This window comes from Ipomoea nil, unplaced genomic scaffold (assembly GCF_001879475.1).
Source record: "Ipomoea nil cultivar Tokyo-kokei standard unplaced genomic scaffold, Asagao_1.1 scaffold1317, whole genome shotgun sequence".
In the NCBI taxonomy this organism is placed as follows: domain Eukaryota; kingdom Viridiplantae; phylum Streptophyta; class Magnoliopsida; order Solanales; family Convolvulaceae; genus Ipomoea; species Ipomoea nil.
The window spans coordinates 5,922,176-6,058,329 of NW_017617745.1; the positions used below are offsets into that span (position 1 = coordinate 5,922,176).

The 136,154-nt window shown below is 36.0% G+C and overlaps 8 protein-coding genes and 2 non-coding genes across 14 annotated transcripts; 7 read left to right on the forward strand and 3 right to left on the reverse strand.

The window, feature by feature from the left end:
* Positions 1 to 19,363: 19,363 nt before the first annotated feature.
* Positions 19,364 to 21,939, forward strand: LOC109185298. The gene is made up of 11 exons (XM_019335277.1): positions 19,364 to 19,510; positions 19,620 to 19,700; positions 19,782 to 19,890; positions 19,978 to 20,074; positions 20,135 to 20,195; positions 20,350 to 20,432; positions 20,837 to 20,969; positions 21,071 to 21,358; positions 21,448 to 21,578; positions 21,614 to 21,680; positions 21,772 to 21,939. Exons 1-11 carry the CDS (start codon positions 19,364 to 19,366, stop codon positions 21,937 to 21,939), a joined length of 1,365 nt encoding a protein of 454 aa, XP_019190822.1.
* Positions 21,940 to 33,940: 12,001 nt separating this feature from the next.
* LOC109185408 lies at positions 33,941 to 38,043 on the forward strand. 2 transcript variants are annotated; one of them, XM_019335430.1, is made up of 4 exons: positions 33,941 to 34,203; positions 35,340 to 36,173; positions 36,975 to 37,092; positions 37,377 to 38,043. In XM_019335430.1, the coding sequence occupies exons 2-4, from the start codon at positions 35,410 to 35,412 to the stop codon at positions 37,590 to 37,592; spliced, it is 1,098 nt and encodes a 365-aa protein (XP_019190975.1). In that variant the 5' UTR covers positions 33,941 to 34,203; positions 35,340 to 35,409; the 3' UTR covers positions 37,593 to 38,043. The 2 variants fall into 2 exon arrangements, with proteins under 2 accessions (XP_019190975.1, XP_019190974.1); XM_019335429.1 differs by having other exon boundaries at positions 35,344 to 36,173.
* A 2,627-nt stretch (positions 38,044 to 40,670) lies between these two features.
* LOC109185409 (protein FAR1-RELATED SEQUENCE 11-like) lies at positions 40,671 to 43,796 on the forward strand. 3 transcript variants are annotated; one of them, XM_019335433.1, is made up of 4 exons: positions 40,671 to 40,936; positions 41,693 to 41,876; positions 41,910 to 42,024; positions 42,816 to 43,796. In XM_019335433.1, exons 2-4 carry the CDS (start codon positions 41,709 to 41,711, stop codon positions 43,463 to 43,465), a joined length of 933 nt encoding a protein of 310 aa, XP_019190978.1. In that variant the 5' UTR covers positions 40,671 to 40,936; positions 41,693 to 41,708; the 3' UTR covers positions 43,466 to 43,796. The 3 variants fall into 3 exon arrangements, with proteins under 3 accessions (XP_019190978.1, XP_019190977.1, XP_019190976.1); XM_019335432.1 differs by having other exon boundaries at positions 40,674 to 40,936; positions 41,693 to 41,954; positions 41,988 to 42,024; XM_019335431.1 differs by having other exon boundaries at positions 40,676 to 40,936; positions 41,693 to 42,024.
* Positions 43,797 to 61,193: 17,397 nt separating this feature from the next.
* Positions 61,194 to 62,456, reverse strand: LOC109185419 (transcription termination factor MTEF1, chloroplastic-like). The gene has a single exon (XM_019335445.1). The coding sequence runs from the start codon at positions 62,360 to 62,362 to the stop codon at positions 61,370 to 61,372; it is 993 nt and encodes a 330-aa protein (XP_019190990.1). The 5' UTR covers positions 62,363 to 62,456; the 3' UTR covers positions 61,194 to 61,369.
* Positions 62,457 to 65,807: 3,351 nt separating this feature from the next.
* TRNAL-AAG lies at positions 65,808 to 65,888 on the forward strand. The gene has a single exon. It is a non-coding gene; the product is annotated as a tRNA-Leu (tRNA).
* A 6,646-nt stretch (positions 65,889 to 72,534) lies between these two features.
* On the reverse strand, positions 72,535 to 74,852 carry LOC109185418. The gene is made up of 2 exons (XM_019335444.1): positions 74,127 to 74,852; positions 72,535 to 73,388 (listed from the first exon to the last, which is right to left on the reverse strand). Exons 1-2 carry the CDS (start codon positions 74,769 to 74,771, stop codon positions 72,672 to 72,674), a joined length of 1,362 nt encoding a protein of 453 aa, XP_019190989.1. The 5' UTR covers positions 74,772 to 74,852; the 3' UTR covers positions 72,535 to 72,671.
* Positions 74,853 to 80,013: 5,161 nt separating this feature from the next.
* Positions 80,014 to 80,094, forward strand: TRNAL-AAG. Its single transcript has one exon. It is a non-coding gene; the product is annotated as a tRNA-Leu (tRNA).
* A 94-nt stretch (positions 80,095 to 80,188) lies between these two features.
* Positions 80,189 to 82,657, forward strand: LOC109185300. Its single transcript, XM_019335278.1, has 6 exons — positions 80,189 to 80,349; positions 80,424 to 80,493; positions 80,653 to 80,758; positions 80,980 to 81,078; positions 81,163 to 81,309; positions 81,380 to 82,657. Exons 1-6 carry the CDS (start codon positions 80,217 to 80,219, stop codon positions 82,655 to 82,657), a joined length of 1,833 nt encoding a protein of 610 aa, XP_019190823.1. The 5' UTR covers positions 80,189 to 80,216.
* A 2,477-nt stretch (positions 82,658 to 85,134) lies between these two features.
* On the forward strand, positions 85,135 to 96,530 carry LOC109185360 (histone acetyltransferase of the MYST family 1-like). Its single transcript, XM_019335348.1, has 9 exons — positions 85,135 to 85,583; positions 87,851 to 87,939; positions 88,210 to 88,269; positions 90,451 to 90,660; positions 91,334 to 91,402; positions 91,682 to 91,843; positions 94,305 to 94,398; positions 95,393 to 95,535; positions 95,959 to 96,530. Exons 1-9 carry the CDS (start codon positions 85,274 to 85,276, stop codon positions 96,160 to 96,162), a joined length of 1,341 nt encoding a protein of 446 aa, XP_019190893.1. The 5' UTR covers positions 85,135 to 85,273; the 3' UTR covers positions 96,163 to 96,530.
* A 13,373-nt stretch (positions 96,531 to 109,903) lies between these two features.
* LOC109185423 (cell division cycle protein 123 homolog) lies at positions 109,904 to 111,653 on the reverse strand. Of its 2 annotated transcripts, none has more exons than XM_019335450.1 (2): positions 111,474 to 111,653; positions 109,904 to 111,155 (listed from the first exon to the last, which is right to left on the reverse strand). In XM_019335450.1, the coding sequence occupies exon 2, from the start codon at positions 111,150 to 111,152 to the stop codon at positions 110,181 to 110,183; it is 972 nt and encodes a 323-aa protein (XP_019190995.1). In that variant the 5' UTR covers positions 111,153 to 111,155; positions 111,474 to 111,653; the 3' UTR covers positions 109,904 to 110,180. The 2 variants fall into 2 exon arrangements, with proteins under 2 accessions (XP_019190995.1, XP_019190994.1); XM_019335449.1 differs by having other exon boundaries at positions 109,904 to 111,179; positions 111,473 to 111,653.
* Positions 111,654 to 136,154: the final 24,501 nt, after the last annotated feature.

Sequence of the window (136,154 nt, forward strand, 5' to 3'; positions counted from 1 at the left end):
ACAATTGCACGGTTATCAACATGTTTCTTAGCCACTCAGCTTCTTGGGATACCCCCATTATCTTTCATAAGATGCGGTTAACCCTTTTCCACTCAAGTCAGTGATCTCTTTAAGTCTACCTCAAAATAGACCACCACAATTGAGTATAAGTCACCAAGAGCACTTTTGTACTCATGTCATTATGCGGTGAATTCATTAGGTTTGTCTCAACAAAATCACCCTTTTCAAAGAGTTATGAATTCATTAAGAGCTATAGCTCAACCTCACAAGTACACACATTGTAGGAATGACCAACTAGTGTACTATTTTGTAACTCTTTTCATGGCTTCGTTTGACCACAAAAGTGGGACCCACCACGAAATCATTACCACTTGGACTTTAAGTCCTTCCAATGACTCATCGACTAATCATCATAATTAGCCCTCAAGTAAGTTGATTCTCTTGATCAAACTTACATGCACTTTGACAAGTACTTCATTTACTCATAAATAATCCCTTGAGATTTTCATGCTTAACATGAAACATTCTCTTTTACCATTATTGTTGGTACCGCAGAAAAACTTTTAGGAAATAAATATATATAAAGAGTTAATTACCCCCACAATGCAACACTTACAAATATTTTTCTCAAAAGTATTTGATCTCTTACCCAGATTGATCTTTGGTGCCCAACATTGGCTCCTCTGTAGACTGAGTTTTTTCGATTTGCTTTGTGGAGCATTATAGTAGCTTCGCGCTTTGCCTGATACATACTCAATAGTTGAATATATTTCAACAAAATTGGTTATCTCAACCCATCATAATTACCCTTTAAACAAGAATTATAGGTCTTTCAAGATGACTCAACCAAGAATTTAAATAATGTATATATATATATATATATATATATATATATATATATATATATATATATATATATATATATATATATTATATACAAATGTTCATTGTTAGTAAGCCATAGAGATAATGTTGTCCACATGATACTTCAAGTTGAACAACATAATCACAAAATTTCACTTCATATTCTTAAAAGAAGTTTATCTCATACGCAAAGAATATGTTCAAACTAACATTTATTATGGAATATATCTCAACAATGTGAATTTAGCAAGTATAACTTTAACACTCAAAGTTATTCCCCCTACACAACTTTTCCTTCACTTGAGAAAAATAAAACTCATGTAAAGCATTCATATGATGCAGATCAATATTACTATTGCAGTACTTCAACAATTTCTATTGCAAGGCTTTGATTGTTTAACAACACATGAAAGTCAACCTCATTTCAGGTGGAGATCAAGTGGCGCTCTAACTAGCCTGCACGATCAACACCCTACTTCTTAAGCACTCCCAGGTCAAGTGGTGAAACCGAAGTTTACTTAAAGACCATCTTCCTAGACAGAGTGTTCAAGAATGATGACGTTTCCATGTTCCCATTAAATAGCAATTGAAGCCTTTGATATATGCTCTTATATTATTTTAGTAAAATATTTGAGCAATATCTATGCACAAATCATTTCAATCAATGTCATTAGTATTCAAAATACTAAAGAAATAAGTACTGCTAAATAATCAAACCTAGGCTATCCAACTAGTATTTAGTACTAAGAAAAACATACTTCATGCGAGCCCTTAGAGCTAGAGCAACTATAGTTACTCAAAATAACTGCTTATTTAAAGAGACTCAATACTCATCTTGCTCTGTCAGATTGACTTTTGCTAGTTTTGCCCTTGCGATGGTAGCACTGGTATGCTCTGTGTCCTTGCTTTCCGCACGCAAAACATCTTCCTTTGAACTTCTTGACTTTTCTACTCCTTTTGTTGTAGACGGTTCTGACACTTTGATTTTCAGTTTCATTGGCATCGTACTTTTCTGACAGTGATTCCCAAATGACTTTTGCCGAATCTTGTTTGACATAGATGTCGAACAAATCGTCATTCATTTGTGACAGGAGGTATCCTCTGGCTGCCGCATTTTCATATCTGAACTGCATCAGAGTTACACCCGGTTCTTGACCCGGAATGTAATCTATTTCAGGACTGCTTTCTCTCGAGTCTTCACCCGGAGTGTAATTAGGTTCATGGTTAGATTTTGTAGCACCAAAAGGAGAGAACATTGTTGGAGTAGGTTCATGTGCAACTGAATATAGCACGTAAACCAACTTTAATTGTTCAAAAAGGATATGCATTCTTTGAGCCCGCCTACTGTAATTTTTTCCATCAAGCGCAGTGATCTTTGATAGATCGGGTATGACATAAGGTGTCATAACACTAAAGGTTGACTGTTGCACAATAACGCTTTTAACTGTTGGAAAATAGTCGCAACGTCAACGCGCGATCTGAAGCCTTTTAAGAAACACGGACACTATAGGTGTATGGTTGAAAGGAAATCTGTGTCGTGTTATAATAACACTACCTTAAAAGTGTTATTTGCCCAGTAACGATGTAGTTAGAACCCAGACACGCTTTCGATAGGCTACGTAGGCTTACTACAGATAGCTTGCACTAGAAATCACGTAGGCGAACCTCACTATTGCTCAGACTAAGGGAGAGAGAAGGAGAATAGAATAAGTGACTTGAAGTCATGTGTGTTTTCCAAATATGGTAAGAGCTGCTTACTATATATTAGCCATGCAAAGAGACAAACGATGATGTCCACAAATTTGCACCAAACACACGCTGGCCACAAAATGGAGAGCACGTATACTAATTCAATTCTCCATATTCTTCTTTGAATTTTTCCAACACTGAAAACCAATGTCATCTTTCACCAAATGTACTGTTGTTTTAACATTTCCTCCAACATTCTCATCAAACCACCGCTTGAAAGGCATGTTCGCCATCCTACGAGCTTCCCCTCTCCCCATCAATTTCTTCCAAATCGTAGACACCTTCGGACAATTCCTCACTAGGTGTTTCGTGGTTTCTGCAGTATTGATACACACCATGCAGTTGTCAGCCATCCTAAGGTGACGCCGAGCCCTTTCTGCATTACATGCGATCTTTTCTTGGCGAACCAGCCAGAGGAAAGTCTTCATTTTACTAGGGATCTTGAGGCTCCAGATGTTACTCCACCTACTATCCTGCAAACAAAACCGTATGCATTAGAGATTTTAATATAACTTATTTGCTTACACTTAAAGTTAGACATTATTCACATTATCAACATTAAAATTTTGAACTCTGCACCAAGTTTTAGATTTTAATTGAACTCAATATATTATTGGTTTGGATATTGTTAGTTATGTTATATAATAATACAATTTTGGTGTAGATATCGGATATAGATTTCAAAGTAAAAATTATATATATACATGGCATTCAAATGAATATATTTATTCCATTGAAATGAAACATATTCAAAAAAAAAATTTAAATATAAAGTCTAAAAATCACTCGAATTTAAACTTTTGTTAATTTTATAATATTTATCTAAAAAATTTAAAACAATGAATGTTGGTAAACAAGTTTTCTAAACAAAAAATAGAGAATATAAAACAGAAAATAGTTTCTTGAAGTAAACGAGCCCTAGTTTGATTGCTATGGCATGATGGGGGCAACTATGGCCACCCTTGTCAAATCATAAAGGAGCTGAGGGTGTAACTGTTCCATATTGACACAAAGATTGCAGTTGACTAAGGAGACTTAGAGTGCATGCCTGTGTGAAAAACCTAAACGTAGCTTCAATAGCTTGCTATAGGGCCCGGAACATGGCATGTCCGACGACAACATACATATATAACCCATCCATTCATCGGACAAATACGAGATGAACATGGACAAGATATATAGAGGAATCCTAATGAACCCAATTTTCACTTCAATATTGGCTACAACGAAACACTCGTCCAAAGTCTAAACAAAGGAAGCCAAGCATGGGAACATGCCATCAACGTATCCGCTAAGATTTTGACTACATAGAAAGTGAACAAACTGAGTTTTTCATAATAAATAATTGGAGGTAAGTTTGGGGGAGATAACGTGATGAGCTGTTTGTAGAGTATTTATTGAAGCTACCGGTGGGTTGGGAGCCCGGGATCGTTTTGGTATACTGATACCATATGCGGACAATAATTTCAAGATAAAGTTTTATTATTGATCAATCGTGTCTACAAAGTATATGAATATATTATTTATAGGGATACAAGAGATAGTCATAGCTAGAGCATGATAGATAAAAGTAGGGTTAAAATATTATTCAAAGATGGGGTAGGAATCTTAAAGTTGATAAAATAGTTTTTCAAGCAGTATAAAATTGTTTACAACACCTAAAATATGACAAATAAAGTATTATCTATAGTGAATCTAAAAATCTTACATCAATGCTATAAGTTTGATTCTTACTAACACCATCTTGGTCAAACACACACATATAAGATCTTTCTAGCGCAAATTATCTCTATGAGTTAATACCCAAAATGGTCACTGACTATAGTGGTTTTTCTCAATTTCGTCCTAAACGACTTTGGTGACCTAATGTAGTCTCAGACTTTTGTATTTTTACTCAATTTAATCATTGGTTTGTTATTACGTCAAATTGGTGTTAAATAAATGGACAATTCAGTAATCTCAATATTGCTCTCTCTTTACTCTCAACCATGCAAAGTGCGAAATGCCTCTTTCTTTTACGAATTACTCCCAGACCTGCGAATCAAATTTTATATTCGCAGGTTTGTGAGTAATTCGTAAATGAAATAGGGATTTCACACTTCGAAGGTCTATGAATACAGAGATACCAATATTGAAATTACTGAATTGTCTCTCTATTTAACACCAAATGGACGAATAACAAACGGAAGACTAAATTGAGCAAAAACACAAAAGTATGAGACTACATTAGGTCAGTAAAATCGTTTAGAACGAAATTGAGAAAAATCATTATAGTTGATGACCATTTTAGGTATTAACTCTTATCTCTATTGTGTGGCTTGTGAGCTATTACACAAGAGTGAGTTTACATAATGCACACCCTTAAATATTGGTTGAGGTTTAAATATATATATATATATATATATATATATATATATATATATATATATATATATATATAAGGTCAACATGGACCAGATCAAGTCAAAGAAATTAAAGAAGCTTAAAGTAGTTAATAATGAAAAAAAAAAAAAAAAAAGATGCGAATTTTAATATCCTTTGTTCTTGAAAACTTTGACTGTTTCTTGGTCTGAACTTTGTGGCTCCGCCGTTTGGTAAACAGAATTAGATGCTCTTTAAATATGAACTTTTTTTTTTTGAATACCTTTAAATATGAACCTAATTTGCATGTGATGGAATAATTACAAATGGACTCGGAACGGACCAAGCTCAAAATATTGGGCCTGGGCCCAAGTCGAGGTCCATCGAGGTAGACTATGGCCAAGGTCCATCAAGGCCATCCTTGGGATCGGCCTCTTCTGAGGTCGGTCACCTCGTGGTCGGCCACTTGGCCGAACTCTGTGCTCGGCTAAGGGGCGAGGTCTTTGTGTTGTCCGAATCTTGCGGCGACGGTTATGGTCCAAGGCGGTTGAGGGGACCTCTATTGATTTTTCCAGTGTTGTTGGGGCGACATGTGGTATAAAAATCCTCACTTTGTGTCTTTTTCAGACATCTCTTGTCCTAAACTTATGCCTTGTCTTGTTATTGCATGATTCATATCTTTGTAATAGCAATTCATACGTGATTAATGTAATACTAGTCTCCGTGACTATATTCTTATCAATATTCATTCTTTATATTATTAGTTGATCGAACATTTAATTTGATAATTGTAAGGCTTTTAGTTACGTTGCTTAATATACATTGATTTTTTATTAATTGCAATATATACTATTAAGCCTTTATTTTATTTTATTTTTTGAAAAATAATATGTACATGCAGCAGTTTTCTATATAACCATTGTATATAGGCTCTGTTTGGCAAACCTAGCTGAAGAGCTATAAGCTAGGAGCTGAAAGCTGAAAACGAGCTGAAAGTTGAAAAGCTATAAGCTCGGAGCTGAAAACTGAAGAGCTGTTAAGCTAGTTGTTATGTTGAAAGTGTTTGGTAAAAATAGCTTTTTGATAAGCTGATAAATGTAAAAAGACTAAAAATTACATCTTCATAAAATTTAAATTGGGTTTGTTTACATATTAAAATTTAACATTTTGTCTTTAAAAAAAATTAACATTTTGAAATAAAACTATTAGCATAATCATGATCTAGCATCTCATAATGAAGTAGCAATATTGTTGCAAATCTCATAATAATAATAATAATAATAATAATAATAATAATAATCTATACTATATATAATAACAAATTCTGGAATTTTAACTTCCCGCCCAATTCCTAAAAAATCTCTGTTCCCAATAAAATATATTGATTTCTACTTTCCCATTCGTACAATAATTCTGGGTAAAAATTCTGCTCCAAAATTTTAAAATAGTGTAATATAAGTCCCTTTCTACATCTATATCTATACTATATATAATAACAAAATCCTGGAATTTTAACTTCCCGCCCAATTCCTAAAAAATCACTCTTCCGAATAAAATATATTGATTTCTACTTTTCCATTCGTATAATAATTCTGGGTAAAAGTTCTGTTCTAAAATTTTTAAATAGTGTAATATAATTCCCTTTTTACATCTATACTATATATATTAACAAAATCCTCGATATTTTAACTTCCCGCCCAATTCCTAAAATATCTCTCTTCCCAATAAAATATATTGATTTCTAATTTCCCTTTTGTACAATAATTCTGGGTAAAAATTCAATTCAAAAATTTTAAAATAGTGTAATATAATTACCTTTGTACATCTATAATCTATATATATATATATATAAATGTAAAATCCTCCTAACAAATTTTTCCCCCAAAACTTTTGTAGTAAAACTTATTTGGTATGTAAATGTCAAATGGAAATTAAATATTAAATAAATAAATAAATAAATAAATAAATAAATATATATATATATATATATATATATATATATATATATATATATATATATATATATATATATATATATATATATAAAAGTAAAATCCTCCTAACAAATTTTCCCCCCAAAACTTTTGTAGTAAAACTTATTTGGTAAGTAAATGTCAAATGAAAATTAAATATTAAATAAATAAATAATAATTATAATAATAATAATGTTATTACCTTAAATAAATAAATTATTATACTTTCCCTTAAATAAATAAATTATTATACTTTCCTTTTGAATTAGTATTTTCTACCTATAAATACAAGAGCTTCTTCAATCAAAGAATCTCAAACTCATCTTTCTGCTTTCTTTTTGTATGAATTTTCTACATTTTTCTAACTATATTCTCACGTACTTCAATATGTTTTGCAGTTTGGACATCATGAATAGTTTCATCAACGATATCTTCTTGAAACTCGCCCAAGAGGTGACTCGCTTGGCCCACTACAACAAGAAGCCGATAATCACTCTCGCGAGATCCAGACCGGCATGAGATTGGTTCTTCCTGGCGAATTGGTAAAACACGCTGTCTCTCTAAAAACACTAAAGCAGTCACCATATTTGCAAGCTCTTAGATGAAATCATTTAAATCTATGTTTCCTTTTTATATAATCTCAATTAGGGATTAATAGATGTAAAGTAACTTGGATTTGAGTTTAATTTCATATTATTTTTCTAAAAGGTTTAATTTCATATTATAAGTATTGTTGATGAGAGAGAAGATTAATTCAGACGGATTGCCACACTTCCGCGGCAGTATTTCGGCCTACTGCGAGATGCAGTACTTCATCGGCCATGGACGAGATAAGTAGGGACAGGATCGATTGATCCTGCTGCACCCACGCTTTATATGCGGGGTTGGGGACGGACTCCGTACTGGTGGTGCCGGAGCCGGATTCGGCAGCAGGAACGGATAGAGTGGGCGCTGGACACACGGAACTGCCATCAACATAGCCAATTAAATCCTGGCCTCGCAAAAATGGGATGAGCTGAGTCCTCCAAAAAAGAAAATTCCGGGAGGTCAGCTTCATTGATATGAAGTGATGAGCGCCCGAGCTGACACTGTTCTTTCCGACGAGTTGGATGACATTGCTCGGATGTGTTCGTACGGTAAGGGGGGGGGGGGGGGGGGGGGGGGGGGGAATTACGTGGTGGGGGTTGTTTTTAGGAGAGAGATGATAGGATCGATCTCTGGCTGATACCAGATGAGAGAGAAGATTAATTCAATTAACAACTGAATACCGATTACAGAGAGTATATCCAACTGAACCTCTAAACACTCCTAAGAGATAGGATATAATATAATGACTAAGTCTAATGCCACACATTAATACTAAAGACTAAACATTATTAATTACAATAATAATAGTAACACTCACATTGTTATCTACCTTTAACTATCAGTGAATCGATTAGCATTCTCAAAAAAAAAAAAAAATTGAATGTCTATATATACGTGCATTTAAGATGCAACATGTGTATGATTCATTAGGCTTTGAGACAAGAGAACACATCTGGGTACATTGCAAAAAAATATCCATACAATTAATTAATTAATTAATATAATTACAATTATCATTATTCTAATTCAAAAAAAAAAAACTAAAGAATTAATTATAATAATGAAATTTGTTATTAATATCCTGTTACTAATTGACACAGAAATCAGACCAAAAGAAAAATGAAATTAATATTAAAAATGGACTCGAATTAAAAAAAATGTGCTTAATAAGTAAATAACTAATTTGCTAGACAGAAAATTAGGGTAAAGGAAAAAGAAAATGATTATTAAACATTGTACCAGATTGTTTTTATGATTGAAAATGAATATTACAAACGTACCAGATTGTTTTTATGACCAGAAATAAGAATGAATTTTACACACGAGAATCTATTATTAATATTCTGTTATACTAATAGACATGGGAATCATGCCAAATGAAAAAAGTATTTAATATTAAAAATTTATTGGAAATATAACACATTTTTCCCTACGAAAAAAATTAGTAACCACCAAATGAAATATTAGGAAAAAAATATGAAGAAAAAAGAAATGAAAACAAATATTAACTCTTTCCATGAATGAAAAAAGGAAATGAATATATCCATATTTCACTTAAAATATAATTAGTAATTATATTATTATAATTATATTAATTATTTATGAAGAAAAAAAGGAAATGAATATGAAAGGAAAAAAATAAATTTTAGACACGAAAATCTATTATTAATATTCTGTTATACTAATAGATACGGGAATTAGGCCAAATGAAAAAAAGAATTTAATATTAAAAATTTATTGAAAATATAACACCGCTTTCCCTACGAAAAAATTAGTAACCACCACGTGAAATATTAGAAAAAATTATGAGGGAAAAAGAAATAGAAATGAATATTAACTCTTTCTATGAGTGAAAAAGGAAATGAATATATTCATATTTCACTTAAAATATAATCCGTAATTATATGATTATAATTATTATAATTATATTAATTATTTATGAAGAAAAAATGAAATGAATATATTAATAGTTTACTGGAAATATAACCAGTAATTATATTACTTTTTAATTATGTGGAAATAAATATTAATTCTTTTTATGAACGAGAAAGGAAATGAATATTTCACAAAGAAATATGTTATTAATATCATGTTACTAATCGACATGGAAATCAGGCCAATTAATCGACAATTATTAGAAAAAATGAATAAAAATCAATATTAATTCTTTTTATGAAGGAAAAAAAAAAGAAATAAATATATTCAAAAGGAAATGAAATATGAAGAAAAACGACTGAATATTTTTATATTTCACTAAAAATATAACACAGCTTTTGGCACAGAAATCAGACCAAAAGAAAAAAGAAATTAATATTAAAAATGGACTCGAATTAAAAAAAAAAATACGTGCTTAATAAGTAAATAACTAATTTGCTACACAAAAAATTGGGGTAAAGGAACAAGGAAATGATTATTAAACACGTACCAAATTGTTTTTGTGATTGAAAATGAATATTACAAACGTACCAGATTGTTTTTATGACCAGAAATAGGAATGAATTTTACACACGAAAATCTATTATTAATATTATGTTACTAATAGGCATGGGAATCATGCCAAATGTAAAAAGGATTTAATATTAAAAATTTATTGGAACTATAACACAATTTTTCCTACAAAAAAATTAGTAACCACCAAATGAAATATTAGGAAAAAATTATGAAGGAAAATGAAATGGAAAAAAATATTAACTCTTTCTATGAATGAAAAAGGAAATGAATATATCCATATTTCACTTAAAATATAATTAGTAATTATATTATTATAATTATATTAATTATTTATGAAGGAAAAAGAAAATGAATATGAACAGAAAAAAAAGAATTTTAAACACGAGAATCTATTATTAATATTTTGTTACTAATCGACACAGGAATCAGGCCAAATGAAAAAAAAGATTTAATATTAAAAATTTATTGAAAATATAACACCGCTTTCCCTACGAAAAAATTATAAGTAACCACCACATGAAATATTAGAAAAAAATTATGAAGAAAAAAGAAATGAAAATGAATATTAACTCTTTCTATGAGTGAAAAAGGAAATAAATATACTCATATTTCATTTAAAATATAATCAGTAATTATATGATTATAATTATTATACTTATATTAATTATTTATGAAGGAAAAATGAAATGAATATATTAATATTTTATTAGAAATATAATCAATAATTATATTTTTATAATTATATTATTTTTTAATCAGAAAGAAAATAAATATTTCACACAGAAATCCGTTATTAATATCCTAATCAACATGGAAATCAGGCCAATTTATCGACAATTATTAGGAAAAATGAATAGAAATCAATATTAATTCTTTTTATGAAGGAAAAAAAAAAAAGAAATGAATATATTCAAAAGGAAATGAAATATTAAGAAAAACGAATGAATATATTTATATTTTACTGAAGATTGTGAAGATGCAATCGAGGATATAACGATGGTAAATTTGATAATTTTGTAAGATTTTCTTAAACTTAGAGTTAGTATGTTGACTTCGAGATTTGTACATGTTATATCAAGTTTACCAGTATGTAATATATACAGATCAAAGACAACATGCGTCCAATACTGTTTACAATCAAGAAAATGTAATTTTCTTTAAAAAGAATAAGCAAGGTCTCTAACTTGCATACAATCTTACAAAGCTAACAGATGTGATTCACTCAGCAGAATATCTACTAATCAACTGAATTACAAAAAATGCACATATCATATTTATATGGAAAAAAATACTGTAGCTCCCAAACATTGTGCTATGTGTTCAAACTGCAATGCTCCTCATATTTCAGACTATCTATTATCAAGCCACGTGATGATGATGATAAGAGCATAACCTTTTTAGCCCAATCAACTAATGCTTTTTTGACCATTGCAATTGAGAGTGACGAATGATCTGGTTTCTTCAACTCCTCTGTCGGTGGAAAGGTCTCCGGCGAAATTGAAGTCGCCTCGGCAATGCCTTATTGACAGCCCGGCGATGCCTCATTCCGTAGTAATATTATACCTTAATTATAAAAATTCTACCTAATAATTTTAGTATTAAATGTCATACAATAATTACCATAAACAATGTTTAATAATTGACAAATTCAATTAGGCAATAAAAATTACTATTATAAAATCTTTGGTAATATGTACACATTATTTTATTTATTTCGGTTTAATAATATTAGATCTTATTTATAAAAATTCAAAATAATACATTTAGTACTATTGAATATTGATTGACTAAAAATTATCTTAATTATTAAAGCAATTAATAGGTATTTAGCTTTAAAAAGTTTTCAAATATATGAATTATTATACATAGTAGCATGGAATTAATTAGTAGGACAATTATATTAGGTAATCTAATTAATAATTTACTTTTTAAATTATATTCCCTTTTTAATAATGAATATTTTCTTAAAGTATATACACAGATTATGCTTATCAATATAGAATTAAAAGTGTATAGATGTATAATATTATTAGTACAAAATCAATTATACTTGCCTTAATAATTAATTATTAATATTATTGCCTAATAATTATGTGTTGTCACCTTTTTCGGGGTAATTATTATGGTAATTTATATATATATATATATATTTTTATACTTAATGTATAATATTATTGGGCACAAAATAAATATACTTACCTTAATATATATAGATTATTTTTAATATAATTTTCTAATTTATTAAAGGTAATTATTCTCATAATTTTTCTTTCCTTCTTTTGTGTAATTATTATGGTAATGTATTTAAATATTGGAAGAGAAAAAATATTATAATTAATGAAATTATTATTGTAATTGCCACAATATTTGGTAATTATAAATAATATAATTAAGAAATTTGAGAAATATAAGATTTCTTCCGTAGAAATATTTGTGACAATTTCATTAAATTATAATGAATAAAATATGAAATATAATTAAAGAAATGAAATTATAAAATTAACAAAACATGAATATTTATAATTTTTTTTAAATATACATACATACACTTTTTAAATTTTTAAATATAATTTTTTAAGTATAAATCTATCAATATAAATTAAAATTAATGAAATTATATTATAATTTTCCTATATACATATTAATAAATATTATGTGTATATACAATGTATTATACAATCATATAAGGATATGCGTCCGATTAGAGTTTATATTTATTCATACAAAATTTAGAATTTACATTTTTATTGATTTCTAAGTACAATTCTCTTAGTTATTACTATTCATATTTTTAGAATTAATAATATATATATATATATATATATATATATATATATATATATATATATATATATATATATATATATATATAATACAATTTGGAATAAATCAACTTAATTATATGAATTTTTTCTATAAATTTATCTAAATATGTACATGATTAGAGATTATATTAACCATACAAAATTTAAATTTAAATTTTGTATGTTATGAAAATAGATACTTGACCAAATATATAAAAGTCCAACTATATTATTATATTGTACATTTTAACATTTTTTTATTTTTTATTTTAATTTTAAATTCATAAAAACAAAAACAAAAAAACAAAAAAAAAATCCGTGCAACACACGGGTAAAACACTACATTTTAAAAAAATACAATTTCATAAATATCATAAATTAATTAGTACAATATCATTTATATTTATAACAATTAAAGAAAAAAATAAATAATTCAAATATATGAATCAATGATTTCAAAATGAAACTAATATACAGTTACAAATAAATATAGCATGATTAGATTTACTTTAATTAGTTTTAATTCCCTTAATGATATGACTTTTCTTTATCAGTTTTTTGTGGGAGACTAAGGGAGTGTTTGAGTTGCTGGAAATTATTATTATTTTTTGAAGACTTACTAATAAAAAAAAATTAAAATATTTTTTACCCCCCTCCCCTCCCCGCCCCCAATAACATGTGTAAATCTTATATTTTTTAAAATTACAATTTGATAAATATTATAAATTAATTAGTAGAATATCATTTCTGTTTATAAATTATAATAATTTAAAAAAATTCATATATGTGAACCAATGATTTCAAAATGAAATTAATATACAGTTACAAATAAATATAGCATGATTTGATTTACTTTAATTAATTTTAATTTCCTTAATGAAATGGCTTTAATTTTATCAGTTTTTTATGGGAGGCTAATGGAGTGTTTGGATTGCTATAAAATATTTTAAAATAAAAATTCATACTAATAAAAAATCATTTTAAAATATTTTTTTAACCGCTCATAACATGTGTAAATCTTATATTTTTTAAAAATACAATTTGATAAATATCATAAATTAATTAGTACAATATCATTTCTGTTTATAATAATTAAAGAAAAAATAAATAATTGAAATATGTGAACCAATTATATCACAATAAATTTTAAACAAAAGAACGGAAATTAAAAATAGAACGAAAATATTTCAATAATAATATTCTACATCATCAAGTAAAAGTAAATTAAAAATGAAAAGATAATATTTCAATAATAATATTCTACATCATCAATAGTAAAGGCATATTTTAAACAATAGTAAAGGTAAATTAAAAATGGAACGGAAATATTCTACATCACCAATTAAAAATAAAACTGAAATTAGGTAAAAATACCATTGCATATGATATTCTAATTGATTAATTGACGAAAAATAAAAAGAATAATTGGTTGAAAATGAATATGATATTACTAATTGACTGATATTTTACGATGATATATTTTCACCCGAGTCACCCATTCTAATGGATTGAAGATGTTAGCTATAGACGAGGACGGACAAGATTATGTTGCTACTACCAATGTCGTCTACAATATGAGGTTTTAATAATGTGTAAATACAATTGTTGATATTATGTTTTTTTTAAATGACAAAATTGCTATATATCTACACACAATCTTCCGTATAAATAATTTATATAACTGAGTTGCTAGACAACGAGCTAATTAGCCCAATTAATACAAATTAAAAACACTGATATATAAAATCTCTAAAGTTGCAACACCGAATGCGTATATCTACACGTTAGCTATTAATTGGGCAATTAGTTATTCGAATTCAAGCATTGATAACATCAGAAAACATAATCGGTGCAACTCAATTCTTCAATTATATTATATAATATTCGATTTTATAATTTATACAATTGTATATCGATATAAATATTTTTAAAATTTTATAACAAATTCATTCCGTGCAACGCACGGGCGCAAATACTAGTAATAATAATAATAATAATAATAATAATAATAATAATAATAATAATAATAATAATAATAATAATAATAATAATATTTTTTGTGAAAGTTGCGGATAAAGGAGAAGAGAAAAAAGTTTTAATTGGGAAGGGTAAATTATGTCATTTCTTTAAAATAATAAGGATAAAGATGAAAAAAAAGTTAGGAAGCTAGGAGCTTATTTTGAAACGCTACCTAAAGTAGCGTTTCAAAATAAGCTCTTATTTTAAGCTACGAGCTTATTTTGGGAACATTACCAAATAGAGCTTATAGCTTATTAGGAGCTTAAAATAAGCTATAAGCTCCTAAATAAGCTTTGCCAAACAGAGCCATACTAATGCATATATTTACTTTGGATCATACTTGTATGAAATCGTCTCCCCCATCCTTATTCGTGCGACAAGTCTGGTTATTTATAAGGAAAAATGTATTACTTTTGAGAAAAAATATAGTACTTTTAAATTAAAATGTAATACTTTGGGGACGTTTGGTAGGATGAAATTGTAATTCTATTCCTACCAAACTCCATAGAATTGTTTGGCTAGAGGGAATTGTAATTCCGTGAAATTGATGTTGAAAAAATAGCATAAAATGATATTTTAAGTGGCTATTTTGTGTTACAAATATTAGTGGGGTCCACTCCCAATTTGGGTCGGATTATTCGTAGTGAGACAAATAGATTGATATATTGTACGCTTAAAACGGATAATGGATGAATGAGAAATTGATTCTCAAACACTGCAATCACAATATGTTTTATCATTGGAAGCCAATGTCGTAACGCACCTTTGGAGATGACAAATAAGATTTTAAAGAAAGAGTGTTTCGCTCGACCACCAACCCAAAATTCCTTTTGTTATTTTGTTTGTTACTTTACTAGAAATATTATTTTCGTAGTGATATTTCGTAACAATTGCAATTCCATCTGACCATGGAATTGAAATTCCTAAGGGCCCCTTAGAAATTACAATTCCATAGTTTGTGGAATTGCAAGGTAAATTAATAATAATAATAATTCCTTTTATTCTTTTGTTTGTTACTTTACTAGAAATATTATTTTCGTAGTGATATTTCGTAACAATTGCAATTCCCTCTGACCATGGAATTGAAATTCCTAAGGGTCCCTTAGAAATTACAATTCCATAGTTGGTGGAATTGCAAGGTAAATTAATAATAATAATAATAATATTGTTATTGTTATTGTTATTGTTATTGTTATTGTTATTGTTATTATTATTATTATTATTATTATTATTATTATTATTATTATTATTACAGAATAAGAAATATCAAATGATAAGGAAAATTTGACTTTAAGACTTTAAGCCCAAATCAAGTATTAGGGTGTGTTTGGAAACCAGGAAGGATTTTGAGTGTTTGGTAAGTAGGAAAACACTAATGGCCCGTTTGGTTTACGGAATAGGCCGGGAATGACATAACATTCCCAGTAATAGGCCTATTCCTTTGTTTGGTAACCATTTCTATTACCAGGAATAGTATTCCTGGTAATAGCCTATTACCTCAAATAAGGTAATAGCTATTACTAGGGCCCCCTGGTATTAGCCTATTACTGAACGCTTAGGAATAGATTTTAGAATATGTTTTCTTTTTTACCCCTTTCTTTAACCTAATTTTTTTATCCTATATATAAATTTATCCTATTTCACCACCGTCGTCGCCACCACCACCACCATCGCCCCCCCACCACCACTGTTGCCCCCACCACTGCCACCGCCACCACCACCCCAGCACCACCACCGCCGCCACCACCATCACCACCACCGCCACCACCATCGTCGCCGCCGCCGCCACCGCCACCAGAATCACCACCCAGCAGCACCACCGCCACCACCACCACCACTGCCACAACCGTCGCCGCCCCCACCACCACTGCCACAACCGTCACTGTCACCACCACCACCGTCGCCCCCACCACTGCCACCGCCACCACAACCACTACCACCCCAGCACCACCACCACCACCATCGCCACCACCGCCACCACCATCGCCACCACCACCACCACCGCCGCCACCATCACATATTTTTATAAGGGTATCTATGTCTTTTAAAACATATTTCATTTCTATTCCTTAAATCAACCAAACACTGTAATATAATTCCTAAAGTCTATTCCTTTCGCGAACCAAACAATAGAATACAATTCCTATTCTATTCCTTCCTATTCCATTCCTTATGGAATAACATTCCTATTACCTCAAAATTCATTCCGTGAACCAAACGTGCTGTAAAGTCAATGAAAAATGAGGTTGGGTCAATGGAAAATAGAGTCATTTTTATGGAAAATGACTTCCCTTTTTTTTTTTTGAGAGGAAGTCATTTTCCACTTTAGGCATTCTTCTTCGCTTCTTCGCTTCGTCATCGGTTCTTCGCTTCGACATCGCTTCCTCGCTTCGACATCGCTTCTTTGCTTCTACATCGCTCATCGCTTCTTGAAATCGGAAAATGATTTCCAACTTGGAAACACCTAGTTCTGGATTTCCAAGTCGGAAACCAAATTGATTTCTGACTTGGAAATCCAAAAATCGGAAATCCAAGTCAGAAACCAATTGGTTTCCGACTTGGAAAACCATATTCTGGATTTTCAAGTCGAAAACCAATTTGGTTTCCGACTTGGAAAACCAGAAATCGGAAACCAGATTGGTTTGACCAATTTGGTTTCCGGCGATTGGTTTCCTTGCCGGAAACCAAACCAGTCTCTGGTTTTCGGCAAGAAAACCAGTTCAATGTTATTTATTTATTTTTAATAATTATTTTTGGGGATTTATACATGACACATCTATTGTATGTTAATTAAAGATTTGAAAATATAAATTTTTCTTTGCATATAAAGATTAAAATGTTAAAGTATACAATTTTACTCATTTTCTTGAAAATGAACCAAACATATAAAGACAGTTTTCTGTTGTGCAGCCAAACACCGGAAAGGAAAATATTTTCTGGAAAATGACTTATTTTCTAGAAAACATTTTCCAGAAGCCATTTTCCTATTTTCCAAACGGACCCTTAGTCGAATCCATTTAATAAGGCAAATTATACCGTGCACTAGGGCGCACAATGCATTGTGCGCCCTGGCCCAAACAATAGTTATGCTGTGCAACCGAATGCACCATGCGCATGGTGCATACGACGCAAAACGACATCGTTTTGACTAAAAACGCGCGTCCTACTTTTAAAAAAATTCAGGTTCGATTCTCGGCAATCGCATTATTGTGGATATATAGTTATGAATTTCTGGATATACAGTTATGAATTTATGGATATTTAGTTCATTCATTGTAGATATTTACTTCATTCATTCACTGTGGATATATAGTTATGAATTTGTGGATATATAGTTATGAATTTCTGGATATATAGTTATGAATTTATGGATATTTAGTTCATTCATTGTGGATATTTAGTTCAATCATTGTGGATATTTAGTTCATTAATTGGGGATATTTAGTTCATTCATTGGGGATATTTAGTTCATTCATTGTGGATTTTTACTTCATTCATTCACTATGGATATATAGTTATGAATTTGTGGATATATAGTTATGAATTTATGGATATATAAAAATGCTATTGCCGGGAATCGAACCTGATTTCTTTTTTAAGTGGGACACGTGTTCTTTTTAACCAAAACGACGTCGTTTTGCATCGTATGCACCATGCGCATGGTGCATTCGGTTGCATAGCATAATTTGCGTGGCCCAAAACAACGTCGTTTTGGACCTTTCGCGTGTCTACTGTTAAGTCCTTAAAAAAAAGCATGTTTTGAATATACAGAATTGTATAATAGAATACACAAAATTTTATAACTAAATATTTTCATGTTTCGAATGTACAAAATTATATAATAGAATGCACAGAATTTTATACCTGAAAACACAAAATTTTATAATTGAAAATTCACATGTTTCGAATGTACATAATTATATAATAGAATGCACATTATTTCATACATGAAAATACAGAACTTACCAAAACGATGTTGTTTTGAGAGGCGCCGCACATTGCTATGTGCGCCCTGGTGCACGGTATAACAATTGATTTAATAACACTAATCCTTTAAGCAAATTATGCTATGGTCTGTGGAACCGTGTCCACCGATTTTCAAAATTGTTCATAATCTATCATTATAATAAATCACTAAGTTTCTGCCTATGTCAAAATCCCGCCCAATGAAAACGACGCCGTTTGATGGCCTGAGAAAAAGTTGTTATTAATCGCGTGCAATTAAATACAGCCGACTACTTTTTTGCCATACCAACAAAAAAAAAAAGATTAAATAGAATTCTAATTATTACAGACTTCTAACGAGAGTGTTAATTATAAAGAATGCTTTGAAAATCGATTTCTCCATAAACATTTAAATGTAGCCGCAACATGCTCTTGAAAACTGAAAGGTCGACAGCCCCCTTTAGTCTTCCCAGATTTTGAAATCCATTGATTTATACTCCATATATAAGCCTGTGTCGATGGAGAATTCCCCTCCAAACTTCAGAATATATTCAGTTCGTATCACCTGCATTTTACAAAAAACACACCCAAACTTTCAGCCACTAAACAATGCCAATGTATGTTCCAGTAAAAGACATTGGCCCGCTTGATAGGGAGAAAGCAATAAGAGTAAAGTGTGTTAGATGCTACGAAATAGCCGAGAACAGAGGGTCCACCGAGATCAAGAGTCGAGAAGTTTTGGTCTGTGATAAAGAGGTATTTTCGTGTCATTCTTATGATTTTATTTAACTGTTTAAGCTTTAGGCTTTATAATTATTCCAATGCAATACACATGTCTTATTTATTTCACTAATCCTACGTGCAGGGTACTTTCATACATTTGAATATGCAAAACAGTGATGTCCAGAAATATAAGAATGTGTTCATAGAAGGGAAGCTCTATTCTGTAAAAAAAATTTTGGTTTTCACCCACTATTATACTTTCAAAACTTGTGATCACGAATATATGATTATGTTAAACTATAAGACTCAAGTAAAGGCCATCAAATCGAAAGGTTTTCCTAATAAGATGTTTCAGCTCAAAAACTATGACTCTTTGAAAGACCCTACTCAAGTGAATGACAAGGTGTTGTTTGGTAAGTATTTAGTTCATGTTTTTGCTATTTTTTAAGTTTTCTATTTCTGTATTTTGTCTACTATTCATTTTTTTTTTGATTTTACAGATTTAATAGGCAGAGTTGTCGAGATCCATGCTCCTGTGGACAAAATAATAGGAGGCAGACCAGCAAAACTTCTTGATTTCAAAATGGCGGATAATCAGTAAGTTTTCTACTAACAACTATGTGCCTATATTTTTAATCATTAAATTCTTTCTAACAGAATTGCCTATAGGGGAAATACATTACCGTGCACTGTTTGGGACAGTCATGTTGCTTCTATGGTACCATATTATGATTTTGGTCTTCAAGAACCCCTAATTTTGGTTCTTCAACTTTGTCAGGCAAAAGTGGTGAATGGTAAGTTATGCCATTGCATTATTCTTTTGATTTTTATCTAGGTTTTCCAACAATCATTAACATGTATGATTCTAATAGGTGAAATCAGATACTAGCTGCTATAATGCTACCCAACTTCATTTGAATGGACCTTATCAGGAATTTGTTGATTTTAAATCTCAGTAAGTGCCTTAAATAGCATGTGCTTTATAATGTTATCTACTGTTTACTGTCTATATTTTAAATACCATGTCAGTGCCTTTTTTTTTTTTTTTTATATTTTAAACTTTATCTACTGATTACATTTCAAATAGCATTGCATTTATAATGTTATCTACTCTATACATTTTAAATAGCATGGATTTTAGTATGTTATCTACTGTCTACTGTATACATTTTAAATAGCATGCATTTTAAATTTGATTAAGTGCCTTTCAGTTGTTAGATGTTATCTATTGTCTACATTTTACAACTCAACACATAACAATGCATGAGACAACAATGAATCTACTGTATCTATTATTTATAACACTTATTCATAACATGCAATGGACTCATATAATTACCCCGTTTTTGTTACCTGTAGGTTAAGTGCATCACACAGCCCTTTACGCAGTATCAGCACTGCCACTGTGCTTTCTCAATCCCAAGGAATTGATGACTTCAACAGTGGTGCTTTGACTGTAACTCCTGTTGCTGATCTGTTGAAAAAGAAACAGGTTATACTCTGAAATTTGGCATATCATTAATACAGTCCAGTAAGATCAGTAATTATTTGTCATGATAATACATACTAACCAAGTTACATTTCCTATGGCAGAATGGGGAATTCTATGTTCCTGCTGAAATAGTGGGAATTGAAGGGTCATTTGGATGGATGTACATCTCATGCATGTCACCAGGATGTAACAGAAAACTGTCTGGCCAAGTAGGTGATTTCAGTTGTACACACTGTAATAAGAAGTATCAAGAAGGCATGGCAAGGTATAGAGTGAAAGTGATTGTTCTTGATAAAGGTCAAAAAGATGCTCCCTTCCTTTTGTGGGATAGGGAGTGTTCTGAATTAGTTGGTATCCCAGCACACAGTTTGTACCTCAAGTATAATAAGGTAAAGTCACACAACACTATAATTTAATACCTTAATAGCAGCTGTGTTAATCTATTTGACCTCTAAGTATGCTATTTTGTTTATTTTAGGTTTCAGACATTCCAGCAGAATTGGAATTCTTAGTTGGTATGCGAATGATATTTAAGATATCATTAAAGATGGAGTTCATGAAGGGAGCTAATTCAGCCTACACTGTGATGAGAGTACTAAGGGATGAAGTGTTAGTCTCTCCCTATTGTTCTAACCTTATTGAAGACCAAAGAAGGACTTGATGACAAAAATGATAGATGAGGACGAGGAAGAAGATGAGGAATCTGATCAGGTTCTTATTTTTAATAAAGTATACACTATACTTACATTTTTAAGTCTTCTTATGACATGTGTTTGACTAAATAAACTTTTCATGTATATAGGAGGCTTCAAATGGAGAGAATGAGGTCAACAGCCCCTTGAGTATACAACACTCTCAAAGTGTAGACCTTGAGACTGATGATTCTAATGGTGTGAAGAGATCGCTTCTGGATCAATTTTCCTCCTCTAGGAAGAAGGGGAAAAATGTTGTTAAAAAGGAAAAAGTTTAAGATCTTGGATACTACAGACTGTTACCACATGTTTTGTGGTTTTACTGTTTTGAAACTAATATTTTGGCCTGCAAACTATCTATTTTCATTTCTAAAACAATGTCAGTTTGTTTCCATATGAACATTTGTAGTCAGTTTGACTCTTTTCCTTTTTGGTTTATCTATGTTTAATTTTATTACACTGTTTATTTCTTTATTTGGTTAGATATATGAAACTGTATACAGGGGAAGAATTAAGTTACCAAGCAAGCAATCTAACAAGCAACTAAAGACAAGGAAGCAAACACAGTCCCAATCAGGTCAACAATGAAGCACAACAAACCACTGTACCAGAAAAGCTTTTAAACTAATTTACTTATACCTATGTGATAAATCTATAGTCATGTACTGATTCTGTAATTTATTGTAATATAGATTGTAATAAAACTATTTATTTGCACTATATACATTCTTCTATATTACTTTCAGACTCAAAACAATTTCAATAGAATCATTACCAAACTAACCAGAAAGTAACATGGAAAACATGTATTCAATCAAACACATAATGATGTTAATAAAAAAACTAAATTTGAAATTAATCACATATACATTGAGTTTAAGGATAGTCCTACATAAATTAGGTTCTAACCAAAATAATACATTTACTAGATTAGTTGGATAGTCCTATATTCTACACTTTGAAAGTGAAAAGTGTATACAAATTTGTTTGGACTTTGTCAATTCAAAAAGCAAATAGTCAATGATAGCACTAAATCAATTAAACCCAAATATATCAACTAAAATAAATCCAGATATAGCTTTGGTGAATTTCAATTATCATTAACTTTGGTTAAGTTAAATATAAATTAGACTTTAAGGTCAAAATTGTATCAAAACTATTCAAATGATCACAGTATAAGTACATATATTACTATATAATAGAATATGTAGAGTAAATTGCTTTGAATAAAGTCTAATTTATTAAGGTTAACAGTAGACAAAAGGTGAACAGTAGAAAAAAACATTTACAAACTTAAAAATATAGTCTTGGAAGTAGCTGTGAACAATGTAATTAAACAATCATATGTACTTCAAAAATGAACTTTGACTTCGTCAATTCAAAAAGGATTATATTTTCGCTTTCTGAAAATCCTATATAATTGTGATTGTTGTAAATAAATACAAAACCTTATCATATGAGAATTCATTAGTAATATACGATTAAAAAGTAAAAAAATGTAGGACTGAAACTTTTATACATGTTTTACAAAATGTGATACATCTTTGAGCCTATAAAGTAACAGAAAAAGCTCACAACGCTTTTAAGAACATTACAAAATCAAACCGTAAACATTGTAATTGACCAAATATTTTCCATGTCAATTTGTCTAAAAAGTACACAATACAGTACTGTTTCTGATCTCAACGGATCTAAGATTTAAACATTTAAAATCTACAATTTACAGAAGTAAAGTTTTATAAACTTGGAGAGTAAATACTCATCCCCTAATACATACTATATAATATACTAATTTGTAATCTGAAAATGTAGAATCTGTGATATATAAGAATCTGTCAGCACTGCCAAGTATTCAACTGCTGTGCCAAAAAAAATGTCAAAAAAAAAAAAAAAATAGGACTACAAATAGTAAATGTAATTTAGTCATTTAACATATGCATCACAAACAAAGTTTAATCATTTGCCAAAGAATCAAGAACGAACAAAATGATTTTAACTGATTTTATTATAGCAACTTTAACAATATAAGTAACAAATGTGCCAACAAAGTATTCAAGTACTCAATATGTAATCTATCATTATAAATGTAATGAATCTCAATATAAAATTGGAAACACAATGCTCTTTGGCTTTAAAAACCACACAATTTGTAATTTGTAAATAAAAATGTTAAAAATATACAGACAGATTCTAAGAATGTCATATAACTGCATCAGAATTATATGTTCATCATTTGCCCAATACTAAAAACAGTGTTAGTATATTTGTAAAAAGAAAAAGTGCATGAGTGATAGGGAAACATGTGTATTCAATGGCAGCAATACACTGTTGCATTTTAGTTTTTCCAAAAAAACTGAACAGTCATAATCATTTTAGTACATGTGTAAACATTAATGATTATCAGCCACTAAAGCATTCAAAATATAGCAAATATGCATGCTCAAACTACACTCACAAATCATTATTGAAAGATCCAAAACAACATCAGACATGAGGAAACTTAATTCATCTACACTAATAAGGAGCAAAAGGAAGCACATAATCAACAATCAAGGTATACTCTACACTATTAAAACTCTTAATTTAAGTTTACCAGTTTCTGCTTTTACTTCAATGACCACAGCCTATTATGCATCCTGATCTTCCCATCTTTCTCTTATGCAACCAATTATGAACACTGCTCCCCTAAAAGATAAGAGTATTTAAGTTAGTTGAAACACTAAGAAATAATATGATGAAACCCTATGCTAATCTACGATTTTAGGTAAATATTTGTTTCTATTCCACTTATCTGAGCGACGAATGGTCGAAAAATTCCTGGAATGTCTTTCTACGGTGATGAACACTGTACGACATTTGTACATAGATCTGCAAATTTTTTTTAAAAAATGTTAATTACAAGCATATACGATAGAACATAGGGATAGAATAAAATTTGGTGGGAACTTATCTCATAGCGACTGGATTGAAAGATTACAGTGCTTTGTATCTAGATCGTGACATCAACCCTAGAACCTTCAAAATACCATTGTAAACGAAGATGGACTAATCAAAACGCAAATCTTCCCATCGATCTGAAGATCGCCTACTAAAAACGAAGCGAGAGGAAGAAAATCGAAGATCCGACACTCAAATCGAAGACCTCCGAGTAAACAACGACGATCTGGCAACCCAATTTCAGATTGGAAGAGTGAAAGCGAAATCGCCCACAAAATAGTAAAATCTTCGATTAACAAATGAAGATCGGGCACTCAAATCCACGATCTTCGAATGAGAACGAAGATCGGCTGATAAATATTGAAATGAAGATAGGGTTTTGAAAATCCATCCTCATCGGATGTTAAAGGTCATGAAGATCTTTAGGACATAAAGATTATTGCCTGAAATTGTACAAAGCTCAAGAGCGAAGAAAGAAATAGGGATGTCCGCATTCGGATATGGATGAGAGGTAGCTGATAGTAATCTGGGAGGAAGGAGGGTGTGAGGGGAGTGTTATGGGTAAGAAGTGGGCCGGGTATGGGTTATCAAACATGGGGGAATGGTTTGGGCTATGTATTAAAATCATTATATATTGGGTTTGATTAGGGTAATGTTTAATTATAGAGATTTGCAGATTTTAAAGTCATACTTCAATAATAAGTTTGTACAAAAAAATAGTTGATTATGAATTCAGATTAATTTTTTTTAAGTATTTTTGTATATAAGGTACATTACTTTTTTAATGGATGTACATTATTTGCATTTACAATTTTTTTATTTTAGTTTTGATTATGGTTCACGTTACTACGTGGACCACGGTTAATGTATTGACGATGTTAATTCATGACTTATTTCATATAATACTTAGCTTCTAATAGTGTTTAAATTTCTTACCATTAAGAATTTGTATTTTGCACTTTTAAAATTTTGAATTTGTATTTTGCACTTTTAATTTTTTTTTTTTAATTATGTATCACGGTACTATGTGGACCATGGTTAATGTATTTATGTTTTTAAAAGTGCACTAATTCTTATAATATATAGCTTATAATTCAAGTTAAATATGTTAGTTATTTATTGTCTAATGTTTGCCTTTGAAGAAAATGTTGAGAACAACCATACCATGCTACAAGAAAATATTAATGATCCGCAAATGGAATACACACCACAAATGTATTGTAATTCAAGTGAGAGGCCAAAAAGTGCTCTCACAACAGGTAAACTATTTAATGATTGTACAAAAATTCTTTATAGTAGATAACATATGACAAACGTGTTATGTTTTTTTCAGTTAATATAGAATCCTTGGATATACAAATTAGTACGCGTAGTACGGAATATACAACCAGCAACAGTAAATCAAGGCATTTTGTTTTAGGATCCCAAAATACATTCTCTTCGAGTGCAAAAAGCGATATACTTAACGGTGAGTTTTTACATTTTAGACCACAATTACTTAATTGTTTGTATTACAGTTGCATGCTAAATTTTTTTTTTTTAAATTTCATTTTTAATTGGTTATATAAAAGGTACCCACACAATGTATGAGAACAAACGCCCACCTCTAAATGATATATCCAATGGTAAGTATTTATTACATCATTTTATACAACTTAATAAATTTTTATTAAATTATGCTAGCTAAGTTGTAAGGTATATATTTTTTAGGTAACACAAATTGCAACAAAAGAAAATGCATGGATAAGGGTAAAACTATTATCCAGTGTAATGTTGTCAATCGGGATTTGTTTCAAGATTTTGAAGAAGTTTCCAATATGGACACTATTTCAAAAACCGCGAAAGAAAATCATGGTACGTATAATGTTAAATAGGAGTAATTTCCAAATTTTTATTGCTGTTATTCTTGGTTTAAGTCATATGAAACTAATTTCATATATTATGCTTAGGATTGTCACCAATTACACAACAACATATCCAATTAGGTGAAAATGGTAAGTAATTATTTTGTAAATGGTAACAATGTCACTACGATATTTTGTGGAGGTTTGGAAACATTTCTAAAAAAAATTAATTATGTACATGGTAGGTATAAAGCAATTTTTTGAGACGGCATGCACAAACCAAGCCACAATACGAATTGAATCGACAGTGGGGACTTCAAATGGTAGCCACGTCGGTGATGAGCCAACAAATAGCTATCAAGTTACAGAACCAACTGCTTACAATACTGGTATGTTTACTATATTACGGTGTTTTAATAAATTTAGTGCAATTGGATTTATTTTATTTTAATTGTCTATTTAGTGGAATACCAAGATCTTGGTGATGCAGCGGCGGAATGTCAGCACTGTGGAGCGCTGTTTTGGTACGAAGAATGGACACACAAAACAGATAATCGCGACCACCCGAAATATAACTTGTGTTGCAACAATGGTAAGATTCAATTGCCATACATGCTGATGCCCCCACAACCGATATATGATCTTTTTTTTAGAGAATCAGAAAAGAACAAGGAATTTCTACACAACATTAGAACATACAACAGTATGTTCTGCTTCACTTCGATGGGTGGGAAAATAGACCGAAACGTCAACAGAAACAGTGGTCCCCCAATCTTCGGTATCAATAGCCAGAACTTCCATTACATTGGTAGTCTATTGCCGGTAGATGGCATGAAACCGCATTTCGCACAGCTGTATATCTATGATACCAACAATGAAATGGACAACCGTGTCAATTCTGTTAGGTAAGTGTGTGGCATTTTATGTTATAAATGTTGTTATGATGTAGTTTTATTACAAATCTAATTGTTCACCGTTTTATATTTTAGGCAAGATGGTAAGCGAAACGACATTCATGTTGAGATTGTCAATGTGATTCAATCTGTTTTGGATGAACACAATGTGTTAGTCAAAACATTTCGCATGGCACGAGATGAACTACAAAAAAAACCCAACCGCTGAGGTTAAGATAAAATTGCTTGGTAAGAGATCAAGGGATGCTAGGACATACAACTTGCCACAGGTCTCAGAGGTTGCTGCGTTGATTGTTGGTGATATCGATACTAATATTGGTGAACGCGACATTCTGGTTGAAACAAAGAGCGGTCTCTTGCAACGAATCACTGAGTTAAATCCTGCTTACCTGCCAATGCAATATCCTTTATTGTTTCCTTATGGTGAAGACGGTTATAGGGAGGACATTCCCTTCTCAACGATAAAGGGGAACACATCTGGTGGTCGTCAAAGGATAAGCCCTCGAGAATATTTTTCTTACCGTATCCAGTCTAGGATAACAGAAGTTTCAACATTGTTGCATGCAAGAAGGCTATTCCTGCAATTCCTGGTTGATGCCTATACGATGGTTGAGTCCGGAAGGTTGATATATATACGGACACATCAAAAAAGTTTGAGATGCGAATCATATAATTGCTTGAATGATACATTAACAAGAGGTGAACTTGACCCCACTGCTCAAGGAAAACGAATAATATTGCCTTCGAGTTTTAACGGTGGTGCTAGATACATGATACAAAATTACCAGGACGCAATGGTCATTTGCCGATGGGTTGGATATCCAGATTTGTTCATCACGTTTACTTGCAACCCCAAGTGGCCTGAGATACAACGGTTCTTGAATACAAGAAATCTAAGGCCAGAAGATTGTCCAGACATAATATGTAGAATATTCAAATTGAAGTTGGATGCTCTACTATCAGAATGCCGAAAGAACAAGTTATTTGGCCCAGTAATTGGAGGTACGTGTCAAAATAAGATACTATTTTAATGTTGTAGTTTTTAATCCATACAAATTTCACAATTTTACCCATATATTATAAAATGAATGTTGCAATTTCTTTGTTAACAGTGATCTATACTATAGAGTTTCAAAAAAGAGGACTACCGCATGCTCATATACTTTTGTTTCTGGATAAAAACAATCGAGCACAAAGTGGGATAAATCTGGACAACATCATTTCAGCTGAATTACCTGACCAAGAAAGAAATCCAGAATACTTCAAAGTTGTTGAGGAGTTTATGATGCATGGCCCTTGCGGGAAAGCACGGATGCTTTCTCCATGTATGGCAAATGGTAAGTGTACTAAACACTTTCCCAAGAAGTTTGTTAATACATCAACTGTGGACGAGGATGGTTATCCTATATACCGCAAAAGAGACAATGGCAGGTCTGTCATGCGCAATGGTATTGAGTTGGATAATAGGTACGTAGTACCACACAATAGACATTTGTTACTAAAGTATAGGGCTCATATTAATGTGGAATGGTGTAATCAATCCCGGTCAATCAAGTATTTGTTCAAGTACATAAACAAGGGCCATGATAGGGTTACCGCAGAGTTTTACAAATCCAACAGCGATGACGAAAGTCCAAAAGTGATCGATGAAATCAATATGTTCTATGACTGTCGGTATATTTCTCCGTGTGAAGCAGCTTGGCGATTGTTTGGATTTGATATACAGTTAAGGACACCATCTGTTGAGCGATTGAGCTTTCACTTGCCCAATCAACAAAGTGTTATATTCGCAGATGACGATCCTGTTGATAACATACTAAGCCGTCCAACAATTTTGCAGAGCATGTTCTTAGAATGGTTTGAGGCAAATAAAACCTACCCAGATGCAAAACAACTTACATATGCCGAAATGCCCACTAAATTTGTATGGAAGAAAGATGTTAGGAAATGGCAACCAAGGAAAAGAGGATTTGCCATCGGTAGACTTTTCTATGTGCCACCTGGTACAGGGGAGATATTTTATTTGAGATGTCTTTTGAATAAAGTAAAAGGGCCCACGAGTTTTTTGGACATAAAAAAAGTAGATGGTGTGCAATATGATTCTTTTAGGGATGCGTGTTCTGCCAGGGGATTAGTAGACGACGATAGGGAATATGTTTATGCGATAGAAGAAGCAAGTCAATGGGCGACCGATGTTAATTTGAGAAGATTGTTTGTCACACTATTAATGTCAAACTCAATGGCTAAACCTGAAGTTGTGTGGGAAGCTGCGTGGCACTATTTGGCTGAGGATGCACAATTCAAAATTAGAGCTTAATTGGGGATTACAGGTAAAATTTTATATTTGTAATTTCACTTTGTACAGATTTATTGTATACACATACTTAAAATATGCGATTGATTATATTATCACAGATTTGATTTTATCTGAAGATGAGAAAAAGAATTTTGCACTTCGCGAGATAGAAATAATACTTTCTGCTATTGGAAAGAGTTTGAAAGACTTTCCGTTGATGCCAATACCGGATTTAGAGATTCATGATAGAACCACCAATCGTATGATACAAGAGGAATTAACATATGATATTAATGTCATGAAGGAAGAGAATGAAAAATTGGTGCATCAACTCACCGAAGAGCAAAGGGCTATATATGGAAATGTTTTGCAAGATGCTGAGAACAATCTTGGAGGACTGTTTTTTGTTTATGGATACGGTGGAACTGGAAAAACATTCTTATTATTGAGAGATTGTCGTCTGCTTTAAGGTCAAAGGGTGATATAGTTTTAAATGTGGCATCAAGTGGTATAGCATCGCTTCTATTACCAGGAGGTCGAACTGCGCATTCTAGATTTTCAATACCAATTGCTGTTAATGAAGATTCAACATGCAACATCAGCCAAAGCAGTCATTTGGCAAAATTGTTAATGCAATGTAAGTTGATCATTTGGGATGAGGCACCGATGATGCATAAGTTTTGCTTTGAAGCTTTAGACCGTAGTATGAGAGATATCATGAGTGCCAAAAATCAAAATAGCTTGGATATGACTTTTGGTGGGAAAACCGTGGTGTTAAGTGGAGATTTCAGACAGATTCTACCAGTCATTCCAAAGGGCACCAGGCAAGATATTGTTGGAGCAAGTATCAATGCATCATATCTTTGGAGAAACTGTAAAGTATTTAGGCTAACAAAGAATCTCAGACTAAGGTCATTGCAATCAGAAACTGATGTTCAACAGATTGAAAAATTTTCAAAGTGGATTGCTAATATCGGTGATGGAACAATTGGTGAGTCTTTGCATGGAGAATGTGAGATAAATATTCCTGAAGAATTTGTGCTAACTTGTGTTGAGGATCCAATTTCTACCATTGTTGATAGCATATTCCCTATGTTTCGCAGAGGTCATAGTGATATTCAATATCTAAAAGATCGTGTTATTTTGGCACCAACACTGGATATTGTGGATCCAGTAAATGAATACATGAATGGCTACAATAATTCCGAAGGAAGGACGTATCTCAGTTGTGACTCGGTCTGTAAATCAGATTCAAATGTTGACATGCTTGCTGATTTGCACACTCCTGAATTTTTAAATGGATTAAGGTGTTCAGGAGTGCCAAATCACTCATTGACTCTAAAAGTTGGGTCTCCAGTTATGCTTCTGAGGAATATTGATCACTCATTGGGGTTGTGCAATGGTACAAGAATGATAATTTCAAAGTTGGCAGATCATGTGTTAGAAGCTCAAATACTATGCGGTGCAAGTGCCGGTACAAAAGTCCTAATTCCAAGAATGTCCTTAACACCTTCTGATCCAAGATTGCCTTTTAAGTTCCAAAGGAAGCAATTCCCACTAATGTTGTCATATGCAATGACAATAAATAAAAGCCAAGGCCAGACACTCTCCAACGTGGGTTTGTTTTTGAAAAGACCGGTTTTTAATCATGGTCAATTGTATGTAGCAGTGTCAAGAGTGAGTAATCCTAAGGGATTAAAAATTCTTATTTGGGATGAAAATGTAAAATAAAAAAAACCACTACAAATGGGGTATACAGAGAAGTATTCAATAATGTTTAATAAAATTTCAACAACTTCGCTATCCATTTATTTTTTTATAATTATGTATACATATTGCCGTGCACCGCACGGGTGCAACTACTAGTTATGAATATATAGTTCAAAAATTATGAACATATAGTTCTATAATTATGAACATAGAGTTGTGAACATATAGTTATGTAATTATGAATATAAAGATTCAATATGAAGTTAAAAAATTATTAATATATAGCTTTATAATTATGAACATATAGTTCAGTAATTATGAACATAGAGTTATGTAATTGTGAATATATTGTTCAATAATTATGAATATGAAGTTCAAAAATTATGAATATATAACTTTATAATTATGAACATATACTCCAGTAATTATGAACATAGAACCGTGTGTACCTTGCAAGGTGGACACGGTTCCACAGCATAACGATTGAATCCTTTAGGGTCCGTTTGAAAAGTAGGAAAATGACTTTTGAAATGTTTTTTGAAAAATTACTCATTTTTCAAAAAATATTTTTCTTCTGGCAGAATGGTCAAATAGGCCCATGTACTAACATTAATTGTCCATCTAGCACCATGAATTAAAATATGGTCCATCTAAACTATTATACTCTCAATTATTTTTCATCTAATATTTTTAGCAAGTTTCTAACAAGTGACCCATCTAATTTGTTTTCATGGAAAAATAAAATAAAAACAAAATGCTGACATGTTATATTTTTCATCTAACTTGCTGTTTTAGTCTTTTTTTTATGCAGGAAAATTTAATTTTTTACGTATTTCTAGATTATGTTGATTTCTTCTATGAATTTTCCATAAAACAGTGAATCTATTTTTCCATCGATTGTGAAATAAGTATGTTACCGCTCTTGTGGTTTTTGAACTCATTTATTGGCATTGGCATTGGTTCGTATTTTAGTTTTGGAGGGTGCGTTTATGAGACTCTTCGGTACATACCTGAGATTGAAGAGTTTGGAAAGGAGATGGTTAATAGACTAAGGGACAACGATGATCTGTATATTGCTCTTCATTTGAGGTATAATAACTAACACGACTATTGATTTAATGTTTGAGATGTAACTTAATTAACCGAGTTCCTTTGAGTGTAGATACGAAAATGACATGCTTGCATTTACTGGTTGCAGCAACAATCTGACTGAAGTAGAAGCTAAGGAACTTCGCGTTATGAGATATAATGTGCAACACTGAAAAGAGAAAGAGATAGACAACGAAGAAATGAGACTGTCATATGTCCCCGATGGAAGCGGCCATGTTTTTTAAGGCGATGAGGTACCCCTCCACGACAAAAATATACATTTTGCAGGGCAAATTTATGGTAACAACAACATGCATGGATGCATTCCGCTTAGAATACCTTTACGAGTTTTCACACTCAACACTCGCAACAGAGCAGTAGTTGAAATCTTTCAAACCATATCAGAAATCAACATAATCCAAAAATACATTAAAAAAAATTTTGAATTTTTCTATATAAAAAAAAAAAAGTGACAAAAATAGCAAGTTAGATGAAAAAATAATATGTCATCATTTTGTTTTTATTTTATTTTGCCATGTAAGCAAATTAGATGGGTTACTTGTTATAAATTGCTAAAAATGCTAGATGAAAAATAATTGAGAGTATAATAATTTAGATGAACCATATTTTAATTCATGGGGCTAGATGAACAATTAATGTTAGTACATGAGCCTATTTGACCCTTTGCTTTTTCTTTTTAGTGTTTGATTACATTCTGGAAAACTGTATTGAAGTGTTTGGTTTATTTTCTGGAAATAATTAGAATTGTATAATTAAACATTTTAATTATTTTATTTAAAATATAAAAATATTTATAATAGTATTAAAATAATATTTATTACGGAGTAATTTTTTTTTTAAAATAACACGATTGTTTACCGCGTTCGTCGATGCCTTGGTTTGGAAGTCTTCATCGTCGTTAGCCTTGGTCTGGAAAATGAAATTGGCAGAAGTCATTTTCCGTCAAATATAAAGATTTTTTTCCAATTATATTTTTTTCCAATAAACAAAAAATATTTTCCGTTAATTAGATTTTCTAAGCGTATACAAACACTAGAAACCCGATTTCCGGGTTCAAACACACCCTTAATTCCTTTTAGGGTCCGTTTGAAAAGTAAGAAAATGACTTCTGAAAAATATTTTCTATAAAATTAGTTATTTTCTAGAGAACATTTTTCTTTTTCGTGTTTGGCTGCACATCAAAGAACTGTTTTTTGTGTGTTTGGTGCATTTTCTGAAAAAAATTAAAATTGTATAATTAAATATTTTATTTAGAATATAAAAATATTTATAATAATATTAAAAATTAAAAAAAAAAACAATGAAACAAAACTGATTTCCGACAGAAACCAGATTTATAATTTCCACTAAAAATCTTATTTTAAATGTGGCAAAAAATGACTTCCGCTCAATTTTAACGAAAATCATTTTCTATCAAAATAATTAATTTTTTTTTTCAATAAATAAAAAATGTTTTTCGTATTTTTTCAATTGCATCCAAAGACTTGGAAACCAAACAGAGCCTTATACTCGTTCGACAGCATCGCGACGAGCTGATGACGCCGACGACGCAACTTTCGTGAGTTTACCACTCGGCTCTTGCTGTGCCGATGTCTCACTTCTCAAGCCTCAAGCCTCAAGCCCTCAACTCATTACCTGAACTCTTCGCCTCTCTTAGCCCTAGTTCACAGACACAGTCGCACACTCGCATAATCCCCCACCTCGGTGAACGGACCTCAGTAGACACTCAAGGTAAATTTTTACACTCAGGGCTGTGATTTTGTGAATCTGCTATGAAAATGAATTTCGTATAACAGTATGAAAATGAATTTGGAGTTTGGAAATGCGTTATTCTGTTTAATTTTTTTTGTATTCTCATTAATTATTTATTATTATTATTTTATGTAAAATTTCGAGAAATAACCAAAAGAGTTTGAAAAATCAATTCTGGACAGTTTGTTACTATGTTATTAACTATGGAGTATTACTTTTTTGAATAATGTGTTTTTGTTCGTTTTTTCGGTTGGTTATATCATTTCCTTCTGTCCATTTCGGTCCGTTATGAAAGTTAAAAATGAAATATGGAAGAGCTTTGTTTGGATTAATGCTCTGTGAGAGTCAAATAAATGATTTGGTTATGTCTGTGTGTTGTTCTTTGTGTTGATAGAGTGAAATGGAGAAAATGTATGCATATTACAAGTATTAGAAGAAAGTTAGAAAAACAGAAAGGAGAAGAGAATTTAAATTTCATATTAGCTGCTGTTTCACTCTAATTGAAATTTTCTTGTCCATTTAAAACATTTATAACTACTGGATATTTATTCTTCTTTTACAAAAAATGGAATAGCTTTGTTTCAGTTCTTGAGGGTTGTATTAAAGTTACTGAATAAAGTTTTAAGTTCATTTCTTTTGGCTGAGGTTTGGGCATAGTTATATTGTTCATTCCAAACTCTTGCTACAAGAACTTAATTGTCCAGTTATCCTTGCTATGATGCAACTGCAACTTGTACAGGAAATTGTAATCCATCCTTAGATATAAGGAACCTAATGTCTCATTATTTGCACTTAGACTATCACTTTCTCTCTGCTTTGAGTTTTTATATTACCTATGTATGATTAAGGATAAAAGACGGTATGTTAGTAATAGAAAAGGCTTTCTAGCTTCAGATAATATTCACATAAATTCTAGGATGTTGAAATGATATGTACTATAAATTCTAGACAATATGTTGGACAGTTTGTTACTTTGTTATGAACTATTACTTTCTGAATAATGTGTTTTTTTTTGTTTGGTTTTTCGGTAACCGACAGAATCGACCAAAACCAACGGTCTGTTTTTCGGTCGGTTATGAATGTAAAAATTTTTGATTGGTTTTTCGGTCTTTTGGTCAGTTATTCACCGCTACAACAGAGTCAGCTACAGTACTGCAAAATCTTTTCCCACTCCGGCGATCTTCCATGGCTCTAAGAAATGCAATAGAAGCAGCCACACTGCTGAGAAACCTTCGTGCTCAGAGTCTCTTCACAGTTCACAAGCTCCAAAACCCTATTGCTCCATCCCATTTGATTTCATTGGATTTTGACCAAACTCTATGCCTTTCAGTAATTTCTCGAAGACTGCTTTCCATTTCCCATTTTTTCAGCACCAAAGTTGATACAGGTTTAGAAAATATCGATGTTAGTAACGGCCAGAAACAGAATAAGAAGCCATTGGATATTTACTTCAAAGAGGCCGTTGGAATTCTCGAAACTCGTCCAGGCACGGAACATATAGAGGAGAATGATCATCTGAGTAAGCTGAGAAAGTTGGAAGAAGAAGTGAGAGTTTTGCAAGAGAAAAGAAAGAAGGAAATAGAGGAGAAGAATAAGCAAAGGGACAGGGAAGCAAAGGAGATAAAGAAGGCTATAAGGGCTGATGAAGATACGGTGAATGTTTCTAAGCCCAAGAGCTTGCACGAATTGTTTGCAAATGAGTTAACCAAAAATGGCAAGTTGTTAAAAACGTCACAGGCTTCCATGGAAGAGGATCTGATGGTTGGCAAGGGGCTATCCCCTGATATGGTTATGCTTGTGACTCACTTGTATGAGGAAGGGTACTTTAAAGATGCAAACTTTTTGCGAAAGAATAGGTTTGATATTACTTGCTTTGAGGATAGCTATGCCCGCCATTACATCAAGCATGCTGCCGAGGAGTTTGCAAATGATAATCAGGGGGTTGCCAAGTGAGAACTAAACTTTTTTTTTTTTTTTTTTAACTTTTTTATATTTATGTGTCTGCATGATCTTGTGCTGCGTATTATGTAGATTATCTTGCCTTCAAGTCCCTTGACATTAGTTGAATATGTATTTTGTTGATAGCTGCAATGTATTTAACTATCTTTCAAGTTGATGTGCTGGAAGTCTTCAGTCTGCTAACTGTAAAATTATTTTTTATATATTTGTTTTCACACGAATTCTTTATGTTGAATGGAGGGATGCATACATAAATTTATTGCTCATTTGGTATTTGATTGAGCTGTTGAGCTGAAAGTTATCTGAGAATTGGAGTTAAATTTCACAGTCAGAGGACTTGAGCTTGAAGTACAACTAGGATTTAAGCCCATAACAGTGGAAAATGATCAATTTTTAGATTCCCATGAAATTTGTACCAAGGATTTTAACCAAAAAAGTTGAAGTAGCAGACTTGAACTTAATGAGCTGAACAAACCAAGAAATGCAGTACTCCCATTTTACAGATTTTCTTATTCCCTCCTGATCTCATTGATAAATTCAGAAAAATGATGGTACTTGTATTTTTTTTTTAAAGTATCGTGGCCGAGTAATGATCTTTTTTTCTTTTTTTTTTTTTCATGGTTAAGGTTTTAGTCCCAATTATTTCAAGGATGAGCATTCAATGTTATGCATTTTTTTTTCATCATTTTGTTAAAGTTCACTTTGTTACAGACTGTGTTCCCTTTTATGGCACAGTTGAAGCAGTTTATGTTGTCTTGCTTGATACTCATTTTTGTGCATTGTTTGCTCAGATGGCTTTCTGCTAGTGACTTGAAGAAGGTGGCACTTTTTGGTTGTCCTTCTCTTGTGAAGAAACATGTATATTCTGCCAAAATGTTGCGAAATTTCTTCAGGATTCAGGAAGACACTGTGAGTCTACTTCATATGGTTCCTTTCTAAACCACTTTCATTTCCTCGAGATCTGTTATATCATTTATAGAGGATACAATAACACTCAAAAGTTTGGCCATTACTCCTTTCCCATTAGGCCATGGAAACTAATTCTTGCTTCATGTGATCATGTCCTACATGGAGTACATGATTTGGGTGCCTTGTACACTTGCTGTGACTCCTCTCTTTCATACCATTAATCACGCTTTCAGACTTTCCCCTTGCTTGCTTAGTTTAGTTCTTATTTGCTCTTATTATGTCAGGTCTGCGGAAAATGTGCTTTAAGAGACTCATGTAAGTTTGTGAATCAGCGTATGTGGAACAGTAATGCCAAAACGCTTCAACTACATCACGTAATGAGGACTATCACTCCGTACGGCTTGGAATCGGTACCTAAAGAGTTGGCCGTGCCAGAGGATATTAAGACATCCGTGAGTCAGTTGCTCAAGGAAGTTGTAAAGCTTAGTAAAGTTTGTTAAGATTACTTCACAAACACATGACTAAGCCGGCATTCTGCATAGCTTACTGAAGTTGCTAGCGAAATATTATGTCCCCTAATCACATCCACTCAACCTGTTCTCCATTTGATTGTCTTAATTACATTAACAGAGGTGCAGAAATTGTTTTCAATTGAATGGAGCTTCCAACAAGGGCGGGATTAATCAGTGAACTTAATTTTTTTATCCACTTACAATAGTTTGAAGCTAACAAGGAGATGCTGGTTTGTTTCTCTGTATCTTCTGTTAAAACAGGTAGACAGAAGTGCTTATTAGTTGCTGGATTTTATTGAATGAACGAGTATTAATGAGAACTTTGACAGAATCAGATTTGGACCAAGATTTGTATACTATGAAGTATGAAGAACCTTTTTGTTTGAATAATCAGAGCTTATGTGAAGTTCTAAAGTCTATAAAACAATATTTTCTGATAGTATGTGACACTCTCTTCTCAGTTATATTCATAGTTTCTTTAAGTTATATACAATATGTATATGTATTAGCAGAGAGACTTGTGCTTTGAATACACTAGGGAATGGAACTGTTTACTTTCTTTGATTGAATTATTCACTGCTTTTCTTTGAACATTTGAGCAATTGACTCTTAGAATTGGAAGTCACTGAGCTTCACTTTAATCATTGCATTTGATTGTTTCTGTATTTGAATTAAAGATTGGTAGAAAGAAGGGTGCCCTTTATTCTTGTGCTTTGAAATACACTTTTACCTACTCTTTTTAGTTTTTGACACTAAATTTTACCATGTTGTTTACATTCAAAAGAGTGGGAGCCATTGATTAAAGAGGCACCTCTGTTGGTCACGGAGAAAGCAGTGATGGTTGGGTCTAGTTGACCAGTGATCATTGGACTTCTTTTCTTCTCAGGAAAATGACATGGGCTCCCAGGAAATAGAACTCCCATCATTTGTCGCGAAATTAATCCCTGTTCACACTGGTCCGGCCTAATTAAAGGGTAAGTATTGGTCATTAGGGATGACTGCCAAATTATGAACCACACAGCTGTGTGGACCATGGTCTAAAATAACGTTGTTGAATATCATAAGTAAGAATAATGTACATTGTGTTTAAATAATGTATATTACGTGTTAAAATAATGTACATTATGTGTTTGAATAATGAAATCTTTGGGGCAATATAATATACATTATAAGTTATAAAAATACATGTTATAGCAGGTTGCGTAAAAAAAAAAAAATTATACAAAATGAATTGTAGTCCACATAGCTGTGTAGACCATGGACTACGCAATAACTATTGGATGACAATTCAACCCGACTCCAATGAAAAAACTTAGTCACCACCCTAACGGGTCAGGGACGATTTTTTTTTTTTTTTTTTTTTTTCGAATGATGGGGCGAGGACGGGTCAGGGGTTTTACCCCTGACCCCAAACCCTGAATCTTGATCGAAATATATCTATATGTACTATATTTAATTTAGACTTTTGGTTTTTTTTTTGGTTAATTAATTAAGATTTGAATATTTTGAATTTAAGTATTGTTTAATGTTTTTAAGTATTTTATAAGAGTTAAATTTGAGATGATTGAAGGTTAGGATTTAAATATGTAATTTTTTAAATTTATTGTATAATTTAAATAAAATATTATTTTATAGTATACTTAAAAATTAGGAAGTGTATACTTTTTTTTTTAATCAAGATGGGGATGGGGTAATTTCTCATCCTCGAGCGGGAAATGGGGCAGGATCGAGGAACGAGGGATGAATTATGGGGCAAGGGTGAAGATCCTAGTCCCCACCATGTTGCTATCCCTATATTGATTTTTGCATACAAGGAGATTTTGAATTTCTGACGTCTAATGAGAGTACACGGCCATGCCAAGTCGTCAACTAAATTGGTTTTGTGCCCGTGATTTTGCTGATAGCAAAAAAAAAAAAAAAAAGATTAAGAGTTTTTTTTTTCCAAAATGATCCCTCGACTATTGCCCATTCTCAATTTTGCATTCCGACTTTCAATTGCACCAAATTTGGTCCTTCGACTTTCAAAAATTCACCCAATTTGGTCATCCGTTAAGTTTTTCGTCAACTCAATGTTAAAATGAGGGCATTTTCGTCCTTTTGCCTATTGTACACCTAATATACACTGAGAAATAGTCGAGGGACCATTTTGGGAAAAACTAGTTTTTTTTTTTTTTTTTTTTTTTTTTTTTTTTAATTTCATTGTGTATATTTTCATTTTTAGACTCTATAAAATTAGAATTGTTGTAGATTTTTTTCACAAATATAAATAGTTAAAATATCACAATCCCACCTCAAAATTTGTCAACAATTATATATATATATATATATATATATATATATATATATATATATATATATATATATATATATATATATATATATATATATATATATATATATATATACATACACATACACACACTTTCGGTCACATACGAGAAAAACTTACCTTCCTGTCTCATTCCCAATAATTATTTTTCTCTCTACCAAACATGTAATTTGAATTTCAAGGTAAGTTTTTCTCGTCTATAACCAGAAGGTAAAATTTGTATATTTAGACATAGGGAAAAAGTCTATATAGAAAGTTAAAAAAATTTTGAGGTGGGATTGTGGGATTTTAACTATTTATATTTGTGAAAAAAATTTACAACTATTCTAATTTTATAGAGTCTAAAAAAATGAAAATATACACAATGAAATAAAAAAAAAAAAACGAGTTTTTCCCAAAATAGTCCCTTGACTATTCCCAAAATGGTCCTTCGACTATTTCTCAGTGTATATTTGGTGTACAATAGGTAAAAGAACGAAAATGCCCTCCATTTTAACACTGAGTTTAAGAAATACTTAACAGAGGATCAAATTGAGTGAGTTTTTAAAAGTCGATGGACTAAATTTGGTGCAATTAAAAGTCGAAATGCAAAATTGAGAATGAGCAATAGTCGATGGACCATTTTGGGAAAAAACTCAAAAGATTAATAAAAATTGTTACCCTATCTTTCTTTCTGGACCAATAGGTCAAGCCCAATATGCAATATTGTACTGCCAGTACTCCCAATAGCCCAAAATAAATTCTTTTAGCGCAATGCAAACGCAAAATTCAATTAGCCCTACCCCTTCAGCCCTTCTCCACGACGACCGCTCTCTGTCTCTTCCTCCTCAGTCCGGCGGTCCGCCCTCGTCAGTTGTCTGTCGTCTCTCACAGCCTCACGCCCTTCGCCGTCGGCAACACTCCGTCACTCCCTCGCGCCCTCGCTCCCTCGCTCCCTCGCTCGATCGCTCCTCACATCCTTTGACGGTCAGTACAGGACTCAACGGCTGCAACTTCACTCCAGGTAAATTTTTACATCTAAAATTAAAAGGAATTTCACCATTGCTACGGATTTCATACATTAAATTTTTAAAAGTATTTCATACAAAATAGTCACTGGCTTCAATTGTTTGAAAATTAATTGTGGACTATGTCGTTACTGGGTTTGGAAATTAATTGTAGTGTCTGGACACTGTGTTATCGACAATGGTTCATTATTATTTTATATAAATTTTTGAGAAATAACCGTACATTGTTTGTATTGTTGTTTACTTTGAGAAATAACCATGTTGTGTGATGGTTTATTATTATTATTATTATTTTGTGGTTAGATTGTTTACTTTGTTTGTTTAGGTTGGTTATGGACTTATTAGCAGTAAAAAATTACCATCAATTTTTTGGTTATTCGATCAATGATTGCTCATCTTGATAAAAAATATGTTATTTTATTGGAGAGAGGGAAAGAGGGAGGGGAGGGACCAATGGCTCAAACCTTAACAAGTGACCTCAACCTGAACAGGGCACAAAATGCCTAAAACGGTCCACCTTACAAGGTGGACCTGGTCCAAAACAGGGTCGTTTTCTTGCTGTCTTAATTTTTTTCTTTTCACTTTTTTTTTTCTTTTTTTTTTTTTTTTTTAACTGCGTTAACTGATGTTATCTTGTTTTCTTCCTTTTCTTCATTCCCAACTTCTATCTCTGATTGCTCGTTCTGATTGAAATCGTATTCTTCTTCTTAGTATCTTTGATTCACTATGATTGAGCTCTTCTTCTTGACCAGAATTTTGATTTCGTTGATGGAGGAGGCAACCGATCAGGCAGAATTGAACATGAACATTGATCAGGCAGAATTGAACATGAACATTGACGAGGCAACAGATCAGGCAGAATTGAACATTGATGAGGCAACCGATCAGGCAGAATTGAACATGAACATTGATCAGGCAGAATTGAACATTGTTGAGGCAACAGATCAGGCGGAATTGAACATTGATGAGGCAAAAGATCAGGCAGAATTGAACATTGATGAGGCAAAAGATCAGGCAGAATTGAACATTGATGAGGCAAAAGATCAGGCAACATTGAACATTGATGGCTCATCTCCAATTCCAGGTTTTTTTTTTTTTTTTTTTGGTTTTTACATTCAGAGCTTGATATTTCTAGTTTTCGTATGAAGATGCATTAGCAATTCGATTTTTCTAGTTTTCGTATGAAGATGCATTAGCAATTTGATTTTATATTTGTGTTGTTAGTGCCTCGAATTTGCTGTTAAAATTATGATTTATTCATGTTGGTGTTTTCAATACTTGAATTTGTGACTTACATTGATTATTGACAATGTATGTGATTTTGGTAAATTTGTATTTGATGGTTTTCTACTTTTATATATTTGGTTGAATTGTTTGATTCATTTTCTTATGTTTTTGTATTCTTTTTTCTAATATATATATATATATATATATATATATATATATATATATATATATATATATATATATATATATATTATGTATTATTATGAACATTAAACACTATGTTTGTGATTCTGTAACATAGTTGAAGTGAAGTGTATTTGTCAATATCTTTTACGGTTTTTGTTTGGTTATGTTTTGTTATGCCATTATGGGTGTGTTTTGTGTATTTTTAGCATTAATTTTGTGAGTATTCTAAATTGATTTTATGTATATGTAGCAGAGTTGTGGTGAACATATTTTATATTTATCTGCTCATTTTTATTAGTTGTGTCAATTTGATGGAACTGTGATTCTTTTGTATAGCATGGCTGGATTTATTCGGCAATTCCCATTTTCCTCCCACTTAGAAATTATATTTTCATCAAATTGATTTTAACTTTTTTGGTGGTTATATTTCGTTATATCTAAAATTATATTTTATATTTGCAGTCGATCAAGATTTGGTGGGTGTTTCAGTAAGCAATGTTGATGAAGCTTACGAGTTGTATAACGATTATGCTTATAGAGTTGGTTTTAGTGTGAGGAAGGGTAAGCAATGTTATAAGGGTTCTACTAAAACAGTTAAAATGAAGAAATTTTTATGTTCTAAGGCTGGTCATAAGGTTAAGGTCCATGGTGTTAAGTCTTATTCAAAAATGGATTTGAGGACGGGATGTGGTGCGTCAGTTCAGTTTGATGTAGATGGGAATGGGGTATGGACAGTTACGAAACATGAGAAAGGACATAATCATGAGTTATGCCCTTCAGACAAGAGTCATCTACTTCGTTCACATAGAAGAGTGGTGAAGAATCAATTTTTATGTTTAAATGATTTGAAGAGTGAAGTTGCATTGGCGGATGATATTAGGCTTTTGAAACAACAATCAGAGGGGTCTCCATCTGTTGGTGTTGCTTCTTCCATTTGGGCTGTTGAAATGACTAGAAAATTTCAAAGATTGATTGTTTCTTGTCAAGACAACAATGTAGCTAGACAGATTTGTGAGGAAGCTTTTGAAAATGCAAAGAGAAGAATTGAAGCTGAGGTTGGTTGTGTGCATATTGAAGAGTTTGTTGTTTCATCTTCAAATGACATTGTATAAAATCTTTCAAGCCAGAGATTGAAAGGTGAGTAAAAGGTGGAGTAGTATTATTTAGATGAAATATACTCTAGCAAGAGGGTTAAGGAGTTATGCAAATACGGTTGCTACAAATACGAATGGTGCTGTTCAATCTTTTAGTTTTGGAAAGTCTGTTCGAGATTGCTGGGGATGAATATCTTGTACATCCAAGTTTTGGGAGTTCACAGTTAGTTCATTTAAATTAGATTTCAGATGACCATGTAGTTGTAGATTGACATTATGTTTATACAATTGAGCTTATGAACCTTAAGTTTTAAATACATTAACATTTTATAATTGTTTTTTGGCAGTATATGATATTCGTTGTGAACTTACAATCTATTTTATACTTAGATGTTGTGAACCTTTTTGTATTTATTTTATAGTTTTTCTATTATCGGTGGCACTTTCTTTAGGGTTCATAGTTTCTATGTTTCATGTTCATAATACCAAACTTTTAAATACATAATATATTTTGTATTTATGTATAGTTTGTCATAAATTAAGAAATTTAACTACACATTTGTTAAACTTTAAGGTTTTAGATAGATAGTTTTATGCTGTTTTATATGCTCAATTTCTATATTTCATGGTCATATCCATTTTTAAAATTTTTAATTTATTACACAGATTTTGGCTTTTAGGTTTTAAGTGTGTAGGGTGTAGTATATAGTGCTCCCATGTTTTATGTTCACAATCCATATGTTTCTTATTCATAATTTATGATTTAAAATTCACAATTACGTTTACACTTTGATGATGTAAATTGCTTAGTTCTGATGATTTTTTTTTATTTTTTTTCCTTTTGATGGTATTGTACCAATTTTGTGTCTTTCAGAGCTTATGAATTGTGATGATGGTAAATTGGTAATGTGCTGGTTTTAAAAATTCACAATTACGATTACGTATGGATGACGTAGAAATTTTAGGGTTTGGAGTTTAGGGTTTAAGAGTTAGGTTCAGAATTTAGGTTTTAGGGGTTAGGGATCTAGGGTTAGTTTTTAGAGGTTTAGTGTTTAGGGTTAGGTTTTGATATTCCACTATTTTTTGTTCACAATTTTATGTTTAATGTTCATAATAAATGCTCTAAACATTCACAATTTGTATTATTTACATTTTTTAGTTTTAGAGTCTACATGAGGAAAATTATATGTTCACAATTATTGTATTAAAAAAAGTTTGCAAACTCAATGTTTACAATTAGCAAGCTTAATGTTCACAATTTAAATATGTAGAATTGTAATTTAGTTTTGTTGCCCACCCTGGTTTAAGTAGATCAGATTTGTGTTAGCTTCATGAAAACATAGTTATCATCCAACATTCAACAAAGTCCATTTCTTGTTGTATAGCTGCTTCGCTGCTCTTACAACACTCTCTTTCACACTGTTGACGCTCCACATGATTATATTTGAAGTATACTTGACTCTCAACTCATTTATAAAATTTTGCTGCAAAAACATAAAAACTTACAATTTAAAAATAATATTTCTTTACTCTTACATCTAAGGGTGTTCTTTTTAATTTGGAGACCCATTTGGTCATGCTACTTTTATATGTCTCCATTTACCTCATGATGTATATGTCATAGTCAATAGTGTTGTCATTTGTTCTCCAAGTCATTTTGACGAGCTCTTCAATAAGGTTTTCCAGTTTTCAAAATATAGTTGATTGCTTTCCTTTGCCAAGTATTCTTTGAATGCAGTAACCTAGGCACAAATATTGTAGTGTATCTAATGCCTTAAAGTTTGTATATATAATAATTCAAAAGAAGTTCAAGTTTATGTTGGTCAACTTACCAAGGTTTTTATATAGTCTTCGTATTTGTCACTGACTTTAAGATCCTATGGAAGGGTTCTGTTGTCTATGATTTCCACCTTAGATTCCCTAACATTAATGCATAAGTAGTGTCCATGTCGAAGCATTGTGAAGAACGTTTAATTTCAAAAAAGAAAAAAAAAAGTGTTACTAATGTTTTGAATGATAAATAAAAATTGTATGTGGTTAATAGAACTTACTAGATCCGCATCTGTTATGTCTAGATTAGACATATGATACTTCAAATTGTATGCATTTAAAGAAATATTAATTTTTTCTTTTAAGCTGGAAGAACATTCATTCATTTAAAGAAATAGGATACAAATTGACTCAGATCTTATTTCATATCCCAATTTAGCAAAATATATAAAAGATGGGTAGTATGGAAATATGCAAAGTTTATACTACAAAGCAACCCATGAGCCTCTAAGACAACTCAAAGTTCCGTGGAATGATGACAGTACTTTGGACCTCATTAGTTTGGCAACAAAATGGAAGAAATGTGACATCTACGTACATCATGGAATTGATGAACTTAAAGTGATTCCAGAATTGTTATTACTTGTACCTAAGAATGTTTATGAAGGACATGTAGCTAAGAATGTGGATCAAGGTCAGGAGATGGATCATGTAGTTGAGGTTCCACTTGAAGATGATTTTGAAATTAATTATGAAGCTGAATATGAGATGGATAGTGAACATGGTGAGGATGATAATGGATGGGTTACACAAGATAATGAGATTGGAAATAATTCTTGGTTAGATGTTGGGTTGGATGCATCAAAAGAGGATCTTAACATGGAAGAAAATGATGTCAGGCATGGAAGAAAATGATCTAGGGGTCGTTTACTTCGTTTCTCTGTTTTTTCATTTTCAGTTTTTCATTTCTTCATTTCTCTAGTTTTCCTTCTCCATTCTTCCAGTTTTTCATTTCTCCAATTTTTCAATTTTCATTCCCCATTCCTCTAGTTCTTCATTTCTCTAATTTTTTGATTTTATTAAATACAATCATCCCATATAACATTTTTACATTTCTACAACAAAGATAATAATAATAATAATAATAATAATAATAATAATAATAATAATAATAATAATAATAATAATAATAATAATAATAATAATAATAATAATAATTAATAATGATGGCGCAAGGGCTGAAGTAAAAATAAAAACTAAAACAAGCGCACACAGCAGGATTCAAACTGTCAACCTTCTACAAAGCTAGCATTGTTCACCCACAATTACTCCATTCTTCCATTTGGAGAAGTCTTAAAAGGCTTTCTCCAAATTTGTACATGAGTTGGAGAATGGAGAGGAGTTAGGCAATTGGAAATATTATTTTAGTAAACAAGTTTTTCATTTTCCATTCCTTCACTTCTTCAATTCTCAATTTTTTTTAAAAAAAAAATCCTCCATTTTTCCATGTTAGTAAACAACCCCTAATATTTCTATACTTCTATTATTTTTTTTACTGATTATTCTGCATTGCTAATAATACTATACTACTTCTTCTTTTTTATTACTTCTAATACTAAAACTATTAATAATGGTTTTGTTTAATAATATGATGTCTTTACTACTTTCTAATATTAATACTATTACTCCTTTCTAATTAATATGATGCTTTTACTGCTGCTTTCTTACACTCTGTAATATTTTTTTTTTATTTGTTTCTGGTTTTGTAGGGTTTGGTTAGTGCCATTCAACAATTGCTTCCTAATGCAGAACATATAAATTGCGCTAGACATATTCACAAATTGGAGCAAGAAACATAGAGGCAAGGTGTTAAAGAGATTATTTTGGATGTGTGCTAACTCAACAACTGAGGACCAATTCAAATTCACGATTGAGCAATTGGAGAAGAATGATGTCCAAGCTAGAGATAATTTGTCCAATTATCTTGCTAAATATTGGTGTAAAGCATTCATTAGGCCAGAATCAAAGTGTAATTCAATTGACAATAATATGTGTGAAGCATTCAATGGAACAATTGTCAAAGCCAATCATCCCATTGTTAGAGGATATAAGAGTTGTCATGATGACAAAAATTGCAACCAAAAGACAAGCTTTGCAAAAATGGCCAGGGAACTTTGGACCATGAGTGATGAAAAAACTTAATGCAAACATAATGGAGAGCATTGGGTGGCACGTTGACTTCAATGGAGATGATGGTTATGAGATCAAGAAAGGGAGACAACAATTTAAAGTTAAGTTACAAGGAAGAAGTTGTTCATGTAGAAGTTGGGATCTAACTGGTATACCCTGCCCTCATGCTTTGTGTGCAATTTTTGATAAGGATAGAGACCTAGAAGAATTCATTAATGATTGCTACTCCAAAGAAGTTTACAAAAAAATCTATAGCTACACAATTCAACCTTTGAATGGAGAACTTAGTTGGCCTAAAACTAATGCTGAAGAAATCCAAGCCCCTGTACCGAGGACGATGACGGATAGGCCAAAGAAGAAAAGAACTCGTGAGGCTAATGAGCCTCCTGTTGAAAAGATGTCACGACAAGACAGGATTATGACATGTTCTATATGCAAACAACAAGGTCATTCAAAAACAAATTGTCCAAGTACTAGAGGTCAAGGTCCACCCCCTACTACTACAGGCACAACATCAACTTCTAGGTCTTCTGGTGGTGGATTGGGTATTTACACAAATCCTAATACTGGAACAACCATATTTAATGTAAGTCATTTTTTATGAAATATTTCAACTAAGCATTCTAATATTATAATATAATTGTTATGACCTAAACATGTTTGGGATTTGATTTGTTCATTGTATTATGTAGCCCGGACAACCAGGAGAACATGTAATTTATCGGGGAAGGAAGAACACAGGTATTGTGGCTAGGGGCAAGCTGTGAAGTCCATATTTGAAGTGCAGGTTTTTTTTTGAAAATGTTAGAATGTTATAATATTGAAGTGCAGATTTTATGTGCATTGCTAGAATTTTGGATGCTCATTAGTACTTAGGATAGTCAGTATCTTATGAAAAGTATTTTGGAGTTTGGATGTTGAATGCTTTACCTTTTTGTGTTTTGCTATCTTATTGCTATAATGGTGTACTTATTTTGTATTCTAACTATTCTGGAAAGATGTTGATGCTAATATAGTGACAAGGGATTTAAATATTTCATTTATCATTTTTCAAATTAGATATGCTTAATATGTTTTACGTTTTCCATCTAACAACTGTTTTTTTTTTTTTAAAGAAAGAAAGAAGAAAACAGTTAACTGTTTTTTTTTTTTAAAGAAGTAATTTTGTCCGTTGATGCGGCGGTGTTCCAGGAAGATGGAGAGGCGTATTATGGTGTGGTGGCTACTAATGGAAATGGTTTATCGTTCTTGGGAGCGAAGAATGGGAAGCTGCGTTGCTTAAATGACGCTCATTTGGCTGAGGCTATGGCAGTAAAGGAAGCCCTCTCTTGGGCTTACGAGCAAGGGTATACAGGATAGCTATACTATCTGACTGTCAGAATGTTTGTAGATTGCTCACGGGTGCTGCTCAAGATCTTTCATATACTGGATGTGTTTTGCGAGAGTGCCGGGCTTTAAAACGACACTTTGAAATAGTGTCCTTTCAATTTGTTTCTAGATCAGTGAACAAGTGGGCTCATGCCTTAGCTAGAGCTACTCGTTCTCAATCTGGTCCTGGTTGCTGGTTATCTTCCATTCCTATTTGTATTGCGCATTTGTTTTAATAAAAGTTGATCTTTCCTTTTCAAAAAAAAAGAAGAAAACAGTTAAAACAATTCAATTACTGCCAAATATACCAACAGTTCAATTAATCGTGGTCAGGAACATGAATTTTACATTGAAAATCATCGTTAATTTTTTTAAAAAATTAGCAAATTAAATTATTTTAGTTTTTATTTATTAAAAATTAAAAAATTAATTTTAAAATAAATTATTTTTTTAAAAAAAATGCCACATATGCATCCTAGGTGGAGGGGTAACCTGTTAAAAATTGGGAAAACTTGTAAATTGGACAAATTGAAAGAAATTAGTTAGTTTAGGGACCCAATTGTTATTTTTTTAGGTTCAGTGACCTAATTGCATTATTGTGTACAGTTCAGTGACCTATTTGACCCTTATTCCAACTATATAATAAGAAGAATTTTATGATATATTATAACATGTTTTGTAAGAAATTATAAATGATAACAATCGAAATCATTAAAAATTTGTAATGATATATTCGATCAATTTAGAATTTCAATGACTTTTGTAGACTTTTTTAACTAAAAAAAATTGATAAAAGTTTATGAATGTTTTTTGTATAGAAAGTATAATTGGATGAACGTGTCCAGTTACGGGCTCTCCAAGAAAGTCAAGAACGGTAAGCTGAATCGTCCACGATGAGCATACTAGAAGAAGCCTACTCAACGGCGACCCATCGGTCACCGGAGGACCAGGACCTACTGGAGAGAAGCACTAGGAAAACGAAAAGGGGACGAACGGAACTAGAATCGGAGACAACTCCACTTCCGACAACTAACCCCCTGACCTCTCCGGCAGCGGAGGAAACTAGGACCCCAGATTCGACCCATTGGGTGACCCCGGATGTCACGCTAAACCATGCATGGGGCCGATCTAGACCGAATCAGTCAAGGGAAACGAATACCCAAGAGGAGGAGGCTTCTGACGACGAAGGTATGAAGGAGGATGTGAGTGTCGGAGGTTTTCCGGTGATCAAGGTTACTAAAGAGGAGAAAGAATGGTTACGGCGTTCTCTCATCCTTCATGTCTCGGGTAGAACAGTAAGTTACTCTTACCTTCAGCAAAGATTGATCAAGATGTGGAAGCCCGAGTCGGTGTTCGAACTGATTGCGCTCAACAATGACTATTATATCGCCAAATTCGAATCTCTTAGAGACTATGACACTGCGAAATTTGGCGGACCTTGGATGATCCTCGATCACTATGTTACAGTCCAAGAATGGGAACCCAAATTCGACACAAGAAATAGGAAGACTCGGAAAATCCTCGCATGGGTGCGCTTTCCCGCTATACTTATTGAGTATTTTGACGATGACTTTCTCAAGAAGATCGGGAAGACGATTGGCCGACTAGTCAGAATCGACACCACCACAAGCTTGGCATCAATAGGGAAATTCGTCAGAGTTTGTGTCGAGATAGACATATCGAAGCCGTTGGTATCTAAGTTTGTTCTTCATAATGTTGATTGGCCCATTGAATATGAAGGCATTCACCTAATCTGCTTCAAATGCGGAGTCTATGGCCATCGCCCGAAGTCATGTGGTATTGAAGCGGAGGCTAACTCTGCCATGGATATTGGTGAAGGCTCCGCTACGACTGCGCAAGCTATACCTCCTACCTTGAAGCCGGTGGAGAAATACGGATCGTGGATGTTGGTGACACGGAGGAACAGACGCAACACGGGCAGAAACCACTCTCGTACAACCTCGCACCAACCTAGAGACAGACAGCAAGCTTCGACCAGTCATGCCCAGCCTTTGGCAGAAGGATTTGGTACGCAATCCAGGAAACTCGTAAGATCACACCAGTCAAGCTTTGTACAGGAAGACAGATTGCGAATGATATCCTCACATATCAGGAAGTGCTCAACTCCATAAACAACAAGAAAGACATCTCCGGGTGGATGATCATGAAAGTAGACTTGGAAAAAGCATATGATAGACTAGATTAGAGCTACATTCAGGACACTCTTAACTTGACTGGGATGAACCATAACTGGATAAGGAATGTTATGAACTGTGTGACGTCCTCCCGACTAGCGCTAATCTGGAATAGTCAGAGAACTGATTGGTTCAAGCCAGGAAGGGGGATAAGACAAGGAGACTCTATTTCCCCCCTTCTGTTTGTTCTATGCATGGAAAGACTAAGCCATTTAATCTAGCAATCAGCCATGCAGGGACGCTGAAAAGGTATAAAAATATCACGTCATGCTCCTTACGTTACCCACCTATTTTTTGCAGATGATTTGGTGCTTTTTAGAGAGGCGACTGTGGAACAAGCAGTGAAAATGAGGAGCTGCTTGGATCAATTCTGTGCCAGCTCGGGCCAGAGGTTAAGCCTAAATAAATCCTCTCTATTTTTTTCGAAGAACCTGGACACATCTCTGAAACAAAGCATTGAGGAAGCTACAGGAGTTTCTCATGTTACAAACATGGGAAAGTATCTGGGAATACCCTCAATTCACGGTAGAGTCAAATTTGATTCGTTCACAGGAATCATTGAGAGAACACAAGACCGTCTGGCTGGATGGAAGTCCCAAACCTTATCCCTTGCAGGTAGACATACCTTAACACAATCTGTGCTTTCCTCCATCCCATACTATACTATGCAAACAACCCTTTTACCTGCGGGAGTCCTCAGCAACATCGAAAGGATCATCCGCGACTTTCTATGGGATAGTACAGAGGGGGAGAGGAAGTTCCATCTTGTGAGATGGGACGTGGTCACTCGGAACAAAGCATTGGGCGGCATGGGCATCAAGAAGCTGGAACCGATGAACCACACTTTTCTTGCCAAATTAGGGTGGAGACTGCTACAAGGGGAAGACAGTCAATGGAGTCAATTATTCAAGGCTAAATATGGAATCACTTCTGCAGATTGCTCAAGCTGGAGACCCAAAGGCAACATGTCGAATGCCTGGAGAGGCATCCTCAAGTCTGTTCCGATACTGCAGAAGGGTATCAAGAAACAGGTTAGGAATGGCGTCAACACCTCATTTTGGCTCGACCTGTGGCTTGAGAGTAGGCTTCTAGTTGAGCTCGCCCAAACCCCTGTCTCTTCTGTAGACCTGGGCAGATCAGTGGCAAGCTACTGGGACAATAACCAAGGATGGGACTGGATTCAGCTAGAACCTAAGCTGCCATCCAAGATTCTGAACAGACTTGCAGCAATCTTCATTCAGGACGACCCCGAAGCAAGCGACATCCTGAGCTGGAGAAATGAACTATCTGGTAATTTCTCAGTTTCCTCGGCTTATGATCTTGCCACAATTGAAACTGAAACTCTAGCCGCCGCTAAATGGAATAACATATGGAGACTGAAAGTGTCGAATCGCATCCGCACATTTATATGGTTGGTCAGCTTTGACAAAATCATGACAAACCTCAATAGGCTCAAGCGGGGCTTTACAGACAGCGACGTATGCCCTGTATGCATGGACAAGTCAGAAGATACCGAACATGTCCTTCATCTCTGCCCAGCCGCGGATGCAATCTGGAAGGAAAATCTGACTTGTCGCTATGTTCAATTTGCAAATCTTCCATTTCAGTTCTGGTTGGAGAAAGGTATCTCAGAGGAAGGAGACGGCCGTACTGAAATGTTGTTTTCCACGACGTGTTTGGTTTTCCACTTCGAAAACGTGTTGTTTTCCATGACGTGTTGGTAGTTATGGAAATGGAGGAACAAATATGTCTTCGAAGGCACATCCAGACCCTCATCTCCAAAGTGTCCTGGATCCAATCTCAGCTTGAAGAATTCAGAAGAGCTTTCTCCAATGCAAACAACTTTCTGTTTCCTTCTAATACGTCTTCGTGGAAGTTACTGTGTTGGGACAAACCACCAGAGGAGTTTGCCAAAATCAACGTGGACGGATCGGTGGCCCCCAACAACGAAGCTAGTTGCGGAGGTGTAATTAGGAACCATAATGGTGAGTGGTGTGCCGGCTTCACCTATTCCATTGGGAACTGCTCGCCATTTGAAGCCGAAGCCTGGGCCCTATTAAAAGGCATCCTTCTATCAATAGAGCACGGCTACACCAAAGTAATCTTCGAATCCGACTTGGAGGAGGTGGTGAACTACATAACGGGTACCTAGCCCCCACGCATTTTTGCGCACAACATTCTGGAAGCATGCAAGAGAGAACTTAGGAAATTGGAGGTATGGGAGGTGGTGGCTGTGCTTCGTGAACAGAACCGCGTAGCTGACAGCCTGGCTAAGCTTTCCAGAAATTTGCCGATGGGCATACATGTATTAGCCAATCCACCGGACTCAGTGAGAGGATTATTAGAAGATGACCTCTCTGGCATCCCTATTTGGCGTAGCATTCATGGCCAGCTTAGTAATGTGTAATACTGGTATTTTGGGTTTTCCCCTCCATTAGAAATAAAAAAAAATGAATGTTTTTTGTATAGACCTTTAAATAGTCTTTCAAAGTTTTAAAAAATTTTGAAAGACTCTATGAACGTCAATCAAAGTTTATCAAAATCTATCATTTTAAAAGTCTACAAAAGTCATGATTAAATACAACCCCTTAATTTTAAACCAAACACATGAATCTGACATTCCCTAAGGTAATCTAACATTTTGTGAACCAAACGCCCCCTTAAATGTAAAGAAATACATGAAATTAGTTAGTTTAGGAATTCAATGGTAGATTTTTTAGGTTATCAGTGGCCTAATTGCACTATCGTGTTCAGTTGATGGCCTATTTGACCCTTATTCCTTCTTTTTTTTTTTTTTTTTTTTTTTTTTTTTAAAAAAAATTGTTTTTTTTTTTTTTACTCCTCTCTTCCCAGTCTTGCTTACATGGCCGGACAAAAACTAAGTCAAGTGAGGTTCCTCTAAAGCCTTAACTTGAAAAGAACAATCGTTATACAGTAAACTATGGTTCTCACAATTGTTAATATATGTGTCTGTAGTTACACACAGGGGCGGAGCCAGAATTTTTGTTCAGTGGGGGCGGAACATTACAACAAAAAGATAGTTTGAAAAATAAAATAAAACACTTAAGTTATCCATAAATATTGTTGGATATAGACAAAAAAATAAAACACATCAAAACATTATAAAAATATTTATAATAAAATGAAATATAATTAATTTGATATAATAATTTGTAGGTTTGTAAAAATCTAAAGTAATTTAAAAAACTGTAGAACAAGCAACTATTAATAAAATAGTGAAAGTCTACGCTATAGCCATAGGAGGGATTCGAACCCGAGCACTCTCATTGTATAACACGCATTACTTGCCACCTGATCTACCTCAACTCTTGTTAACATTTTATGTTTTCTTCTATTTATACTATAACTTGTACTATAGATACAATGTTATATATGGGGTGGGGGTGGGGGGGGTGGGGGGAGTGGGGGCAACTGCCCCCATTGTAACTCCGCCCATGGTTACACACTATTAGTCATATATTCACCTTTGGACTCTTCTAGTCTATTATATTTGTAATAGGACACCTCTTGTACAGACTACTTATCATTACTTCTCTGCACTATGATGATTATCTGGTTATTGAATATACACGATTACTATTCCTAAAAGCTCTCATCTGGTATCATTGAGTTTGGTTCGTTCCTACGGCTGATGCTAACGCTTCTGATGGTCAGGCTGTTTCGTCGAGTCGCACGGTGACTGAGGTTTCTTCTGCTTCGCCGGTGTCTGCTCCGAATATGTTGCAACAGGCTCATCATTATGTGTCTATCAAGCTCACCGCTACCAATTTTTTGTTTTGGAAGGCACAATTAGTTCCTTTTCTGCGTGGCCAATCCTTGTACGGGTTTGTTGATGGCTCTCACCCGTGTCCTCCGGAGTTTATCGCGTCGACCTCGTCCGCACCTCCGGTCTCCAATGCTGCCTATGCTCAATGGATTCAGCAAGATCAATCCATTTTGAGCATGCTCATCTCTTCAATGGCGGAAGAAGTTTTATATCTGGCGATTGGTCATGATACTTCCCGAGCAGTCTGGCTTGCGGTTGAGACTGCGCTTGGTTCAACGTCGCGTGCTCGCTCCCTTAGCCTATTGTCGCAGCTTCAGAGTCTTCGTCAGGGGGAGTCGTCGCCGGCCGATTACCTTGGCCGTGCTCGGATTCTTGTTGAGCAATTAGCGCAAGCCGGACGTCCAGTTGGTCTTGATGAGCAAAATCTGCATATTTTCAGAGGCCTTCGGCCGGAATACCGTGCCTTGGTGTCCTCCCTCACCACCAAAGATTCGCCGCTTACAATTCCTCAGGTTGCCGATTTGCTCAACGCTCATCAGTACGTTTTTCAGAAGGAGCCTCTGCCGCATGCTGCTGCTTCGCCACCGGTTGTGATGTATGCCCAGTCTCCGGCTTCCGGTCGTCCGCCGCAGGAGGGTGGTCGTAGTCGTGGCCGGCAGCACCGCGGGCAGAGAGGACGTGGCCAGCGTGGTGGTCGTGGTGGCGTTCGTTGTCAGCTATGCGAGGCATCGGGGCATACGGCGCTTACGTGTTATCGCCGTTTTGTTGATCCAATGTCGTCTATGGTGATGGCCGGTGGTGGACAGATGCCCTCTTCTGGTTTTTTTGGGCAGGTGGCGTCTCCTGGTTACTTTGGACAGCAGCAGCAGTCGCCAACTTTCCAGCCTGGGCAGTATGGTGTTCGATCACAGCCGCGCGTCAATGTTGCTCAGCAAGTTCCTGTTGATGATTTTCACCATGCGCCCTTTTCTAATGTTTGGTACCCGGATACTGGTGCCAATGTTCATGCCTCGCCTCGGTTAGATGGTTTGCAGGATGTGGAGCCCTATGCTGGGGGCGAGTCTCTTCGGGTTGGCGATGGTGTCGGTTTGTCAATTTCTAACACTGGCACTTTTTCTATTCCGTCTTCGTTACGGTCACTGTCTCTAAATAATGTTTTGCACGTTCCTAATTTACAAGCTTCATTATTGTCTGTGCAAAAATTTGCTTCTGATAATGATGTTTATTTTGAGTTTCACCCGTCCTTTTTTGTTGTGAAGGATCGTCGCACCAACAAGGTTCTTCTTAGTGGTTCTAGTGACGGGGGTCTGTATCGGCTTCCAGTGTCATCTCCTGTTGCGTTCCTGTCTGCTCGGGCTTCTCCTCAGATATGGCACGATCGGCTCGGGCATCCTCACTTTCGTGTTCTGCGTCAAGTCCTTTCTAATTGTCCTGTTAGTGGGTCATTTCGTTCGTTTAATAATTTGTGTACTGCGTGTCAGATGGGCAAGTCTGCTCGCTTTCCGCTTTCTCGTGTTTGTCATTCTAGCAATTCTGTTTTAGAACTTGTGTACACTGATATTTGGGGACCTGCACCGGTTCCCTCAATTGACGGGCATCGCTATTTCGTAATATTTGTTGATGACTTTTCTAATTTTGTTTGGTTTTATCCGATGAAATTAAAGACTGATATTTATTCTATTTTTGTCAATTTTCGTGCTTATGTCGAGAAGTTCTTTTCGTGTCCCATTAAGTCTATTCAATCAGATCTCGGGGGTGAATACCGTAAGCTCCATGCAGTGTTTACTGCTGCTGGGATTGTTCACCGGCAGTCCTGCCCTCATACTCATGAGCAGAATGGTCGAGTTGAGCGCAGGCACCGGCACATTGTTGAGACCGGTCTTGCTTTGTTAGCCCGGGGTCATGTTCCTCAGTGATATTGGTCGTTTGCCTTTGAGTCGGCTGTTTATTTAATCAATCGTTTGCCTTCTCTGGTTTCTAGGAATGTCAGTCCCTATACACTCCTCTTTCGCAAATCCCCGGATTACTCTATGCTCCGTGTCTTTGGTTGTGAGTGTTTTCCGTGTCTTAGGCCATATAATAGGCATAAGATGGATTATCGGTCTGTTCCGTGTGTTTTCCTTGGGTATCCTCCTTCCTTTAGTGGCTACAGGTGTCTTGATCGGGCCACGGGTCGTGTGTACATTGCCCGTCATGTGCGCTTTAATGAGTCTGTCTTTCCCTTCTATCGGTCTGCCAGTCATCTCGGCTCTGCGGCCTCGTGTCGTAGTCCAGTCCTTCCTTGGGCTTGTGTACCATGCACGGTGGCTCCGCCACCATCTGTTTTACCTGCTTCTATTGTTGCAGGGGATGTTGACTCTACTCATGCAGGGGGTGCTGTCCCATCTACCTCTGAGCCGGTTGTTGATGTCTCTGTGCCGGTGGCTCGCCGTGCTCCGCGGGGTCGGCGTCGGCGTTTGATTCTTCCGCGCTCTCATGGCATGGCTCTTAGGCAGTCCACTAGTGCTCAGCGGCGTTCTCCTGCTGCTCTTGTTGCCTCTGTTGATGACGTAGTTCCCACTTGCTACTCCCAGGCTGTTAAGTCCTCTGATTGGAGGACTGCCATGGATGATGAGATCAATGCCCTTCTCCGGAATCAGACTTGGCGTTTGGTTCCTGTTACTGGTGATTTGAATGTGATTGGGTGCAAGTGGGTATTTCGGGTGAAGCGTAAGTCGGATGGGTCTGTTGAGCGCTATAAGGCAAGGCTGGTGGCTAAAGGATATAATCAAGTTGCTGGTGAGGATTACTCAGAGACGTTCAGTCCTGTTGTCAAACCTACGACTGTTCGTTTGTTGCTTTCTTTTGCAGTTTCTCGAGGATGGACTATGCGCCAGTTGGATGTGCACAATGCCTTTCTCAATGGGCGTGTCACGGAGGATATTTACATGCGCCAACCGCCAGGTTACGTTCATCCCTCTTTTCCTGAGTATGTTTGCAAGTTGGAAAAGTCATTATATGGTCTCAAGCAGGCGCCTAGAGCATGGTTTATGCGGTTGCACGATTTCTTGCTCACTGTTGGCTTTCGCCCCTCGCGGACTGATGTTTCGTTGTTTGTCTATGTTTCTGGTGAGTTGCGTGCCTATATGCTTGTCTATGTTGATGACATTTTATTGTTGGGTAGTTGTTCCGGCTTGGTTGATAGTTTGCTAGGTAAGTTATCGTCTGAGTTTAAGATTCGGGATCTTGGCAAGCCTCGTTTTTTTCTTGGTGTTGAGGCTATTTATACTGGTTCCGATGTTGTTCTTTCTCAACGTCAGTATATGCTTGAGGTTTTACGTAGAGCTGGCATGGAGTCTTGCAAACCGTTGGCTACTCCGCTTTCTGTTTCTGTATCGAGAGTTTCTGGTGATGACTCTTTGCTTGATGATCCTACGCCTTACAGGCAGCTGGTTGGTTCCCTAATGTATATGCTGGTTACTCGTCCTGATCTTTCTTTTGCTGTGAATCGGCTCTGTCAGTTTATGCATGGTCCTACTGAGCAGCATTTTGCTGATTTGAAGCGGGTTCTGCGTTATGTTAAAGGGACTCTAGATCTTGGTTTGCGGCTGCCGGGTTCGTTAGCTACCACCATACATGCCTTCTCTGACTCTGACTGGGCTGGCTGTCAGGTTGATAGGCGGTCTACGGCGGGCTTTGCAATTTTTCTTGGTTCTAGCTTGGTGTCTTGGGTTTCCAGGGCTTTGCAATTTTTCTTGGTTCTAGCTTGGTGTCTTGGGTTTCCAGGAAGCAGCGTACTGTTGCTCGGTCCTCTACTGAGGCTGAGTACAAGGCGCTGGCTGATGTTGCGGCTGAGGTTGCCTGGATTCAGTCATTACTCAGTGAGCTTGGTTTGTCTCTCAATTCTGTTCCTGTGCTTTGGTGTCACAATCTTGGTGCGACTTACTTGTGTGCTAATCCTGTTTTTCACGCTCGGACGAAACATGTCGAGATAGATTATCATTTTGTTCGTGAACGTGTGGCAGCTGGTAAGCTTAAGGTGAATTTCCTTTCCACCAAAGATCAGGTTGCTGATATTTTCACGAAACCACTGTCCGGGCCTCAGTTTGCTGAGCTGCGTGTCAAGCTAGGCGTTGTCCTTTGTCCCCCGTCTGCTTGAGGGGGTGTATTAGTCATATATTCATCTTTGGACTCTTCTAGTCTATTATATTTGTAATAGGACACCTCTTGTACAGACTACTTATCATTACTTCTCTGCACTATGATGATTATCTGATTATTGAATATACACGATTACTATTCCTAAAAGCTCTCATCCACACAAGTTCAGTTCAAACAACACACAGTAAATTTTTGTGTCAATAAACTACAATAAAAATACAAATACATTACGCCACAGAGTTCATTCATATTATAAAGCAAAAGATGAATAATCACAATTAGTAGCATATATAACAAGCAGGAGTTTTGAATCATTGAATGTAAATGAATTGGCTTAAGATCCATTCCTGTCCATTTGGCCTTTATATTTTAAAATAAGTCTTAATAATCAGTATATTACTTATAGGAAGCATTTTTTATTAAACCTTTAATTTCAGAATTTTCTGTTTCCAACCTACATATTAATGCATGCATTTCAAGTGGAAAGCCCCATCAAAGCAAAGATACAATGACCCATTACTCAAGCCTTAAAAAATCATCAAAAGTGTACTGCATAGTAAAATTAACCCATGAAAGTGTGGATTCAAAGCTTTCAATTTAGCGACATCCTAAGACAATTCCCAGAGAGGAAATCAAAATCGGAATAATCTCAAAATAACCATCATTAGATGCCTCTTTAACAATTTCATTTGTATAAAAACAGATGAACATGATAAACTAATGAAGGGTTGTCTCAAACATGTCGGAAAACAATTGTGGTTTACCTCGACAGAAAGTAATGCTTTTGGAATCACCCTACATATAAAAATAAGGAAGAATTCAGTAATGCACCGGATCCCATCAGAACTCCGAAGTTAAGCGTGCTTGGGCGAGAGTAGTTGGGTGATCCCCTGGAAAATGAAACCAACTATGCACAATCAAAAAAGTAAAAATTCAAACGGGGTTACTCTTTTGTTTACCCAACAATATGACAGCATCCATATATCATACACTCCTTTGGAAATGAAACCTAAACTTCCACCACCATAGAAGTATACCTTCCTATTCACTAAGTCAAAATAAATATCTACAAACATTTCATTTTCACTGTGAAAGTACTCAAATAAACATCAGAGAAGGTACAAAAAGAATTAAAAGAATGCCTAAACAAAACTAAAAATAAAGCTTAACATCTGGGGATGATAAAGCATAACTAAGGTGAATTAGATGTTGAACTTGGTCTATGAAATAAAGCTAATACCACTATAGCATCAAAAGCTCAAACTCAACCAGAGAATGTGGCTAAGGAGTGAATTAATTAATCCACAATCACTGGGATAGTGAAATTTGTGCTACACCAAAAGCATGTAAATCCATAATCAAGGAAAAATAGCGTTTGCATTAATGAATGGGGCTACAGAGGGGAACCATGATATGTTTTGGAATTTAAATCAATTAATGGTCCAAAGAATCCCCATTTTCTCAACATAAAACACTTTCAGAGTTACAGAGATGAACAAAGTACCTTGGATGCAGGCTGTATCCCATCAAGTTTTGACGAAATGATGCTACAATCTTGGAGGCAGGAAGATAATGGCAATCGTTTTAATTTTTTAGGTAACATACACTGTATAGTAGAAGGGGAATGCAATAGAATTGGAAGGGAAGGAAAACACTGTCAAGCCTTAGATGGCAAAGTGAATGCTTAAGAATACAGATACAGATGATCAGATAATTTCAAAGACTGCTGGCTATTGTAAAGAACTTTTTATACATCTTAAAAACAAAATGGTATGCTATCAATTATCCTAGCAATATGTAGGTTGATCATCACTAAATTGCCCCATTGTAAGTTGTAACAATGCAGTTCAGTTTATTATAGACAATAGGATCAGGCGTCATAAGTTCAGCAGAAAACTCTTGCACACTTAAGGATTGAAGTTTGCCGATCAAATAGTTGCTTGATGATAAAAAAAAAAAAAAAAAAAAAAAAAAAAAAAAAAAATTATTAAGGGCACAACAAAACTTATTAAGGGTTTTTTTTGAGAAGTCATTAGGTGTCCTGAACAGGCCCTAACTGTAGGAGACACCTTTAAGCCTGTACCATACTCAGACTAATCCCCATTCGCACCGGGCTGGCCCAATTAAGAGGCAAAGTCGCTGACCAGATTGGTTTTTCCATACGAGAGGCCGAGAGGAGGTTCAAGCTCCCGATCTCTCTTAAGGGATGAGAGTGCACGACCACAAAACTTATTAAGGTTTAATCAAACTACTAACTTCAGCATGCTAAAAGTAAGAAAGATCATAGAATTATACATACCCCATTATAGACTTTGCATATTAAATTATCATACACACGAGAAGATTAACAACAACCAGCAGGGCTACAAGTAAATCAACATTCCAACAGACAATAATACATGGAAAGAACTTAGATTAAGAAAATCATTCATATATATAAACTAACAAATGGAGAAGCAATTTAGTGTTTTATCAAGTCACACTATCATCAATTTTGGTGCACCAAAAGGGAGAGGTTCTCACTGGTACAGATGAACTACAGCACACCTCCAACCTGTCCCAAAATCGCACCTCGGATAACTTCAACATCAAGGGCAATGATAAACACACCCCTTTCTCCACACAAATCTTATGCCTGGGTTTAATCCTATTTTCTAAGCTAAAAGAAAAGTATTGTGGGAAATCCAACAGTTCCTTCAACTCCCTCCCCATATCCACCAAAAAATAATTGGATTTCGGCTCAAAATTCTCCTCTATACTATAGCAGAACAACGAAGGGAATCTCCTGAACATTACCGTGGCTTCTCGTTTCGAGAACCCTAGTTTCTGGAAGTAATCGAGCCTGGGTATAAACTTGGTCTCCACGGAACAGGAAAGCAGAGTGGCGCATTTGCTAACATCCTCGATTCCGACAGCACTCTGCAGGAAATAGAGAGCCGGACGGAGCTGCTCCTCCACGCTGCGGGTGAGCAGCCGCGGCCGGCGGCGAATCACGCCGGGAAGGTGCCGGCCTTCCACCCTAGCCTCACGGAGCAGAAAGGTAACCGCGGGACGAAGGGTATGCGGGAGAGAGGCGGTGAGGATCTCCGGGCACATGTGCAACACGCGCCGAATTTCATGAATGTTGAGGTCGAGGTTGAGCAGGAAATTAATGGCGGATTTGAATTGGGGGAGAGAGGCGGAGACGAGTTGAGGATGGGAAGTGAGGCAATGGAAAGAGTCTATGCCAAGGGAATCCAAGTAGAAGAGGTTTTCTTGAAGGTGGGTATTCGAAGGTTTGGGATTTGGAGGGAGGGAAATGGTGGGAGAGGAAGATGGTGGAGAAGGGAGGCGTAGGAGTTTGGGCGGCGAGGCGGGAAGTGGGGGTTTGAGAAGAGTGGCGGTGGGGGAGGTGGTGGTGGAAGAGAGGTAGAGAGTATGAGGCATGGAGGCGGTGATTACATTGCCCTTTTGATGGAAGGTCATGGAAATGGCGGAAAAGGATAAGAAGGGAAAGGATATTACATTGCCTTTTTGGATGACTCTACTCAATACTCATCAGTCATCATAGAACTAGAGGGGTTGACTATTAACATGTTTGAGTGTATATTATTGTTAAATTAAAATGATATTTTAGTTGTGATGAAATGAAATTACGGTATGTATAAAATGAAACTGAATAACAGGTATCACATATTCAGTGTATATTGTCAACTGAAATTATAGTAATATCAAAATGATACTTTAATTGTGTCGTAATGAAACTACAATGTATATAAAGTGAAACTGAATAACAATTTCACATATTTGAGTGTATATTGCCCAATGAAATCGTAGTTGCATTAGAATTGTACTTTAGTGGTGTTGTAATAAGACTGCAGTGTGTATAAAATGAAATTCAATAACAGGACTCACATATTGAGTGTATAATGTCAAATGAAACTGTAGTTGAAACAAAACGATACTTTAGTTGTGACGAAATAAAACTACAATGTATATAAAATGAAACTGAATACCTCATACAAATATAAGTAATCAGACAAGAAACGACACCGTTTTGGACCATGGTCCACAGTAAAATTTGCCTTCCGTGGGGTGAGTTGTGTATGGGCTATTGAGTTTGGGAAAATCATACCAAATTGTTTGTGTACCATGATCGAAAATGACATTTAGATTATGTGCATTCAGTTAAAAAAATTACGTGTATGTAAATAAATTGAAGATACATAATATGTTAACTACAAACACATAATATATTAATTACAAACACATAATAATATGTTAATAGTAGTCACATAATAAATATGTTAGCTGCATATTATGTATATGCGGTTAGTATATTATGTGTATCCAGTTAATATATTATGTGCTTGTAGTTAATATATGGGAAAGATATAATTTTCAGCCCATCAATTGTTCCTTATTAGTGATTTTAGTCCTTAACTTTTTACCGTTGCAATATACACTCCTAACTCTTTAAAAAGTTACAATTTTAACCTATAGAGCAACAAAACTATTGAACTCTATTAAAATTTTAAATAGTAAATGAGTATTTTAGTACATTTTAATGTTTCTTCTTTAATTTTAATCTTATTTAGTCTCGATATTTCATTTGTAAAATAAAATAAAATAAAATAAAAAACATAATTTTAACGTGGTCATATAGGGAAAAATTTTAGGGAAGAAAAATCTCTAGTTTGCATATGAAATTACAAAAGTGGCAATTTTATAAAGAACAAAAATAATAACATTTTAAAATATCTATGTAGTAAGGGGGGTATATTCAATCAAGAATTTTAAAGACTTTTAAAGTGATGAATATTAAATGACTTTTGTAGATTTTCCTGCAAATTTTTAAACTTTTCTTCTCCCAAAGATAAGTAAATTTTTAAACTTTAATCAACTTTAAAATTCGTAAGACAAACATTGATAAACTTTTAAAAACTGTTATCATATTAAAAAGTCTATAAAAGTCATTAAAACTTTAAATTGGATACATCCTTACAAACATTTCATAACTTTTACTAATACATTATTTATAATTTTCTTATAAAAATAAATTTTTATAAATCATAAATAAATTAATGTATTACAAAAAATAAATTAAATAAATATTAGTTGTCACAAAAATAGAGTATATTAAGTGAATACTTTGCCTAGCAGATTTGTTGTTCTCAAGGCTCCACCTACAAATTTGAGTTTCCTCCTTTATGCTGATCTTGTTGGCGTTGCTAAGTCTAGATTTACGTAATTTTTATTCGTTTTCATTCCTTCGAAAAATTGTGATTTTGTTCAAACCTGGGGCTGTTTTGATAAATTTTTGTTCTGTTTTTTCTTTTTTTAAAAAAATACGTATGAAAATAATAAAAAGACAAAAATAAAAAGTATATGAGTTTTGTGAAAGATTTGAAAAAATTTGATAGAAATTGATGAAAATTTTGTTTGGTTTAGTAGAAGAAAAAAATTTGTAAAGAAAATTGAAAAGTTTAGGATTGAAGGGTTGGATTTTGCGTTATGCTGTGGAATCGTGTCCACCTTGCAAGGTGGGCACGGTTCCATATTCATAATTTTTATACTGTAGATTCATAATTTCTAAATCGTAGATTTATAATTTCTAAACTGTATAGTTATCAAATTATGAACATATAGTTCTATGATTTGTGAAAACAGAGTTCAACAATTGAGAATATGAATATCGGAAATTATGAACATATAGATCTATAATTATAGACATATATTTACACAATTATGAACATATAACTTTATAATTATGAATTTACAATATAAAAATTATGAGTATGGAACCGTGCACATCTTGCAAGGTGGGCACGTTTCCACAACATAACTTGCCCATCTATTTATATTTGAGCAAATACCAATTTTGGTCTCACGAGTATTAACGAAATGATAATTTTGGTCCACATGTTTAATTCATACCAATTTTCATTCACGACTATTGTTTTAGTACCAATTTTCATCCATAATTATTATTTTAGTGTCAGAATTCATCACGCCGATCACCCATTCGTTTAAGACATGCCGAAATATGAAATTATTAAGGGTAGTTTCGTGCTTTTCAAATTATGATCCATATTTGAGCTTGAATAAAGGGATTTAAGCCCTAAGATCTATCACAATTCGCAATTTTCATCCTAAAATTAAGGTAGGACGGGAAGGAGAACCGCGAATTGGGATCGATCTTATGGCTTAAATTAATTTATTTATGTTTAAATTGGAATCTTACGTTAAAAATGACGAAAATGCCCTTAAAATTTTTAGATTTCGGGATGTCTTAAATAGATGGGTGACCGACGTGATGAATTTTGCTACTAAAATAATAGTCGTGGATGAAAATTGGTAGGAATTAAATATGTGGACCAAAACCGTCATTTTACTAATACTTGTGGGACCAAAATTGGTATTTACTCATTTATATTAATGAAGAAAACGTCTACAAAATCATATTCTGATAGAGTCCATGAAATTTGATAAGTTTTTGAATACCAGTAGACTTTTAATCTGAAACGAATACCATTATACTTTTAAAGACTTTGAGTTTAAAAAGTATAAATTGAATACCACCAAACTTTTAAATTCGTTAAAGTCTTTGAAAATTTTTAAAAGTCTTGATTAAAAACACCTCCTAAAATTAGTCATTGAAAAACATGGACCTGGCGTAGGTAATAAAGACTCTTTGTGCATAAAGTATACAGGTAAGAGATAACATAGGGAAACCTAAGGTATCAAAATATATATATATATATATATATATATATATATATATAACAAAAAAATTGTTTTTTTTTTATTATTAAAAAAAAAAAAGTTAACTATGACAAAACTTCGGTGGCAAAATATTGCCGTTGTCTCGTTGAGTGAAAGGTAATTAAAGTTGTATATTTATATATAAAATGTTTAAATCAAACGTAATGTTGAGATGGCCGAGTTGGTCTAAGGCGCCAGATTAAGGTTCTGGTCCGAGAGGGCGTGGGTTCAAATCCCACTCTCAACAATTTCTTTTTGAATTCCCCGTGTACCCTGATTTCGCAGAAATTGAAGGCAGAATCTACTGTGTATGCTAACGGGATATATTTAAATTCCTGAAAGGTAATTTTATGAACAAATTTTGATAATCAATTCCTTGCGATTTCTTACATTGCTTTTGATTTCGATTTTAATTTCCTGTTCCCTTTTATGGGGGGCTTTGAATTTAGAGATTTTGTTTCATTTAGGTATCCTTTTCAGCCTCCAGTTGTGACTTTTCTCACACCAATATATCATCCCAATATCGACAATGGAGGGCGCATTTGCTTGGATATTCTCAATCTTCCTCCAAAGGTTAACCCATTTTCAATAATCATATATTCCTTTATAAATTCTAATTCACTGATTCTACCACGATGCTATAAGATATGCATACTTGTTTATAGATGATTTCTTTGGTAGATGACAACTATTAGTTTGTTTATTCTTTAAGATCAGCATTCGAAGAGCAGAGAATTGAATAACAACTCCTCTACACACCGCCATAGCAGCTTAATGATCGGAGCAAAAAATTTTGGAACCATCGCGATACAGATAGCTTCCGTCAATAAAATGTAAGTTTTGTTTATTTTCTATGGCTAAAAAACAATTTTAATTTGAAGATCTAAACCCTAACTTTTTGATTTACAGATCTAACTACTACGGACAAAAATTCAAGGAATACAGCTCAAGATCTGAGTGTGAAACATCGCTATATGTACATGCAGACCAAGATTGCTGTCAATTAATTCGTCATCCATGGTTGATACAAAGTGATTCTTAGATCCGGTAAGTTTAGAATATTTTCTTGTTAAATTTTCATTTAATGTTATTAGATAAAAATCTTAACTATTTAATCTATCACTCAATAACTACTTTCATAAAAATAAAATAAAAAAAAGAATCACAGGAATATAGAAGAAGATCCGGGAAATTCCGTACATGCAAACAGTTGAGCAAATAGATTAATTATTCCCGCAGTCACGAAGAAGGATGTGTTAAAGATAAGTAGATCTGAACTATTTTGTATATTTTTTAGAATAAAAAAATGCAAATTTATTATAGTATATCTATAAATGTAATTTGTATTCTTAAAAATAAAATTGAAATAAAATAAAGTTGTGTGTATAATCAGCATAATGAAGATTAACTATTTTGTAGTTTTTCCTCGTGTTAAAAAATAAAAAGACATTTAATATAAAAGATCAAACAATGAGAAACTGAATGTTAAGTATCAAAATTACACTGTTAATATGACTTAATTGATTCAAATTTATATCTAAGCAAGAGGAAATACAATATCATAAAAGGTAAAATGAATAGAAATGTAGCCCTTAGGAAATTTATTTAATGAAACATGTACACGAAGTATTGATAGTGTAACAAATTGAATTTTAAAAAAAAAATTTAAAAACTTATATTTAAACCATACAACTTGATGAATATTAAATTAAGTTTACATCTTATTACATTATCTGATTAAAACTTATACTTAGCTTGAATCATAATCTCAAAGGTTTTCAATAATAACCTAGTGTATTAATACACTACACAATAGACATTGGGACCAAGAAGCTCTAATCGTAGCAAATTAAACTGTTGCTGCTTTGTAGTTGACCGATAACTGAAAACATGTTGAAAAAGAAATCCACACAGAAAATAAAAGAGAATAACATAATACATATTTTAAAGATAATAAGAAATATAAGCAATTAAAGCAATCAAACTTGCTGTGTATGGGATCAACTTGAGGTACAAAATCCTGCCTAATAGATTACATTTTTTATTATCTCCATTTTTTTATCCTGCCTAATAGATTACATTTTTTATTATCTCAATTTTTTTTATATAATTATGTTGCAAATTAAAGTTTGATATCATGTATGGAACACTTGAACTCCAAAAGTAGAAAAAAACATATATTAAAACTAAAAATACATTTCAATTTACTTATACAGAACCAATACTTTAAAAAATGAATATTTTTAAAGACTATTCTTCTTCTTACATAATACAACCAAAACTAAATAACCCAACACAAAACCAATTTTTTTTTTTTAATACAAAAGTGTCTTTTTATTGATTGCTTCACAGATTTAAACACTTTAAAGTGGTTGTTCATGACTGCAAGTGTGTTGAACAACGTGTAAAAAATGCCTTGCAAATATCATATTTCTCTCCAGATACATCATTTTTTTCTCCTGATTACATTTTTTTTTTAAATTCAATTACTAACAATCTACAATTAGAGGTAAATGATGATAAAGGAGTTTGATACCTTTAAAGATGGTAATGTAGCAATAATACACCTCTTGATCATGGAACACACACTATTGACTTATGATGTTTTCTCCCCGGGTTTCAGTGACAACATAGTTCTGCACACAACGCAACCTAATTGCCTTTCTGGTTTGCTGAGGATGAAGTTGCGCAGCAACAATAAACTACCCGGACATCTTCTTCATTGATCACAGAAGTATGAATTTTTTTTTTCCAGTTTGTATTTGAATAGAGGCTGAAGTCTCTAAATATGTATCTTCTATATATAAGTGTTGAACTGTAAAAAAGAAAAAAAAAAAAAACTAAACGTTGTTGTTTATCATGGGCGGGAATTTCACCAAAATCTATTTGACTTTATTATAGTTAGGATAATAAATATTAATATTTTATTCGTCAATACTTTCACATGAAACATGTAGGGAAAAACTACCACTGTAAAATATCAGCATGCGTTTGTAAGATCAAGAGTTCATAGTACAATTAAGATTCGAGTCATATACACAACAAGGAAAATCCGCAGCTTCCTACACCACAATCTCATTGCATGACACTGTCATCTATGCTACCAACAGTAACCAATTGCAAATAACACACTACCAAAAAAAAAAAAGGTGACAAATAGTGAAGATGAATACAATGACAATGCTAATCAAAAGAGAATTAAGAATACTTAAAAAAATTCAAACCAAAAGTAGTATTTATTTAGACTATCTTTTTTAGACTATCAATTTTACAAAGTTGCAAACATTTATTTTAGTGAAAATTATCATGAATCTCGTATATTATCTTGCATTTATATACTTTGAGTTAAATATTTAAATAAACAAATTCGACATTCAATTACCTATGTATGAACTTCTTCTATATAATCTTGCATTGATATACTTTCAAATACTTATTTAAATATAAACATTAGACATTAACTCATTCGCACAATACTCGTGTAAAACTAGTTATCTCTATCTTCTTTATCTTTATCTTTATCTTTATCTTTTCTTTATATATAATCTTTATATATAATAAAGCAAAATCCTAGCTATCAAAATTTCCCTCCAAAAGTGTAAATGGGTTTTGGGTAAATGGGCTGCAGCAATAGGATAGGTTTGGCCCAAAATTTAAAAAAAAAAATGTAATTTGCAATTATATATTGGCCCAACATTTATTATATTAAAATTTTTTTAAAAATGTAATTATATATATATATATATATATATATATATATATATATATATATATATAATTAGGTTCTGGTGCGGTTGTGCGATTTAATCTGGTCCATTCATCTCGCTTAAATCAACGTCCAGGATTACCAAAGTTAAAAAAACGCGGTGGTAATTTTGTAATTTTTGCATCTTGGTCAAAATTAAGGTGAACGGATCTGTGATTAATGTGCGTGAGTTTTGTATATAAGATGCGTGAGGTTTGTGCTTAATGTGCGTGGGTTTGTGCTTAACGTGAGTAATTGTTAAAACTTAAAGTCTGTGAGTTAATACTTAAAGTGCGTGAGTTTTGTGCTTAATGTGCGTGAGTTTGTGCTTAATGTCAGTAGTTGTCGAAACTTAAAGTCTGTGAGTTAATATTTAAAGTGCGTGGGTTTTGTGCTTAATGTGCATGAGGTTGTGCTTAATGTGTGTGAGTTTTGTACTTAATGTGCGTGCGTTTGTGCTTAAGATCTAACACTTAAGGTGCGTGTTTCTATCACTTAAGGTGCGCCATTTTTAGCTTATGCTTCTTTCTTCCAGACACGCTTTTTTTTTTTATATATAATTTTTATTGATTTGAGCCGTTGATCTAAATTTGACAAACGGCTCAGATCTAACTGCACAGGAAGCTATACCCGCACCTGAACCCTTCTCTATATATATATATATATATATGTGTGTGTGTGTGTGTGTGTGTGTGTGTGTGTGTGTGTGTGTGTGTGTGTGTGTGTGTGTGTGTGTGTGTGTGAAAGAAATTGTTGAGTTTATACAACACAAGATGCAAGATAAAAAATACATACAAATTTATAAATTCATGTAATCATGAATTAATTTCTACGAGTATTATATATAATAAGATAAGATTTTTATTTTAATTACAAATATTTATATTAATAATTAAAAATCAAATCAAAATAATTATTAAATTAATAATTATATATATAAATGAATAAATTAAAGCTCATATCACATTTTTATATATAAAATAAAATCACCCAAACCTTTTTGGGAATAAAAATAGGAAAAAAGTTCTCGCCTGTAAAAAACGATTGCGTTTGGGTAATTCTATTCACACCCCCCTTTTTACTATTTGCACCACCTACATAATAGGTCAAACTACTTTATAGGTGGTGCTAACTACAAAATGCTATTTACACCACATCATTTAATGTGGTCAAAAGACTAATATTTATTATATATATATATATATATATATATATATATATATATATATATATATATATTTACAATTAAATTATTAATTAAAAAAAAAAAACTTAGCGTCACCTTTTCCGGTGAGAAGGCAGCCCAGTGGGTCGCCTTCTCACCGGAGAAGGCGACCCAGGTAGTTGGGTAGAAACTACCTGGGTTGCCTTCTCCGGTGAGAAGGCAACCCACTGGGCTGCCTTCTCACCGGAGAAGGTGACCGGGGAGTTTTTTTTTTTTTTTTTTTTTTTTTTTTTTTTTTTTTTTAATGAATTAAATTTTGAATTAATTAATTATTATTTAAATTTAATAAATGTGGTTTGAATAAGGGGGTGTAAATAGCATTTTGACCACCCATTAGGCTATTTGCACCACCTATGTATTTATTATAAATTTTCACCTTTTTAGATTTTCAATGTACTTTATACCTCATTTTAGTCAAAGGGGGTCCAAATAGCAACACCCTTGCGTTTTGTATGCAAAGGAGATTTTATCAATTTTGTTAAAAATCCCGTCATTTAAGAAGTATAAACATTTCGACTTTTGAAATTTTGTCATCCAACCTTTGATTATCCGAGTTGATTACCATTAATTCGCGTACTTATTTACAGTCAGTCTCTTTGGTTTCCCAAACAATGACATTAATTACCATATGTAAACAATGTTTCCTTACAATCTATAAATACATATGAATTCATATCAAATCAAATACAATACAAACATCGGGTATTACAGATTGTTTACAGTACAAACACAATCTCAATTAAGCATTGAACCTCTCTACATTAGGTGTTTGCGTACATATGAAATCGGAGATAGGAAGGGCAGCGAAACGATAAAGGGCAAGGAGTATGTTTCATGACCAAGAGGTATGCATATAAACATAGTAGATTATGTATTCTATCAGCGAGTATCAGCATGAATGAATTTTTATTTGAATGTATTTTTTTTTTTTTTTTACATTCCAGTATTACAGAGAAGCTTTTTGCATTCCAGTACTTTTTTTTTTTTTTAAATGTTCTGTTCTATTTGTGGTTGTTGGTATGGGGCAATTATGCCATGGACGATATTCAAGGTTATCATCATATACACTATTATATATTGTTGGTTTTAATGCTTTTTATACCCTTACAATGGGTCTATTTCGTTTCAGTATATTTTTTTATATGTATTGACTCATGCCTATTTCATTATATGTTTGTGTTTTTTTTTTTATAATAATTATAGGTATCACCAGATTTAATGAGTCATTATCTGAGGCTAGCCTGGAAGACAAGTTGGAGCAGTACATCATGTATAGTTGGTGTTATTGACTCCTTAGATCTTTGGGATTAATATGTGATGGCTTCTTATGTTTTTAATAATGTTATGTTAAGTTCAACTTTGTATACATTTAATTTTCAGTAGCAATCCCAGATGTCAACATACATTGTATTGTTGGTTTTAATGCTTTTTATAACCTTATAGTAGCTCTATTTGGTTTCAGTATATTTTTCATTTATGTGTATTGACTCATGCGCTTTTTCATTATATGTTTTTTTTTTTAATAATAATTGCAGGTATCAAGAGATTTAGTCAACTATTATTAGAAGCTTTAGTCTAGAAACCAAGTTAAAGCTGTTGTTATTGACTCCTCAGGTCTTTGGGATTAAATATGTCATGGCTTCTTATATTATTTTAGGTTGCAAACTTTTTATACATTTAATTTTCACCACCAATCCCAAATGTCAACATACAGTGTTTCTGGATGGAACTAATATAAAAATAAACTTTTAAATGAACATTAATAACATAATTCAAATTCTTAAAAATAAAATATTACTTGGTACATTGTATATTTATATTTTTAATAAAATTATATCTACTATCATAACATTAAAACAATACTTCTAAAATTGTGTCTGTACATCGCACGAGAAAATACTAGTTAATATAATACATGATGAATGTTAAGTTACTCCAACATATATATTTTGACTTCACACATCATACCCAACAACACAAATAGAGTGTAATTTTCTAACGTACACCCAAAAATTATAATTAAACATCAAACAAAAAAAAAAAAAACAAAGTAAATATATTCAATTCCCTGCAGTGATCTTCAATTCATTGGCATTTGGGGTTAGTGCAGTGGTTAGGGCAGGTGAGCGGAGCACGGTCTCTATCTGCAAGTTGAAATTAGAAGGCTGGCGCGTCCGCCGCCGATCTCTTCTTAATTGGTAAACTCCAACGTGTACAATTAAAGCCACAGCAAACATGCAGTAAATAACATCCGACAACACAAAAGGTAGTTTATGCTTGTCTAATATGTATCGCAGCACTGTGATGTAGCTACCCGACATCGCTAGCAATGTGAACTGTAATAACACACCACTCCCAAAATCACGGGGGAGTACGAATAGTATCAATGCTAAAGAGAGGTTCAACGCCAATGTGTTCATAGGCACAAACACATTGAATAGGCTGGCACGGCTTGACATTGATAATCCGAAGAAATTGTACTCCAAATCGATTTTGGGTGTTGTGGGATCGGGGGTTTCTGGTGGCGCGATGCCGCTAGGGGGTTGGAGGGCGACTTGGTAGGCGGCCGTGGCCACCAGCGTCGCCACCACTAACATCATGTTGCGCTTTTCCATGGACATGCCGGTGTGCGCGCACACAATAACACGGATGAATTTTTGCACAAATGTCTCTTGGGACATGAAGAATGTGCGGCGATGTTGGTTTGATATGTCTTCTTCTTTCTCTTGTTTGTTTTCTTTGGTTAGAGACACAAACCCCTTTAGTCTTCTCATAACCTGCATGCATATATGTAAGGAACCATATATATATATATATATATATATATATATATATATATATATATATATATATATATATATATAATCAAATGAAACAGCATCTTCCCATGAGACTATGAGACGCAACATGAATGCATACAGTCTAGTAGAGAAATGCACACAGACTAGAATGTGTACAATTTGCCCAACATGAGTGCACACAATATAGTGTATGTGCATTTATGTTGTGTCTCATAGTCTTCGGGACATGGCATGTCCCACTACAACATACAAAACTTCATTGGACAGAGACGAGATGAGCATGAACAAAATAAAAGAATCGTAATGGACCAAATTTTTGACTGCATGATTGGCTACGACAAAACACTTGTCCAGAACCTTAATAAATGGAAAAAAAAAAAAAAGAATTATCAACGAAAAAATTGCTAAAAGAACCGAACATGAAAGTTGTTTCCAATGAGACGGTTGTTCCCGTAATCAGGTAATGTGTTATCAATGTATCCACTGAGATTTTGATCACAAAAAAAAAAAAAAAACAAGGAACAAGTTTAGTCTTTTAGAACATATAATTTGAGGAAGTAAGTTTAATAGAGATAAAATGATTATTGTTAGTATTTATCGAAGTTGTGGTTGGATAGATTATATCAGAGATGGTGCTAGAAGATGAGGTGCTGTCACTGGCGAAATTAAAAGTAGTAAAAACAGTACAGTTTAAGGTACATAATTAAACGTTACCTGAGTTTGATGAGTGAGCGCAGCCAAATGCATCAAATTGTTGCCATCAATATCCTGCTTCTCCAACACAGAATTCTGCCCAGTCCTACACACCCAACCAAACAGCACTTTAAAAGCATCCACACTCTTCGAAGCCACCGCAATATGCAGCGGGGTTTTGCCTTCAACCGTCACGTCCGTAACGGCTTCAGGGCATGCCCAAACAAAATCAATCAACAGATCCACTTTCTTCTTCACATCACCACTGTCGTCGCCGTTACCGATAACGGAGACCAAGGAGTGCATCGCCGTCATCTTTCCCCTCCCCGCCACTCGAATCAGCCCACCCTCCAGCTCTATCATCTCCCTCGCGGTTTCCAGATGCCCGTTTTGCACAGCCAGGTGCAACGGGCTTAGCCCCTCACGGTTCAGCTTCCGGGAAAAAGACGGCATTAAGCTCATCATTTCCGCCACGAAAATGGCGTTTCCATTTGCCGCCGCCACGTGCAGCGGCGTGTCTGCGAATGGGGTGTCCTCGATTTCTTTGAGGATCTTTGGGTTTTCTGGGATTATTGTTTCGTACAGAAGATCTACGTTGTTTTCTTTGGCTGCGGTTTCCAAAAGGGACAACATTTTGTTCTTTTGTGACTCCGAAATGGATAACATTGTTACTGTTCATGAGTGCAAAAGAGCAAAGCTCAGCTCTGCTCTTACTGGCAATATATAGGTGGCCGGACGACACACGTGGAGGAGAAGAACACATGACAGTAATGCCCCTCATTTAGTGTTTTCCCACCCTCCAAGCTAGGAATCACATAATTTGTAAAGAAAATTTGACCGAACAATCTTTTACGGGTGGTTTGGTTGGAGCAAATTATAATTTTATTTTCACATAATTTTAAACGTAAGTAAATTTCTTTGTTTGGTTGGAGTCTAAATAAAATTATAATTGCGTAAAATTAAAATTCTTTGACGGGGTGTTAGGTTTGAGAGATGGAATTTAATAAGAAAAGAATTATAATTCCATGGAAGATGAATACTATGGAATACAATTGTAATTTAAATTTTAATATTTGATTTGCAGGAATAAAATTACTGAAAATTTCAATTACAATATTTGATATACATACAAATTGAAAGAGAATAAGTAGTATGAAGTTTAAAATATCCTTGTGTAATAATAATTCGTTTAAATAACTTCTAACAAATGCGTCTTTGCACAAAATATCAAGTCAAATTTTACAGTCATAGTTTTTTTTTTTTTTTTTTTTTTTAATACAAGGGAATGTGGTCACCTAAACTACTAATCCTTTTCACTAAAGCTCGAACATATCACCTCTCACATAAGAGAGCAACCGGATACTATTAGATCACAAAGCCCTTAGTATTTAGTTTTTTTTTTCTTTAAATATTCTTATTTGCCCTTTTACTTTATTTATTTATTTTGCAATAAAGTCCTTTTCTTTTTCTTCTTTTATTATTCTTTCTTTTTGGTCCACATTCCCCTCCCCTTCATCTTTATTCTTTATCTTCAAAATCTCTTTTTCCTAAATTCTGCTGGAGGATGTGTTCAATTATTAACCAACTTTCTGTAATCAGGTTGGTCTCCAGAACCAGAATATCTCAGTCCTTGTAAATTGTAATTAATTAATTAATTCCTTATTTTATTTTTTAACCTAAATTAAATGAACTTTTCCCAGAGTTGGGGAAAATATTCTACCTTATCCGGCCTCTTATTGCCTCGCACGTCTAAAAGCATAATTTTCGATCTTATAAAAAATACTAGTTTTCATTGGGCAAATGAGATAATGCCCAATTATTATTTTTAAATTAGTAATTCAAAATATATCAATACAAGATTATATAGGAGATTTCATGCATAGGTAATTGAATATTGAATTTGTCTATTTAACTTAATAATTAATAATTCAAAGTATATAAATGCAAAATAATATATGAGAGATTGATTATAATTGTCACTAAAATAAATGTTTGCAGTTTTATAATAACGTTAGTCTAAATACTTAGTATAAGAATGATAGTTTAAATAAATAATATTTTTTGTTTAAATTTCTCTAAGTCTTCTTAATTCTCTTTTGGATAGCATTGTTGTTGTCTTCATCTTCAATACTTGTTATCTTATTTTTTATTAGTAGTGTGTCATGTGCAATTGGGTTACTAGTGGTAGCATAGATATTGTTATAATAATATAGTAAAAGTAACTTACAAATTTCTTCAAAAATTTTCATACATTGATAAAATTATGAGAATAATGTGTAAACTTGTTCGATTAGAGTCATTAGAATGTCAAGATTATCAATTCTATTTTTCACCTTTTGTTCATTTTGCATTGAAGGTAAAGTTATGAACAAGAATACTTTAAGTACATTTTTAGTAAATAATTTATTCTTTAAGCCTTCCGAAATAAGTTTCAAAACTATTCATTTTCACACACACACACAGAATTAAGTTCCCGTGTGATTGTACAGTTAAATTTGAGCCATTGATCTTGTTAACGTTCAGGATTAACAATGATTAAAAAACGCAGTGACATTTTGATCTTTTTGCATCTAGGTCAAATTTAAGGTGTGTTGTTTTTGTATTGTGTGGCTTAAGGTGCGTTAGTTGTTGAAAATTTAAGTGCGTCGATCTAAAGCTTTAGGTGCGTGGTTTTTCTTCTTAAGGTGCGTGGTGTGTGCTTTAGGTACGATGCGTCAGTTGTTGAACTTATGGTGCATCGGCCTAAAGCTTTAGGTGCGTTGTTTTCCTTTTTAAGATGCGTGATTTGTATGTTTAAGGTGCCTCAGTTGTTGAAACTTAAGGTGCGTCATTTTAAAACTTTGGGTGTGTGATTTGTGTTCTTAAGGTGTGCCATTTTAATGTTTAAGGGGCATCTTTTTGTGTTAACCGCACAGGAAGTTATCTTCGGCAACCATGGCGATATAGAGACCTTTCATAAGAAACAGTAAGTTTTGATGATTTTATACGGGTAAAAAACAATTTACAGATCAAGATCTAAACCCTAAGTTTTTTTGTTTATTTACAGATCTAACTACTACGGCAAAAAAAGAAGGAATACAACTCAGTATCTACTGTAGAAACATTCCTAAGTGCACATGCAGACGGTTGACGAAGTATAAAATCTTCGTCGTCCATGGTTGATACAGACAGCGTTCTTAAGATCCGATAAGTTCTAATTATTTTTTACCCTAACTTTTAAATTTACAGGTCTAACTACTTTCATCTAAAAAATCAAAGGAATACATACAGATAAAGATGACTACTGGAAACAACTCATTCGCCGTACATGCAGAATGTTGAGCAAGTATAAAACGTTACTGTTAAAGATAAGTAGACTAAAAAACAAAAAAAAAAATAAAATATTTTCTTATATCTATAACTGTGATTTGTATTCTTATATTCTCTGTATGAAATATACAAATAAAATGGGATGTAGTTCCTGTTTCTACTTTGTTGTATGTAATTAATTACAAGCTTTACCTTAGAGACTTTTAATCTTGTAAAAAAATTACTATTTATTTTGTTCTTTACTTTGGAAGGAGGAACAGAGATAGCAATCAATGTATTGATCTTTCTTATTCAAATTGAAATTTAGGCCAAGAAGACATAGAAAGAGTAATCACTGAGCCGGATTGAGCAGTTGACTAAAGAAGCTGAGCCAAGTAAACCAAAGCTTCAAAGATGGCTGGATAAATTTGGGGAGCAGTATGGCAAGGTTGTGGTATTTCTGTCAATTTCAGTTGCTGTGATTGGAACTTTTATTTTCAGGAGGCCCTTCTTTAGTACCTCAAGTAAAAATCACTCACTTGCTAAGGTTCTTTTGCAACACTCTATTCATCAGCCTTTCTGCATCCAGCACACAATATTTGAAAATGGTGCGTCGACCTAAAGCTTTAGGTGCGTTGTTTTCCTTTTTAAGGTGCATGATTTGTATGTTTAAGGTGCCTCAGTTGTTGAAACTTAAGGCACGTCATTTTAAAACTTTAGGTGTGTGGTTTGTGTTCTTAAGGTCCATTTTTTTATGTTAACCGCACGGGAAGTTATCTTCGCACCTGATTCAGTATCTATATATATATATATATATATATATATATATATATATATATATATATATATATATATATATATCGCAGAGTTCAGGTGCGGCCGCACCAATAATTATGCAAATATGCACCAACAATATTAGGAAATGCACAACAAAAAAATACAAAAATATGCATCATTAGGTTCGCATCACAAAAAGCGCACCATTAGGTATGCATATAAGCACCACAAAGTGTTTGGAAATGCACAATTAGATTTGAGGAGGTATTGGGTATTTTTTTTTAGGTGTGTTGTGCATTTTTGGTGTATTTGTGCATTTCATTGTCGTGCATTTTCCTAACATTATTAGTGCCTTTGTTAAAATTATTGGTGCTTTTTTCAAGAGGCCGCACTAACCACATACGCGATCCAATTTGAGCATATATATATATATATATATATATATATATATATATATATATATATATATATATATATATATATATATATATATATATTTGTGTGTGTGTGTGTGTGTGTGTGTGTGTGCGGCTTGGTGAAAAAAATAAATATTTTTATTCTTTTTGTTAGAATACTGATCTCTAATTGACAATAATCGATCCTAGTTCCTACTTCCTAGACTACAATGTTGAGTTATTAAAATGGTTGCACGTGTATGAGTAAATTAATTAGATAATTATTTGATGTGAAAATTATTGTCTGATATGAATGTTATGATATTGAAATGTGAACATAAGTAAAGAGGCCGGCCATGTGTTTCATTTGTGTATGGGAAAACACTATAATGTATTTTTATTGTGTCCTCTCAATTTATATTTTTATACATAAAATTTTAATATAGACACTTGTATTAGAGTTTACATGAAAAAAATAACTTATCAGAATTCGCCACATCAAGTAGTAAAATTTAGAGAGTAAAATTAGGAAGTACATGTAGTAAAACTCTTTGTGTATGTGTGTACTAAATAAAATGTTCTCTTGAGACATGGGAGAAAGGAAGGTGTGGATTCGCAAGAGGTGGTTGACTGGATTAACAAATACATTGAGACTAGAGGCCCATTTGAAGTATGATATAGGATTGCAAACGATAGTTCCAAAGGAATTGAGAGGTTAAAATTTCTCATATTCCGATAGTGCTCAACAAAGTTGCTGATTAGATGGCTAAGCTTGCTTTGAAACGTTGTTGTGGCTGGATTGAGATCATAGAAACACTCGGAAAAATGTTAGAGCAAGTAGAGATTAATAAAGTGCACGTCGCTCTTCGTAAAATGAGCTAAGAGAACTAGTTTTTTTTTTTAGCTTGGGTATCTCCCTTCCATCTTTCAAACAAAAAAAAAAAAAAAAAAAAAAAGATGTTCTTTCTCTTCTTAAAAGTGAATCACAAATCACAAGCAACCCCAAGTATATATGTGGTTCAACATTTGTTTGTATTTAATAAAATATATTTTGTGAATATTAATTCGACAAAATTCAGTATAAAATGTTTAAAATCGTGAAATGTCCATATAAAAGTATACTCTAAATTTGATCTCAATTAACGATTGTCAATTGTATGAAATAAATATAATTTTCCCTGATCCGATTATTCTAAAGTTAGTTAGCGGGAAACATGGACCCGTCATAGGTAATGAAGACTCCTTGTGTATAGAGTATACAGGTAAGAGATAGCATAGGGAAACCTAATGTATCAAAAAAATAATAAATATAACAAAAAAAATTGATTTGTTTTTTATATATATAAAAAATTAACTATGACAAAACTTCGGTGGCAAAATATTTGGCGTTGAGTGAAAGGTAATTGAAATTATATACTTATGAATAAAATGTTAAACATAGATGCAAAGTTGAGATGGCCGAGTTGGTCTAAGGCGCCAGATTAAGGTTCTGGTCCGAAAGGGCGTGGGTTCAAATCCCACTCTCAACAATTCGTTTTCGAATTCACCGTTTTACCCCCGCACATTCCTTTTTTCCGGTTTCTACCCCTTTCCCTCCAAATTCCTCTCTACCATTTTGTGAAACTCAGAAAGCGATCGAGGGTTGGAGTAAATGGCGCAAGCGGCGAGGCTGAACCTTCGAATGCAAAGGGAGCTGAAGCTCCTCCTCTCCGACCCGCCTCACGGCGCCTCTTTTCCTTCTCTTTCGTCTTCTTCCTCGCCCTCTCTCTCCTCCATTGTCGCCCGTAAGTCTTATCTTACTACTATATATGTGTGTGTTTATGGCGCCAGTGTAACAAGTTTTCTACGGATTTTGCAGAAATTGAAGGCCCAGAAGCTACTGTGTATGCTAACGGGATATTTAAGCTCAAAATTCAAATTCCTGAAAGGTAATTTTATGAACAAATTTTGATAACCCTGGAGCTCTAAGTAACTGAATTAGGTTTAGTCGATATATGTGTTCCTTGCGATTTCTTACATTGATTTTGATTTTGATTTTAATTTCCCCTTTTATCGGCTTTGAATTTTGAGATTTTGTTTCATTTTAGGTATCCTTTTCAGCCTCCAGTTGTGACTTTCCTCACACCAATATATCATCCCAATATCGACAATGGAGGGCGCATTTGCTTGGATATTCTCAATCTTCCTCCAAAGGTTAACCCTTTTTCAATAATCATATATTCCTTTTTAAATTCTAATTCACTGATTCTACCACGATGCTATGAGATATGCATACTTGTTTATGGATGATTTAATTTCTTTGTAGATGAGAACTATTCTAAAAGCAACTGATGCTAATGTAACATTGTGGGGTTTGAAGATTTATTTTATTCGTTATTCTCTAGCATTTTAATTAATTGTTTCAATTCAAGTAGGGCGCGTGGCAGCCATCCTTGAATATCTCGACTGTTTTAACGAGCATTGGATTGTTGTTAAGCGAACCGAACCCTGATGATGGCTTAATGCATGATGCGGTAAGTATAAATTTTTGGTTGGAAAATGATGAATGGAGGATGGTGCCTACTAGATTTTGACTGTGATTTAGGGATTGTGTGCAGAGTGAGGAATATAAGTACAATAGACAAGCTTTTAATCAGAAGGCGAGATCCATGACAGAAAAGTTTGCTAGGGCACAAGCAAGTGAAGATGCTGCTTCTGTTTCTCACCAAGAAATTCAAACTCGAATTAATCCTGACATGGAAAAAGTAAAGTTTACTGCTTGGTTGGTTTTTGTTATGCCCATTTGTAAGCTTTTTGATGTTTATTTTCCACCAGCTGCAGGTTGAGAATAAGGGACCAGATGCTTCAAAATCTAATGCAATTCAGTGCTTTCTAAGCCAAAATAGATTATGTGGAGTTAGCAGAAAGTTGTCTCTGGATTCTTCTGGATCAAATCAACATAGAATTAGTACTGAGAGAGTAACTGGATTGCCTGTTCCTTGTCTCTCCGACAATCAGCTTGAAGCTGGGGCGTTGAAGTACTATGGAGACACTACTAAGGAAGAAAATGGAATCCCTGCTCATTGTCTCTTAGACAATCATATTGAAGCTGGAGGGTCAAAGCAGAAGAGAGATTCTGCTAAGGGAGTTATTGAAGCTGGAGGATTGAACAAAAAGGCAGTAGGATTATCCAGTGAGTATGAGAAGTTATGGGGGACTGAGCTGAATATGTCACCAGAATTTTCAGGTGATGCAAGAAATTCCAATAATAAGGATAATCTGATGCCCGATCAATGTGCATCCCATCAGGAGGCTCAAAGCAGCTCTGCTGACCCCCTTACTCGAGATAGCAGCAATACGGAGAAACATGCCAATCCCAGTGGTAGTGAATTTGGAAAGGACAGTGTGGATATAAGTTTGAAGCAGAAGCAGTCACTACAGTATGATGATTCTGAACAGAAGAGTGGCAAGCAACTGCATACCATCCCCCATCCATCTGTACCCCATCAGTTTCCTTCCTCTGCTTCATGTCATAGTCTCCTATTGCCAGAAGGCCCAGAAACCACTGGTCATGGCTGCATAGACACTGTTGATAGAACCTTAAACAAATTTGCCACCACAAAGCACAAAAAGTTAGGTTTAGCTGGCAGGAAAATGTCTTTGGGATCATTGGGTTCATCTCAGAGAAATAACAAGGAGAATTTAATTTCTCTCAACAACGTTGCTGATTCTAAGGCTAATTTGCATTCTAAACCCTCACCCTTGCATGCAATGTCGGAAGCTGGTGATTTTGATGGGCACGTGGGAAAGTATTCTGCAAAGGTAGTTCAAAAGAATCTGGGTGTGAGGCTGCAAAGGCAACCTTTGCAACCTATGGTTCATGTTCAAGAAAGTAACAATCATCATTTTCTGTTGGATCAGAAGCAGCCTAAACAAGACCATGAGGAAAAACTAGAAACAAATATTAAGGAACATGAAATAGGATTACCAATACCTGAATCAGTGATTGTATTGGATAGTGATGATAGTGAAGACGAAAGGAGCTTGCCTACGAGGTCTAGATTGTCACTTGCAAGAAAATGTTTGCCTGGGAAGCGAAAAGCTAAAGCATAGAATTTTCCATTGTGTGGATGGTTAAGAAGCATAATCAGTACATGGATCCATAATCTGTGGGGGAGAAATATTTTGTTGACTAATTGCTGCATCGAATGACAGCAAGCTTTTAACATCACTGCAGCTGTATGTCCTGGATAACTAGATTTTCAGGCTATCTGGTTAGTCTTTCAATGTTTTACATGTTGCTACTCATGCTTCTTATCCATTCAATACTGAGTTAAACTTTTTGTTCATTTTGTGTTTAAGCCAAAAAAAAAAAAGGAATATGTTTCGCATATAAAGTTGATATTTTGAGGGTTTCCTTTGAATTAAGTATTCTCTTCTCTAAATCTCAAATCAAGGCCATGCACAACAGGTTTGATTATCAATCCAGGGGGGCAGGAAAGGCCGAAAGGGGTTTTCTAATGCTTTCGGGATGGTGGTTGAAGAAGTGAAAGAACTTGCATCTACGATTTATAGTTTGAAGTTCATATTTGTTAAAAGATCTGCGAACCGAGCTGTCCATGTTTTGACGTTAGAGTCTCGTTCTATGTCAGGCTATATGGAGTGGTTGTCTACCTCTCATGTTTTGTTCCTTGATAATGTTAATGAATGAAGTATGTTTTTGGTTCTCAAAAAAATACATTTTTCTTATATTCCTTAAATATATAGCTTATATTAAAGAATATATTTTTGTGGGGTTAATAACTTAATATGTTTTGGTTTAATACAAAAATGTATTTCATGGTTTATGTTCAGGTAAGAACTTACTTTATTATGTGAACTTGAGAATCTATGCACACCCTTGATGTTGCATCATGCATAGGCTCAAAACATGGCGCATGGAAAAAGTCAACCCAAGATGCGGTGCACAATGTGTGTATTGTGTTTGCAGTGCAGTGCATTGCATTCCAACCCAAGATGCGGTGCACAATGTGTGTATTGTGTTTGCAGTGCAGTGCATTGCATTATAGATTGACATGCATCCTCCACTAATCAAGATAAATGGCGCAAAGTGATTCTCAGGTTCACATATTAATATAACTTCTCATATGAACCTATATATACAATAGGGAATATACTTTAGGTGTACTGTCCTACACATTTAATACATCATTCAATCATTAATTCCATTTAAAATAAGTTTGTGGTGTATTTATAAGCCCACTAAATTACAAGTGATAGAAAAAGGATGCCTATATAAAGGCCATTCAATCATTAATTCCATTTAAAATGAGTTGATGGGGTATTTTAAAACCCACTAAATTACAAGTGATAGAAAAAGGATGCCATTAAATAAGAGGGGCCATTTTCTGCTCTCTTCTCCTATCCTCTATAGCTAGAATATTTTCTCTACAACACACAACCAATGAATAAAAGACTTCCTATTATCTAATTTCCTTCTTGTTCTTGCTAGATTCATACATACAAACATAGTACATGAATACTTCCAACCAATTGGTTTTTTTTCAAATGACACCGTCCATGGAGACCGACTAGAAGCCGTATTCCTCAACCTAAAAAAATTGAGGATATATAAATTTTATAAATATATATATTTTTGTCTTTTTACATTTTTCAATCTACTCAACAATTAATTTACTAAACATTTTAAATCTCAGTTAACTAATTTAATAACTATTAGTTTTTAGTTTTTAATTTTTCAGTTTTTAGCTCATTTTACTTATTGTTTTGTTCAATTATGCCACTGAACTTAAAAATGTGCAATTAATAAATTAAACAAGTAAAATATGTGGAATTGAGTCATCTTTCTTGGTATAATTCCATCATATTAATTACATGGTATATATTTAGAATTGCCTTTTTATTTGTCATACTCGTTGTGATAAAAGATTAAAATGTATTAAATTGCATTAAAAAAATCATAAAAATGTCTCAATTGCACATATTTTGCTTGTTTGATGATTTGATTATGCACTTTTAAGTTAAATGACTCAATTACACAAAACCAATACATTTAGTGACCTATTTAACACTTGTTACTTCTTTTTTTTAAAGGAAAATTGTAATTTATGCTCCTCACAAATATGTCAATTATCAATGTCACCATTGAATTATTAGTGGTGTAAATATTGTTCTTGAATTTTCAAAACGTGGCATATATTACTCTTCCACTGAATGATTAGTGGTGTAAATGTGGTATCCACTGTTTTCTTTGCTCGAAGACCATGTTCTTTTCCTCCAATTTTCTTCGTTTGATCTCATTTCACTGACAACAATATTTCTCCTTCTTCCTATTAGGAGAAAACAATATATGTCACATTTTAAATTTTGAAGTGCAACATTTTACACTACTAATAATTTAAGGGTAACATAGATAATTAATATATCTGTAAGAGACATAAATTACAATTTTTAAACAGGGTTGTAATATAAAACATAAGAATTAAATTGATACTAGTTGAAAGTTTAGAGGTGTTTGATGTAATATGTAGTAAAATTGGAGGACCAAATGTTACTGAATAAAATAGCAAGATGTCTTTCCGAGCGGCTAGCGATATACTGACACAATCGCAAATAAAATTTGCGACGCCGACGAATTCGATGAACGTAATTGAAAATTGCATCGCGAAATTGTGTCCAAAATCTACATCGTAGAATTCTCTACTGAGCATGGGTTCCATAGATGCGCCCACTCGAGCCGAGAACGGTTCTTCGAGTCCACTTCTCAACGGCACCGTCAATGGCCAGGTCGCCGGAAACGGAGCAGTCCAGTCCCTGGCTGTGGAATCCAACGGAGGAGCCTCGACGGAGAGCGATGCGTTGAAAAGGCGGAAGGCCAGCATGCTACCTCTTGAAGTAGGCACGCGCGTGATGTGCCGCTGGCGAGACTCCAAGTACCACCCTGTAAAAGTCATCGAACGCCGGAAAGTGTGCGCCGTGGGGAGCAATGAGTACGAGTACTACGTTCACTACACAGAGTGTAAGCAATTTGTCAAGGCTTCCTTCGTAGCTCTTACTATTTTCCCTCTCTTTCCGTTTGAAATTTAGGGCTTTTTGTTCCTCAGTAATTTGGTTCGTAATAGGGGGAATTTTGCCGGTGGAAACAATGTCTAGGAGTACTACGTTAATTACACAGACTTTAAGCTATTTGTTAAGGCTTTCTTGTTATTTTTCCCTCTCTTTACATTTGATAATTTAGAAAATTAGGGTTTTTTCCCCCTTCCACTATAATTTGGTCTATAATGGTGTAGGTCATGTGTAATTGCTTGTGAATGAGATTGCAGCTCTCTATCTCAGCTTAGGGTTTTCACTGAGAAGTGGTTTTGATATTGATTTTGGTGCAATTTGTTTGCTTTTGCTTTCTCTTTTGTGACTTTAGCTGTTGTTCTTGAAATTTATTCATTGTCAAACAAGAATTGCTTTAAATGAGTACTGCTTATTTTGATAACTCAATCCATTTCTTCTCTGGACAGGGTAATATTATTTACTTGGATTTGATTTTATAGGTTTGTTGGTCATTAATTAGATGGCTTGAGAAACTATTGATTGCTTGGTTTTGATTTAATTCTCAACTGCTGCAGGTTGTTCACACTTAGTGACAGCAGGAATCATACCATTTATAGGCTCTCAATTGAAATGAATGTTTATGCTATTTATAGACGCTCAAGTGAAATGAATGTTTACGCTATTCACAGCCCTCCTCCCTGAAGCAGCCCCAGCTATAATATTATTTTGCTTTTAGTTACGATGCTATTTGTTGTATAGCCATATACAGATACTCTTTAGTCGTGTAGCACCTACCTTAAGTGAGATAAATTTGATGGGGCAAGACTCAAGAGTTATGTTAAAGTACCATTCAAGTAATTTCCCACTCATGAGGTGTCATTTTATAGATTTTGAAGCTGTTTATGACTCTGTGGTGTCATGTTTGGGAAAGGGGCTAATATGTTAAGTCATGTATATAAATAATATAGTAGGGTGCTGAAGACTAGGTCTGCTCTTCCAATAGTAAAGTTGTTTAATTTATTTATTATTGTTCACTATGCAAGATACTTTGGTGTTGGTAAGGTAGTTAGACATATGGTACATGCCTACTTGGATGCTAGAGCTTTGATTGCTGTCTAACAGATTGTGAAGGAAAGTTTATTGAGTGAAATGAGGGCTTGGCAGGATTTAATAGGAATGTTTTAGTTCAGAACTCAAACATATTTTTTGTTTGTTGCACTATGGCTTTGAGGATCACATGCTATGCTGTACATCCATTTGGAACTCTGATCATTTTTTCTGCCTGGGTTTTTCCTGTCATCTCTTTAGTGCTGAAGTCATGGCATCCAGTGCTCTCCAACAGTCTCTGAAATCTTTTGTTTGTTTGTTTGTTTTGTTTTTTTTTTGTTTTTTTTTTTTGTTTTTTTTTGTTTTTTTTTTTTTTTTTTGTTTTTTTTGGTTAGGGATCGTTGGTTTAGAGCTTGAATAAAGTGCTTGCTGGGTGTTATTTGATTTTGTAGCTCAAAATATTTAGTTGTTTGATGCACAGTGGCATTAAGCTGCATCTGCATGACAGCATCAAAATTTCCCAGTTTCCTCCTTTCCTGTTAGTCTCCTTCAATTGTAGTGATTTTTAACAGAGATTTTGTTTCTTGATCTGCTTAATTACTTGAATTGTAAATTGTAAATGTGAGCTTCAACTAGATTTTCTTTGTATCTATCTTTCTTGTATATTTTCTCTAAATTCTTCTTTTTTAGCTTTGGGGTTAAGTTTAAGTAGTGCTAATGATTGTAATTAGGGGGTTAGAGTCTTTTGGAGTATCATTTGGGAAATTTGTTCTCACTGAAGAGTGAAGACAATGAATTAATCTGATTAAATCTAGCCATGCTTCTCAATGCCTGGAAATTGACCTGCTTTACAGATTGAGACTGTATCATTTATCAATGTCCTTGTATTCTCATGTTGTGAACTAACAATGGCTGATTCATTTAAGTAACAATTAGCTTTATTCTTGATACACTTGTTCACTGTGTCTGAACAATGCATTTAAAGTATATAATTTCTTGCATTTTTGCCTTGGATCTTGTTTTGAGGAACAATTGATTTTGAGCTGGTTAATTGTTTTTTTCTCCATGTTAAAAGGTGATGAGTCCCAAGAATATTACTTATTGCTTATAAGAGAGTTTTAAATTCACTTTAAAGAATATAAAGTTTTTGATTTTTTGAACCTGAGTTGTTTGCCCCTTTTTCCCCCTTTGCAGTCAACAGGAGACTTGATGAATGGGTTAAACTTGAGCAACTTGATCTGGAATCAGTGGAGACTGTTGTGGATGAGAAGGTGGAGGACAAGGTGATCTTTGGTAATCCTTTTTTGTTAGTTTGCCTAATGGCCTTAGCCCCCACTCCCCATTTGTCTTGCTCCTTGCCCAGAAAAATAAGAAATAAAAATGAAAGAGGTAATTAACTGAAAATTGATATATGGTCTAATGTAAAGAATTGCCTTCCATTATGGTGCACTGGAAACTGATTTTCAGATGACAGGGTAAGCCTCCTGTTAATAATTTATGATCTCCATTTCTTTCACAATCCTTCTTCAGATTTTCATACCTAATCTTTTCAGGTGACAAGCTTGAAAATGACACGCCATCAAAAGCGTAAGATTGATGAGACGCATGTGGAGGTAGTTTGCTATTTTAATCCTGTTAGTTTGAACTGCTATTGCCATTGTTGTGGTTCTTGCTTTTCTTATCATTATAATACATCTCTTCCACTGGTGTGATTACTAAGTGCTTCTATGTGAACTTAATTGCCTTTATTAGGTGATTTCTAAGCAAAACCAAATAATGGAGATACCTAATTTTAGTTGAATGTGAATCATTTTCTACTATTACTCTGTGCTTGTACATAAAATTAATTACCTTTACTTGGTGATCTGTAAGCAAACTCTATACATTCAAATGATATGTATTACCTAATTTTTTTGGCAAAAATGTGAACCAACTTTACGCTTTAGAGCATAACACTCTCCCACTAAAAAAAAAGGAATGAGAGAGTGAAAGACAAGGAATAGAATTCAACTAAATAGGGCAGTTTTACCGTAAACCCAATCTAATTGATGCAAAAAGCCTACTGTAGAGTTGTTTACTAGCTAGTTGAGGCTTTTCCTTTATTTCATTTTAGCCCTCTATTATTTTGTTTGAAAACTTTCACAAGAACAGAGTTGCTTTACAATTAAAAGAGACTGATTATTAGGGGCAAGCGCTGAGGGCGCTGTAAATTAAACAAGCTTCTTTGTGAACAAGCTCAAGTCAACTTGTTTAACAGTCTAACTTGACTCGAATTACATAAATGAGTGTGGTTAGATAGTAAAAGTTTGTTTAGACGTTTAGTAAATTTGCTTGAATAATGCTACCAAGAATTTCGTATAAATTTATTTATTAATACATTGTATTATAAAAATATAATAATATACAAAAGGTAACGGAGTAATTGATAACACAGTAAAAATCATATATGTTCGAAATTTAGAAGTATCAAATGTGCCACCTAAGGTCAAGCGAATAGTGGGAATGTGTCATCTTATTGGAAAACACTCCAATGAGGTACCCTAAAGTGGCAAAAAGTGCAATTGGGTTCTAAATGTTACCTATTCAGTAGGTTACTGCTAATTTGATGATGACTAAGCGTTCATGTGTACTATTTTTCAAACATGGCAATGAATTGAATAACTTTAAAGATTTTTTTTTTTTTTTTTTTTTTTTTTTTTTTTTTTAATGCTAGACAAAGACAACCGTCTGTCTTACATTACGAAGACTGCCTGGTGGTCATCTTCGTTTAGCCTCTATTTTCCAGACAAAGACAGCGCTGAGCTTTCTCTGGTGTTATTATGGCTGTCTTGAAGAGAGCCATGTTTGCCAAAAATTAAAAAAAAAAAATTGGACAGTCCTGTCTTGAAGAGTCACGGGATTGACTTTGTCTGGTGATAAAATTATCAGACGAAAAGAGACCGGTGATACTTCTGGACAGCCATGGCTGTCCAATTATTTATTTATTTTTTATTTATTTTTTATAATTATTATTTTTGCAGCCATCCCTCTCCTTTAGTAACATTGGAGAAGATAGCTCAATGACTGTCTCCATTTGGAATTATTTTATTTTTATTTTTATTTTTAAAATTTTGTTTAAGGTTAGCTAATTTGTCGCCACATTTTAAAAATTGTACACATGGATTCTTATTCAACACAAATTAGCGGTAACCCATTGAATAGGTAACATTAGTAACCAATTGAGCTATTTTGCCAGTTTAGGGTACCTCATTGGAGGTTATATATATAGCTAGGGACCTAATTACACTATTTGCTCGACTAAGGGGCTGATTTGACACTTTCTCTGTTAAATTTTAATTGAAAATTAAAACAAAAACACTTTATTTGTCTACTCAAGGTCAAGTTCACTCAGCTAAATAAGCAGCTAAAGCAAGCCAAGCTTAGGCACCAATGAGTATTTGTTGATTGAATGAACTGACCTCAGCTTGACTTGATTGTTTGTTTGAATGAGCTTATCTTAAACACTTCTACTTGCCTTAGCTATTAGAGAAGCTAGTCTTTCTCCATTGTAGTTGTGTTTGTGCTTCTGGCCTCTCTGTTCTGTTCATGCATTATGCATGTGCAAATTGGAGTAGCTTATATAAATTACTTCAATAAACAAAACACGTGTTACTTAAAGATGATTGCCTGAGGATTTGGTTATCAAGTTCTAGTGGAATGCTGTTATAGCTTTTTTCTCCATTGCCAGTTTGTGCTGTATAAGATAGGTGAAACTTTTGGCTGTATAAGCAAAGGTGCTATTTTGGTTTTTGCAGGGTCATGAAGAACTTGATGCTGCTAGCCTGCGAGAACATGAAGAGTTCACAAAGGTTAAGAACATTGCAACAATTGAACTTGGACGATATGAGATTGAGACATGGTATTTCTCCCCATTTCCACCAGAATACAATGATTGTACAAAGCTTTTCTTCTGCGAATTTTGTCTCAATTTCATGAAGCGTAAAGAACAACTTCAGAGACATATGGTGAGCTTTGCCTCAAAATTTTCTCCCAACTATTTATTCCTTTAATTGGCAATTCCCCTCCGACTGCAACTAAGTTTTGTTGGTGAAGAATGTTATTGCTATCCAGTTCATAAATAGTAATTTGTACTTGTATGCTTAGAATCTCAAAATTCTTTCCAAAAGCTATGGCTTTCTTTCATGTGTCATCTTCTCAATATGCACACCTGTATATTTAACATATTTACTCACATGCATATAGTTATTGTTAAGCTTGCTGGTAAACATAGAAAGTGAATCTGCACCACAATATCTTAAAGAATTCATTATAGAGAATTCATTAATGCCACCTAACCTCTCTTTCTGTGGATACTAGTCCCTCTATTCCCTTGCTCTTTTAGAATATGTAATATGTTTAGCTATCATAAATTCTATACAAGCATCAAGTTTAAGATTGTCAACCTGCTATGCATTTCATTGTGAACTAAATTGATCTGTCAACCTGCTATGCATTTCATTATTAGCTAAATTGATCTTTTGGGAATGAGAAGAGGTGTGGGTAGTTGTTTTTATTCTTTCTGATTGAAGTTTGTATAGTATAGTTTAAAATGCAATAGGCATTCATTTGCTATTTTATTGATTTCTTCTCTTGGAATGAAGCATATTGATGTTACCTTGAATTTTTTCTGCTGTGTAGAGGAAGTGTGATCTTAAGCATCCCCCTGGTGATGAGATTTATCGAAGTGGTACCCTGTCAATGTTTGAGGTGTGTTTTCATGAACTTTCATGCTTTTGGTTTACTAGAACTTTACTCTCTAACCTACTAATGAGGAACTCAATTGTACATTGTATCCATAGCTTTCCTGCTGCTGTGTTTTATTTTATTTTATTTTAATATATAGATTTTTCTTTATACTTTATGATGTAAAAACACTTTATTTGCCCTGGTGTTTTGTTTTCATGGGTCAATTAATATGTGTGTGGCTCTGATTAGGACATCTTAATGCGACTTAATTATGTTCTGACATTGGAATGCGCTCAACAGGTTGATGGCAAAAAGAATAAAGTTTATGGACAGAATCTTTGCTATCTGGCAAAGTTATTTCTTGACCACAAGACACTTTACTATGATGTTGACCTGTTCCTGTTTTATGTTCTTTGTGAATGTGATGATCGAGGGTGCCATATGGTTGGCTATTTTTCTAAGGTAAACCACTCATTCCCAAGATTTCTCTCTGCTGTTGAATTGCATCTTGTGACTATTGTAATTTGTGTCCTTTGAAGGTCATGTTAAGCTAATCCTAGGTTTGCTGCTTGTGATTTGATTAAAAAGGGCAATCTTTTATTGTGAATTGAAACTAGTTATAATTACTTTAGGCAAATACGATCTGTGTTTCCTTGTGGCACATTGATCATATAATTTTCTGTGGAGACAAGTTGGAGTAGAAGGTGCTCAAAGTATGCAGAATAGCATCACAAAATAATGACATTGTGCCACATATGGAACTTTGGCAATTTTAGTTTAAAAACAAGGCGTCCTACTCTGAGTGCAAGTCTAGTATTGGTGAGCAAGAGAAGTCCCTGGGTGAACAAACCACATTCATGGGCTTTATGTGTCTGTGGTTCTGAGTCTTCTAACTGGGCACCCCAATTTCATATTCTATCCTTTAGTAAAAAGTAAAAACGATAACCATCCTTGCTTTTACACTTACACACTGCAATACCTTTTGTGAAACATTCTCATACGTTGTAACTGATTATAACATTAACCTATCAAGAGGGTGGCCTACAGTTATCAGGTTTAGGTTAACATAATTGCCAAGTCGTGTTAAGAGGAGGGTTTATAAGAATGCTCATCCAACTGAACTGGTTTAGTCTGATATTGGGCTTCCAAAAGATCTATACTAGTTCTTTCATCTCTTCAGGTCCTGAGGATAGGGATGTCAAATGGGATAGCCCGCTGGGTTTTGGGCTAGCCCTACAGGGTTGGTGGACTTGTTGACTTGGGCTAAATGGTTTTTTTATTTTTTATTTTTGAGTTGGGTTGGCCCTAACCCTAAACAACAGGTTGTTGGGCTAATCCAACGGGCTAAATCAATAAACAAAATTTTTATTACAAATAGAGTAGGTTCATAACTATATATATATATATATATATATATATATATATATATATATATATATATATATATATATATATATATATATATATATATAGTGTGTGTGTGTGTGTGTGTGTGTATATATATATATATATATATATATATATATATATATATATATATATATATATATATATATATATATATATATATAGTGTGTGTGTGTACAGTGTGTGTATATATATATATTGTGTATATATAGTGTGTGTGTGTAGTGTGTGTGTGTGTATATATATATATATATATATATATATATATATAGTGTGTGTGTGTGTATATATATATACTGTATATATATATACACACTATATATATATAGTGTCTGTGTGTACAGTATGTGTAAATATAGTGTGTATATATATAGTGTGTGTGTACAGTGTGTGTATTTATATAGTGTGTAGTGTGTGTGTGTGTGTGTGTGTGTGTGTATATATATATATATATATATATATATATAGGGTGTGTGTGTGTGTGTGTGTACAGTGTGTATATATATAGTGTGTGTGTGCGCGCGCGTGTATAGTGTGTGTGTAGTGTATATATAATGTGTGTAGTGTATAAAAGTACATTATTTTATATATACTATCAAATAATGTACCTTCAATACACAAATAATGTACATTTATTATATTAAAAATGTACCCTATATTCATGGTCCACACAAGTTGTATGGACTATGGTCCATCCAATAATGATTGGATATTACACGGGCCAGCTCAACAATCCATGAGCTGGCCCAACTCAATCCAGTAACCCGATAGGGCCAACCCAATGAGCTTACATTTTTATTGGATTGATCTTTTTGGATTTTAGCCCTGCAATTTTTAGGGCTTATTGGGCCAGCTCATTGGTTCAGGGCTAAATTGACATCCCTACCTGAGGATACTGAACTATGAGCCCTGAACAGGCTCGGATTGGTATAGACAAACCCAAGTTTTCTTAAGGGTAGAGTTCTGTTGTTGCCAATACTTTTAGGTCAGATTATAAGTCTGTATTTTGAATTTTGGCCAAATAAGTGCCATTGGCAAAGCCCAGATCTGTCGTTGGGTTTATTCTTATAGTATTCTTCTACGTTCTCTATGTGTAAAAATCACCTAATAGAGGAAGTTGCATTTGAATTTCCTAAAATATGTATACCTCTCTTTTTGAAGTGAAGTTTCATCTCTTTTTGGGTCAAGCATGGTATTTAGTCATGGATAATGTCGAAACTTGGTCATTGTTCATTTGATGCCAACTAATAACATCTTGTGAATTAAAATGCCAGACCTAGTTGATTTGACTATTTTTTCTCCTAACTTCAACCAATGGAATTAGTAAAATGGTTAATCAGATTTGCTTTATGAGAATAGAGAATACAATAATAGTATCATCTTTATCTCTGAGCATGGTGGTGCTAAAACGAAATACGAATAGTGGAATATTAGATATACTTTAAGGGACTGGTGACCTATTAGCTATTATAATGAAGAAGATAAGATTTTACTCATTACTTGTTTGATGTTTCAGGAAAAACATTCGGAAGAATCTTACAATTTGGCCTGTATCCTGACTCTTCCACCTTATCAGAGAAAAGGCTATGGGAAATTCCTAATTGCATTTTGTAAGCACTTGAGATTCTTCAGTTTCTGTTGCATTCTCATTTCCTCTGTTTTTATATGGAGGCTTCTAGCCTCAGTATCCTGTGGTATATTCAGACTACCACCCACATATACACACACAAAGGTCTAGTAGGATATTATATCCTACTATCATTTCCACTTACTGAGAGCACTTTTTCTTCCTTTTCTTGGGTGTGGTAGCATGAAAGGCATGAATATCCCATTAAGTAGATGCAGAAAATTTATGTTATGGGCTTCTAATCCTATATTCAGTCCTTAAGAGTTAAACCAGCTTTTAGAATTTCTTAAAACATATGTAATGATTACATGCATACTGTTTTTCGCTAAGCTCTAAAGTTCAAATCTCTATTGCCTTTTTTTTATTCTTAGTTCTTGTGTCAAACCAAACTCAGGCATTCACTTTGTGGTGACCTCAGGGATATCGGGGCGTATTGAATTAATGGATCTAAAAGGGTGTGTTTGTCTCAGGCTATATGCTTGGGAATGTCACATTACCTTAGGAAATGTTATTGCTCTAGTTTGGTTCCCGGGAATGATAGTTTTTATAGTTCATTTTTTAGGTCAGATTCCTGGAAATTTCATTTCTCCCAAATTCTTAGGTATTGTGAGATTCCCAGGAATGTGATAATTTGAATAAAATGCACCCTAATAGCAAAGCCTTCTTTAAGTCCAAAAACATATCTATGAATAGTTTCAAGTGCATTGCTTTACCTATCTGAAATTGGAATTTCCTTTTGGAGATGGCTGGGCTAGGGAATATGAAAGCGTTGATTTGATGTCTTAATCTGGAAAAATTCCTCAGCATGGTTTAAGGACAAGAATCCTACTTTGTACTGTTTGAAATTGGAGCTGGCTTCTTTACCTCTCTCCCCGTTTCTTCCATTTGCTTGTTCTTCCAATTATGATTTAGGCGATAATCAGTACGCTTATGTTTTTTGTATTATGGAAGTAATTTATTTCTTATACTTTGTGCAGCATATGAACTTTCTAAGAAAGAAGGTAAAGTGGGCACTCCAGAAAGACCTCTTTCTGACTTAGGTATGCTAAGCTACCGGGGTTATTGGACTCGTGTTTTACTAGATATATTGAAAAAGCACAAGGGCAACATTTCTATCAAGGTTAGTCTCTGGATGCCTACTGTAATTATCATAGTAGTAAGAACCAATTCTTTCTTATCTGCAAGCTGGCAATGTGCTTCATGTCTTTAGTATCTTAATATGTTTGTTCAACTCATGAACAATTCACTGAAAATAATTTTCAAGACAATCAACATGTTACTTTGCTTGGTACTTACAGAGGTGCGAACACCTGTTTCTGCACTGGCAGTGTATGTGAACCGAAAATGATATTTACTTGCTTCATTTCTGATTCTCTTATTGTTGATACTATGACCCTTGGATTAAATATACTCCGTAATATTTAAGGGGTCTCACATGAACAGTCCTAACAACTCCACCAGTTAACGGCTGCCTAGAAGAAGAATGGGTATTGAAGTAGTGTTACCCAAAATACTAATAATACACAAAATGATTGATTTGCAGGAGCTGAGTGATATGACTGCAATCAAGGCAGAAGACATTCTAAGCACCCTTCAGGCCTTGGAGCTAATTCAGTACCGGAAAGGGCAACATGTCATCTGTGCTGATCCCAAGGTGTTGGATCGTCATCTAAAAGCTGCTGGCCGAGGTGGTCTGGAAGTGGATGTTAGCAAATTGATATGGACTCCTTACAAGGAGCAAAGCTAATTTTAAACTACCTTTCATCCTTTTACAGCTCCCTCTCTCCCTCCCTTGCCCACCAAGGTGGGATATGTACAAAAAATCCAGGTAATTAACATTTGGTCTTTACTCTTTAGGTCAACAACAATGGTAGGTTTAACAGAATGCCAATGCCTTGTACCAAAGATATACGCCGTGTACTGTATGTAATGCTTGACTATGGTATATATTCTGTTGAATGATTAACATGTCATTTTTTTCTTGAGTGACGTGAGAAACTCGCAGCCACTACCTGAGGGTCGGTGTTTACTAGGTAAAATGTAATTTTTAATTGCGTAAGTTGTGGCAGGCAGCACACTTTTTCCCTGTGTTGGTGAATAAGATAGGATTGAATACCTTTTATCTTTTTAATTATTCATGCAGAAGCCTAAATTATGTATTTTGCTTGGAGTTGCGGTTTGAATGCCTAATTAAGTAAAAAAAAGGCTGCTCTCCCTCTTGAATTTGTAAATGTGCTTTAACAATCATCACCATTCTGCTTGAAAAACAATTTCGTTTCAGATGCCTGTATGGGCTGATCAATTAGTTGCTGAGGTAAGAGATTAATGATTGAGTTTTACCAGTGGCAGTGTGGGAACAACTATCAAAATGAAGGGTATAGGTTCTTTGTATGTAGTGAGTAAAAATTTAACCTTTGGTGGTTAGTTAAGTTATTGCGATTTTTCACATACAAATGGTTGTGAATGCTTCGGGTGGCGATCCCACCTTTGTCACAAGAATTTCGTTTTAGATGTTTTAAATTAAAACTTCCAAGGGAAACAAGCAACAAAATAGAGTGATGCAAAAATTACTTGTATCCACCAAAAAAAAAAAAAAATTACTTGTATCTCTGGTAATAATTTAATACAATCAAACCTTTATAATATAAAAACTAATTGAATAAAACATCAATTAAGTCATTGGTAACTCCAAATAGCCATTGAATCCAGAAAAAAGAAGAATTATTATAGAGTAGTAGGAGGGATGATTTGATTGTTGTTGGGTAAATAGTTAGTATAATGAATCTCCAAAGTCTTCAAGGAAGCCCCACTACCAGATCTTCTACTCCATAAACTCTTCACTTGGCCACCCGGTGGTGGTTGCTTCACCACCGGCAACGGCGGATCTAACTCGCTAATTACCTTCTTCACTTCTCTTGCAGTACTCCTATTCCTCCTCATCAACAACTCCCTGCTGCAACTATATTCACCGTCTCCGGCGTTTAGATTCTTTCCGGAGAAAAAGCTGTTGAGCTTTGTGTGGTTTTTGGAGGAGGAGATGAACAAGCCAGCGTGGATCTTGCTGTTTCGTCTCTTCACTTGGCCTATACAGCTCACTTTTGGGGAAGAAGGATTATCCTTGGAGATGGAAGAAGGCGAGCGGTCTTTGCATTGCTTTACTACTTTATTAACATCTTTGATGGAAAGCCGACAGAGCATCGGAAGGAGGAAGGTGGTTCTTTGGTGGAAGCTGCTATAGCGGCGGCGGTAGAGCTGCTGAGGATTATTATTGCATTTGTATTCATCAACCATTTTGATCTCTTGAGATTTGAGATAGATATAGGGATTAAAAAACTTGGCTCTACCTTGGATCGGAGCTGAGCCTTGTGAATTGGAATGGGTTGGGTGTGTATATATATGTATACACATACAATATGTAAAGAAAGAAAATTTTATATTAGCTAGCTAGATAGGTATCTTCTTTGTGTCTTCATGGGACAGTGGGGGTTAAAAAGAACGGGATTATATTAATGAATGATTATAATATATGTGAACAAACTTGAGGCATGAGATCAGGTTAATAACAAAATGTCAAGTCTTTCTTCAAATTTAAGTCTACAATTCTCTTCTAAGTGTTTGTGAGGGAGAAATATATATACGGAGTATTGTTGTGTGTGTTGTATACAGTTTGAAAGTCAAGAGTTTGATATCACCTCTGATTGAAATTTGACCATCTTTTGGCCTCTATAAAATAAAAATGAATTTATTTTAGACCATTGCTTTGGAAATTAAGGGATATGAAGACGCCCCCGGAGGAGGGGACCACATGTTTGGAATCTTCTGCATGTTCTGTTCATGCCTAGAACCTACTTTAGCCCCTGCCCCCCTTGTGCACAAAACAATATAATCTTTTCACATGAAAATTTCATTATTAGTTAATGATATGATCTTTTATAACAAAAATTTATTTATTATATTGTACAAATTAAAGATGAGCTGGCCTGGTAGACTAGTTGATGGCGAGGAGGCGACTGAAATAGGAATGGGTCATGGGTGATTAACAAGAATAAGCATGAAATTTTTTTTGGACACTTAAGGAAAAATTGAGTTTGAGAAATGCGGTTGTGCTGAAAATCGCATTTTCCAAACTCGATTTTATTAAATGCCAACGTCAACTAAAACCGCGCATTTCTCAAATGCGACTGTAGTATATACCACAACCACATTTCCCAATGCGGTTGTAGTATAAAGCAAATCCGTATTTGGGAAATGCGTTTCTCGTATATGACTAACGTGACCGGTCACTGCTTAATATGCTGGTCACGTCAATCATATTTATTTTTGGTGGAATGGTGGTTCACATAGGGGAGTGAACTTGTAGCTGTGGATGGGTCATTTTCGGGATTGGCACGGAGCTCAAGAAGTTAACTTTTCATCTGTTTTTTTTTTTTTTTTTCTTCCTTTATACATATGATCGTTCTTCGAGCCCTGCTTCAAGGTTCAAGGGCTCCCCGTTCCTACCGTCCAAAACAGGCTTATGGGGTCTCTTTAAATGGTGATCAGGTGAGCTTTTACTTTGCATTTCAAATGAATAAAATACAGAAATCAGAATTTAGCTAGCCTTAATGATTCTCTGCTACTTTGAATTCTCATTTTTAAAGTTGACGTAATAGGGTTTAGGGTTTAGGAATTCATGGCAAATTACAAAGCTATTGGTTTTTCATGGAAAGAAATTTGTCAAACTCCAATCTTGTATGAGCATGTCAACATAGTGAAATAATTGGAGTTGAAGGAATGAGAAGAGGAGATGGGTGATGATTGGGGAATTTCTGGCAATAGAGACTCCATGAAGGGAGCCCTGTTGTTCAGCACAATGTATTATGGAGCTCAAACCCTCTGCAACAATAATGAAAAGATAAGGGGACAGGGGGTCACCCTGTCTCAGACCTCTTTGAGGCAAAATCGGCCCAATGTCAACCCCATCATTAAGGATAGAATATTTAACAGAAGTGATGGACTCAGAAATTAGATTAATCCACCTATCAGAAAAGCCCATACGAGCCATGATTTTCCATAAGAAGTTCCATTCCACTCTATCAAAAGCCTTGCTAATGTCTACCTTGAGGGCAACATAGCCAATTTTTCCTTGGTGCTTTCGTTTCAGATAGTGCTGGATTTCGTGGGCAACCATAATATTATTTGAAATGAGCCTGTTGGGAACGAAAGCACTTTGGTATTTCGCGATTAGACTGTCCAGGATGACTTTCAACCTATTCGCTAGAACCTTAGCCACAATTTTGTAGGCAAACATTGCAAAGTGAAATAGGCCTTAGGTCACCTACAGTTTCAGGTTTAGGCTTCTTAGGGATGAGGACAAATTGAGTGTCATTTAGGCCAATGGGTAGCTTGCCAGATGTGAGGAAGTGCTTGCAAAGGTCAGTAAGGTCATGCCCGAGAATATCCCAGTGAGCTTGGTAGAATCCCGGGTTTAAGCCATCAGGTCCAGGGGATTTCTCTGGGTGCATACTAACAACAGCAGAACGGACTTCCTCAAAGGTGACAGGCCAAAGAGAGCCATAGTTGCTTATCACCCATCTCCTCTTCGCAGATGACAACTACTTCTTCTTCAAAGCCGAGCCTACTGAAGCTATTGTCTTCAAATCCATTCTGGACTCCTATTCTGCTGCCTCAGGCCAGGTTATAAACCTTGACAAGTCAGCTCTTTTGTTCAACAAAAATGTTGTGGAGGCAGTTTGCATTCAGGTGGAAGATATTTTGGGTGTTAGGAGAGAAACTTCCAATGGGTTTTATCTTGGTCTACCTTCTACTGTGAGCATAAACAAAACTCAAATCTTGGACTTTATAAAAAACAGAATCATCTCTAGAGTGCAAAGTTGGGGTCACAAACTTCTATCTAGGGCTGTTAGAGAGATCCTCTTGAAGAATGTCATTCAAGCCATCCCTTGCTATGCTATGAGTGTTTTTCTACTTCCAAAGAACCTCATCAGGGATATTGAATGTGTTATGAATGCTTTTTGGTGGAAGGGTGAGGTTGGTGGAAGAAAAGGCATTCGTTGGAAATCATGGACATCCTTATGTGTTCCCAAACAATGGGGATGACTAGGCTTTAGAAGCCTCAGGGAATTCAATTTAGCACTTCTTTGCAAACAGGCCTGGATATTATCCTAACTCTTCTTTTCTTGAGTCTGTTAAAGGGCACAACCCGTCTTTTATTTGGAGCAACCTCTCTGAAACCAAGGAAATTATTCGTAAGAACACGCGCTGGAGAATTGGCAATGGCAACCAGACCGAGATTTGGAGCGATCAATGGCTCCCCGATAAGATCAATCCCAGAGTAATAACCAACCCTTTTCCTCTGATGCATAATGAAAAGGTCTCATCCCTCATCAATCCTCATTCCGGAGACTGGGACGCTTAGGTCATCAACGACATCTTTCATCCCAGAGATGCTAAGCTGATCCTTAGCATACCTCTACCTGTTCAAAACGTTGATGATAAACCTATCTGGGCTATGGAGGAAAAATGCACATTCTCTGTGAAGAGTGCCTATAAAGCTATCATGGGCGAGAGACCGGAGTTTGAAAAAACTACTTGGAGCTTAGTTTGGAATCTGCAAATTCACCCAAGGGCAAAAAACTTCATCTGGCAAGTTTGTACAAACTGCCTTCCCATTGCCGATCTACTACGATCAAGAAGAATTGATTGCCCCGCTATTTGCCAAGTCTGCCAATCAGCCAAGGAAAACACTTCTCACATTCTTGCTGGCTGCAAAATTGCTAAGGGTGCTTGGACTTACTTCAACAGCCACCTGAATACTGCAGAAGAACATAATCCATCAGATTGGTTCATCAAGATTACCAGGCAACTTCACAAAGACCAAATCTCCTCCTTCATCATGATCTGCTGGAGCTTGTGGTTAGCGCGTAATGAAAGAGTATGGAATCAGGTCTCAAACATTGGTAGGAACATTGTTGATAAAACCAAAGCTTTCCTTTTGGACTGGAATCGGGTTCATGCACAGCACTCAAACAAGCCTTCCAACTCTGCCATCACTCACTGGTCTAGACCTCCAGCTGGATTTCTCAAACTCAACATTGATGATGCTCTAAATCCAAGCACTGGGAGGTTGGGCTTTGGCTAGGTTCTTCGCAATGATCAGGGGTCTTTCATTGCTGCATCCAACTTCTCTAAGTTCGGTTATTGCTCCCCCAAAGATGCTGAAGCCATCGCAGTACGTGAAAGCCCTCTCATGGTTAAAGCAGCAAAACTTCTCCATAGTTCTTGTAGAATCTGATGCTCTCTCTGTGGTTCAAGCTCTCCGCGCTGACAATCGTACTTCTTCTTTTGATCTTGTAATCCTTGATATTAAAGATTTACTAAGTCATTTAGACGATGTTTCAATCTCATTTGTAAAACGCTCTGCGAATGGAGTTGTTCATACACTTGCTAGGGACTCCATCTCTCATGCAGATCGTAAGGAGTGGTTCTTCGAGCCTCCTCCTTTCATTTGTACTCTGCTTTCTTTTAATATTAATGAATGATTCGCCCTTTGTTTCAAAAAAAGGAATGAGAAGAAAGGTAGTAAAGTACTCTTATAACAACAACATGTACATTGAGTTGTGGCTTGATAGTCATGGATAACACTTGCTTTTATTTGTAAGAAACATGAAAATTAAAAAAAAAAAAATTAGCTGAAAAAGAAAATGACTGATGTGACCGGCACATCAAGCAGTGACTAGTCACGCCAATCATATACCGACTAACGCAGCCCGTCAGTAGCAAATCCGCATTTCCCAAATGCGGATGTGGTATATTATACTACATTCACATTTGGGAAATGCGGATGTAGTTGACGCTGGCATTTAATAAAACCGAGTTTGGGAAATGCGACTTTCAGCACAACCGCATTTCCCAAACTCGATTTTTCCTTGACTGTCCAAAAAAAAGTCTCATGTCTATTCTTGCCAATCACCCATGGTCCATTCCTATTTCAGTCAAAAACCCTCAACAATTAGAATATGAACTGGAAAATTTCAAAGAGCTCAAATAATTTGATAATTTCGCAAGGAACATCAGGTCTATAAGACTTTTCAAACAAGCGCCTTCGAAACTATGTTTTCTTGCCTTTCTACGCACATGATTTGTCGGATTACACATGTCACGTGTTCTCCAACTTCTTCTGCAATTTCCTCATAATATTCTTCTTCGGGTATATCCTCTTGTCCATCCACGAGGTTGACTGTTTTTCGAGCGCAACAATCACTAGATTTGTGACCAGGTTCCCCACATTTGAAACATTTACCCAATGTGGCCTTAGCGTATGGATTGTGTTGAGCACCTCCCTTTAGTTTATAAGCAACATATTTAACTTGTTTATCGTCTGGTACCTCCATAATCTCAAAAAAAAATTCCACCTCGTAACACCAATCAAGGAAAGCCTCGATATGTAGGTTACCACTAAAGGATGGAAGATCAACCTTTAGACGAAAATCATTGGCATTATTATCTCGTCCTTGTGTAGGCTGATAATTGTTGAGTCCTTCATCTTCATCTGAATCGTCACTATTGAAGATTAATAAACTGCCTACATAAAAAACTGCCTCTACATCCTTCCTTACTCAAATACTGTTGAATGGACACTTCTTTTGATTTTAAGAGAGACAACTTTAGTAATTGCAATACAGTTTTAATAATATTTTGAACCACACAAAATGAAGCTTTGCATGCATGTCTCACGTGTAAATCATGGTAACTCAGCTGAATTGCGCACAAAGAACCTCCCCTGACTTTGAGAGGTTGTTCCCGCACTGCAGTTAGTAAGACTCGATCTCAGGTCATTGTTCCCAAACTTCAGCCTTGTGACCAACTGAGTTGCCCATACAGGCTACTTGCATATATTATTGACTGAATACCTTGTCTTGAAATATGTTAGAGGTTATAAAATTGTACTATTTTTAGTAAATTTCTTTACTTTGCATGCCATTAAAAATCATTAAACTCTATTTTCTTCACTTATTTTTTTTATAAATATTTTCTTAATACAAATCAGCAGTATTATATTTTGGCCATACCAAATTATTGACTACTAGGCCGGGTAGACTAGTGATTTAATGACTTAGCTTGCACATATTACAGACTGCACACCTTGTTTTGGAATATTTTTGTCTTTTAGAGATGAAAAAGTGAGAGGCATAAGATGTGTACGTTTTCTTTTATTTTGTTAATTGGTAGTAATAAAATACTCCCTTTCAGATGGAGTAGAAATTAGGTCCGTACAGGGTTTTTGGTTCTCTCTCTAGGGTTTCTCTCTAGGGTTTTTGCGATTTCTACTAGGGTTTTCCTAGGTTTTCAACGGTGATCGGTTCTTTTTGTGCGGACGATGGCCGGAGACGTTGCTATGGATGACGGATTAATTGGGAGTGAGGGGAGGACGAATGCCGAGGATGATCAATTCGGTGAAGGGCTGTCGAAGGGGCCTATGTTGCACCGATCGATGGAGGGGAGGAAGGAGAAGCAGCGAACTGCCGAAGAGAGTTTGGCAGGAAGGGTGTTCGGTAGTTACGATGGCGTGTCTACGGAAACCATGCAGCACGAGGGAGGGGGTAGGGGTAATGGAGAGAGGCGGCGTATGCATGATGCGCTGGCTGGTGATGATTGTAGAAGGGTGGGCGGTGATGTGGCTAGTGTGGATGGCAGATGGGTGGGCGGTGTGGGCAGTATGGATGGTAGAAGAGTGGGCGGTGATGGGGGGTAACATGGATGGCAGATGGGTGGGCGGTGTGGGCAGTATGGATGGTAGAAGAGTGGGCGGTGATGGGGGTAACATGGATGGTAGATGTGTGGGCGGTGTGGGCAGTATGGATGGCGAGGGAGTGGACGGTTTGGGTGGAAGGGGAATTGGCAGTGGGGGGCAGCGAGGAAGGGAGGGGGGGGGGGGGGGTTTACGGCAGCCGGGTGTGGGGATGGGGGTGGATGTGGCGGAGTTGACGGATAGGTGGGCGGGTTGGGCTCTGTTGGAGGAGGAGGGTGCGGTGTTTATGCCGAAAGGAGACGATGCCGGTGTAGAGGGTGGTGGAGAAGGTGAGGAGGAGACATGGAGGGTTGTCGGCCGATTTTTTACGCAAAAGATGATAAAACTGGATTTTATGAGGCAGGTGTTAGCATCAGTCTGGCAACCGGTGCGTGGGGTACAGGTAACGGAGATTCAAAGGGGTTTGTTCTTGTTTGTTTTTTTCCACAAAACATATATGGATTATGTACTGAATGGGGGTCCCTAGGCTTTCAAAAATAATGCGCTTGTGTGTCGGGAGGTGAAAGACGGGGTGAATCCAGTGGATGTGGAGCTGGATATGATTGATATGTGGGTACAGCTGCATGACATGCCAAAGGGGTACACGTCTCATGCAATTCTGGAACAGACAGGGAATTTTTTGGGCTCTTTTGTTAAGCATGATGATAGATTTGAAGGGGCGCCATGGTTAACCTTCCATCGTATTCGGGTGTCAATTTCGGTTGATAGGCCGTTGAGGAGGAGGATGAGGTTGATGAAAAGAGACGGGACTACAACATGGGTTAATTTCAGGTATGAACGGCTGCATAAGTTTTGCTACTTTTGTGGTTATATGGGTCACTTGCATACTTTCTGCTTACAAGCTAGGGAAGCGGGAATTCCAGTGGAAAGGTACCTGTACGGTCCGGATATGCGGGCTGGTGGGTCCTGGAGCGCTCCTAGAGTGGTTGGGGATAGCTGGCTCGTGCCGGTAGGCGGGAAACCACGTCCATTGGTAGTAAAACCACGGTTGTTTGACGTAGTAGATGGGAGTCGGGGAGGTGGGGGAGTCACACCCACGAGTATGTCTGAGGATGAGGTGATTGTGGCTACGGCAAAGCGTCGTAGGCATGGTACGGGGACCGGAGAGGAAGGTGGGAATGATGAGGTAACGAACACTGATGTTTCAAAAAACTTGTCCATGGCGGGAGTTGGTGTCCAGCCCCGCCCATCATCATGAGTACGATAAGCTGGAACTGTCGTGGCTTGGGCAATCCATGCACAGTTCGAGAAGTAGTGGACCTGGTGTCCCGTAAGAAGCCAGAGTTTGTGTTCTTGATGGAAACCAAGGTGGAACGGAGTCATGCGGAAAGAGACCGTGTCAGGCTTGGTTATGATGGTTTGTTTTATGTGAATAATGAAGGATTGAGTGGGGGTATGACACTCCTTTGGAAGAAGAACAACACGGCTAGATTGTTGAGTTACTCGCTCAACCATATTGATATTGAGGTTAGTATGAATGGTAAGTTATGGCGTATGTCATGTTTATATGGATGTCCGGATCGAAATAGGAGAGATGAAACCTGGGAGCTGCTGCGTATGTTGAGGAATAAATCTGAATTACCCTGGGTGGTGATAGGGGATTGTAATAATCTTCTCTATCAACATGAAAAGAGGGGAGGAAATCCATACCCGAATAGGCTCTTACGAGGGTTTGGGGAAACCATTGATGTGTGTGGGTTGGTGCAGATGTCGATGCGGGGCCGCCAATACACATGGGATAAGAGTAAAGGAACGGTGAATTGGATACAGGAGAGGCTAGATAAGGTGCTTATTACGGATGAGTGGGGTGGTATGAATGAGAATGCATGGGTGGAGAATCTCCAAACTAGAGAATCAGATCACTCGGCTCTGTTCCTCAATATAAATGCTCTCAGCATGCGTAGAGTAAGAGGACCGAGGAGGTTTAGATTTGAAAATGCATGGTTATTGGATGAGGGGTGCAAGGAGGTGGTGGAGACAGCCTGGCAGGAGGGGAGGCCGGATGGCTTGTTGCACTGTCATCAGTTTTGTGGTATGAAGTTGATGCGATGGGGGGGGGGGGGGGGGGGGGGGGGGGGGGGGGAGGGGGGACCAATTCCATAGGTTTGGTCACCGAATAGGGCAGTTGCGGAAGCAGCAAGAGAAGTTCTGTGATGTAACGAATCCGGTCGCTTTGGCCGAATTCCAGCAGAATGAGAATCAGTTAAAGCAATTGGAGGCCCAGGAGGATGTGTTTTGGAGGCAGCGGGTGAAACAACACTGGCTCCGGGGTGCAGATGCTAACACCAAGTTCTATCACAGGTATGCTTCTGCCCGTAAAAAGAAGAATTTTATTGCTAGTATTAAGAATGAGGGTGGGGATTGGGTGGAGGATACAAATATGCATTCGGTCATTATGGATTATTTTAAGAAAATATTTGCTTCCAATAATTTGAGACTGATTATCAGAACGCAGGTGGCAATCTGTCTCGCGGTAGTGCAGGCAAGTAATTTTGGGAAATATCTAGGCCTCCCATCGTTTGTGGGCAGAAATAAAAGAGCAGTTTTTTCCTATGTGGAGGAAAAGATCAGGCAGAGGATTGGTTCGTGGAGCACAAAGTTATTATCTCATGCTGGTAAGGAAGTTTTATTGAAGAGTGTGGCTCAATCTATGCCAACTTTTTCAATGAGTGTTTTTTTGTTACCTGAAACACTTTGTCAATCAATTGAGAGAGCCATGAATAGATACTGGTGGGGAAGTGGCAGGGATAAGGGAATTCACTGGAAGGCATGGGATAAGTTATGTATCCCCAAGAAGTTTGGTGGTTTGGGTTTCAAGGAGTTGAGAGCTTTCAATCTAGCTATGCTGGGCAAGCAGGCATGGCGATTTTTGACAAACCCAGAGTCTCTGGTGGCAAGAATATATAAAGCCAGGTATTACCCCACTTCTAGTTTTGTTGATGCTACTATTAGTAATTGCACAAGTTTTTGTTGGAGAAGTATAATGACAGCACATCCAATAGTGGTAGCTGGGATAAGACGCAGGATTGGAAATGGTGAGACAACTCTTATTTGGGGGCACCCATGGCTCCAGGATAATCCAAGTCCCTTGGTACAAACAATTATGCCTGAGGAGTTAAGAGAGGCACGAGTGGCAGGTTTGATTGACCCACAAATACAAACATGGGATCCACATATTTTATCTGATTTATTTATCCGTGAGGATGTGAGCAGAATAGTTATGATTCCTGTTAGCCCTGATTATGATGACTCATGGTACTGGATAGGTGATCCAAAAGGTATTTATTCCGTAAAGAATGCTTACAGGCGTATTGTTGGTGATTATGAGAATAACCCAGGTGATTTTGATAAATAGGTTAAGATGTGGAAATTGAAAGTACCACCAAAATGGAAGACTTTTTTATGGAGAGCAGTATGTGATATTTTACCCACTACCACGAATCTAATTGAAAAGAGGGTGAAGATTGACCCGGCTTGTCCTATGTGCAGATTAAATAATGAAGATGTGTTGCATGCATTAGTTTATTGTGAATATTCTGCATTAGTTTGGAATATAACACAATTACCTATCACGAACATTATTACAGATTCGTTTGCAGCATGGTTAGCTGGGGCTATGGCGATTCTAACCGAGGAACAAACACAGCTTTTGGTGGGAGTTCTATACAATATTTGGAGAAGCCGCAATGGCGCCGTGTGGGAAGGGGCCATGTCACGGCCGCAGACTGTTATGAAGGGGGCGGCATCATTGCTGAAAGCTTATGGTGCAGTACACGGCCGGGCCACGCGAGAAGATTTACAGCCACGATCCGAACCGGTATTGCCCGACAATCACATGCGATGCTATATAGATGCGGGGTATCGGCAGGAAACTGGGGAGGCTACGTATGGAGTTGTGTTATTAGAGCCCGGTGGCTCGTTTGTGGCAGCAAAGAATGGTAGTTCACCCGTTTGTTTTTCACCACTCATGGCGGAGGCTATGGCTTTTAAAGAGGCACTGTCCTGGTTAGCTGAAAGGAATATTAATTCGGCCAGTGTGCTCACGGATTGTATGGTTCGGCGATCCACCATACACCACCAAATTACACCCATTCACTCGTATGCTGGGTTGATAACTGACCAGTGCAAGACAATAATGTCTTTATTTAATTTTATTTCGTTAAGCTATGTGCCTAGACAGTTTAATTTACATGCTCATACTTTAGCTTCGTTAGCTTTTACTCAGGAACATTCTATGTATTGGGATTCTATCCCTCCTGACGCTATTATAGCTTTCATCAATTAATACAATCGACAGATTGGTTTTCAAAAAATACTCCCTTTCTTTACTTTACATGTCATGGTAATCAATTAAGTTCAAAATGAAAAAAAAAATGACAAAGTAAAATAACTGCTCTCTATTTCTATTTCTTTTTATTTTATTTTATTAGAAAACAAATTATATGCGCAAAAAGGTGTTCGAGAAGTGATTATAAGTTTTATTTGATGACACTAAATTAATTAATAAGAAATTATTAAATAAGCAAATTAAGAAAGTGGTATATATACACACACACATTAATTTTGGAATTAAGACTTTTGATAAGTTTGGTTTTGATAATTTTTCATTATTTATATTTTGAAAATTTCTCATGGCAAAAGGATTGAGGTCCATTATAGGTGTAAAAGTAAAAATATTTTTTTTGCACGATATATTATATTTATTAATATACTTTTATTTCATTTTTGACTAAATATGAATTATTAACTCATTAAATATATTAAAAAATATTTTGTAATAAGATCTATCTTTTTATTTTCTAATATTCATTTCGCTCTAGGATAAAACTAATTAATTATAATATTTGAACAAAGTTAATTCCATGAATAGTCCCATCATTATTGATATTTATCAATTTTTATCATTCAATTTTTAATTGGACCATAAATGGTTCCGTGACTATTGACCTTTACCAATTTTTGTCATTGACTTTCAATTTAATCATAAATGGACCATTGACTATTAATTTTGTTCCAATAAGCTGATTTTAGTAGCTACTTGCTTATTTTGAAACATTACTTAAGATAGCTTTCAAAATAAACTATTACTTAAAGCTCATTATGTTTTACCAAATAAAACTTTTTGTAACTTAAAATAAACTATAAGCTTTAAAAAAAAAGAACTACAAAACAAAGCCATAGTATATTTACTGAATAGAACTGTTCTTAATGCTTTATTTTAATTTTATAGTGACATTAACATATGGGATTACTACAACTGTAAGCAGATGCTTAGATCAAATTGTCACTTTTTTTTTTTAATCCTCAAATTACTTTAAAAATTCGAAAAAAAAAAGAAGAAGAAGAAGAAGAAGAGATCCTAAAAAATATAATAAAATTTTTTTACATTACTCAAGGGATCTCACATTCTTAGAAACGGGAAAAATAATCCTTCTGAGTTGCTAGAGTTTGCAAAAACTGAGATCCTAAAAATTGTAACGGAAATTTTCAAGTGTCAAGAATACCAAATAATTACTCAAGACTTCTCAATGGCAGCATATTTTGTCACAAGAAGGTTAAACTCAATAGCCTATGCTTCACTGCTTTGCTTTGCTTTTTCTTACATGTAAATAGGTGATTGGGAATTAGACATAATTATCACAAACCTCATTGGAAGATTTGACCAAATTAATGAGCAGAGGTTGTTTGTAATGGTATATTCTCACAACTATGTATGATGCAAATTCAGAGCCTGATAAGCTGATTTACTATGTTTAATATAAAAATGAGCAATTAAATCCTGGAAACAAGGAAAAATGAAAGCTGGTAGTTGAGAAATACAGAAAGAGAAAATTAGACTTTCTACAACTGTATGCCACAAGACACAGTTTTAGTTTTAGTAATCATAAAATATATATAATAGTACAGTCACCACATCACTGACCTGGGATAAAACCTTCCTCACTTGGCATTTCTTACAGGTGCAACTCCTCATTAGCTTTCCTCAGGAATTCATCCCAACCACTTCCTGGACTGGTATCTAAGTAATCTCGAGGAACTGCAGTCTTCAAACCAGGTCGAACTCCACATTGGTTCTCTACAATTCTAAAATCCAATTCATTTCCCCCTTCTTCCAATTCTTCCCAAGAAAAGAGCAGCGGCAAGGTAAAAGCACCCCATGGGTTAAAATCTAAAAGCTTGATCCGGTGATCCAGTGTAACATAAATATCAAATGTGTAACTCTTTGACTCAAATTTGCCCTTCACCTTAGCAGAGAAAAAACTTTGGATAGCTGTTTTCAGCTCATACTTCCGCTCAATGAGAGAAGGATAAAATCCAGTGACCTCACGTTGGGAAACCCCTACCAGAACCATATTTCGCACAAAGCAACGGAACTCCATCTCTGGATGCAAGGAAGGGTACCATTTGCGAAGAGCAAGAACAAACTTAGGAGGCCTAGAAATAGTCTTATTGCTGCACGAATCATATGCATGACAAAGATCATGGACTACGGAATCTGATGATTTGAATAAAAGTGCAATCTCACTGAAAGATGTGCACTTGAGGTTCCCCGTAGAACTAATCCAAGCAGAATCTTTAGGTGAACTCCAATTAAGCTTAGGGAAGGCAGAACCCCCCAGAGATTGAATTGATTCCTTAACCTTCATCTCGAGTTCAGGGAATGAAGGGGGTGTTGGAGGTATTTCTGATTCATCTTCAGATCCTCCAGTAACTTCACAGTCCTCTTCATCTTCAGGTTTATGGATTCTATTTGGAAGGGCATCATTATCTTCTATGGAGAGGGGGAGAAGAAAGGGGCCATTATCATCAAGAAGGTACTCTATAAATGATTCTGGAAGATCAAGGATTTCAGTTTTTATGGAGTCAGATTTGAATTTTGGGTACCACTCTTGGATCTGACATCTATTAACTTCCACTTCCTCCATTTTCTGCTAAGATATGAATGAACACATTATAAATTACCAATTAAATTACATTATAAATATCAAAATTTAATATCAATCACATACTAGCACACATTATAAATTTATCAATTCACAAGTCACAAATCATTATTATCACAATTATGATAAATGGTGACAATTTTGGGATTTACATTTCACAAACCAAAATCAAAATCCACTGTCTACTGATCACAATGGACAACTATGATATTCAAAATTAACAAGTTCGCAATCAATCAATTATTATAAATTTATAACAAAATCTCATAGAATATTGAGGGGCTTAGGGTTTGAAGTTCGGACCAGTCACCGAAGAAGAGTGAGATGCAACTGCGGCCGGACGAAGTCGTCGACGACGGAGAGCTTGCTGACGGCGGAGGCGCGGAGCTGCTGCTACCTACGGACTTCGCTGAAGGCGTGAACGGCGGCGAACTGAAAGGTGCACGGCTGCTTGCTGTGGCGAACTGGCGTGAAGGGACGCACGGCTGAAGGTCTGATTATGTGAATGCCGAAGGGTTCGCTTATAAGCTTATTTGGGGTTTTCGCAAATTTGACACCCAAACTTTTTAAAGAGTTTTAGTTAGTACCCTAAGGTTTTTTTAATTGGTGACTAAGTATGCACATAATGTATGTAAAAATTAATGTGTTACCTATCAAAAGTTTTAATTTGTAAACTCAATATCAAATTATTAAAGATTTAAATTATTAATTGATAAATTTTAAATAAGTGTACACAAAATTTCAATTCTATAAATTTAGTGTAAAATTATTCAAATATTGTTTTTTGTTTTTGTTTTTGTTTTTTTTTTTTTTTGTTTTTTTTTTTGTTTGGAGAGGAACAAATATTGTTAACTATATATATATATATATATATATATATATATATATATATATACACACACACACACACACACACACACACACACACTAGCACTTTGTACGCGTGATGCGCGAAAATTTATGCTCAATATTAAAATATTGATAAATATAAATAATTAAAAATTATAATTTGAATTATATATACACAAATAATATATGTATTTTGTACACATATATAATTTATCATTCATAAAAATTTAATTAAAATATAATTAAGTATTAAATTAATATATAATAATTTAAAAAAATGAAAATTAAAAAAATAGGAAAAAGATATGATAGATATAAGTGTATGGTAATAATGATGTGTTATCAATGTTAGAATTAAAAACTAACGGTGTAAGGGTAGTTTTGTCTAATAACATTGAAATGTACAACATTTAAAGTAAAATGTATACATTTATTTGCATATAAAAAGAGGGACATAAATCAAACGGGGGAGAAAGTGTAGAGTTGCAAGGGGATGGTGATAAGGAACAACTTGAAGATGGTCCAAGTGAAGAAGAGCTCAAGAATGATGAAATTTGTGGTACAAATGAGGAATGCCCTTCATTGGATTACACTCTCATTAATAAGGACTTTAGAATAACTTGGGAACCGGGAGGTGTCAATATTTTTTAAAGTGGAGGCCCGCATTGGCCAATTTTCATGTCCAAAGATTCTTCATTGTTATTGGTTCATGAAGAGGATCCAAGATTCCCCTTACTTGCCAATGAAAAGGAAAATGAAGATGAGAAAAGAAGTGGAGATCAAGAATACTATCTAGATCCAAAGTTTTAAAAAAATTACTTGTTTGCATGGTTGCAGTAGGCGCTAGGCGCTAGTCGGGCGCCCGGACAACGCCTAGCGCCTACGCGGTCTAGGCGGCGCCTAGGCGGAATCTAGGCGGCGCTATGCGGGTGAAATAAAATTTGACCTTGATTTTTGTTTATCACTTTATTATCATAGCGTATGACAACAATACGGATATCCACCCCGTGTGGGTCGGTTTTTTTTTGGGTGGTAGTGGGTGATGGATCGGGTGTGGGTCTTAAAAAAAGTAAACCCGCGGTGGGTCGGGTTGGATTCGGGTTCTATGTACAAAACCCGCCTAGAACTCCACTCGACCCACCATGTAGTTATTTATAAGAGTTTCGTAAATTTTTACTATTTTTATATCTAAACTACTAAGTTTATTTTTAAAAATTAACAATTTAGTTATTATATTTAAATATTTCTATTATTTTATATGTTAATATAACTAATAAAATTTATCATTTTATTATGTGTAAGTAATTTAAATATTATTTTTTTTTAAAAAAATAAGATTATAAGTAGTGGGTACCCGTAGTGGGCACTCGCACCAGGTGGGAGTCGGGGTGGGTTTTGAAAAAGTCCACCCGATGCGGGTTGGAGGTGGGGGAGGGTGGAGAAAATATCAGGTGGGTCTGGTGATGGATGTAGTCCTCCCCGACCCACACCCGACCCATTGCCATCCCTACTCTAGACTCCAGATGTTTATGATCTATTTGACCATGACAGTATGAAGGAAATGTGTTTTGTACAATTTCTTTTATAGGGTCACCTTCATTTTTCAGAACAAATTGATCAAGAATCGTTATATTGAAGACACCATCCTTGTCCTCTCCTAGATTTCCATCTCCTAGATCAGCAATCCATTTCGCAAAACTGTTAAACTTTTAACCTCTTCTGCACTGGAAAGACCACGCAAGCGCAAATTCATTGTTAAACGGAGGACTTCACATTTATCCCACAAGAATGATGAGTTAATACTTGCATGTACAATATCTTGTCTTGTGCCTTTTGGGATAACTGGTAATATATGTCTAAAATCACCGCCTAGTACAACTGTTTTTCCACCAAATGACATTTCTAAACTTCTTGGATTTGCGAAACACATGAAGGAAATATGCGTAGGCCAAAGCGAGTGGCAACACTTGGGGAATGCAATGCACGACATTCTGAACCATCCACAAGGTCTATAGTATATCACCATTATATTCATGGATGCATCAACGTTGGAAGATGATCTCATTAATTGAGGTTTTTGATGTAGTCATCCAGAAGAGAGCTGCTACTATTCCCAAGTGTTGCCCCCTCGCTTTGGCCTCCCATTATCTTGCGATAATCTTTTCTCCTTCCTCCTTCCATGACTCTTTCATGAATGCATAACATTCGTTAAAGAAATGCGCAACATACTATATAAGAATGCATGATTTTTTGCATAACAATGCACAACACTTTGTCTAGTAATGCACGAACAATGCACGACATTCCGAACCATCCACAAGGTCTATAGTATATCACCATTATATTCATGGATGCATCAAAGTTGGAAGATGAATCTCATTAATTCAAGTTTTTGATATAGTCATCCAGAAGATAGCTACTACTCTTCCCTAAGTATTGCCACTCGCTTTGGCCTACGCGTACCTTGCGATAATCTTCTCACATTCCTCCTTACATGACTCTTTCATGGATAGCATTCGTGAAAGGGATTAGCAACATACTTTATAAAAATGCATGAACAAAGCAATATAATTGCACGATATTTTGTATAACAATGCACGACATTCTCTATAGCAATGCACGACACTCTGAACCATCCACAAGGTCAAGATTATATCACCATTATATTCATGGATGCATTAACGTTGGAAGATGAATCTCATTAATTGAGGTTTTTGATATAGTCATCCAGAAGAGAGCTACTACTATTTCTCAAGTATTGCCACCTCGCTTTGGCTTCCTAGTAGCTCGCGATAATCTTTCTTCCCTTCCTCCTTCCATGACTCTTTCATGTATGCATAGCGCCGCACAACATACTGTATAAGAATGCACGATCCAAGAAATATGAATTCACGATATTTTGTATTACAATGCACATTGAATGCACAACACTCTATATAGCAATGCACAACGAATGCATGACATTCTGAACCATCCACATGGTCTAGAGCATATCACCATTATATTCATGGATGCATCAATTTTGGAAGATAAATCTCATGAATTGAGATTTTTAATGTAATTATTCAGAAGAGAGCTACTACTGTTCCACAAGTGTTCCACCTCGCTTTGGCCTCCCAGTACTTTGCGATAATCTTCTCTCCTTCCTCCTCCCATGACTCTTTCATGGATGCACCTCACCGCGCAACATACTGTATAAGGATGCTCGATCAAAGCAATATGAATGCACGATATTTTGTATGACAATGCATGGCAAATGCGCAACACATTGTTTAGCAATGCACGACGAATGCACGACATTCTGAACCATCGACAAGGTCTAGAGTATATCACCATTATATTCATGGATGCATCAAAATTGGAAGATGACCTCATTAATTGCAGTTTTTGATGTAGTCATCAAGAAGTGAGCTACTAGTATTAGACAGTTAGAGTCTTGGGCTTAGTCTTCCTATTCTTCTGCTTATTTCCTTCTTTTACGTGTATCTTCTTGTATATAAGGGTGCTGTGCATCCCTCTCGCAGATATATGAAACTCAGAGTTTAACACTCCAATCTGGTATCAGTTTCTTCCCTCTACAAACACAAAAGCCTTGTTCGATCCCATGGCTTCCAACAACAGTCCATCGCCTAACTCTGATGATGCACCGACGACAGCCTCAGAACGCGCAGTTACTACTGCCGTCGCACCTGAGGTTCCCTCGTCGGCCACTCCCTCCCCCAACATGCTTCACCAAGCCCATCACTATGTCTCGATCAAGCTAACTTCTACGAATTACCTATTCTGGAGAGCTCAGCTTGTACCTTTCTTACGTGGCCAAAATCTATACGGTTTTGTTGACGGAACCACTGCCTGCCCCCCGGAGTTTATTGTTGCGTCCTCTTCCGACGCGCCTCCGGTGCCCAACCCTCAGCGAGCTCAATGGATTCAGCAGGACCAATCCATCTTAAGCATGCTCATCTCCTCCCTCGCTGAAGAAGTTCTCTACCTCTCGATTGGGCACTCCACTTCTCGTGCTGTGTGGATGGCGGCAGAAACTGCACTTGGCTCATCTTCGCGTGCACGTTCGCTGGGGCTTCTGTCACAACTCCATAATCTCCGGCAAGGTGATTCTTCCCCGACTGAATATCTTGGGCGTGCTCAAGTGTTGGTAGAACAACTTCAGCAAGCTGGCCGACCCATTAGCCTCGACGAACAGAATCTCCATCTGTTCAGAGGACTTCGGCCGGAGTACAGAGGCCTTGTTGCCTCTCTGACCACCAAGAGCACTCCGTTAACGATCCCGGAGGTGGCTGATCTCCTCACTACCCACCAGTATCTGTTCCCAGAAGAGGTTCACTCTTCGCTGCCCCAGATGCCGTCCGCTCTCTTCACGCAGCAGCCAGCAGCAACACGCCCTCCAGATGGCAATTGCGGGCGGGGACGCAATGGTAGGGGACAACGGGGAAGAGGGAACCGCGGTCGAGGAGGTGTTTGGTGTCAGATTTGTGACATCCCCGGACATACGGCGTTGACGTGTTACCGGAGGTTCGACGCTGTTGCCAGAAATCGCCAACCGCAGCAGCCTGGTTATCGGTCGCCCTCGCCAAGTGCAAATGTGGCTTATCATCAGCAGCAGGATGATTTTAATTCTGCCCCCTTTAGTAATGTATGGGTCCCAGATACTGGTGCAAATACACACGCCACACCAAATTCCAAAATGTTACAGGATGCTGAGTCCTACGCGGGTAATGAAACTCTAAGGGTTGGGGATGGCTCAGGTTTGTCGATTCTTAATACCGGTACAGTGTCAATTCCCACCCAGTTACGGTCACTGTCACTTAAAAATGTATTACATGTCCCAAAATTACGGGCGTCGTTATTATCTGTGCATAAATTCACTCGTGATAACAATGTGTATTTTGAATTTCACCCGTTTCATTTTCTTGTGAAGGACCGGGTCACCAACCAAACTCTTCTTAGAGGTCCAAGTGAAGGAGGGATGTATTCACTTCGTGCGTCACCTCCAGCTGCTTTTTTATCCGCTAGGACATCAGCTCAAGTATGGCATAATCGCCTGGGCTACCCGCACAATAATGTTCTGCGTCAGGTTTTGTCTAGGTGTCCAGTAACCAGTTCGTTGCGTACTTTAAATAATATTTGTACCGCGTGTCAAATGGGGAAGTCAACTCGATTTCCCTTGTTGCAAATTAATCATTCTACCACGAATGTTCTTGAATTAATTTACACCGATATTTGGGGACCGTCATCGGTCACGTCCATTGACGGTTTCAAATATTTTGTTCTGTTTGTTGACGACTATTCACGGTACACGTGGTTTTACCCGATGAAAAATAAAACAGATATCTACTCAATCTTTACTCAGTTTCGGTCACTAGTTGAAAAATATTTCTCATGTCCCATCAAAAGTATACAATCAGACTTGGGGGGTGAATACCGCAAGTTACATTCAGTATTCACTGCCTCAGGTATTTTACACAGACAATCGTGTCCCCACACTCATGAACAAAACGGCCTAGTTGAACGTAGGCATCGTCATGTTGTGGAGACTGGCTTAACCTTGTTAGCTCAAAGCCATGTACCACATAAATATTGGTCGTTTGCTTTTGAGTCGGCAGTTCATTTAATTAATAAACTGCCATCCTCCGTCCTAAATAATCATAGTCCGTACTCCCGTCTTTTTAACAAAACACCTAACTACAGTTTCATGCGGGTGTTTGGTTGTGAGTGTTTCCCTTGCCTGAGACCCTATAATCACCATAAAATGGAATTTCGATCTGTGTCTTGTGTGTTCTTGGGCTATCCCGACTCTTTCAGTGGATACAGGTGCCTTGACAAGTCTACGGGACGTATCTACATTGCTCGCCATGTCAGGTTCAATGAGGGTGTGTTTCCGTTCGAGGTGGATGAACATGCGTCCGTAAGCAACCCCGAAACCACCGTAACATTGCCGTGGGCAAGTGCACAGGTTGTGCGACCATCTTTACCACCTGGGGCCTTCAATCAGAATATAACTCCAGCTGAACGAATGAGCATCCAAGGTGGAGTTGACGCTGCCCCGATGAATTGCATCCAATCTTCCTCAGTTGCAGCTGCATCATCCTCGTCCTACCACCCTACAACGTCTTCGACAGCTACAACTCGCACAACCCGCACAAGGAGGAAACGTTCTCCAACCCGAACGCATGGTATGCACCTCCGAGTCACCACGAACCGGCAAAGACGGCCTCCTCGTGCCTTGATAGCTTCGGTGGATGACGATGAGCCAACTTGCCACTCACAAGCCATTAAATCACCACACTGGCGTAGTGCTATGGACGCCGAATTCAATGCGTTGCTGCAGAACCATACGTGGAATTTAGTGCCTTTTAATAATGCAATGAATGTAATAGGCTGTAAATGGGTGTATCGCACTAAAAGAAAGTTCGACGATTCTATTGACAGGTACAAAGCCCGCCTGGTAGCCAAAGGGTTCAACCAGGTCCCGGGCGTTGACTATTCAGAGACATACAGCCCAGTTGTGAAATCGGCTACCATTCAGCTATTATTAGCCTTTGCCGTTTCGCACAAATGGACGATGAAGCAACTGGATGTCCATAATGCGTTCTTAAACGGACACATATCGGAGGACATATACATGCGGCAGCCACCAGGCTATGTCAAGCCAAGCTTTCCTGACCATGTTTGCAAACTTCAGCGTTCGCTATATGGCCTCAAGCAGGCTCCACGAGCGTGGTTCACAAGGTTGCAGGATTACTTAGTCAAGATTGGCTTTCGCCCATCAAAAACTGACGTATCTCTGTTCATTTATGTTTCTGACAATGTTCGCATTTACATTCTAGTATATGTGGACGACATCTTGCTCCTAGGCAATGACGCTGCACGGGTGGAAACCATACTCGGCCAACTTGCCACCACGTTCAAAATACGGGACCTAGGACAGCCCCGGTACTTTCTTGGTGTTGAAGCCATATACACCAACAATGCCGTCCTGTTGTCTCAGCGGCGTTATATGACGGAGCTGCTCCGCAAAACCGGGATGGAATCTTGCAAGTCTCTTGCTACACCTATGAGTTCGTCTGCATCATACAGTCGCGAGGAGTCCTCACCCGTTGATGATCCCACTATCTATCGCCAGCTTGTTGGATCTCTAATGTACTTGCTGCTCACTCGGCCAGACTTGTCCTTTGCTGTAAACCGTCTGTGCCAGTTCATGCATGCACCTACTCAGGCCAACTGGGTCGCGCTAAAACGCCTCCTACGGTATGTCAAGGGGTCTATGGACCTAGGCCTTCGACTCACGGCTACGGCGACTCCAGTGATCCATGCCTTCTCAGACTCGGATTGGGCTGGCTGCTCGCTGGACATGAAATCTACTGCTGGGTATGCTGTGTTTCTCGGACCCAACTTGGTGTCCTGGTGCTCTAGGAAACAACGGACGGTTGCCCGCTCGTCCACCGAAGCTGAGTATAAAGCCCTCGCGGACGTCTCGGCGGAGGTCGTTTGGGTTCAGTCTCTCCTTCGTGACCTTGCCTTGGACTGCACCACAACTCCGGTGCTCTGGTGTGACAACCTCGGCGCAACATATCTGTGTTCAAACCCGGTGTTCCACGCGCGGACTAAACATGTCGAGGTTGACTACCATTTCGTTCGTGACCAAGTGACAACCGGGTCACTGAAGGTGAACTTTGTGTCTACCAATGATCAACTGGCGGATATCTTCACCAAGTCTCTTTCTTCTTCTCGATTTCATGATCTCCGTTTCAAGCTGGGCGTTGTTCCCTGTCCACCGTCCGCTTGAGGGGGGTGTATTAGACAGTTAGAGTCTTGGGCTTAGTCTTCCTATTCTTCTGCTTATTTCCTCCTTTTACGTGTATCTTCTTGTATATAAGGGTGCTGTGCATCCCTCTCGCAGATATATGAAACTCAGAGTTTAACACTCCAATCACTATTATTCCCAAGTGTTACCCCTTGCTTTGGCCTCCCAATATCTTGCGATAATCTTCTCTCCTTCCTCCTTCCATGACTCTTTCATGGATGCATAACATTCGTTAGAGGAATGCGCAACATACTGTATAAGAATGCACGTTCAAAGCAATATAAATACATGATATTTTGCATAACAATGCACAACACTTTTTATATTAATGCACAACCAATGCACGATATTCTGAACCATCCACATGGTCTAGAGTATATCGGCATTATATTTATGGATGCATCAACGTTGGAAGATGAATCTCATTAATTGAGGTTTTTGATGTAGTCATCTAGAAGATAGCTACTACTATTCCCCAAGTGTTGCCCCCTCGCTTTGGCCTCCGAGTACCTTGCGATAATCTTCGCCCTTCCTCCTTCAATGACTCTTTCATGGATGCATAGCATTCGTGAAAGGAATGTGCAACATACTTTATAAAAATGCATGATCAAAGCAATATGAATGCACGATATTTTGTATAACAATGCACGACATTCTCTATAGGAATGCACGACACTCTGAACCATCCACAAGGTCTTAGATTATATCACCATTATATTCATGGATGCATTAACGTTGGAAGATGTATCTCATTAATTGAGGTTTTTGATATAGTCATTGGTAGGTGTCGAATCCAACAAATAATAATGAGTTAATGACTGATTTGGTCCTTCGACTATTGCGAAATTACTGATTTGATCCTTGACTATTATTCTTACCCAATTAAGTCCTCAACTTTGCAATTTTTGTCCGATTTAGTCCTCAGTATCTTTTACCATGTAACTTCCGTCTAAACCAAGGGTAATAATGTAAATTGACACAGCTATCGCCATTCGACCGTTTCATTCTCTTATGCCCGTTATCGGATCCAAGTCCCCTTTCTCTTCCGCCACTGGATGTACCTGTAGGGAAACCCTCTTCACCGCTTACAATTACTATTCACCGGCTTATATTCTGCGGAATTTCAGTGAAGTTCGAGGACTGGAGCTCAGGCTTCCAAGACATGAATCCTTCGTCAGATACGGATCCGCGCTCAAATGGACGGCCGAGTTTGGGAGTGAATTGCAGAGCTGCGTCATCCTAGGAGGGATGTTGATTTCTCTTATTCTAAGGAATTGAATTATTGTAGCCGAAGAAGAAGAACTGAGGTTGTGTTACTAGTGCACCCTCCCTGATTTCTCCCTACGCTCAGTTCGCCGGAGAGAATCATCCGTTTTTCGTCACAGAACCGAACCCTAACCTTGTTTTCAATCATTACAACACAACTCCGTTCGGCTTCTCTGTCCAAGGAAAGTCATCAAACGACACCCTTTTCGACACTTCACCGGTGGTGGGTTCTGGCAAAATGTTCTTGATCTTTAAGGATCAGTACCTGCATTTTTCATCGTCATTGCCGGCCAACAGTTCATCTTTGTACGGGCTTGGTGAGCATACGAAGACGACGTTCAAGTTGCAGAGCCCGCAAACGCTCACGCTCTGGACTGCGGGTTGCAGTAGTGTTGCCGGCACAGCTTGTTACTGGAGGCGGAGAACAATCACCGGACTGTTCGGAGTGTGACAATGACGGACTAGAAGTTTGCTTTTTAGAGTCAGATGAAGAAGATGAGTATGACCAATTACCTCTCATTCGAGTTCTGACAAAAGCTTAGTATAACAAATTGAGTCCTCAGCAAAAGAACGATTATCTTGATGAGTTGGATTACAGGGAAGCCCTTTATGTGAAAAAAAACATATGAAAGAAGAAGCACGACAACGAAGAGAAGCCCATCGTTCTCAGATTGGGATCTCAGCCCCTAATGGCGATTCTAATGGTCATCAGGAATTGATCTGCTCAGTTCACAGCAATGATTTGCATGATTTCTGATTGAAAGTTGCATCAACATATCATTTAAAACCTCACAAATCCCCTTCCAAACAGGTGGTAATTGTTGTAGACACCACCCACCTGATGTGCGAGAAAACGACCCTCCACTCACATCTCTGTCGACGCACCGCTTCACACACAGCCCTTGCAGAACGCACAAAGCCTTCGAAAACAGCTCCAATGTGGTTACCTAATATTTCTCGGCAAATACTGCTCAGTTCACCATTTGTTCCCTTGGACATCTCAGAGCTTCTGTTTACAATGCACGCAGAATGCACAACACTTTGTATAGAAATGCACTACCAGTGCATGGCATTATGAACCATCCACAAGGTCTAGAGTATATCACCATTATTTTCGTGGATGCATCAACGTGATGCACGATATTTTGCATAACAATGCACGACACTTTGTATAGCAATGCACGATGAATGCACGACATTCTGAACCATCCTTAAGGTCTAAAGTATATATCACCATTATAGTCATGGATGCAGCAACGTTGAAAGCTGATCTTATTAATTGAGATTTTTGATGTAGTCATCTTGAAGAGAGCTACTACTATTCGCAAGTGTTGCACCCTCGCTTTGGCCTCCCAATAACTTGCGATAATCTTTTCTCCTTCTTCCTTCCACCTTCCATGACTCTTTCATGGATGCATAGCATTCGTTAAAGAATGCACAATATACTGTATAAGAATGCACGATCAAATTAATATGAATGCACAATATTTTGTATAACAATGCACGTCGAATGCACAACACTTTGTATAGAAATGCACGACCAGTGCACGTCATTATGAACCATCCATAAGGCCTAGAGTATATTACCATTATTTTCATGGATGCATCAACGTGATGAACGATATTTTGTATAACAATACACGACAAATGCATGACACTTTGTATAGCAATGCACGATGAATGCATGACATTCTGAACCATCCTTAAGGTCTAAAGTATATATCACCATTATAGTTATGGATGCAGCAACGTTGAAAGCTGATCTTATTTATTGAGATTTTTGATGTAGTCATCTTGAAGAGAGCTACTACTATTCGTAAGTGTTGCACCCTCGCTTTGGCATCCCAATAACTTGCGATAATCTTTTCTCCTTCTTCCTTCCACCTTCCATGACTCTTTCATGGATGCATAGCATTCGTTAAAGGAATGCACAACATACTGTATAAGAATACACGATCAAAGCAATATGAATGCACAATATTTTCTATAACAATGCACGCAGAATGTACAACACTTTGTATAGCAATGCACGACCAATGCACGACATTCTGAACCATCCACAAGGTCTAGAGTATATCACCATTATTTTCATGGATGCATCAACGTGATGCACGATAAAAACAACATCGATGCACGATATTTTGTATAACAATGCACGAAAAATTCACGGTACTTTGTATAGCAATGCACGATGAATGCACGACATTCTGAGCCATCCTTAAGGTCTAGAGTATATCACCATTATAGTCATGGATGCATCAACGTTGGAAGATGATCTCATTAATTGAGATTTTTGATGTAGTCATCCAGAAGAGAGCTACTACTATTCGCAAGTGTTGCCCCCTCGCTTTGGCCTCCCAATATTTGCGACAATATTTTCTCCTTCTTCCTTCCACCTTCCATGACTCTTTCATGGATGCATAGCATTCGTTAAAGGAATGCACAACATACTGTATTAGAATGCACGATCAAAGCAATATGAATGCACAATATTTTGTATAACAATGCACGCAGAATGCACAACACTTTAAATAGCAATGCACGAACAATGCACGGCATTCTGAACCATCCACAAGGTCTAGAGTATATCACCATTATAGTCATGGATGCATCAACGTTGGAAGATGATCTCATTAATAAAGATTTTTTATGTAGTCATCCAGAAGAGAGCTACTACTATTCGCAGGTATTGCCCCCTTGCTTTGGCCTCCCAATATCTTGTGATAATCTTTTCTCCTTCTTCCTTCCACCTTCCATGACTCTTTCATGGATGCATAGCATTCGTTAAAGGAATGCACAACATATTGTATAAGAATGCGCGATCAAAGCAATATGAATGCACAATATTTTGTATAACAATGAACACAAAGTGCACAACACTTTGTATAGCAATGCGTATAGCAATACACGAACAATGCACGGGATTCTGAACCATCCACAAGGTCTAGAGTATATCACCATTATAGTCATGGATGCATCAATGTTGGAAGATGATCTCATTAATTGTGATTTTTGATGTAGTCATCCAGAAAAGAGCTACTACTATTTGCAATTGTTGCTCCCTCGCTTTGGCCTCCCAATATCTTGCGATAATCTTTTCTCCTTCTTCCTTCCACCTTCCATGAATCTTTCATGGATGTATAGCATTCGTTAAAGCAATGCACAACATACTGTATAAGAATGCACGATCAAAGCAATATGAGTGCACAATATTTTGTATAACAATGCACGCAGAGTGCACAACACTTTGTATAGCAATGCACGAACAATGCACCGCATTCTGAACCATCCACAAGGTCTAGAGTATATCACCATTATAGTCATGGATGGATCAACGTTGGAAGATGATCTCATTAATTGAGATTTTTGATGTAGTCATCCAGAAGATAGCTACTACTCTTCGCAAGTGTTGCCCCCTCCCAATATCTTGAGATATTCTTTTCTCCCTCTTCCTTCTACCTTCCATGACTCTTTCATGGATGCATAGCATTCGTTAAATGAATGCACAACATACTGTATAAGAATGCACGATCAAAGCAATATGAATGCACAATATTTTGTATAACAATGCACGCAGAGTGCACAACACTTTGTATAGCAATGCACGAACAATGCACGGCATTCTGAATCATCCACAAGGTCTAGATTATATCACCATTATAGTCATGGATGCATCAACGTTGGAAGATGATCTCATTAATAGAGATTTTTGATATAGTCATCCAGAAGAGAGCTACTACTGTTCGCAAGTGTTACCCCCTTGCTTTGGCCTTCCAATATCTTGTGATAATCTTTTATGCTTCTTCCTTCCACCTTCCATGACTCTTTCATGGATGCATAACATTCGTTAAAGGAATGCACAACATACTATATAAGAATGCACGATCAAAGCAATAGGAATGCACGATATTTTGTATAACAATGCACGCAGAATGCACAACACTTTGTATAGCAATGCACGACCAATGCACGGCATTCTAAACCAACCACAACGCCTAGAGTATATCACCATTATTTTCATGGATGCATCAACGTGATGCACGATCAAAACAATATAGATGCACGATATTTTGTATAACAATGCACGACAAATGCACGTCACTTTGTATAGCAATGCACGACATTCTAAACCATCCACATGGTCTAGAGTATATCACCATTATAGTCATGGATCCATCAACTTTGGAGGATAAATCTCATTAATTGTGTTTTTTTTTTTAATTTATTCATCTCGAAGAAATTTACTGATATTCCCCAGGTGTTGCCTCCTCGCTTTGGTCTACCAGTACCCTGTGATAATATTCTCCTCTTGATCCTTCCAGGACTCTTTCTGCCTATGCATATATGTATCCAAGGATGGATCTAGAAAATTATCTGAGTGGGGGTGAAGTTCTAATGACTTTAGAAATGTTAATGGCAAAATATAAAACACACATAATAATGTTCAAATACAAAATATATTATAAATTACAATATAATCGCTCAGACCTTTTCTCAATCCCCGCCTCTTTCGAGCTATGTGGACCCCATCGAAATTCTAGCGCTCAGGCAGGTGTTTTAGTTCCTCTTCGACTCAATCGCTCAGATCTTTTCTCAACCCGCGCCTCGTTCGAGCTCACATCTGAACCCCATCAAAATTCTAGCGCTCAGGCAGTCGGAACAGCTTGCATGGCCCGGTTTAGTGGGTGTAGTCGCTGGACGAAGCGTGGAAGGTTCGGCCATCAGTTGCCGCCTTTGACCCCCCCCCCCCCCTGTCAACCTCGCGATCATTCAAACGGCGGATCCGTCGCCGGAGTTCCAGCCCCCGTCCGAACGGCGGTCATCACGGTGGGTACGACTGGGCGGCGTCGGGGGTAGCATCCAGGGTGTCGGCATGGAGGAGGGTGGCGCGACGATTGGGGCAGAAAGGTGATTCTTTTTAAATTTTTCCAGTTGGGAGGCTTCGACGGTGTTTGGGGGGGGGGGGGGTGGTTTGGTGTTAATCTGGTGACAGGAATGTACAGAAAATTGCTTTTTTTTTTTTGCATCAATTACAGTGTGGTGAAAACGCAGAAGAAGCCATAGTCAAAGGGATTTAAGAAAACAAAGCAACATACTGTTAGTAGAATAAATTTATAAGTCCACTTAGTAAGCAAGCTAGGTATGCCACACCAATGTCGATTAGATTGCATTGTATAACATTAATGTTCATAACTAAGCAACCTAGTGTTAGTAGAATAAATTTGTAAGTCCAATTAGTAATCTGTTGCGTAGCAAGCTAGGTATGCCACACCAATGTCGATTAGATTGCATTGTATAACATTAATGTTCATAACTTCATTTTTTACTAGTGTGCAAATTATTTTTGTACAAATAATTACATTTTCGTACATAGATGTCCATGTTGTGTAATAAGAAAATTGTTGTAAACTTGTAATAGAATATAAAGTCTAAACATCATAAAATGGCGTACATGGCTAGGTAAGTCATATCCTGTCTAATAAGAACTGCCACTTAACCATCACACTTTATCTGTTCAGGCAAGGTATCAGTTAAAAAAAGGGACCTAACGGATGCCTATCTGTTCATGCCATTTAGTAAAAAATTTAAAGCCATAGTCAACCCTTTTATATTTTCCCTCATAAATGAGGCAATTAAATCATCAAAACAGTCTCATTTCAGACCATAATCTATCAATTTAAAAAGACAACCGGAAATGGCATTTCAAAGTAGCATGATATCTGTAGAAAAACCAAAGTTCTGTACATTTTGTCTACTGTTTGACAATACAAAAACCTATAAAAAGGGACCTAACTGACACCAAAACGTCTTGATATCCACGCTATACTTTCCTATCAAAATTCAGAGTGGACATGTGTTTGTGTGTATCTATAATTATGTGTGAGAGATCGTAGTCCTTTATGATTCTTTATGTTGGCGGATTGTAATCTAATTTTGGTAGTCTAATTCTGTATTGATGTAGTTTAGGAGTAGCTGCATTAGGTTGGCAGTTTGCATTCACATTCTTCATGGTTTCATGCCCTCAAACTGAAACAACACCACTACCCCGTAGTGCAGGCTGAAGCAGCACCACTACCCCCTACTTTAATGCACCTCCATAATGAATGGGGTTATGCATTCTTCGTGAGTCTTACTGTGTCTTTTCCCTCGTCAGTTGTTATCTGTTTTCAATTTGAATGATAGTACATAGTAAAACAATGTTGTAATAGTTCTGTACTAAGATTGCACTTCTTTAGTTTGATTTAGTTGAAATTTGATTTGATAGTAATAGTTCAATTTCAATTTGATTTAGTTTGATTTAGTTGTAATAAGTGCACTTCAAATTTAGTTTGATTTTATTTTCATGTATTCTAAGTACATTGTCATGAGCTTAATTGAATACATTGAGCTTAAGTGCACTTATGTTATAAATTTCAAATTTAGTTGTAATTTGATTTAGTTATAAATTTCAAATTTAGTTTGATTTAGTTGTAATAAGTGCACTTCAAATTTAGTTCTGTAATTTGAATCATAGTAATAGTTCAATTTCAATTTGATTTAGTTTGATTTAGTTGTAATAAGTGCACTTCAAATTTAGTTTGATTTTATTTTCATGTATTCTAAGTACATTATCACGAGCTTAATTGAATACATAGAGCTTAATTGCATATATTTTGTGTATTATACGGGCAATTCAGCCCCGGAAAATGTATCTAGAATACATAAAATATTGTCTTATACGCCATTTCTTATATTTTGGATTTTATATAATCTATTTGGTGCTCACGGGCTCTCATTGCTGTGCACAGGCTATAATGATCAGCACCCAGTCCACCTAAGTGACGGTGACAGTGGGAGGATGACGTTTTCCAGACTCTGCCGTTGGTGTTGGATTAAGATGCGGAGATGGAGGCACCGCGTGTGCAGCGTTCAACTACAGGCCAAATCAACACACGGGGGACGCCGAAGGACCTTGCAAACCTTATGGGAGCTCTAACCCCGAGGCAAAGGGAGGATGTTATAGCAGTTGGCCTTGGTGCGTTGCTGGGGTTTAAGATTACTGAGGTACCGTTGCGGTTGGGGCATTGGCTGGTCACTAATTTTGACCCGACTGAGATGCGGATTGACTTGGGGAATGGTCGGTACATTCCTGTCACCAAGGAGGATGTCTCCGCCGTTTTTGGCCTACCGTGTGGGCCAATACCGATATCTGAACGGGATAGCCAGGTGGTTAGCCCAGAGTTGCGGGACTGGAGGGACGTGGTGAAGCAACGGAGGGGGAGGGTTACAATTAGGGCGTTATGTACGCGGATGCGGGAATTGACTGATGGTGGTCCGTGGTTCAAAATTCATTTTAGTGTCGTAGTGATGACCACCCTCGTTGAGAGCACACCCAATGGATATGCAAACCAGAAAACTGTGCACGTCTTGAGTAGTGTGGATATGATTAAGGACCTCGACTGGTGTGGGTACTTGCTCCTCTCATTGGTTACTACCCATCAGAGTTGGACTGAGGCTTCCTCTCGCAAATTCACTGGCCCACTCCTATTTCTAGCTGTAAGTGAATATTGGTTTTGGCTCCGTAGTATCTGTGTGTTTTATCTTAGCTAATAATGTTGTGTATGTCTCTATTACAGCTCTTGTATTTAGATAGGGTTGTGGTGGGGGGTGCGGGAGGTCCCAAGGGCGATCCCGGTGGTGGTGGGGTGGACCGCAGATTTCATCAAGGCACGCGTGCAGAGTGAGCTTGATTCTGGGGGATTTGGCAGGGGTCTGGTGGATGTTTCTCTCTGTGCATTCCAGGCCGGTGCATCGTTACCAGTGGTCGGGGGGGGGGGGGGGGGGGGGGGGGAACCACCGCACGGGCATGCTCGCGTTGAGAACGTGGTATGCTCTTCGATGGAGCAATATTTGTCAAACATTTTTTTTTTTGGAATCTGCATGTTAACATTCGGTGTTGTGCAGGGGTTTAGGCAGGAGGTCGCAGTGATCAGTGCTGAGTTGCGTTCGCTGACCACACGTGTTGGCGACTTGGTTTCCAAGCACCCGGATGAAGTGCAGGAGGATTGCAATTTCCAGTGGGTGGTGGACTCAATCAAATAGTTGGGGGATATTGTAAAGTTGCCATCCAAGGTAGCTGAGCTAGCTCCTCAGTCGCCCGCCCCGTCGCATTGCCACGATGAAGGACCGTTAGTCTATGACGCAGACTTTATAAGAGAGTTGGACCAGGCTGAGTTGGCTGCAACCGGGACTTATGGTGTGTCCGATGTGCCAAGTTTTTGCTTGGGGTTAACGCAAGAGTTTGCAACACACAACCAGATGAACAACACGACCCAACAGCCGGTCACCACTGCACCACCTCCACAGGTATACTAATGCATAATAGGCTTTGCTTCTGAAATTTTTAGAGGCTAAATTTTAGTCTAACGGTTGCAGGAACCTATCACCGCAAGTGTTGTATCTCATCCTGCGGCAGAGCGCACAGTTCCTGGGGCAACCGGGACTTATGGTGTGTCCGATGTGCCAAGTTTTAGCTTGGGGTTGACGCAAGATTTTGCGACACACAACCAGATGAGCAACACGGTTCAACAGCCGATCACCACTGCACCAACTCCACAGGTATACTAATGCATATAGGCGCTGTTTCTGAAAATTTTAGAGGCTAAATTTTGGGCTAACAGTTGCAGGAACCTATCACCGAGAGTGGTGCATCTCATCCTGTGGCAGAGCGGACAGTTCCGGGGGCAGTAGCTCGGTACCACGTGCAGGAGCCACTTGTTCAGCATGGCCTGTCGCCGGGGATTTACTTCAGCACCACGTTTAGTTACCCATCTTCTCTGCTGCCGCACGTGTATGTTCTGTGGATGTGGGTATTTAGGTGCCCCCAGGGTGGACGGTAAGTGGCATTAATGTAGTTGAATTTGGGGTTTTGGTCGTATAGTAATTATGATTGGTAACTATGATTGGGTTCTCTTCTAATTATTGTTTTGATCCCGTAGCGATGAGGTGTTGTTCCAATATGCTGAGCGGACTGTAAAGTGGGCACAATTCCAAACCCTAAAGGAGGGGTCGAATGTGTCCAGGACTATTGTTGATGCCTGGTGCTATGTCATGAATGCCCGGGAGAAAGTGAGCACAACTGGTTGCGTGACCCGACTGTTTCTACCCACTAGCACGACGGTATGGTAGTATACCATATTTTTTGCCTGTATACCATATCTTCTGCCTGTGCACTAGGTGAACGGTGTCGTGCATTGCGAGCTCTAAGCCCTTCTAATTAGCGTTTGTAATATGCAGATTGGGACCGTTGATGCAACATCAGCTAGCGAGGAATGCCAGGATCACTTGGTTTGAGAGGCGCATGGATGTGGAGTTGGGGAGGATGGGCTGCGGGCATACCGACGATGTGGATTTGGTGATGTACCCTAGTCGCTAATATAATTGCAACAACATATAACCTCAATCCACTAATCCTCCTTTTTAATCCCAATGCAGTTTGTTTTTCCAATTTTCAACAATGGCACCTATTACATGATGGCTATCAATTTCAAGCATCCCCGATTTGACATCATTGACAGTTCGTCTGGGAAGAAGACTAACAACGATATGTATGGGGGGGCACCGGAGGATCTGGTATGTGGCTTTGTGCTCTTTAATATGTTGTCATGCTGTGCAATTTTGAGGTTGCAGTAGTGAACCTAAAGCATTAACGGGGGTACAATGTCTATGAGTGTTAGCTTTACTTGTAGGTTAGTAGAACTGTTAAAAACAACTGTAATTCAGGTCAGAGTAACCAGTACTAAGGGGGCATAAGGGTGATTTGAAGCTCCAAGTTTATGCTAATAACTACGGGGCTAATAAAATTGATAGATCACCACAGTGCTATATATATTTCTCAGTTTTTCATTAGTGCCAAACCCGTGGTAGTTTCGTTAACTGTGGTCTTGGGGTTGAGGAAGAAAGGGAGTGGAATTTCGGGGGTAGTGGGAGTATGATGAGTGTTGGTAACATTAACATTCTGCCTATTTATGTTTCTCATATTCTACATATTTACTTTTGCAAAAACATTATAAAGACACATATTATGCTTATGTAGTTCAACATTTTGGGGCAACAGTTTGCACTCACATTTCTAATATTTTTTTGGAGTCCAATGTAATTAGTCATGTGTCTAATTATATGCCTAATTATATATTAATGGGATGATTTATGCCCCCCTTAACTTAAATTACTATCATTGTTATTAATGATCAGTGTGGTGCAGATCATGTGTCTGGGTGCGTACCTGGACTCTAAGCTGCAGGGACTACGCAGTGCATGCCTCCAAATGATGAAACCGAAGAGGATGCAGATGGCGTGGAGGGATACCACGTCAACGTCGGAGTCTGGGGTCTTCACGATGCGGCACATGGAGTCATACGCCAGGCAGGGTTGTGCGAGCTGGGATTTTGGCCTGCAGCGGGGGAATGCTATGCAACTACTAAACTTACGGAAGCGCTACATGCATAATATCTTGCTCAGTGTGGTTAACACTCATACAAACAACATTGCAGCGCGCGTCGCGGGGTTTGAAGGTAAAAGGTTGGCAGAGATGCATCGGTGATCGTTACAGGGTGCTGGAGTAAATACATTTTTGCTAGTAGGTACACCTCCAATCTGGGTGGGTTTTTTTTTTTTTTTTTTTTTTTTTTTTTTTGGGTACAGCAGGTATTGAGTAGCGCAGGCAGGGTATGCTTGGATGTTTTGATTAAATTATCGTAGTCAGTGGTAGACTTTGAATACTTAGTCTAGTAGTACGGTTGGGGCAGTGCATCAGTGATCAATAAATTTTTAATTGAATTTTTTGAGAAATAAGGTGCTTTTCCCAGTAATTATCAATGCCTTGTTGCTCTTTGTTATATATTGATCTGGTCATAAACCAATAGCAGCGCACCCCTAACAAACCAGAGGTGCACCACCAATCCAAAGGCAGTGCAGCCATGCAGATGCATTCTACCGGTAGCATGGGTATACTATTGTTTGTGCACCATCAGCCCCACAAATGCACTATACTAAACAACCCCTACTAACAATTCTATAGGAAAATGTGATTACTAGACAAGCAGCTACACACTGGGAAACAGTTTCAACCATCCACCCAAAAAGTTGTGCTTTCAAATTCAACATTAATCGTGAATATTCAACATTAATCGTGAATTGTTATGCAAGCTGAACTTAGCAGAATTCAATGCTTCAATAAAAAATCACAAATATTTGCTGGGGAAAAAAAACTAACAAAAAAAAAAACATAAGGGGTTAAAAATACCAATGCTATTTAAATTAGGTAAACGAATTACATACAGAACTTTGTAGCTAATCTAAAACGGAATAAAAAAAAAATGCAAACAGACTCCAAATTTACCAGCAAGCTACTTTGAGGGACAACTACGAGCGTTATGGCAGGCGTATTTGCCACAAATCCCGCACTTTCGGTCGGGTTTCACATTTTTCTCGATGGCTAACTCCCTACTGCTTTTAATGCGCTTCCCGGTGCCTTTGTTTTTTGCTTAGGCAGGGGCTTGGATTGTTATGGATTGTGGTGGCTCCACGCCACATAATGCCTGGATTGCAGCACGGTTACCCTTAACCGGGTTCACAGATATACCGTCACTAGCAAATTTAGCGGTAAGACCCTGAAGTACCGCCACCATCCGTGTTTGTCATTCTATGCTATTACCTACTAACCCAATGCACGTGTTTATCTCAATCCATAGTTGGGTTGCTGCGGGTGTGGGTTTATCACCATCAGACGGGAGACCCTTGCATGCACCACAGTTTAGGTGTTTGCACCAACGGCTCACAATGTATTCGGGCGGTAATTGTTCCAACTGGGCACCCCTGAAAACCACAAACATATGTCGACAGACTAGGCCCATTTCTTCGGAACAAGTTGCAGCTACATGACGTTTCAAGACCGCTTACCTTGTAGTGCACGGTCGAAATAATGGCGCACTCACCATCAATGTCGTAATAAGTGCTGTTCCCGTCTTGTCGTACACCGACCACAGAACAATAAAAACAAGCAGCTTCTATTTCTTTCTGTAACTCGTAAAAAATAGTGATCATGAACAGCTGTGCAATATGTCGCTCGAGTGCTAAAGGTGTTTTAAACTCTGGCAGGTATCCCTCGCATTGTGCGTTCAATTTATCTTGCCGGTAGCGCTGTGTTCTCAACACGCTCTCGAATTGCATGTAGAACTCTACCAAACTAGAATGTGGGCGTGTGAATTTACCGTATACGCCATTCTCTGCTTCTGACGGTGATGTGGTACGCAACAACCCACTCATGGGCAAATCTGAGAAAAAAAGTCGGGATCTAACTTTCTCGTTCCGCATACATTTTGCAAAACCATCGGTAGGTGGATAGATTGTATTCATCCATTAGTAGTTGCCATTGGGCCTCAAACTCCACACGGTCGATTGTCTCGTTCCAAATGATAGCATTTAGTTTCTTGCGGAACTCATTGTCCTTAGCTAACTCACTGACGAGCTTTTCATTAACCTTTGTCATGATGTGCCACATACAGTAGCGATGATGGCATTCTGGTAATACTCGTTCGATAGCAATTCGCATAGCGGGGTCTTGGTCGGTCACAACACACACTGGCCTCTTGCCCATTGCACATATAAATTGCTCCAACAACCAGCTGTATGAGTCAGCATCTTCTTTAATCAACAGACCGGCCCCGAAAGTGATGCATCGTTTGTGGTTGTCCACACCAGTGAACGGCACAAACACCATGCTGTACCTGTGCTAATAGCTGTGAAATTTTCAAAAAACAAAACACAACAGTTTCATATATACAGTGCTAATAGCTGTGAAATTTCCATCCCCCAAAAAAAAAAAGAAAAAAGAAACCAACTAAAAAATAGAAATTTCCATTAACGCCATTGCGCATACCAGTACTGCCTTGCCGGTGCGTCATATTAAAACTAACCTCTGAACATCACAATTGAGCAAGTTCACTACTTTATTTATCAAGTACTGCCTTGCCATTGCATCATATTAAAACTAACCTCTAAACAACACAGTTGACAATGGCAAGGCAGTTAGTTAATACTCTATTTTATATAATTTGGATTACAAATTATAAACTATTCTATTTAATTAGTTAATAGTAGTTTATGATAATTTGTGCCTGCTATTCAAAATTAGATTTGGGAAAACAACACCACTAACATAAGCTATATAATTGACAATGGGCGTCATTTTATACCAATTTCTGTGCAGTGCATAAAATCGTATAAAGCTATGCATTTAGTCGCTAGTGTGTTTGTATATCAACTCATATAATTACCGGGAGGTCAGTACAAACACCAATTAAAACAAGGGGATTGGAAATCAAATTGTAGCATCGTACCTGTTCGTGCCATAGGTTGCATCGAAAGAAATGTTGTCACCATAGCAAGAAAATTTCCGCCTACTGAGGGGGTCAGCCCAGAATAGTCGTGATACCCGGTGCTCTTCATCCAGATCGTATTCAAAGAAGAAGTCACTACAAGCTTCGTGCTTTGCCTTGAATGTTGCAATAATCATCTCGCCATCAGCTACATCAACGTACGTTTGGACGTCTCGTTTAAAATTATGGAATTCAACGTCGGTTGCACCGATATTTGCATACGATCCGGTCTTCTCTTTGCAGAACCGCAATCCTGTTGAAGCACCGATGTTAGCCTTAACACAATTACTTAAAAAAGCTTGTTGGACCACACCGAGTCGTCGGTTAATTCGCATAAAAACTTTGGATGGCTCCGAGCATAGCTTGTGGGTGTGTTCCTCAACCAAAACGGACACTTCGAACTCGCCGGAGCTTTTTTTCGTAAAGGCAATCCTGGCTCCGCAATTAACTCTATTAGAAAGACGGCAGCGCCGCTCCCGCTTCTCTCTCCCACCTAGTACCCGCTCATAACCGTGAGGTTTATTACCACCACCTTTCACCCTTGCCGACTACACACCAAATAGCGTGAGTAGATTTCTCCGTCTCGGTCGCGCTTCACGGAACTCTGGCGGACATCAAACCCGCATATTCGAGCGTAGTTGATATAGCATTGGATACCTTCGTTGAGTGTTTTAAATACACGCCCCAGCGTCGGCCTGATGGAAGCGCTCACGGTGGGGGTCCATTGTTGTTGGCCGGTCGTTGTTGAACCCATAGCAAAGCCTGGTTCGGACGCTGTTTCCGGTATCATCGCTACGCCTTCAGCACAAACACGGGACGGATGTTACGGGGGGAAGAAAAACAGTGTCGGTAGCCATGCACTTGGGAATAATTACTCACAAACCTTTTACGCCGCCGGCATCGGGGTTGCTTGTCGTCATCTTTCGTTGTTCGCGCACGGTTGTTTTACGGATGAGGTGTCCGAACCGCAAATCTCGCAACACAGGCGGAAGATGCAATGTCAAACTCTATCCAAATGCCCGTGGAATGGGAGGGAGAAGTGTGGTTACGTATAGACACTGTGTATCCCATGTTACGTGGTGCAGGGGGTTGGTGTGCGCAAGTCATCTTGAGCCCTACGATCTAGTACATCAGAGCACCGTATTGTTCCACAAGTTCACATGTTAATAATGGTTCGCACAAGAAAAATAGCATATATATATATATATATATATATATATATATATATATATATAATATATATATATATATATATATATATATATATATATATATATATATATATAGAGAGAGGTTCTGGTGTAGGTGGTAATCCAGGTGCGGTTGTGCAAGGAGAGGAGAGCGATTAATTTTGTTTAAATCAACGTTCAGGATTATCAAAATTTAAAAAAAAAAAAACACGGTGGTAATTTGGTAATTTTTGCAACTAGATCATATTTAAAGTGTGCGGGTTTGATGCTTAAGGTGCGTGGGTTTGGTGCTTAAGGTGCGTGTGATTGTGCTTAATGTGAGTAGTTGTTGAAACTTAAATGCGTTAGTTTTGTGCTTAAGGTGCGTAGGTTTTGTGTTTATGGTGCGTGAGTTTGTGCTTAAGGTGCGTCATGTTTCTTCTTCGCACACCATTTTCTGTAA

Bases quoted from the DNA above. Each gene is read 5' to 3' on its own strand.
- LOC109185409 (XM_019335431.1), top strand. From the start codon at position 41,709: ATGGAGGAGGCAACCGATCAGGCAGAATTGAACATGAACATTGATCAG. The intron at 42,025-42,815 runs GTTTTTTTTTTT...TTATATTTGCAG, and splicing joins TGGCTCATCTCCAATTCCAG to TCGATCAAGATTTGGTGGGT.
- LOC109185418 (XM_019335444.1), bottom strand. From the start codon at position 74,771: ATGTTATCCATTTCGGAGTCACAAAAGAACAAAATGTTGTCCCTTTTG. The intron at 73,389-74,126 runs GTAACGTTTAAT...ATATGCATGCAG, and splicing joins CGCTCACTCATCAAACTCAG to GTTATGAGAAGACTAAAGGG.
- LOC109185408 (XM_019335430.1), top strand. From the start codon at position 35,410: ATGGCTCTAAGAAATGCAATAGAAGCAGCCACACTGCTGAGAAACCTT. The intron at 36,174-36,974 runs GTGAGAACTAAA...TTGTTTGCTCAG, and splicing joins GATAATCAGGGGGTTGCCAA to ATGGCTTTCTGCTAGTGACT. The intron at 37,093-37,376 runs GTGAGTCTACTT...TTATTATGTCAG, and splicing joins TCAGGATTCAGGAAGACACT to GTCTGCGGAAAATGTGCTTT.
- LOC109185423 (XM_019335450.1), bottom strand. From the start codon at position 111,152: ATGGAGGAAGTGGAAGTTAATAGATGTCAGATCCAAGAGTGGTACCCA.
- LOC109185298 (XM_019335277.1), top strand. From the start codon at position 19,364: ATGCCAATGTATGTTCCAGTAAAAGACATTGGCCCGCTTGATAGGGAG. The intron at 19,701-19,781 runs GTAAAAAAAATT...TTAAACTATAAG, and splicing joins TAGAAGGGAAGCTCTATTCT to ACTCAAGTAAAGGCCATCAA. The intron at 21,579-21,613 runs GTTAGTCTCTCC...ACCTTATTGAAG, and splicing joins AGAGTACTAAGGGATGAAGT to ACCAAAGAAGGACTTGATGA.
- LOC109185419 (XM_019335445.1), bottom strand. From the start codon at position 62,362: ATGACCTTCCATCAAAAGGGCAATGTAATCACCGCCTCCATGCCTCAT.
- LOC109185300 (XM_019335278.1), top strand. From the start codon at position 80,217: ATGGCGCAAGCGGCGAGGCTGAACCTTCGAATGCAAAGGGAGCTGAAG. The intron at 80,759-80,979 runs GTTAACCCTTTT...CAATTCAAGTAG, and splicing joins TTCTCAATCTTCCTCCAAAG to GGCGCGTGGCAGCCATCCTT. The intron at 81,310-81,379 runs GTAAAGTTTACT...ATTTTCCACCAG, and splicing joins TTAATCCTGACATGGAAAAA to CTGCAGGTTGAGAATAAGGG.
- LOC109185360 (XM_019335348.1), top strand. From the start codon at position 85,274: ATGGGTTCCATAGATGCGCCCACTCGAGCCGAGAACGGTTCTTCGAGT. The intron at 87,940-88,209 runs GTGATCTTTGGT...TAATCTTTTCAG, and splicing joins ATGAGAAGGTGGAGGACAAG to GTGACAAGCTTGAAAATGAC. The intron at 95,536-95,958 runs GTTAGTCTCTGG...ATTGATTTGCAG, and splicing joins AGGGCAACATTTCTATCAAG to GAGCTGAGTGATATGACTGC.